Source organism: Wolffia australiana, chromosome 10, assembly GCF_029677425.1.
Source record: "Wolffia australiana isolate 7733 chromosome 10, ASM2967742v1".
Classification (NCBI taxonomy): domain Eukaryota; kingdom Viridiplantae; phylum Streptophyta; class Magnoliopsida; order Alismatales; family Araceae; genus Wolffia; species Wolffia australiana.
Window position 1 is genome coordinate 13180001 of NC_135844.1, and position 110000 is coordinate 13290000.

The following is a 110000-nucleotide window of genomic DNA, read 5'->3' on the forward strand; positions in this document are numbered from 1 at the left end:
ATCTTTCTCCCTCTCTCTCTATCACCCCCCTTACGTCTACCTATCTCTTTCTCTCTCTGTGTCCCTCCCTATTTTTTATATCTCTCTCTCTGTCCATTTATCTATCTATCTATCTCGACAACTGATGTGTAAGACAACAGGATTCATCGAGTCAAGGAGAGGGTGCTGTGGAACTGGGACAATTGAGGCGGCCTCACTTTGCAACCCGCTTACCCCAATCACCTGCCTGGACGATGCCAAATACCTCTTCTGGGACAGCTACCACCTCACCCAACGTGCCTACCAGCTCCTTAACGACATCCTCGGACGTCGCTACAATAATCAGTTCTAAGTAATCTCCATCATGTTCTTCTTGATTGATTATGTTAGTTCACCACACCCACTTGCAGTCAGAGAAGGTCGTGGAGTTAGAGACGGAGGGGAGAGAGAGAGGAGTCAGCGCGAGAGAGAAAAACGATAAAGAAAGAGAGGAGAGAGGACCCAGCAACATATTTGAGAGGGAGGGAAGAGATAACGGGAGATAGAGAGAGAGGGAAGAGTGAGAGAAAGAGGGAGAGAGAGGATCGAGCAAGACTGAAAGAAGAGCGCAATTGGGAAAGAGAAGAGCGATAGAGAGAGAGGGAAAAGAGAGAGAGAAAGAGGGAGAGGAGCGAGAAGGGTGAAAGAAGAGGGCAAAAGGGAGAGAGGAGCGATATAAAGGGAGAGAAAGGAGAGAGAGAGGAGCGTGCGAGAGTGAGAGAGGAGGCAAGAGAGAAGAGCGATAGAGAGAGAGAGAGAAAGAGGGAGAGAGGAATGAGAGAGAGCGAAGAGTGCAAGAGAGAAAGAGAAGAGCGATAGAGATAGAGAAAGAGAGAGAGAGAGGAACATGAGAGAAAGAGAAGAGCGATAGAGATAGAGATCGAGGGAGAGAGAGGAACAAGAGAGAAAGAGAAGAGCGATAGAGATAGAGAAAGAGGGAGAGAGAGGAACAAGAGAAAGAGAAGGGCGTTAGAGAGAGAGAGAAAGAGGGAGAGAGGAACAAGAGAGAAAGAGAAGAGCGGTAGAGAGAGAGGAAGAGGGAGAGAGAGGAACAAGAGAGAAAGAGAGAAGGAGAGAAAGGAGGGGGGGGAGCGATAGAGAGAGAGAGAGAAGAGCGATAGAAGTGACAGGGAGAGAGAGGAGCGATAGAGAGAGAAAGAGGGACAGAGGAAAGCTTAGTAGAATGTGAGAGGGAGAGAAGAGGGACATTCATATCGCAACTTGCTTACTAAAGTTTAAAATGCTTCGCACACATTCACACATTTGCACTGCACAAGTAGCTGTGTAGTTTCCAGGGATGGTGTGCGATGTGCGGTCCGAAGTTCAGACCGGACAGCATAATCACACCAAAATCAATTTGGTCGCACGAAAAGGACTTCTCTTCTTGGAGTTGGATTGGTTTTTGATAGATGGGATGGATCAAGGGGAACGAAAACAATAGGCGAAAACAATAGACGAAAGCACTTCTCGTCCCCCATCCCCTTTTATTCTGTTTGTCTTTGGGGAAAGAAAACAATAGGCGTTATGAATCATAGAAGTTCTAAAATTTTAAGAAAAAATCATAAAATGTAATTTTAGTACACTCGCCCTCCCTGCCGTCCAAGACCAGCAGATGGGACTAGGGAATGGCAGCTGTCATCCGTCACGTCACACGTCACGGTGACGGCAACGTGACGGATGACGTGACGGTGACAGTGACGAAATTAGGGGCCGTGACAGTGACAGTGACGGATGAAGAACTGGGCGTGACGGTGATGCGAAGGTGACGGAGGGCCACGGACGAGCGACGTGACGAGATGGCCGTCACGGATGAGTCCCTGCATTAATTCGCGCGTTCAAACAGACGCCGTCCAAAGATAACTGGAGATATGCCCCTCCAATTCTCTCTCCGCTGCATGGTTGATTTTTCCGTCACACGTGATGGTGACGCCGTCCGGTGACGGGGACCTGACGGGGACGCCGCAAACCATGACGGTGACACGAACTTGACAGATTTTTCCAAAATCCTAGGACGTGTGACGCCGTCACGGATCGTCATCCGTCGCGTCACGTTCAGGGCGTCACGTCCCGGACGTGCCGTTTCCTAGATGGGACGGTTTTTCATACCAGGACTTGAAAACCATCCTGCGTTGAACATCCAAGGCCCTGGACCGGATGGGTTTTTCCTTCCCGTATGAAAACATCATGTCCACGTTTGTGCACCTTAGAGATCAATCAAGATAGCAAGCCTGGACTGACCGGTTTAAACAATCATTTTGACTGATAATGATCCCAAATGATAAAAAAACATGTTAGGGACATAAATGCTTCCTCTCTCTCCAGGCCCATTATGGGAGGGACGTAACATAACTCACTAGCCCTCCAGGAGATAGAGATAGACGAGGATAAACCACTAATCCAAGACAAAGACAATACAAGAGGATTTTCCTATCTAGTAATTATAGGCGTGAATACACCCCAGATGATTTATTTTGCTTCTGATGCAGATTCTAAAATTTTTAAACCCGTAGAAGAGATCGATTGACACATAAATAGAGGTGTTTTTAGTATGGAAAGTACCTGAGGAGAGGTAATTACAGGAACTTCGTTACTGTTTATCTTTGAGAGGATTAGAGGATTGTCTCATGAATTGGAAACCCATGATGTCTCTATACTCTCCCGTGCCAAGGCAGCGGTTGCAGTATCCAAGGCCACTTCCACCACACATTTTGCACCTGGAAATGATCAAGAAAAACGATAGTTAAAATGAAATTTTGATACGATGATTATAGTTCTTATCAGAGTGGAGGAAGGGACATAAACAATTCAAAGTCAGGTAAGAGATTGTTCCAGAGTAAGCCTGGTGGAGTTCCGGTGATAAGAATATGATCAACCTGCTAATGATGTTTTAATAGCTAACCTACCCTGAAGGCAAAAGAGAAAAATACACACGCAAGCGTGAAATGATGGAAATACCGCCCAGGGAGGTCTGGAATCTTACCTAATTCTCTATTTGGGAAGTATGGCTCCATTTGCATTGGTTTTTGAGGGTTTGAAATCATATGTACCATATTGAATTCAATGCTTAAGCGTGGATGATAGTGGATTGATATAACTATTTTTCTGAAAGATGATGATATAACTACTCATGTTTTTATAAAGTGCAGCGTGTATAGAGATAAAGGTAGACATTACTACAGCAATGAACGCCGGCATGAAGGTTTTGGGGGCAGAAAAAGAACATAAAAAGAATAGCGGATTAAGAGAAGATAGAATAAAGAAAGAGGAAGAGATAAAAGCTAGTATGAAAGAGCAGAATTTCAAAGAAAAGATAAATTGTTGAAGTACCATTTTGGCCATTCCCCCTTCGGAAGCATTGTTAGATGGACGGAATTCGTCCTACCTAGATGAAAAAATTTCAAGGTAGCCATCAAAAAGGACTCTTGAGGAACATATAAAAGCTGCACCAGATAGAGAGGAGGAAGTGAATTTAGAGAGGAGGGAGACAGAGAGATGAGAAAGGGAGAGAAAGGACAGAGAGAAAGAGCAGGGAAATAGAGAGAAGAGAGAAAAGATAGAAGAGAGAGAGAGAGAAGAAAGGAGGAGAGAGGAGAGAGACAGAGAGAAAGGAAAAGAGGAGAGAGACAGAGAGAGAGAAAGAGGAGAGAGGAGAGAGACAGAAATAGAGGAAAAGAGGAGAGAGACAGAGAGAGAAAAAGAGGAGAGAGATAGAGAGAAAGAAAGAAGATAGAGGAGAGAGACTGAGAGAGGGAAAGAGGAAAGAGGAGAGAGACAGAGAGAAAGAAATAGAGGAGAGAGACTGAGAGAGGGAAAGAGGAAAGAGGAGAGAGACAGAGAGAAAGAAAGAAGATAGAGGAGAGAGACTGAGAGAGGAAAGAGGAGAGAGGAGAGAGGAGAGACTCTGAGAGAGGGAAAGAGGAGAGAGGAGAGAAACAGACAAAGGCAGAGAAGAAGAAAGAAAGAGAACACAGAGAGAGAGAGAAAGACCTTTTCCATGACATTCGTGGCAATCGACTCTTCCAGATCCATTACAGATAACACAAGACGGGATGGGCCTTCTCTTCTCCTCTTTGAACACATTAGACTGCATTGAAGGTGGAATTGTTACATCTTCGCTGAATAGGCCTGGTGGAAAAAGCAAATATAACCTTAAAGTAGACGCCCAATGGGGTAAATTAATTGTGAGACAAATATCTTTGAACATCGGTCTAATCAGGTCGATAGGCAATCAGTGAAATCCACAGAACCCTGACAATTCATCGGTCCCCTGCATTTTATGGTTGTTTCCTTTATCCATTTGAAATGATTCTGTGAAATCGAGTGGATGGTTTCATTATTGACATTGGATAAAATGAAAAATGATGGAGTAAAACCATGGAAATTACGAGGCATTAAGCAGAGAAGTTTTTGAAATTCGAGTCGATGGAGGATCGTAATATGTTTTTGCTTGCAGGAGAAATCGGTGGGAGACAAAATCTTGAAGAATGAATGATTTAACAGGCCTTAATCCTCATTAAACGTATGAATCTGCATGAACGGTGGAGGAAACACGAATATTGACGCAGTAAAAAATGAGTTAACCCATAAATTTACATTAGAATTAGAACAACGAACTAGAGAAAAACCCCCAAAACATAGTCTCATTAGAGATTCTGCGACGGCCGTGCTCCACTGCTAATGCATTAAATTAATGCCCTTACGCTACTACCCATCAACCATCGGTACAAAGAAAACCAGGAATTCAATTATCATCGAAAAACAAAGAAGCAGGAGACACAAATATCACCGGAAAACATCAAAAATCGCAGACGACTGGCTGAAAATCAATGAGTCCCGGTATTTCCACATCTTCGAAAATTAAACGAGGATTGAATCACATACTTCTGTCCGGACGATCAGCGAGGGCTTGGGGACGCCGAGACGGCCCTCGGACGAACCGAAATCGTGCCTCCGGGGAAGAAAATTGCCTCCATCCGTACCAATTTCAGCTCTCGGAACAAATTTCGGAATTCCCAAAGATACCGTCGACATCATCTACACCCACTGCCGACGGATCAACCCGCCACTTCAGATGAACTCTGCTCAAATCGATTGAAAACGATTTTTTTTTCTCCTTTATCTTGTTCTATTTAATACTTCTCCCATGCTCTTACTATTTACACAATGAATAATAAATAATACATTTGTAATTGAGTCTTTCTTTAACGGATAGATTTTCAATAGACAAAATATTATACTTTCTACTTGTGTATAAATGATATAACATAGAAATGTACTTATATCAAATAATTTTCTTTGATGTTACTTAGTACTTGAGCCTTGGTCCAAGCTCAATATTCTCCTACAGAGCATTGATTCGAACGAAATTGCATTCATAAGAAAGATACAGATGTCAGCTTTCTCATGAGTATAAGAACAGTCTTTGCTGTGGCACAGATTTTTACCTCAGAAAATTACTGTATTTTTGTACTCAGTAGAGAACACATATTTAAGTCCCTTTTCATGATGGACAAATACATAAAGTGTAATTTAAATTGCTCATATGAACTCAATGAAACTACATGGTTTAATTGTATCGATAATGTGTCAAGATCCATCAGAATGATGTGGATGAACTTGACAAGTTTGTCATCCTGCAAGACACTTCATGTATTTCCTACACTTTTATATGGTGTTTTATAAAATCTTGTATTTTCACACTCAAGTTAGATGATTTAATATAAAGAAGGCAAATTTAAATCCCTCATAATGACAATCAAAATACAGGTAATATAACTTAAATTTTTCATATGAAGTCACTGCAGGTGCATGATTTACCTGCATCGACAGCATGCCAAAATCCATCAGAATACTGTCAACAACCACACTGTTTTCTAAACTAATCATTTAAAATTTGAATACATAAATCAACACCTTGAGGTCTGAAGTGTGTTTGTAATATACCTGAAATCAAAATACAGATCCCATTTTTAGACCTAATTCTTAAACTTCTATAGGAAAAAAATAAAAATCCCAATTGTCTGATATTATTTTTATATTCCTAAATCTGAACTTTGAAGTTATTTCATCTGGTAAACAGTCTGAATTGTTATTCGAACCAGTAAAATATTATCTCACAACTTGAAGCGGTAAATTAAGCCTGCTCAGTCTTGCTGGTCTGAAATAAGAATTTATAATTGCCATATTATATCAGTAACCTGAGAACTTAATCATGGAAATGAAACCTACATCAACTGAAATTAGTCTGCTCTGATTCTTCCATAGAAGTTCACCTATCTGCCAAATTTTAACGATTCTGAAAATTGAGTAAATTATCTGGTAACAAAGATACATTTCAAGATGTTTTAATATTTATCACTTCCGCATTTTAATTTTTTATTTAATAGCAGATATCAGACCACAGAGTTTCAGTACCTAATTAAGCGGTATGCTCAAATACTTATTTGTTGAGAACTAATATGGAAAGGTGAAGAGAAAGAAGCACCTTCTTTTAATCTTACCCGGAAGAGATTCTTTCATGGTTACAGTAAGAAATAGACTCCTTTTTTAAATCGACCCACGGAAAGGTTCTTGAGATTGTAATGTTTCTATTTTACACTCATGAGATACTTATTTAAGCTGCTTGTTTATCTTGTAGTATTTTTTTTAAGCTGTCTTTTCACAGAGATTAATCTGAAGAGACTTGCTAGCTTGGAGGATTTGACCAGAGAAAGACAACATCAACTTCCATTGTGGAGACCTAAGTGAAGAAGATGGAGTGGAAGTTTTTCAGGGTGAAACAAGAATTGTTACTGGAATATGTGATTTTCCTCCTAACTGTGGAAAATATTGGCATTGAGGAACTGTGTAACGCCCTCAACATGTGTCAAAATGACTACCTCACTTCTGTCTCTTCTAGTGTTAAGCCCCTAACTAGACGGCATTCCCTGCCCAGAGGCCTGCGTGCTTATTGGGAGGGCGTGTCCATTGTATTCGGCTCACGACATTTTTAAGGACTGGGTCATAATGGGTAGCGATGCCCAATACCTGATCCTTCAGACCATTGCCACTGTCGATGGTGATTCACGGCAGATTGTGCACGTGCTCGTGCGCGCCCAAGGCAGGACGGATTAGGTACAGTCCACGCGTGCTGGGCGCGCGGGCTGAACGGTGTGTATGCACGCGCGCCAAGCACCGCACGCCAATGCCAAGCTCCACGGGCGGGCGCCAATGCTACCCGCCAGCGTCGAGCGCTGCGCGCGGGAGCAGGAAGTGCTGCGCGCGGGGGCGGGACGCGCAGGCTGGGCGGCGTGCCCCGATTGTAGTGCGCGGAGTTGTGCGAGGTGCCGCGCAGCGGCCGCGCGGGCAGCGCGCGCATTGCGTGTGCGAGGCGCGGGTCTGGGAGACATCCCGCCAGGAGACTAAGGCATGTGGCGCACTGAGAGCGCCGAGATGGCACAGCGAGCACGTAGCGCTCTTGCGGGTAGTGCTGGGCGCGCAGCGCCCAGCTCGGGGGCGTCGAATGCGGCGATGTCGCGCAGACTGTGCGCTAGAGTGCCGACACGAGTGCTGGTGGCGTGTGTGATCGTCAAGGCAGGGGTGGCATGTGTGATTGCCAGGCCCGCGGGCACGCGGTGCCCGGCCCGGCGCACTTGTGTAGTGGCAGAGCGGGCGCGCGCGCGCAGAGCGGCGGCCCTGAGGCGGCGTGGCGACATTACCTCGGTACAAAGCGCCTCGTCTCGTTCCTTGTACAACCCCTCGTCCGCGCCAGGTGGCGGCCAGCGCGGGCCACGCCATAAATGGATCGGGTCAAACCTGATCCAAATAATGCGAGCCTTTGTTGGGTCGCTGGACCGCCGCCGCTGGGCCGCCGGACCGCCGCAAGCGCTGAACGGGTCCCGTTCGGATTGAACGGGACCCGTGCTCCGCCAGCGGTGGCCCCGTTCTGCCGAACGGGGCCCCCCCTGTTCCTCCTGCGGTGGCCCCGTTCAAACAGAATGAGGCCCCGTTCCTCCATGGAGAGGCAACGAGTCCCGCTTACGCTGAACGGGGACCCGTTCCGCCCTGGATAGGCCCCGTTCAGCCGCTGAACAGGGTCCGGTCAAGCTCTAGAGAGCCCAGAACGGAACGGGAGGGACATCCGAACGGGATTTAACCAAAACAATGCAAAAACAACTTTTTGCACTCCGTTTTGGACGATTTTGATGTCGTTCTTCATCCAAATCAAGGCAGAACCTGACTTTGATACCACTGTTGGGTTCTACAGGCCTTGACTTGGATGAACAGAACAAAAACAATGCGCAGCGGAAGACTTTTGTGAATCGAATAGCATCGACAAAAACATTAAAACGAAGTACCTTTGCACGAATCCCATTCGTGATTTCTTCGATCCCGGAGCAAGACAAGTCAAGCTGCTCAAGTGTGCAGCCTCTAGACATATCCACGCGGTCCTCGGCACGTCGGATCTCCTCCTTCTCGTTGACGATCCCCGTTGTTTCTATGTCGGTGTCGTTACGTCGTCCCGATCACATCAGGGATGGAGAGGGGGTGTGGGGACAGTGGAGAAGAAGGGGAAAGGCCCCCGAACAATTCTGGCCTCGGGTGAATTTCAGTCATGCCCTTCCCCTATTTATACTAAGTGGGTATTTTTCACAAAAACCCCCAAAACTTAAGTATATCTTCCAACGTCCAAAAGACCATTTGTGTGTGACCCTCTAGGCCCATGTATCAGTCTATTTAACGACTCCATCGGCCCAATAACCTTTATTTGCCTTCCAAATTAATTAACTATATCATCATATAGATTAATTAACGTCAGATCGATTTAACCCAATCGATAGGTCGAGACTCCAAGCACGTGGGGTGCCAAGCTACACCTCGTGTCCTAGAAGATACAAAGGAGTGTGTATCGACTCACTCATGGAACATGTTTGTCATCAGTAACCATGTATGTATAATCCCTCATCCACTTGACGCTCCTTGGACGACTTAGGGTATGGTCAAGTGTCAAACCCTAATCGGTCATCCGAGTTAGTACTGATGCATTCGAAAATCATCAGAGAACTCTTCTCCGATATAAGTGTCAAACCCGAACTAAGACCGTTTAGAATCCCATAACTAGAGACTCCTTGGCCATAGCCAAAGTACAACCGTTCGTCCACAAGATGTCTTTGGTGTCTCAGGTCTAAGGACCACTTACACAACTGTGACATGAATCAACCTGATTGACAGTTTGGTATAATACCATTCAGGGATTCGTACGAATCAATTCAGTGAACTCTTTTCACTAAAGAGCACCCACTATCTATCCTTAGTGTCGTCACACTAATGGCTACGGGACCGGCCATACTCATCATATGAGTGAGGCTAGATAGCGCTATTCTATCCGGATACTTCGATGTCCTTCTCGCATATCCTTTGAATATGAATGTTTAGAACACATGCTTAAATACTAGTGATCTCCGCATTACGATCTCATCATAATTCACTAAGTCCGATCATGTATTCATGGACTTCACTATACGCATCACACGTGCACTATAATAAATATGTTCTATTAATGAATATGGAACGAGATGTGGAATGTGTGATTGGCTTGCCGGCCACATATATTTCCATCAATTATCCCCAATGATGATGTACTCTTTATGATATAAATGCAATGACCCTATTCACTGACGGTGCCTAGCACCCCCATCTCCTCTAACCCCTTTTATGCGATCTTAAGCAATTGCAAAAACTTCCGTTGGAAGAGATCAAGGCTGCCCAGTGTTCTGCTCCAAGCACTAAGGCCAGCACACGCCAATTCTGAGCAAGAAACCTAGCTCGAGATTTGACCGTGTGATATCTAGAGATACAAATTTAGAGATAAATAATTCATCTTCCAACTTAAAAAAAGCAAAATATTTTTAATTTAATTATTAACCTAATACAGAAATTGTTGAAAATGGTTGTAACTTACAATTTTATTTTATTTACAAATATGTTGTAGCCAAATTACTCTAAAACACCAAAAATCTATAAATCAGAACAACACAATAAAAAAAAATTTGATTATTTTAAGTCTGGTAGCACACATATATATGATCATTTTGATGTAAATTAATAAATTAAATTCATGTTATTAATGTGATAATAATCATGGCATGAGATATATAAATCGAATTATACTCCTGGCACTTTTTCTGGATTTCATTTTTTAAAAAAATCAGTGGAGAGTCTTTTACGCATTCCTTTTAGATCCATTTATTTAACTGATGTTACCTATTTTGTGAATTTATTTTTTTTCCACTATTTTTGTGCATTTGGTTATGGAACATATTATGGTGAGCCATACTTAAGTGATGTCTTTGCTAATTTGACTCTGCATTCTTTTAATTTAAATAAGGGGATGGAGAGCCTTTTATGAATTTATTTTACAGATTTATTTTTTAAAAAAATGATGGCCAGTCTTTAATGCTTTTCTTTTATATTCATTATTTTACACATTTAGAAATATGATTTGGTTTATGTTAATGAAATTCTTGTGATCTTTTTTCCCTATGTTTGAATTGTTTTGAGAAAAGTAATAGTGAGTCCCATATGAATTTGTTTTGCTGGGATTATGCACGCGTTTTTTGAAAAATCAATGGTGTTTATTTTAACAAATTTTCATTTATGATTCTGTGCATTTATTTATATTAAATCAAGTGATGGTGACTTTTTTGCATTTTTTAGTACAAAATTGAACAGCCTTTATCAAAATGAGTGGTGGGGATTTCACAGGAAAATCATTTATTAAGATTATTTGATTCATTTATAAACAAAGCATGAGAGATAGTCCCTTTTTCTTTTACTTTGTATCGGGTCCATTTGATCTATACTAAAAAAATTTTATCACTTTTCTTAATATGTTTCAGGTTAAATTTTGTTTTTTTACTTTATTTGTTTTTTTTTCAAAATGTTGATGGTGACTTTCTACTAGATTTCATCTATGAAAATGTTTGAAATTTTATGCGATGCTTTTTTATTTATGAGGTGTGAGGATTAAAATTTTATGTGATGGAGCAAGGTGATTCTGCCCACAGATGTGTCTCAGAATTTTTGTGATGATTCTTATCAGTAAAGACCACAAAAAGAAAAATGTGGTGAATTCTGTCGACAGTGTTGAAGTAGTTCTTATCTGCTGGACAAAAAAATATGACATACAATATACCCCAATGGACCATCGATGAGAAAAAATACGTAAGCAATGTTATATTATGAGGGCCTATTGAAGATTTCCACCATAAGTTGCATGAAGTATTCAAGAGGCAAGGGAGTCCGCCAATAAGCCAATGATCAGCTGTAGACAATTTTGACAGGTTGAAGTGTATGAAGCACTATTATTCTCCGCACCCCATAGCAGACTAAATAAGAACTTGAGCCACCCATTGATCTCCCTAGAACATTGTTACTAGCATATACTTCCGAATGATGCATTATATTTTTCATGAGGAGATTTCTATCTCCTCAATTGATATAAAATCTTAACATTGTGCACAATGGAAAACATACATCGTAAACCCAATGATTGGATCACCTTAGCGTGAATCAGATTTGCAATGATCTGTGACTCTTCGTACCTTAAATAATATCTGTCCTGGCCCTAGTCATATCCACGTGATTCTCGTCAGGTCCAATACCGCTCTTCATCATGATGAACCCCACTATTGATCCACTATGGTTGTTTTAGCCTTCTGATCTCACTCGAGGAAGGGGAGCCAAGGAGAGAAATGGAAAAGGATGGGCACCTTAAGAGGTCTATCATGGGTGAGTTTCATTCAGGGCATTCTCCTATTAATAAAACCCTTAAATTTTAAGAATTACTTCTGAGGTCCAAAAGAAAATTTATGTGCGACCCTCTAGCCCTATGTATCATTCTAGTTAATGACTCCAATGGATGAATAGCCTTTATTGGCCAACCTAATTAATTATCTATATCACCATATAGATTAACTAATCACAGATCATTTCAACCCAATATATAGGTTGATTTTTCAGCCCATTGGTTGCAAAGCAACACCTCATACTCTAGATATCAAGGACTATATAAACTCTCTCATGGAACCTTACTGTCATTGACTTCTGTGCACGTATATTCCCTCATATGTTTGATGCTCCTAGGATGCCCACGTGTATGGTCAACTATCCAACCCTATTAGGTGTATATTTTGTAGCAATCATTGATAAAGCCAAATTAGTTGTATATTTTTTGACGTTGTACTTTTAGTTTTCTTCCTCAAATAGATTTTATATGTTTTCAGACTCAATCAACTACGTCGTGTGGTGAGTGAGAATCATCTCCACAAGGACTGATACTGAATTAGTTATATAATTATTTCTTGAGTTAGGAATAGCATGGATAGTGAGATAAATTAGTTATATAATAAAATAAGATACAAATATATAAATAACAAATGTGATAATGAAAAGTGTAAAGATATTATTTTTATCATTTTATGGTAAGTGGGAAAAGTTAGGATTAAGATGATGTAATGATGAAGGATAATAATTAAGGTAAATAATAAATACAGAATAATATGTATGTGAGAGGAGATATTTTTATGGTATCATTTTTATTATGTTTATTATTTTATACACATTATACATAGTGAATATGCATGACAATAATATATATATAGTTGGTATTATAATAAACAAAGAGATTAAGTTAGATGGTAGAAAATATATTGTTAGATTTCATTAAGATATTGATAACATGCAAATAGGAGCTAAATAAGTGCTGATTTCATCATATTTTTTGGGCTTTTAACGCTTAAAAATATTAATTTGTAATGCATGTTATCATGATTTTAGTTTAAAAGAAGAATTTCTTTAAATTTCAAGTTCAATAATATGTTTGATAAATAATTAGGTCAATACATAGATTTTAAACGTTTCTTCAAATGCATTTTAAAAGAAATTAAATGTTTAATTGACCTATTTCTATAAATAAAAATAAATTAAACAATAAAACTTATTTTAGAAATTAATAAAGCATTTCTACGTATTAATAAAGGGCTTTTACGTTTTATTTCAATTTAATTTTAAATAAAATTCATTTTTTTATAAAACTGGACCTTATTGGGCCAGTTTAATCGCTAACAACGTTGGTGAGTGGTGCAGAGCACAAGAGATTGGCGCTAGCCAATCATAAGACCCTACCATGGCTTCGGTGCGTGATACACACGTACGCAATTCCGTGCGTGTCGCGCACTACACCAACCCATGCAAGACACCGAATGGGCCTATCGCGACACTCCGTATTGCCTGCGTACAAAGCAATAAGGAGAGGAGTTAGTAACAGAATCGGAAGAAGCTGTTCTTCCGATTCCGTGGAGATAAAAGGGGAAAAATGAACATTCAGTAGTTTTTCATGATCTAAAAAGCAAGAGGACAAGTCCCAAGCTCCCTATCTGACTCAAGAGCAGCCTGGAGTGCTTTTGGAGCTGAAATTGGACAGGAAATTCGACGATCCGGCGCCACATTCTGCCCAAAATCAAGCACAAATTCAGCCCAATTCGGTTAGTACGTTGCACAAAATTCATTCCTATCAACCTGAAATCACTTCTGGTACTTCTCGGATCTATTCGAATTAATTCTGCCATTAATTACATGTTCAGTTTCAAAATTCATAGTTCATACCCGTTCACCGTTCTTCCTTAAATTCTCAAATTTAGCTTTCTTAATTCTGAAATTAAGCTCATTATAGAATAGTATAATTTTCAATTGAGTAGTTAAATAGATCTGAAGTTAATTCAAATTAAAATTTTACTAAATCTGATTCCAATCACTTTAATTTTGCAAATTATGTTCACGAATTGCTCATCACGGTATCGGTGAATTTTGAACAAAAAAGGGGCAAAATTATAGGCTTGTTCTATTGAAATTAGTGACTACGTAGTTGGGTAATTCTTCCATTAACAATCTCTAAAGAAATCAATGTCAGAGCTTGCCTAATTCAGGCTGAAATCATGCAAGTCAACGACTCACAAACCTGACTAGTTAGAAAGGATATTCTGACAAATATTAGAAGAATTGAGATAAGATTGTAATAAGACTAAAAATGCACGTAAATAATGTCGTTGATTTGGCGTTATACTTATACAAATTAGAATTTTTATCCGATCTCAATGAATTAATTCAAAGATGAATTAATTTTGCAATTAATAAATCTTAATTATGCTTGCTTATGTTTTTAATTAATCAAAATTAAGTAAGACTTAAAATTGATTTTAAATATTTCGGTCAGAAACCCCAAGATAGAAATATTTCATTTTTAAGATCAGATTAATTTGGATTATTACTTTCCCAATTATTATAAAATTTTAAGACAATTTTTATGAATTAAAAATTGGGAATTAAATAATCAAGAAAGTGATTTTTAAATTGGACTTCAAGATGGATGAATTTTTGAATCAAATTTTATTTTTAGGTTTTTTATATATTAAATTAAATTCCTACAATAAAAATCGAAATCTAGAGAGAGAAACTAGACAAATTAACCTAGAGAGAGAAAGTGAAGAATTTGGGGAAAAGATTAAATCCGACCCTAAATTAAAAATCTAATGAAGCAGAAATGTTCTAAATCGATGTAAAATTAAGGATAAAAAATCATATTTTGAATCAGAATCAAAATGCAGTGCTAATTTTATTCAAAACCAACTTCTGGGGCATGTACATTTCGCCCATGCCTTGGCGTTTTAGAATCGTTCAAGAAGAAGATTGAAATACAAATCAGAGACTTACAACTTTGAGTGCAGAATCAAGAACTGTCGACTTCCAAAGCATCCCCTGTGTCCTTCCTGGCCAAATCCTTGGAGAGAGCTTCAAAAAGTGATTTTTACCCATTTCCAGACCTCCATTTAAAGATCCAACCATCTGGATTGTAAATGGAGAAAAGACAAACATGCCCTCAAAATTTCAGCTAGATCGGACGGTTACATCTCAAGATATCATCATTTTAATAGCGCTTAATCTCAACTGTTGGATGAATTTATCTCTCCTCCAAGAAGCTTGGAAATGGCGCTTTCTGATTGGTTGTCGCATTATTTTCTCGTTTTCCACCTTCTCAGATCACATTTTGACACGTGATTGTCCGCGTCATCTGTGTGCAATCATTGTTAAATAATTCTCCCTTTTGAGTGGTTGAGAGGACACCACGTCACCCTGTCTAAAAAAACAAAGATTTATATTTATTTATTTTTTTCATCGAGCCGCAATGTTTGGCCGCGTCATTCTTTTAAAAATAATAAAAAATGGACGTAAGCTTACCGTCGTTTAAAATTTTGAAAAAAATGCGATGTTGATTTCCGCAGGCATTTAATTCACGCGACGAATCAACGCCGCATAAATGAATAATAAAAAAAAATTTGCAGGTGCATGTCTGTTGCCGCGTGCATTAAATGCACGCAACTAACCAACCCACGTACAAAAGTTTATGCACGTCAGTTGCCGCGTGCATTTAATGCACGCGGCTAACCGACTTTTATTATTATTATTAATATTCCTTCCGCCGACTTTCTGTTTTATTTATTCCTATTATTATTTTTTCCTATATATATATAAAAACACATCCACGTATTTGCCCAAATTTCGGGCAAATGATGTGGATGCCCTTTAGTATATATATAAATACATTCTAAAATGCCAAATAAATTAAATATGTATTATTTAAATATATAAAAACCATTTCTTGGCTATATAATGGTCAAAAATTATATAAAAATATGGAAAAATTCCATAAAAATTAGAAAAACCCTTACCAATCTTTAGCCAAGTATTTAAAGCCCTGCAAAAAAAATTTCTTCCCTGAAATGAGGTTAAATTCCATGTAAAAATTTGATAAAAAAATTAGAAATAATAAAATCAAAGTATAAGTCATTTATCTTTATTCCTATATGATAACATGCAAATATAGTCATTAAAACACATAAATATAATGTCAAATTCATCAAGTAATAAAAACTAAAAAAATAAAAAATAAATTCATAAATAAATACAAACTAATAAAATCCCCTCACCTTAATCCCCTGATTTCACAATGTCAAGGGAAATGGGTGTTAATCATCACCCCCTACATTTTTGTGCTTTTTGAAGTCGTGTCCTCTACTCTGGCACAAATCCTGGCATTTTGAAGCTTTTGTAGCACCAACCTGAGCTTCTCAAAAGGTTGGATAGCTCACAACTGTCCTCCAGTTTTCCAAACTGAAGGAGGGATCTACTGTTGGGCAAGTAAATTTTTGTCAAAAACAATTGTAGTAGGGTGAGAAAGACTATTTTAAGGGTAGAGGAGAGAACCATTTAGGTTTTTGATGGAATGGACAGCCTAAGAGTGATCTGAGGAAAAAAATTGTATATTCATGTAGGTTTTGCATTTTCAAAATACATCATTCAGCGACGTGAGAGATAACTTGCAAATTAACATGACTAATTAATGAATTTTACATTATATTTATGTGTTTTAATGACTATATTTGCATGTTATCATATTAAAATAAAGGTAAATCACCTACACTTTCATTTTACTATTATTTCTGATTTTTTATCATTTTTTACATGGAATTTAACCTCATTTCAGTGAAGAAATATTTTTTACAGGGTTTTAAATACTTGGTTAAAGGTTGGTAAGTGTTTTCATGATTTTTATGGAATTTTTCCATATTTTTATATAATTTTTTTACCATTATATATTTAAATAATACATATTTAATTTATTTGGCATTTTATAATGTTTTTATATATATTAAAGGACATCCGCGTCATTCGCCCAAAATTCGGGCGAATGAGTGGATAATTATTAATAAATAATAAGAGAGAGAGAGAGAGAGAGATTGTTATTTTTTATACGCCACCAACATGCACGTGCGCAGCGTGCATGCGGCGTCGCATTGCCGCGTGCATTTAACGCACGCGGCAACCAACATTTTTGGAATCAATGCTTTACGGCGTTGATTTTCCGTGTACACGCGGAAATCGACACTGTAAACAATAAAAAAAAATTAAACGGTAAGCTCACCGCCCTTTTTTTTATTGAAAGACAAGTCAAAAATTGCGGCTATCAATGCTGCATTTTTTTAAAAAGAAACGGCGCCGGTAAGCTTACCTCCATATTTTTTATCATTATTTATAGAGAGACGCGGTCAAACATTGCGGCTGATGAAAAAGAAAATATGAATATAAATCTTTTGTTTTTTAGACAGGGTGACGTGGCGTCCTTTCATCCACTCAAAAGAGACTCAAATGCCCAATTATTGCGCGCCGACGATGAGGACAATCACGTGTCAGAACGTGATCTGAGAATGCAGAAAACGAGAAATACCGATGCCGACCAATAGAAAAATAGCATTTCCAAATTTCTTGGAGGAGAGATAAATAATCTAACGGCTAGGATTAATCATCAGTAAAACTGTGATATCTTGAGATCTAGCCGTCCGATTTAGCTCAAATTTTGAGTGTATGATTGTCTTGTCCCCCTCTACGATCTAGACAGTTTTATCTTTAAATAGAGGTGTGAAAGAAGGCGAAAATTACTTTTGGAGGCTCTCCCCAAGTATTTGGCCAGGGAGGACACAGGAGGGGCTCTTGAAGTCGACAGATCTTGCTTCGAACTCAAATTTTTAAGTCTCTGATTTGTATTCCAATCATCTTCTTGAACGATTCCAAAACGCCAAGGCATGGGCGAAATGTACATGCCCTAAAAGTTTGTTTTGAAGGAAATTAGCACTTCATTTTGATTATGATTCAAGATCTGATTTTTATCCTTAATTCTACATCAATTTAAAACATTTCTGCTTCATTAGATTTTTTATTTAGGGTCGGATTTCATCTTTTCCCTAAATTCCTCACTTTCTCTCTCTAGATCAATTTGTCTAGTTTCTCTCTCTAAATTTCGATTTTTATTTTTTAGGAATTTAATTCAATATATAAAAATCCTAAAAATAATATTTGAATCGAAAATTCATCCATCTTGAATTCCAATTTAAAATTCCCTTTCTTGATTATTTAATTCCCAATTTTAATTCATAAAAATTGTTTTAAAATTTTATAATAATTGGGAAATTAATAATCTCAATTAATCTGATCTTAAAATTAAAATATTCCTATCTTGAATTTTCTGACCGAAATATTTAAAATCAAAATTAAGTCTTACTTAATTTTGATTAATTAAAGAATATTATTAAGCATAATTAAGACTATTAATTGCAAAATTAATTCATCTTTGAATTAATTCATTGAAATTGGATAGAAATTCTTATTTGTTGCATCCCTGTGGTTCGACTCCTTGCTTGCTCTATGTTCTCTATATTTAGTGATTAAGGGAAATTATAAATTTTATTGTTTAAGACGAAACGTCAAATCAACGAGAAAATTACATGCATTTTTAGGCTTATCAGTGAGCAACAGCTGGGTAGAAAATGATGTATTTACACTATTATCAACTTCGTTCTCATTATTGTCTTCTAGCCAATACAATGCCACTCCTCTGTGTTCTTGTTATTGGGCGTCTAATAGACCCGAAATGTGGCATCTAATCATACACATTTTTAAGTCATTTTGGGATCATTTCATGTGTATTATCTTCAACTTTATAAGAAGTTGCATCTCATGCACTAAATAGAACAATTTATAAAATCAAGAATTTCTAATAGAATTTTTACATAATTTCCAAGTCCAAGAATTTCTTACTAAAAATATACTTAAGACATTGTTAAGTTTTAACGCTTTATATCCAATCTCAGTTTATATTTTTTCATGGAAGAAGTCAAAGTTGAAGGAAGAAGAAATACAAAAGAATTATTGAACAAAAAAAATAAAGACGAATCAAAAAAGGAATAGAATTTTTGGGTTTTGTTGGGCCAGCAAGGGGGCCTGACCAGATGCAATAGTGCTCAAGCCAGTCGCAGGCAAGCGAACACAGGCACTCAAGCCTGTTTGCAGCTAGCAAGGGGCGGCGCCCGCCACCAATCCCAGTCGGCCACTGATAATCTCAATTTTAGAGGTTTTAAATTTGTCGTTGGTAATTGATATTAGTCAATAAACATTATATTTAACTGTACTTAAGAATATTTAGTTAGTGATGAGTACGGATCGCCTCCACATGGAATAATGATTAAGGATTTAATTTTCTCACTATAGTAATTATTAGTATGATACAAATACGAGAATAGAATAGGCGAGATAGTGATATCGAGGAAAGAAAAGTAGAATTACACGAAGTTTTACGAGAATAAGGCGGGTGGTGAGACGGATACTATAGTGATCGAATGCACGAGTGGTATGATGATAAAGATAGAGACGAGATAATGGGGACATAAGTAAAATGATAAATGAAAAGTTGATAAAAAAAACCATAATTATAATAGCAATGATGTCGGGAGAGAAATAACGTACTTTCAATCAGCCCACACAAGTAGGAAGCAAGTTCAAGATAAATTTCACAATGCCAAGTCTCTACATATATATCATAGGGTATGGATGGAAAGAGGAGGGGAAGATGAAGAAATGCTGAAAATTTCAACTCAATCAGAGATGTAGATCAAAAGTTATGGCCATTTGAAGTTTAGCCAATCCTAGCCCTTGATTTCCTTCTCTCTCCTGATCAGCATCACCATTTTCTGTGCTCGTTGAGAAGTCAAAGCGCTCTGTATTTCGCGCCACATGTACCTAGAAAAAAGAAAACGACAACAAAGAGAAAAATAAAAAAAACAAAGAAAGATCATTAAAAAAACATTTTCTCAAGGCTAACGTGGCAGCGCGTCAACGCGCGCCACGTCACCCTCTTCCTTCTTCTCTTTTCATTTTTCTGTTTTCTCTTTTTAAATGCTTGGATGTGGTCGTGCCATGCCTTCCTGCGCAAATAACACGTGAGTAATTACAGCAATCATCGCTTCGTGAATTGCAAAGCAATGATTGCATAGTTAATGATTGGCTGACGCCAATCACTAACTAAACTAATGACTGGCTGGTGCTAATCATCATATAATGCTCTGATTTGTTGTCGTTCAATGAATCTAAGGGCGACACGTGGCGGCGTGAAATAAAAAACTAAAATGCTTTAAAAATTCATATTTAATAAAATAAAAGCCAAAAAAATAAATATAGATATATATTTCGACTCAGAAAAAACATAGCTTCCCAAATTTAATCTCAAAAAATTCCAAAAAAAATCACATTCTGTCTCAAAAAGTATATTTTTAGAATCTATTATCAAAAAACTCCAAAAAAATATGCAGAAAATGTAGAAAAATCAAAAACTCATTCTAAAAATAGATTTAATCATTTTGCTTGATAACATGCAAATATGAGTAATTTAATGTGGATAAACATGTAAATATAATCATATAATGTACTAAAAATGCATATTATCAGCGACTTAAAGGGGCCAATAGGGAGACCCACTCAGGCCCACATACAAACGATGCTACGCACCCAAGAGGGTTTCCTATTGGCTGCCAAGGGTGACAAGGATCGTGGGACCCCACGACAGGAGTATTAGAAGAACATGTTGCTGATGGAGCACTAACACGGTAGCTGACAGAGCAGCTGACAGCCCACGACTGTGATTTAATCACAGCCGTCAGACCCAGATGACGGTGATCGAATTGCCAAGGGCAGTTTGTTCCAACCCTGCCGTTGGCCGTCGACAACGCCGGTCGGACAGTGGTTGTTGGCCAGCAAGGGGGACCGCCACGCCATCCAACGGCCTAGGAGGACCTCGAGGGCCATCCCCCTCCATCGGACGGCCTAGGAGATCTTCCCAAGTTGTTAAAAGGGTCTCAAAGGCCCCCAATTCACCAATCTTTCAACCATAAGACTTACCGGCAGTGGAGATCCCTCTCAGACTCTAAGGCAGACTGCAGCATCGTGACAGTGCAGGCGGCTGTGGAATAACTCATGGAGGCTTCAAGAGGGGCTTGGAAGCTTGGATCTGCGGCTGAACTGAGGAGAAGAACGAGGAAAACCATAAACCGAAGCAAGGTGGCGGCGACCTGCGTCGCCACTCTTGTCTCCAAATCAGGGCAGATCAGTGAGTTACTCCAGTCACTTTTGTTGAAATTTAGTAGAATTTGATCATACATTCATCTCAAGTTGGTTGAATCCTCCTTAATTTACTCTATTTTGATCAAAATTTGTCACACGATTTCATTTGATCATTTCATCGAACACCTCATGTGTTCGATGAATATTTTTGAATTCTATAAGTTACCTATTATTGACTTTATACAAATCTTAAAAAATAAAAAAATACATATGTTAAATAGTAAACCTATATAAGGAGTATCCTATAACTATATACTATTTTATATTTCTATAAATACATCTTAATTACCATTACTACCCCTTTATTTCCTCTAAATCTCTATATATATATCTAGCTACTTAGTCATATTATAGTTAGCTAATTACTCATTATTTCCCTATTTATCTAACTTCTACTTCATTCTTCTTCTTCTCCCTAATCTTATTTAAAAAATTACTATTAATAAGTAACTCTTTACTCCTCACACCTCATTAACTTAGTTCCTTAGTCTTCACTAAATACGTGTATCTTACTAATCATTATTATTACCCCTCTATACTATCTAGTTCTCTTATTAACCTAATATTCTCTCTACGTAGTAGCTACTCCTTTCTTCTTATACTCATTATGGTTAGTGTTATTATAGCAATTAGTAGCTCATTATGGAATACATCTCTAAAGGCCAGTCTCTGTGGAGACAGCCTTACTCTAACTATACAGTTGAGTGAGTTAATAGATTATCAAATTTATTTGATTGTAGGGAAATTAAATTTACAATGACATTTAAAAATTACTGTTCAATTTGCCTTCATTAGTGTCTCCCAATTTCACACCTTCAAAAAGCAAGGTAAAATCCCAAAATTTTGGAACTCTTAATCTCCTCATCCGATCTTCTTTAAGAAGATTAGATGATCGAGAGTATGTGATTTAATGATCGGCCCCTTGTGATGTGGGCTTCAGGCTGGGTGGAGTTGAAGTCTGGTCATTTTTCTATCATATTTCATTCAGGTCACAGCTTGATGGGCTGTGATTCATCTATAAATCTTCGCCAGCCCTGCCATTTTTAAAATTAAAAGAAAACCCCTTAAACCCATATCAAAACATTCATAAGTAATGGCTGCTATGTAAATTAAAAACTATGACTATTTACAGTTATATCAAAATCTCATCCCACCCATGGGGGCTTTGCACATGCTGATTGTTGGGCCCAATATGGGCCCTTAATGTGACACCTTGGCTAACTACACCTGCCCCATTTTTAGTCTCTACTTGTGATGTTGCCTAAATGTTGTCTCGCTTGAGAGGTTTGGCATTAGCTGGCTTGAGCATTGCTGTGCTAGCTTGGCCTAGCCACTCGCTCATGCTACATATCCCACTTTTTGATTGTGCTATCTCTTTTTTTATCATTTCAGTTCACTCAAAAAATATAGAACAATGAAATCAAAATATGTTCCACCTTACAAAGTCACAATTTTAAAATACATGATTCCATGATATCAAATTTGGGCATGTAAACCATGTGTAATTCATAAATCAGGTATATAAATTTAACACAATGGACTGATCAATGCATCAAATAAAATTTTCTTTAAATAAGTAATGATGCCAAAAGAGCCATAAAATATTTATGATTTCATGAGTCATATTGGATTGGTCAATAATGTTGAATATCCGATAGTCTACTACCTTGGCCAATGCTTTTTATTGCATTGTCTTGCTTGATCTGTATTCTACTATACCAAGGGCAAAAAATCCCATTCTTTACCACCAATCATCTTCATAAAACTTTTGCTACATTTGAACAAAGAAGATTTGGAATTCCATCATCAAGAACTTGTAGGTCATTCTCAAAGCATAAATGTCCATCCATAGCATGTTTTTGGTGTCTAGGTCTGACGTCCATCAACATAACCACGCCATGAATCAACCTTATCAATATTTTTTGATATAATAACATTCAGGGGTTCATATGGATCAATTCACTTAAGTTTTTTCCTAAAGAACACCCACTATATGTCCTTAGTGTCTCCATATTAGTGACTATAGAGTCATCCTTATTGATCACTTGAGTGAGAATAGATAATGGTGTTCGATTCAAGTATTTTGATCTCCTTCGTAAGTACTGTTTGAGTAGAAATATTTAGAACATATGGTTAAAGTCTGTTGCTCTTCATATTATGATCTCATAAAAAATTAACTAAGTTGGATCATGTAATCATGACTTCATAATAAGCATTACTTTTGATTACAATGTATATATTTTATTAATGAAAATTTAATGAGATATATAATTTATAATTGGCTTTCTAGCCACATAAGTTTACATCACAAAGTATATGTCAGATGGATAAAATGATCTAATGTAAATCAGAAAAGATGTGTTTGAAGGCCACAACATGTTTGCTCTCATGGTAGCATAGATCACGTTAAAAGGTAAGAGAGTGCTAACATGGTGTTACTTTGTATTGCCATGTTGCATATAAAAGATTGAGATAAAATTAATATGAAAGGAGTAGGATACATGATTATTAAAAAAATGATCATATTTGTATTTCATCTACCTTGTTGTCAACTTCTCAACACCCGTTTAGTTTATGCCTCGCCACTCTATTCATCAAAAGCATCTTTAATATCATCATCCATGCTTGATACATCTAATAACATCATCATGCATCCATCCACCATCTCAAATACCTAACCCTTTATATAAATATAAGTTAACACACTCACACATCTACTTAGTACCTTCTTATCCCTTTATCATTCCAATACTCTATCCATCACCTAGATGTATTATAATATCCCTTTATTCATGATCCTCCCTCCTTCACCATTTCATGTATTTATAATATATTATTTATCTACATCTCATCTCACCATTTTCCAATTATCTATATCCCTACCCTTATAAAATATGCATTCTCATTTCCTAATCACCATAAAAGGAGATATTAGTTTCCTAATGTATGTTCATGTAGGGATTCCTGGACTTTATTGCGAATCCAAATTTTATTGTCACAGATTTTAAACTAAAAGCGTAAATGATCATATGACCTGGTGCAGAACAACTTTAACAAGCACTTGGTAATTTTGATGAGTTTCCTCAAGATTTTCAATCTGATCTAGATCTCCTCTTGAATCCACATGATCTTCAGAGTATTGGACCTGCTCTTCAATCTGTCTAACTGAGCTGTCAGAACTCCAAGAGGACTTTCTCACCACCTAATATTGTCGGAAGCAACACTCAAGAAGGAGAAAAGGGGGCACGTAAAAATGACTTGGATGAGTATTAAATGAGGGTGCTCACTTTATTAATAAAATTCTCAAACTTAAAAAAATATTGTGCATGTGACCCTCTAGTCCCAAGTATCCATCGAGTTAATAACTTCAATGGCCTAAGAATCTTTATTGGGATGACCTGATTAGTTTACTATATTTCTGGTTAATAAACTATATCACAAAGATTAATTAATGAAGAATCAATTTAACCCAATCGAATGAAAACTTTTCGGTCCATGGGGGCCCAAGCCACACCTCGTGTCCCGGAAAATACTAAGGATCATGATAACTAAAGATTAAGCTTTAAGGGCATTTTAGTAAAATGCTTTCTTGCGTGTTTTGATGAATGTTGAAAGTAATGCATGCCTCAATAAGTGTTGTTGTCAAAGCACAATAGGTCCTCAATCAAATAGTTGCCTGATTGTAAGTGAAGATACAATGGCAGCCTTAGTTATATTAAAAGGCTTGTTAGTTTGACAATATGGTGAACAAGACAAATCATGTATTTAGGACTTATATTTTCTATGAAATAAAGATAAACATATTTTTTAACATTATTCAAATACTTTTATGAATCTGAATCTAAATTTATTTGATTTATTTACTAATTTATTTAAATTCCTAATTACTACCTTTGACTATTTAAGGCTGAATTTACTGATGAATCTAAATCTGAAATTTCACTAAATCTGACTCTAAATTTAGTGAAACTTAATTACATGCTGAAATTACTGTCCAATGTTTATATCATGATTAAACGGATGTGGTAAACATACCTAAAAGTGTTAGATTATTTTAAAGCTGAAATCCTTGGCTTAATGGCTAGATTTCGCTCTTAACACTTGAAAGGTATTTTGAACTTATTGAAAAACATAAAATATAAAATTAAAAATTAAAATGATTAATTTTTATATTTTATAATCATAATAAATATATATGGATGTTGGAGCCCTAATTTCAAACTTCCTTCTTCTTGCCATTTAAAAATTGTAGTCCAAAAAATTAGAGAGATCCTTCAATCCTTATAGCAATTTTCAAGCCGTGTTTGAGCAAACTTTGAACAGAAAATTTTTTCTAACATCAAGACAAGTCTATATAACTTAGAATTGTGGTTTTTGGTGCAGGGCATTCCAATATTTAAAGGAAAGAAAGCTGGCCGCCAAAATTTGCACATCCTCAATCTTGTGATAAATTTGACGTCTTTAGCATAATTTTTATTGATTTAGAGATTTAGTTCAAATTATGAATATTTTTTAACATCCATGCAAATCCAAATAACTTAGAATCACATATTTTGGTTGAGCTTTGAAAGAGAGCACAGGGGTTTGAAGTTGGACACGGAAGAATCAGGTGGTAAATTAAGAATGAAGAAATATTGATCCCTGGAGATTTACCTGATTCAATTTTGAAGATTTTTGTGACCTAAAAGTTGTGTGAAGATGTGTTACAAAATGTTTCCAGGTGGAATCCTCTCATTTGGTGTAGAAATGAAAAGATATTTGAGTTTTATGCACCAAAGGTAAAACACGAGTCAAGTAATCTCATCAAAAGGACTTGAAGAAAGAACTACCACAAATAGGGGGTATTACTGCATGGAAGTCCTATTATACTTATGAATTTTTATCTCTGAGTTCATAAACCTCTGATGTAAAAATATTCATGTTGGAATACATGAAATTAGGCCTTATCTTCAATACTAAAGGAGTTTTCATACTAAGTGTTGTTAAAGAGAAGATATTATTCAGAAATATATTGTTCTTGATATATCTTTTTGTTCAGTCAGATTAATGCTTCGGGGGCCATAAGAAGAAGGCTTTGGGGGCCAAGTTGAAGTAGGTCAAGCGACACTATTTTATACAAGACTTTGGGGATTGAGGACGGCAAAGCTTCATCGCATTTTTTCTTTTTTGGTCTCATTGTTCGGCTCTATTTCCAAGAGATTTTCTTGGGGGCATTAATACAAACATGGTTAGGGCACATCATCCCCTCAGGATGGATGCCCCTGAACAACATTAAGGATTCCCCTGAGCTGTCTAAAAAACCAATTGTGTCAATCAGTTCCTCAACCTCATTTCTTATGTAGAAAAATCCTATGTTAACTAAATAAAAAAAACAACATACATAGGCTATTACTTAGCTACTTAAATGAAAATTTACTCTCTCATGGCACCTTACCGTCATCAATTTCATGTATAAATCCTCGTCTACTTGAAAATCCTAAGATGACTTAGGGTATGGCCAACTATAAAACCTCAATCAATCATCGTAGTACTAATACAATTGGTAAATCATCAGATAACTAATTCTTTAATATTTCACTACCTTGACCAAGTATGTCATTGCATCATCTTCCATAAGCTCTCTTCTCTTATAGTAAGGGCAGACGATTATGTCTTGACCACTCAATTATCTTCATAAAATTCTTATTGAATCCGAGCTACAACAATTAGGGATTCTATGAATACGAACGACAAAAGTCTTTTTCAAATAACAATTATCCATCCAGAAGATGTCCTTGATGTCTTAGGTCTACGGACCACTTACACTACCATGGCATGAATAACCTAAATGACAGTTAGGTATAATACCATTTAGAGATTCATACAGATCAATTTCATGAACCATTTCCGTAAAGAGCAGCCACTATTTGTCCCTTGCCTCTCCACATTGATGGCTATAGGATCAGCCATACCCATCATATGAGTGTAATTAAACAATTATGTGATATATGTATATTTTGATGTCCATCTAGAGTATCCTTTGACTAGGAATATTATGAATAGGTTTGATAGCAGTGATATTTGGATTATTATATCATCATAATCATTAAGTCATTGCATATTTGAACTTCATCATAAACATCACATGAGTATATACTAATGAGCAAATACTAATTTAGTGAACATAAATGAGATATTGTAGTATGACTGGTTCTCAGGTCACATAATATTCATCAGCTCTTTTTGAATACTACAGTTTATAATATCCATTTATTCATACTTGTAGATTGAATCTCAATTAAATATTTTTTTGTAATAAATTATGATTATTGATAAAAAATTGCCCTTTATATTTGTTGTTATCAATAAAAAGGTGGAGTGATTTGAAGTAATCGGTCACATGGTGGTGGTGATGATGAAGAAAGTAACAGTCAACATCTGATATCCTCAAAGATCGGGGAGGAGATAATTGAGAAAATCGGGATATGAAATTAATATCGTATTGAAAAATATGCTAGAATAATGTGTATGTATAGGGTGGGCTACAATAATATGTACATTATGATTTATTTGGGAATATTTGAATACCTCTTATATTTTTATATGGATACATTGTGTGTCTTGATTGTTATATTACTATTAATCTTTATTATTTTCAAGGTACATGGGTTGTATTCTTGTTTGTCCTTTAGTTAAGCTTATTTTGATTTAATTGTGAACTGATTTTCTTTATTTAGTTGTGTGGCCTGGTCGGCAGCCCATGCCAAGCCAGGATACTATCGTGGGCATGTGCTCTGTACCTCTCTATGACGCAATCATTAGCCTAGGAAAATATATGATGGAGATGGAATGGGAGTGATCTTAGACCCAAGTAAGCTGGGTATATACACCTACATATATAATTTACCTAAGAGGAATAATATGCATAACTGTTCCCAAAATGAAAAGGAATTAAATCAGATGGCTTGGTAAAGGGGTCATGAATAATGTAGGGGTAGAATGCACAATGGCATTGGCTTAGAAGATAAAACTCATACTCAAATTCAGAAAGATTAACCCGTGGTAAACCTCGACACAGTTTGAGAGACAAGTATGGCAATGTAATTTGTCTTGTTTGTGTAAAGGGCTTCAAGGGTCATCCATACTTGTAAGAAGGATTGATTTGAGCATGCACATCAGCTATCGCAGGACGGAGGTTATGAAGTAGACAAGTTTGGATGGTTGAGCCCAGCCCGGCTGAATCATAATACTCTTGTGAGTTGGGAGATAGTGGTAACATCATTGGATGAGGCAAATGAATAGGATAATTTAGTAAAATATCAAAGCTACATGCCTAAGTACCATATTATAGACAAATAAATGTGCAAGCTGGTCAGATCAAGTGAGTGTTCAAGGTACTTGAAAAAGGTGGTCTGGAGGTAAGATGTTGGCCAGATATCTCCAATGAAAAGATTACCCTTGTGGGTCATGTCTAGTGATGGAAAAATGATACAGAGCATCCTGTGTGAAATGGTAGGTGATATGGAGAGTAACTGCCTTGATCAACGACAAGAGATAGAGTTGGCCAATTGAACGAGATGGTGGCAACAGAGCACACCATACTGAAGCTGAATCGAATAGAATAGAAAATGATGTTACTGAACACAGAAATTGAAAAAGAGAGGACCTGAATGAAATAAAATAAAGCAAATAGGCAGGATTGAGGTGGGTTGCAAAATGAGATGAAGGTAATAGAGAGGAAATGTTAGAGCTGCAAGATTGGTTCCTCCTCCGATACCATAAGAAGATGGAAAAATATTTGTCATGGTATAATCAAGATTAGCACTTGTCCTCACATAGTGGAAAAAAATAAGATGAATAGTCTACCTAGAAGATTTTTCTTTACCCCACATCTATTGTAATAGAGGTAGCAAAAAACAGATTTACCAAAAGGTAGGAACATTAGTCATAAGATCACGTGAATGTTTGTATGCGGTACTTTGATAGGAAGTTAATTATGTTAATATCACTTTATGTACCTCTTTAGTCCCAAAAAAGTGATTACATGTGTGTTATCATTCCTAAAATAATAAATTCTACTTTGGAATTATCTTTTAACTTTTCAGTAATTTCAAAAAAAATTTGAAATCAAATCATCAAAGAAATTAATATTCTAGGTAAGAAATTATTTTATAATTTTGACTTCTAACCATGACAATATTAATTTTCTAAGGGGGAGTATATTTTTTATATTTTTCTTAATTTTTTTATAGGAACTAATTAATCATTTAGGGTACTTTTTGTAAGTGGTCATGTATCTCCATTTTATTTGATTGAATGGTCACCAGTCATCACTTTTAGAAAGTTTTAATATACCTAATCATTGAAAGGCATGACGTTATGGCATTGCAAATAATGACATCAGACGGACCAAACATTAACTGACACTGTTTTTTTTCATTTGGTGTAGTGATATTTTCCAATAAAAAATACCTAATTTAAATAATAATAATAAATATGATTGCAAAGACCATGAAAGAATTATTCATAATATTCCTAATCAAATTAGTATTAAACATCTTGAAAATTCAAATATTGCGGCACCAACCATGTGGCATACAAAGAATTTTCCCACACATTTATGTGCTGCATATACAACTATGTGTAAATTGCAGAAAAGACAAATGTGTGGATGTGGCATTTAGGATGATGAATCATCATGTCACATGTAAAGTTTTTATTTTATTATTTTATTTTTAATATTATTTGATGCAGTGATACATTCTCATATTGGAATCGTAGATCAAGGCCAAGCAAGAGATCTATGCCAATCATTGTCTTAAAATGTCATAAGAGTTTGGGGAATGAAACCATAGATGCGACGCAACGGTGGTGATGATGATGATAGAGAAAATTTTGATTAAACTGATATACAAGATTAATCAAAATTCAAGGCTTTAAATTTGAGGGAGGCTTCATCTTTCTCACCTATTTCCATTCATGTCATTGGATTTATACATTGAGGTGCTAATCACCTTTAAAAAACATCTTTATTATAGGTTTATTGGAGATATCTTCCTACATTAGGCATTCGTAATGGGATTTATTAGCATCGTAGCTGATTGAGGAGAGGCAATAGAGAAGTGGAAAGGATTGCATGCATCATTGATGTGATGTAGTCCTAATGGAATGTAAAATAGGAGGCCAACATTATCTGATATATGAAGTGTAGAGGTAGCCCAACATTTATATTGTAAAATTTGAGGTTTAAAACTCCATGCCTAGGTGGATTTTTAGCTACATATATTATCTTACAAGATTACAATATGGAGTCGGTCACCTGGAGGACGCATGTATAAAGTTTATTCCTAATCAAAAATCCTATTTTCCCTTCTACTTTCTGATTTTTGAGGAGTGCGAATTTTATAAAATGTGAATCGTATGAGATATTAGGAATTTATTATGGTCATCATCCATGTCTTTGACTCGATCCTAGGGTAAGTAAAGAAGATGAATAAGCAAAACCAAGTGTAACACTCAAAAATAATAAAGATTGAATCAGAAACAACCAATGAATTATGAGTTCTTGTCATTGTTAAAGTAAAATGAAATAGGTGATAACTCGCAAATTATTAAGTTATTTCTGTAAAAAACTACATTTTACTTTAATAGACTTAAATTTATTTTTAGAGTGATGTAATGATTTTGTGAATGTAATAGTATTTTAAATAATTTTATGACCTCATATTCTTTAAAAAATTACTTTTCCAACTCAGAATATATTTTTATGATTTTTTGTGTATACCACCGCAACTAGTCAAAAAGTACAATGATGCAGACTTGGCGCACAAAAATGCGTTGGGAGGTCACACAATCATAATACAATTATTTTTTCTGGTGTAAAAGTCACCTGTCTGGATGGCATTGAATAAAAATTGAATTGAAAGTTTAGAAAGGAGAGAGATGGTGATGTGGCGCGCAGTGGTGTGTCACCACGTCATTATGATTAAATAAATATCATATTTTTTGTTTTCTTGTTTTGTAGTACACATGGCACTGTCGGAGTTATCATTCATGGAAGACAAGGAGATTCTGCCAATAGATAATGAGGAATAGCTTGGGAATTTCAAATCGTTGACAGAATCTGAGGGAGCGTCAATGCTGATGAGGAAGTGTCAATCCGCATTTTTTCAACTTCAAATTTTCATATCAAACAATCCAGAAGGCCGTTGGGCTGATATTTTTAAGGATGTTTTGTCTTTACCTCCTCTTTCCATCCTTGGCCTCCGATCCATATTAGAGGCATGGATTCTCGTGAAATCCATCCTTAAACTTGTTTCATGCTCTTGTGGCTGATTGAAGGCTAGGGGTAAAATTATGTTGTCATGATATTGAGTTTAATCAATAATATTTATATATTCTTACTCGTTAAATAATTTTAATATTTAGTGATGAGGAAGGGTCGTCTCCACAAGGAATGAATCTTAGGGAAATTGCTCTTTCCACAGGGTGAATTTGGGATGACAAGAAGGGATACGTATAGCATAAGAGGTAGCACTATGATGGAGGTAGTGATCAGAGAAAATGAAAATTAGAGAGAAGGATGAAGAGAGCCGTGACAAAGAGACAATTAGACAAAGTCAGAAAAAAATGGTATGGAGGATCCGATTTAGGGTTTATAGTTTACATTTTAATAAAATAGAAGAGGGTGTGAAGGTGAGATGGGATGAAGATATTGGTGTGGGACGTGGTGATGAAGGTAGCAAAATAAGAGTAGAGTGAGATGTGACATAGGGAAGACAGTGATTTAGGGTTTCTTAGAAAAAACTAGAGGAAACATGAGAGTTGATCATGACGGTTAACATATGTGAGATGGATGGTAGATGATGATAGATAGGGATGATGATGGATGTTGATGATCAGCAAGATTGATAGATGATCTACCAACATGAGTTCAAGAATGACCAATGTAAGGCAAGATTCTAACCTTAGACCCCTATATTTTGCTGGGATCAAGGTTACTTCCTAATGCAGATCAGCCTTCTCTATCGATCCTTTCCGAGCACTCAGAACATCAAAAACACCTTAATGTACCTTCAAAACCCTTGCTCTATAAGAGGAATTTATTTTGAAGATGTGTTTTACAAAGCTCGTGAGCTCCATTTATAGATACAACAATGTGGATGAATAAAGGACATAAAGATTAAGCTACCCTTAAAATTTGAGCTCAATTGGAGTTCTAGACCATCAGATATTAAGCCTGGAAGTTGGATGTTTCCTAGCTATTGATTTAATCAAACTATTTTCTCTCCTCATCCTCATCAGTGCCATCATTTTGTCTTATCGTCACATTAAATGTAATCATTGGTTTGGATTGCCCCATGTTATCCTCGATTGATGGCTCTCGTCATGCTATGTGATAATTGTTTTGGAAAAGAAAATACAATATTAGTGTTTAGTATTAAAATATAGTCATTAATAAGCATGCCGCACCTCAGGTGGTGATGCATCAGCATACTGGCTTTAAAGACCAATTCTCACATGGGACGCCACCATCATATTTTACTAGTCAAAAGGGAGAAAAATCATTATTTTAAGTCTTTGATTGGGCCATGTCACATGTATTTCAAGAACAAGAGCTCCTTTTTTTATTAGGCCATGTCACCCCTGCACTTTAAAAGTTAATAAAGAATAATTTTAACAATAAATGACATTATGGCATCGGTAATCGTGATACCATAACGGTATGCAATTAATGATTGGTTGACACCAAGCATTACTGAAGTTTAATGATTGGCTTTTGCTAATCACTAATCCTAATCATTAGTTGGTTAATGGTCAACGGATTGAACAGTGGCACGTAGCATGATGGAAATAAAAGGGTTAATACAATTTCAGAATTCATATTAAATTAAATATAAGCCCAATACACGTATAGACTTAGCATAATCGTATCTTTATGGATATAATGTCAAAAAATTCAGGAAAAATCAGTGTTTGACGCAAAAAAAATATTTTATTTCAGAATATGTTGTCAGAAAAAATCCCAAAAAGTATTTAAAAATTCTTTAAATTCAAAATATCATTCTATAAATAGATTTAATAATTTTAAGGTTCATAACACATATTTATAATCTATTTAATGCAAATAAACATGTAAATATGGTCAGCTTAACTACTAAAAATATGTGTTACCAAGTGTTTAAGATCCTTCAGGCATGTTATTTATGTCCTAGGTGCGTGAGAAGATGCAATACAGAAGAGGGGGAGATTACTTGCACTTGTAAATAACTTTGGTCCTGGTGAGAATGTAAGGATCCATGGTAAGTATCCATGCCTTATATCGGTTATTCTTGTCATCATCATAAGCTTAGATTGATTTAACCCGTCCCACCATTTCATTGCATCTGTATACTCTCTAATCACATCCTACCATTTTCAAGTCATTGTCTTGTCGTTATCATACTTGACATCCACCTTATATGACTTGCTCTTTACATCAATCTCATGCATTACTTTCACTACCTTCACTTCATCTGTGCTCTCGTTCGATCTTCTAATGTCCCAATTATCAATATTTATTAGCAACTACAATCATCTTAATTATAGTTCTAATTATCACTGCATCAGTATTTTAAATGTATCTCATCTCATCACATTAATCACCATTCAAAGAATCTATCATTCCTTGTGGAGAGGATCTGTACTTCTCACTAGATAGGTTTACTTTAGTGAGTACATTTTTATATTTTTATTGATTAAAATTAGAAACGCCAACAACATATTGAACCCTAATTGTTGAGGTTATCAATAGGCACCTGGTCTTTTCTGCCATCGTACCTTATGAGTCATTACGGTTCATAGTTCATTATGATTGCATTAATATATATATATATATATAATATTGATTTAAATTAATGGTGTCCGAGTTAAAGGAATTACATTGTCTTACACTTTACTATTGACTTAAAAGGAGTCAAATATTACACTCGTGATATATATTGGAGTTGACATTTAAAAATCATGGTTTTGACCCATGGGGAGTATGTAAGTGACTCCTTGTGAGTGGAGGAGCATCTAGTAAAGAGTTAGCAGCTGACACTAGCTGGATAAAGAATTTGACCATTATGAAGCCAACTAAATAGGATTTTATTTTAATTAATGATATATGTCTACTAGTAATTTACATGATTATCATTTTTAATTTATTAATTATTAAAACACTGTATGAAATTTTTGAAAATGTTAGAATTAGATAGATTACATTCTCTGACATCATATTTTTGACGTAGACAGAGCTTGTGAGTTGATGCGGTAAAATTCTTTAAGTTGACCTAAAAGGGAAGATTATGACTCCATTAGAATCAGGAAGCATCTGATTTTGAGTTTCTAAGTTACTTATGAATAGTTCTATGTTGACTATGACAGGGAGTTACTGACTTGGCTTAGTGGAAGTCAAAGATTTCGGTATGGGGTGCTTGTTGTAGGGAAAAGTGAATTATGGTATAGAAGACATACTCAGGAGATGTGCAGTGGTGTTATGAACAAAGAGATACAAGATTAATGAATAACTGAAGGGAGTAGGGAGGAATGAGGGGATGCCATGAATTCTATCTAAATGAGTTGGGATGATGTGAACACCTAAAAGACATTTAAATAGACCCTGTGAGAGGAGCATGTATGTGTGCTTTCTTTGTCAATGATATCTAAACCATATAAACAGTAAGCATGTTCGAAATAATTATAAGGATATGATAAGGCTCCTAAGTGTTTGTGTAATTGATGTCAGGATCCCTGAATCAGGGTAAAAGTATTTGACCAAAAGAAAGATAAGAATTGAATTTATTCAATGAATTTAAATAATACAAGTTATGAAGTGCATAAACACCAATCTATAAGGTCGTAGAGTATGCCCCCACAACATTATTTTAACAAGTGGTATCAGATAAATGGGAAACATTTCTATTCTGTAGATATCTAAGTTATTGTGAATAAAATAAACATTAAAATTAGCTTACTCTAAAATAACTCCTTTATTTAAAATTATTAATAGTACAATACCAAAAATCATGTGAAAAGCTATCAGAGTTGAAGCAAAAAAATAATTTTAAATATCATTTTAAATCATAAAATGTACATGTTCTGATGATCCATATTACATGAACAAACTAATATTCTAAAATTTTAATTTTTAAATTCTCATGCTCCACTCGTTCCGCTATAAAACTAGAAATTCTAAATTCTAAAGGAAGAAGACTTCCGAAATTATGAAATAGGAGAATCTGTTCCTTGAGAGAAGAAGGAAATTAATTTATCATATTGGAATAATAGGGTTATAAATACATGCCCTACTTGAAAGACAGTTAATTTGAATTTTTTACTTGAAATTCATGAAGAAATTAATTTATCATATGGAATTTAATGGTTAACACAATTTTGGTTCAGAATATATCATCAATTGTTATGACTCTCCAAAATATAATACCGTTTGGCTCAAAACATATTATCAGTTTATTATTTACGAACTAGAATAATATATTATTGACAAAAAAATTGGAATATAATATAGATGAGAATCAAAATAATTGAAAGAAATAACATGAGTTCAACTGTATAGGGTCAGTAAAAAAGATACAAGTTACCATTGAAATTGTTTAAAATAGGCTAATTTTTTAATAACAAAATTGAAATATATAATTTATAAGCCCACAAGTCACAAAGAAAAAGTAATAGCGGGGAAATATATAGTTGTGCAGACTGAAACTTTTTGCCAGACAGACCAGAAAGCCCACATAAGAAATGGACTTCTTCAGGAGGTCATGAATATGCCATTTTTCCCATTAATTTGCCAATATGGCGGGAAAATAACTGATTTTGAATTCACATGCCAGATCCAAAAGATTGAAAGACGCAAAAAAAATGGAGTCTGATGCACGAACTAAGACAAATTCATCAAAAAAAGGAACAAAAATCCTCGAAAATATTCACATGTCAGATGTTTTCTAAAACACTATTCCATTCAAGTATTACGAAATAAGTTATTTCTTAACAAGAATCAAACATAAAACACTAATTAATTGACAACAGCAACTTGAGGCAATATTCCATTGTCAACTCAGGACTTACTGTTCGAACTTACAGATTTTGAAGTATGTTTCGTAATCTTTTAGTCCTTGTAGATTAAGGTTGGGTACACTGGCTTCCACATATTGTTCTCCACATAAGCCACAATCTCCTCCTGAAAATCAAAGGAATAACTTTTACTGCTAAAGACTACCCAAGAACATGCAGTAAAAAGTGCAGAACTCGTATATTTTCCTATATTAATACGGTTTTTTATGACATACTTTGCTTAATCTCTTGAGTTCACGGGCATCCATTGTTCTGTATCCCTCGGCCAAGTCTTCTTCAATGGCTTCCTTCAATACAGCTGCAGCTACCTCTTTGGTGATGTCGCGAATGCTGCCGGCATGCCGCATTGTTTTTGAAGTATTGATAGAGAGAGACATAAGTATAGGATAAAATCGGAACCACAATTTTTGGAAGTAGAGATAAGAGAGACAAAGGGTATAAAATATCAAACTTGAATAAAGTTAGAAATGGTAAAAATTCATTTGCCTTTACGCTGAAAGGTATAGAGAGAGATTGAGGTAGATGATATACTGAGAACCACACTAGGCTGAGATAAAGATAGAGAAATAAAGGGAAGGAATATTTGAACTCTGAAAAATGTATGAAGTAATGATCATAGCACGGAGTAGAGAGCAAGAGAGATAAATGAAGATGACTGAAGATCTGAACTTTGCAAAATATAGAAAAGCTATTGTAATGAGCCTAGACACTGAAGGGTTGAGAGAGAGAGTTTTAAGAGTTTCGAGGATAAAAGGAGAACCACAACACTTGGAAGTAGATATTGTTAAAGAAACTAGCCGTTGGGAGTTTCGTATTGGGCCACTTGTGTTTTGGCCCATTAGTCTGTATATATATGTTATGTGCCCTAAACGGATGAAGATAGGCGTCTATTATTTGTTCTCGATTTCTATCTTCTTGTCTCATCTTCTCCACCATCTGGTTCTCGACCTAGAGTTCTCTATACTTGTCAGATATGTATATAGAGCGAGAGAGGATGGAAGATCTGAAGCCGACAGAAAGAGTAAAATATATGGAGCCCAGAGACACAAGCGTAGAGAGGGAGAGTGAGAAAAGGGTAGAGAGGGAGAGTGAGAAAAGGGTAGAGAGGGAGAGTGTAAAATATTTAAACAATGAAAAAAAATCTACACAAAAAAAAATAAAAACCGAATCACAAAACTCAACGGTTTAGATATTGTGTTAGAAAAAAGACAAAGTACTGAAGGATATAGATAGTAAAATAGAAACATAATTAGTATCGGCAACTGAAGAATAGGTAAGAGACAGGGGAGCATAAATTAGAAAATATGCAACTGAAATTGTGAAATAAATGGTAGATATAGAGAGAGAGATTAATGCAGGGAAGCACAAGTCTCATCTCGTAGGAAAGAAAAAACAAACAGATAGAAAGAGACGGTGGGTGGAGAGAATATAAACCTGGATATGGAAGGGTAAATGACTCCGTGGAGAACCTCCTCTTCAGTCATGTAAGCTGCAAGGCTAAAATCCATTTTTGAAAACGATGTTAAATGCATGCAACAGTTCTTTAGGAAATTTTATTTAGATCCGGAATACCATTCAGCTGCAGCCTGTAACATGCCGTCTGATATTATTCTAGCCCCTGACAGAAGAGTGCCGAGCCCAATTCTAAAAAAAACGGGGGAAATTAATAAAAGTTAAGAAATCCAAAAAGGAGGCATCGGAGCTGGATGAGAGACACAGAACTCACCCAGGGAAAAGGTACATGTTGTTTCCTTGGTTGCAGTGGCCGATTTTCCCATTTCCTGCATTCACAACTCATTAAATAATGCATTGATTTATAAAAAAAAGCACAAACTTAGCACAAGTCGGAAGCAAAATATTATTTTGATTAAGTCAATGATTTGGGGTTTATATTATCCGCCCAGGCACATCCATCCATGATTTTTCACTATACACTGCCTAAGCTCAAAAGTGAGATACAAAGAAAAAGGAGGATATTCTTTCACAAACTGGAAACTTTTAGTACCATTTGAAAAAAAATGTAGAAAATTATTGGTTAGGAGGCTTTCACAGACCAAGATCAACATTTTGAAATGGGCTCCCGCTAGCAAATATGATGTGATCACCCAACGTCGTAAAGGCCTGCTCTGGGGTGCATTCAGCTGAAAATAATGGAGGCTTCAGAAATTAAGAATAATATTTGAAGAAATAAATAAAATTAATAAATGCAGTGTGCGATTCCCACTATTGTGGTTGACCATTCTTAGTTGGGTTCGACATTGCGAAGATTGCTGGGCGCGTAGACGTTGAGTCTTTTAGGGCTTCCAAAACCTATAATAGAGGAACAGTAAGATACACTTGAGAAAAAGTCTAAACGATCAAGTTTAAGAATATATCTTATGGAGAACTATGGCAATTAGATTGATTCATAAGGAAAAAGAAATAATTAACTTGATATTGAGTGAAAAACATTAACATGTTGTCAAATTTAAATGAGAGGAAATTCAGTACCATGATAAAGAGTGAAAAGGAAAAAAAAGATCAGTCAGCCAGTTCAACTGTTCACATATTACCTCCTTTGAGAAGAGGCCACCAACCGCAGATAACCCAAGGAGAACATCAGGTTTTACTTTTTTTACCTGATGAAAAAAACACAATAAGCTCAAATGAGAAAATAAGTTCGAAGGAGAAATGCAACAAGGTGGAACAATGAAAGAGAAGATGCAGAAGATTTTAGTTATAAAGAAAGAGAGAAAAAAATTATTTGCATTAGTTTCCATGTTATTTGATTTCTGTCTTTTCCAAGAATAGTGAAATCGAAGTGCCAGGACATACAAAAGGTAAATGTGGCATTTTAATGATACAAGTACTTCTAAATTTCATTCCTTTATTTACGAGTATATGATTCATTTCAAAAAAATTAATAGATGATGTGCCAAGTCATTTGATACATTTTCTCTATCTTATATAGTCCATTATAACGGTAAGATTGAGGTATTTAGAAATCTTTCTTAGAATATATATCCAAAATAACATAATTACATTATTTAAGTTCAGGTGCATAAAAGTAACTTAGATGGAAGGAAGCCACTGATAATATTTGACAGCTTAGAAGAAACATGATATTCACATAAACAATAATGCATTTCCTTCTGGGAATCATATGAATTCAAATGGGATATACCACTTCCACCAGGCTTGCCCCTTCTCTTAAACCTTGACGATCTGCTTCTCTGAGATTTCTTGCAAAGGGTAGTGCATCTGGATCAATATCTGAGCGTTCTTCTGTTATCAAACCCTGAAAAAGTTTTCATTGTCTCAATTAAGTAAATATTTCTGATTAAACGCCGGAAAACCACACATTTCTTTAGAAAGATTTCACCATTCTGTAAAATTTAGTAAATTTTCAGAAATTAATGTCATGGGTATATGCAAGAAAAACTAATAATTGCAGAACTTTCGAAATAGTATGAGGCATTTTAAACATTTCATCAAGAAGGAAACAGCTAAAAAGATAATTTGATTACCTGAGCATCAACAACCCAGAATTGACTGGTTGCGCTCTTAAAAGCGATTTCACTGTTCCCCAGGAGTCTTGCCATTGTTTTCCTTGCTGCATTGAGTACACCGATTCCAGCACTGCAATGTCAAGACCTAACTCAATTATCGATGATGACACAATAATCGATGATGGTTGGATTCATCAGAAACAGGAGTCAATATTTGAGTAAGAAAAAACAATTACAGAATAAATACAGATAGAAAACAGGTCAACAGCAGTTAGAGATGTGCGTTGATGCAAGAGGAAGAGACCCTTTTAAACAACATAAGGGGAGTTTGGGGAGGAACATTTTTGGAAATTCTTCAAGATATGGCGATTACTATGCGTCAGGGCCTGGAGCAACAGCAGCAGGCTTGCTGAACCAGAGGGGGGTTGTGCTGTTGAGAAGGGGAGAGCCTCTACATCTTCCTTAATTTTTTCTATTTGATATAGCCCTCTGGTCTTGGGCATTCATCACGGATTGGATCTTGGAACTAACTACATTGCGACATATTTGGATTTTTGCAAGAATCCGGTTTTCCATTTTATCTTGATATGATTAAGGCGTATCATCAACCGTCACCCATGTCGAGATTGAGTTGATTCTACAGTGATCCTTTTTTTTTCTAGGGTATTCCTATATCTAAAAGGATTTTCTTTGTTATCATCCCTCTACCCGTTGTTTCTATGTAATTAAAGATGTTACATTCCATGAAACAGTACCCATTTACCTTCCACCACTTCCTGCCTCTCCCATCCCTGAGGACTCTTCTTCAGATTCCCGTGACTTTCTTCTTCCTAATCCTCCTTGAAACCCACTTCTTTTGGCTCTTCACCTCTTCTTCCCCCTTACGTTTTTTTTTCCTTCTCCAGCCTCCCTAAATCCTTTGGGCCCCCCACAGGGACCGTCTCTCTCTTTGGCATCCCATCCTCCTTTGTTCACCATTCCTCATCCTCCACCTCATGGTCATTTTGGTGGTCCACCTATATTTGGTATTCACATACTTCCTCTCTTGCTTCGGCTCTTCTTGTTGACCAAAATCCTGACCCTTGCCCACTGATCATTGACCACCCTGCTACTCAATATTCCAGGTCTTCCCATTCTTCCTCTCTTGATATCCTTGTTGCTCTTGGAAACACTCCTCGTTCTTATATCTCCACACCTTTGTATCCCCTGGCCAACTGATATGAATCCAAGAAATCTTCAAACAGAATAAGATCCAGATTCATTCCAGACGATGTTAACCATAAATGCTGATAGGTGTCAGACGCAGGATCCGCAGTTCGTATCAAGAACAAGTAGGATAAATGGGGAGAAGAGCGGAACGAGAGTGGAGGGAAAAGTGGAACGATAACCGGAGATCTCGCTGGAGCTCTCCTCTCTGGAACCGCAGACCCAATCCTGCTTCCAGCCTCCCAGCTGCGGCTGCAACTGAATCTTGAGCAAAAGCCAAAAGTGTATTCTCCCTCCCGCTTCCTGTTATTTATACTCTCTTCACACGTGCGATATAGTAGTCCGCACATGGACTCCTTAATGATGGCTTTTCCTCTTCTTCTGTTGGTATTTCTTGGAGAAGAAACGCCGTGTATCACCAACTTAACATCCCCTCATTGTCTTTCTTCAACCTATCAGGCTTTCCTTACTCGTCTTGATTCTATTTCCCTCCCTAAATTGGTGGATGATCCCTTGGCCGCTTCTAACAAGTCCATTGCCTTGGAGGAGGAACTTGCAGACTATTGCAGAAAATTGCACTTGGGATTCTGATCCCCTGTTTTGTACATTCATTTATGACAATGCTACATCAGATTTATACTAGTAGCATTGATCACAGCCACTTCTGACCACACCATGACGTTATTGAGGTATTTCTGTGACCAAATTTCTGGTCAAGGTCAATAAGGCAAATACCAAAAGTAGGCAATAAAAATACTGGATAAGAAGATATGATAAAGTAATTGATGGAGAATCTTACTTAACACGAAAATATTCAACAATATATGCTCCAGAAGGTATGACTCAAACAACAGTGCATAATTTTCTAACAGAGATGGAAGAAAACCAGGTATTGCCACACCTTCCCAAGACAGAATACTGATTCAAATGACATTTTATCAGAGGCTGTCTTTACATGAGAAGCTGGTTCAAAGTAAAACTATTATGAAAGTTGTCAGGGTCGCTTCAGAGAAGAAAAATCCTGAAATCAAACTTAGGGTACCTAGGGAGCTAATGGAAATCCCAGAAGAAATGACACCAACCCAAGACCTAATTCAAAAGTAAGATTATACGCAACCTTTTAAATAGGTCGTTCTTCATCATATTTGTAATAAATTGAAGGAAAAGATGAGATAGTGGACTGCAGAGAGAATTTCTGAGAATGTGAAGAGACAGAAAAATTGGGGCAAAAATGAACTGATCTTTATTACTGAACAGATGCCCCTTTTATACAAATTTTCACAGAGAGAGAGAGAGAGAGGTTAATGCTTTTGTCCAACGGTCAAAAACTGACCGTTGGAAAAAGCTGCAGAAGAGATTCCTTTTTCAAAAAGGACTTCCAACAGCTATATTTATAGCTGTTGGAGGCTGGGCCTGATATAAATCAGGCCCAGCATATATTAGGTCCTTAATGGACCTAATGTATTCCCTAAATGGGCCCCTCACTATTGGGCCCTTAATGGGTCCTTAGTGGGCCGTTAATGGGCCCTTATTGGGCCTTTATTTAAATCCATTTTAGGTTAGTTTTTCCATTAGATCCCTAGGATTAGTCTATTACACGTACATGGCCTCAGGCCCATAAGTTAGTAAAATTAGCCCTAACTGGGCCGTGATGATCTAACAATATTATTATGATCATTCTTCATCATTTACAAACACTCTGGTTCTTTCTCTAACTACCATTACATAAGAGGCCATCACCGGCTAAATGATCATAATAATATGTCACACATTTTCTTTGACCAGAAGACAAGCATAAATTTGATCTGGATTTCCTTCGGTCCACAACTAAATTATAGGTTGTGAATTGGATTTAGCATTCTAAATAACATGAGGTCAATACATTCAGCATTCTTAACCAGAACATCATAGACCATCAAACATCAATCAAAATGATCAAATGTTTTGAGAATATTTTAAACTGAATGGTTCTATGTTGAAATTTTCCTTTTTTCTTTCACTTAAATATGTTCTAACCATGGTTGCCATAAAAAATGTGAAGTTCCAATAGGTGAAATAGAGTGTGATTCTCTACCTGTAAAATGTCAGTAAAGAGAACTTGGTGGAGATAATGGCGTGATCAAGTTTAATGGACTGTGGGAACTGAAAACATAAGACGAATCATCACCTTCCAGCACCTGCAACCACAATTTTCTGCTTTGGGAAGTCTATCATTGGTCTACCCTGTGCTCTCACAGCTCCTAACAGACCAGCTATGGCAACGCCTGCAGTTCCCTGTCAAGAAATATTTGAATGAATCAAATGACGCGACATTGGTTCTCTAGAATTATTGTAAAGATACCAAGGCATTCCGACAAGAACTCTTTACTGCTAACCTATAAATGACCAGAAGACTAATATGATACGATGATTATACATAGAAAACATCAACATAAGATAAAGCACATTGCTCTGAAAATCCGATGAAGTTATGATCATAAATATTACACTCTATGTGGAGCTGCAGGCTCTTCATGGTCCACCTATCGAAACCCTATTTCCCAGAGAGAGAGAGAGAGAGCAGAAAAGAAACTTTCATATATTTATTCTTCAGAGGGCCCCGATAAATATTGGGTTACAATCGGACTGGGCCAAAAGCAACCAACGTGATGGATTATATTAGAATTGAATCACATAATAGTATAAGTACAATATAGGAAGTTACATGGACGTATGGGGAAAACGAAAACAATTACACAGAAATAAAGAAATATAACAAGTGTCTTTTGACAACCCCCCTCAAGCTGGGAGGTAGATATTCTACAATCCCGGCTCGGCAACTAGCTGGTGAAACAAGCTCCCACGTAGTTCCTTAGTAAGGATGTTGGCCACCAGATTGGATGACTAAACAAAACGTATCTTCAAAATACCAGAATCAATCTTTTCCCAGATAAAATGCTTGTCTATTTAAACTTGTTTGGTATGATCATGTTGCACAGAATTATGTGCAATGTCAGTGGCTGACTTGCAGTGGCAAATTTGTATCACAAGTTTGTCATGGCGCAAAAGTCCTCAAAAACTCCATCTACAGAGATTCACAGTTTTATTTGAGAACTGCCCAGAACTCAGCCTCAGCACTTGATCTAGATAACACCTCTTGCTTCTTTCTTCTCCAGTTAACCAAAATTTCATCAATGAATGAACAATATCCTGAGGTCAACCTGATACAATATTTCCTAGAAAATGTATCAATCAAGGAAACAGAATGCACTTCTACTGGCTTGGCGGTGATTCAACACCGAGCTGGATCAACTGTATAGCGATCCTGACAAATCCACCTCCAATGAAGCTCAAGATTTGGAGCTCTGTCGCTCCTCTCTTAGCCTGGTCGAATGCAACCTGGAGCCTAGAGGGAGAGACTTCCAACCGATTCTTGATCCTCCTTGCAGATCCCCTCCCAAAGGCCCCCTCCTTCTCCTTCTATCTTCTTTTTCCCGCCCTTATTATCTTGTGGGCTATATTTTTTTTTTATTAAAAGTATTATATCCTCCTTTCCTTAATGGGTCTGATTTAGCACTTTTATTACTAGGTCGTCATGTGATACGACCCCTACGTATCTAGGCCTCTTTCACCATTTAGCCTAATAGGGACATTTAGGTCATTTGGACCTTTTGTAATCCCTTTAAATAGAACAGCCCTCCCTTGAGGAGGGCAGCCAAGAAGAATCACAAGAATGCGTTTGGCTCTCTCTGGCGACGTCCATTCCACCAGACCCCTCTCGTAGGCGACGTCCATTCCGCCTGCCCTCATCCTGCCGTAGTCCATCCCGGCACCCCGACGACCATCCCGGAGACTTCTCCCTTCCTTCTTGCCTTCTCCCCAATACGAATCAGCAGGTTCATATCATCATGTGTCAATCCATGTGACACCCTTCTATCTTTTTTAAGAAGTTGACTTTGGGTCAGCCCTTGGTTGACCCCCACTGTGACCCCTGTTCACCCTTGTCTCCTTAGTTAGGATCTCATCTAACTGTTCCTTCCTTGGCGTTCTCTTGTATGGGATGTATAGTACCTTATCACAACCTTTTTTCTACAACAAACCCTCCATGGTTGGCACCAGTATAAACTTCCAGAGATATTTCATCTTCCTTTTCTAGCAATATACCATGTTCCATCATGTCTTTCTAGTGGGATAACACTCTATGTTCCACATTTAAATCCACTTCCTTCAGGTTGTGCAAAAATTGTCTCAGGGTCCCGATTGCAAATGCAATATCTGGTCTCATTCGGGTCAATTATATGAGCTTGCCATTAAATATTGATACTGAGATCTGTTAACGGGGCTGTCATCTTCATAATTCCCAATTTGGATGTTAGGATCAATTGGAATAACAAATGGTTTACACACCATATTTGTTTCTTTCAGCAGCTCAAGTATATGCTTTCTCAGAGAGATAAACATCCATTCTTCACAATAACCAATTTCAATCTCTGGAAAATATCTCAGAAGGACCAGGAATTTAATGCAGAACAACTTCAACAGTTTTGGACCTTTGCTATGAACCTACCCCAAGAATACCAAAGGAGGATGCATGCCAGACATACACATGCTGATTCAAACAGCATGTGAAAGATGGGGTGATTGGCCAGAACATCTGTCTTTAAGTAATGGGGAAATGAACCATGAGAGGATGGAACTTTTGTTGGAGTTTATTCCTGCAGTGACCAGGGGCTGGAGCTTGGGAGATCCTCCCAGTCCAGAGGGAGCCTAGGCCAAACCGCCTAGTCTTTGCTTGCTCTTCTATCAGTCTTTTGTTAATCTTCTTCTCTCACTATTTTATCCTTGTTTTCAATTCTTCTATTCGCAGAGATTACTATTTCTGGAAATTCTTGGAATTCTTGGCCCAAATCTGCTCTATCTGACTTCATTCTCCAAAGGAGAATCAATCTCCTCCTCATCATTATCGTCAACATATAGCAATAGGGCTACCTCCCCCTATGAAGTAGAGTCTCTGATGAAGAGAGTATGATCCCAATTGCTGCGCCTGTATCCAGGTCTTTTATAGCGAGAGAGAATTTACCAAATCATTCAGGTAGAGATTGCTTCATGTCATATCATGCCTTCTTCAAGAGATATACCCTCCTTTCTCCTGATTGAGTAGAATATCCATGGAGATCTTTCTTCCAAGTTACCATGAAGATGTGCAACTTCACATCAAACTGTTATAATTGTCATCCCAACTCCGCTGCCACAGCTATCAATACACAGATTGTATTCAATTTTGCTACAGGAGAAAATGTCTCTAGGTACTCAATCCTACACCATTGGATATAACCTTTGGCCACTAAGGTTTTCAACCCTTCCAATGACCCATCTGAATTAGACTTTATGGTTTATACCCATTTACACCCAACAATCTTCTGATCCTGTGAAACTTTCAAATCATTTTCTCCTTTTCCATGCTTCCATGTCAAGGTCCATCGCTTCCTTCCATTTCAAACCTTTCATTTCCTCTTCAACTGAATTTGATATCACACCTTCTCTATCATGGAGATGAAAGTCTGATATGCTGGAGTAATCTTCTCAAAATTTGCAATATATGAGAAGGGATACTTGCTCTCCTCCCGGGGGGGCCCTTTACCCTTTCTCAAGGCCATTGGCCAGCTCAGACTATCATCTTGCACTTTTTTTCTATATTGTTCTACTCCCCTTCATTTCTCTTGTTGTTTCTACTCCCCTTCATTTCTCTCTCTCTCTCTCTCTCTCTCTCTCTCTCTCTCTCTCTCTCTCTCTCTCTCTCTCTCTCTCTCTCTCTCTCTCTCTCTCTCTCTCTCTCTCTCTCTCTCTCTCTCTCTCTCTCTCTCTCTCTCTCTCATCTGGTATCCAATTTTTTAAGCAAAGGAACCATTTTCAAGATGTAGATAACAGCTTAACTAACATCAGATGCAGATAACGGTAGCAGCTGACTTCATTCAAAACAAGAAGAATAGAAATATTAAATAAGTTGTAATAACAAACTAAGGTTTCTCGATGTAAGGAAAATTTTCTCGATTTAGTTCCTGACCTGAACATCATCATTGAACATCCGATAAGTGTTCCTATAACGCTGCAATAGCTTGAAAGCCCACTTGCTTTGAAAGTCTTCAAACTGTAGGTAGCCTTAGTCAGAATGTTGATGAGGACAGAGAAATGATTGAAAATTAGAACACAAAAACTTCATTCACCTGTACAATGACATTTGGCCATCGTGTAAAAACGGCCTCCATAAATTCATCAACAACAGAAAGATACTCTTCACCATCAAGTCGCGGTTGTTGCAACCCAAGATCTGATTCCCAATTAAAGAATTGGCAAGTCAGCTTCAATATCAGGCAACTTATTCTCTTCTCCCAAGAAAAACAGGAAATAAGATTATTTTTTCACAGTTAAAAAGATACAGTAAACTTGAAATTAAAACCTTACATGACCTGACTTAGGACAGATTCCCCTCTTTCATCAACCCATCTGTGTATTTAGAGAGCTTCTTACATGTTCTCCCTCGTACCCCTAACATTTTTACGAACGGCCTTCTCCATCCCCAGGTTCCTCATAAATTTTCTTTATTTTAATGACATCTACCTTTCTCTTCTAGTCCACTCCAAATTTATTCCTCTTCCCTAGGCAGTTTCCCTTCTGATAGAGCAGTTTCACCACTCCAAGGACACGTGATTCACCAATGAAAAAGGCCCGGCTGACCCTTCTTATCCTCTGATTTGAAATTCTCATCAAGTTATAGTGCTCATCAGAAACCTTACTGGATTCCCGACAAGAAATAAGTCCCATGTAATTGAAAAAAAGAAGTTTTGGGCTATCTGTAATAAGGATATTTATTTCAGATTTTCATTTATTTGAATAGATGTTTTATATGAAATATAACATAATTCTATCACTTTTGTTAAAATTAAAATCCAATTTTTCAAGTGAAAAAAAATGTAAAGTAAATATATTATACTAGTAAGGATTGTTTCCATATCAAACAGGATGGAAAAGGAGTGAGTCCTACACAGTGGATCCTTCAGGAGATTCTCATTGTTGGTCCCCACATCAATCATCACAGGAAGCACCTGAAAATAAAAAATTCATCAATCTATAATGCAAAATAAAGGAATATTGCAAAGACAATATGCCCTTACAGGTCAATCAAATGCCATAAGATTTCTCCATATTTATATAAACATGAATCACTGAAGACAAGACTATGGAACCATTGTGTTACACTCTCTTGTAACAATGGCAAAATATGATTGAATTGTAGATCAAGAATATCCAAAACTAGTAATGTGATTCGAATATCGTAGAATATTGCTCAGATCGGACGGCTCCTCCCTCCTGGCAGAAGCTCCTTCTCGATCATCAGGGCGGTCTCCCCTCCAGGTTGGACTCCTCCCTCCCGCGGCAGGTGAGCTCCCTCCGCAGCTCTCAGCACCCGGGCGTAACTGCCAAGAATCTTGTAAAAAAAAGGATCCCGTCCTGGATTTATAGGGTCCCTGGAGACGCCCTCTCCCCTTTCTTTAGTCAGTCGGTTTGGTCAACAGCCTGTTGACCAGATCTGGGCCCTTTTCTCTGGTACTTCTTATGATAGCGTCTATCACATTGCCAAGATTCCAAGAGGATGCCAACTTTTGGGCCTCCTGGGACAACCCATTCACAAAAAACCTTCACAAAATGCAAACTTGGGAAATCAAGAGTTCTGAAGAATAGAGACCATAGGATATTATTGAAATTTCTCCTTTGAATTCAATTAAAATTATCCATTTCTTTTCCTTGTGTCTGGTTTTTGGGTTTCATATTGAACCAATCACCATTCAATGGTTTCCTTTCGGCTGAGCGTATCAGACTTATGATATCATGGGATGATTTTCTTCAAAAAAAATATGAAGGGATAAAAATATATTTATTGTTCCCACAAGTACTTTCAACCGCATGATCCAAGTTCTCAAAACCATGTATCTTGAAATTTGTAAGCACTATTTTTTTTTGCTGCTCTTAGTGAGATTTTGAATCATGCAGTCATAATATTGGAATCATACGAATGCTGCAACACTAAGTTTGTACAATATGCTTTACTCCAATTTAGGTGAAACATCTAATGGCGTTTTGCAACTGTAATAATGATTGGCAGAGATGAGTTAATGTGTTTCCCTTGTGCTTCCAGTATGACTCAAAATATGGTGGAGTTCACGTATCATTTTCCTTGCATTTAATACCCAGTGAGAATTGGTTGTAGAATTTGACTGAGACTTGGTAGTGTCCCAAAAAAGCAAGACAAACTATATCAAAATTAGGTCTATAAATGATAAACCCTAAGACTGGGGTTTCAGAAATGACCTTTAACCTGAAACAGCAAATAAAAAAGAAAGATAAAACCTAGTCAAGGAGCCACTGCATAAACCTGCCAGAGGACGATGTTGTTTTATGTCTCTAGAGAAGATGTGACTCGAAATCACGGTTATGTGAAAATGCGCTAACAGCTAGGATTTCCAGCCCTCACCTTCACTGAATTGTGTTGTTTCCAATAAATAGAACTTTGGAAAACTATGATGCTCTGAGAAATTGACCAGGTTGCATTCTACAATGAGTCGTTGCATCTTCCCACCCTTGCCACAATTCGGGAGGTGAGTGAGAGCATTTTTGCGAAGTTAAGTCTGATCTTATCTGTTTAGCCTGTCATACTTCAAGTTGGTATCAACTGATCTGAGGAGGTAATCCAATACATATTATTATTAGACAGACTGAGCCGATATATTTCTGGTAATACTTCCTGTCACGCTGAGGTGACTCAGTGTGACCCTCCCTTTGCATCAATATAAATGGGGAGGTGGTCCAAAATGCAAGTCTAAGAATTTTCCGACTCCTCCTAGGCTCACACATTGAAGTTACTCAATGATGAAGAATAAGATTTGCAAAAGATTAAGAGAGAATATCAGGGCAGCAGAGGAGGATCTTTGTCCCCTTGAAACATATTAAAGGACCTAATATATTAAAAGACGATGAAAATAACAAGAAACCTCCCTCGTTCCTATCAGAGTAAGTGTGCAAAGAAGCTGTCTCCCCCTGTAACGTGCAAGGACATGTGCCAAGTCAAGCATCCTCTACCAATGAGCTTTAGACCCTATATAAAGGAGGGAGTACGTGTCAAGAAGACAGCAGAAGTTATTACTACAGATGCAAGCTGGAGTGGGGGATCGTGGTGCCGATCCTGAGGAGAGGAAGACTGATACGGCATCCTCTTCGATCTATTGATTATTTTCTTTTCTCTATCATTTCTCTGATATTTGTGGCACAGACATTTCTCGGATCTGTGTCCAATGGCATATTGATACTCTCGTGATATCAATTGTAGAAACTGAATTTGAAATCCAATTGAAAAACAAATCCACCAATTGTACTTATAGAAAATTATAGAAATCAAGAAGATTAGACGGGATTGGATGGCCCTCCTAACAACCGATGAGCTCCTTCCGTAGATCAGGTCGAGACGGCTCCTCTGGATGAAGAGCTCCTACCGTAGATCTGATCCTCCCTCTACCTCCTGAGTTGAGTGATCTTCCGTAGACAGCGGCGCTCTCCCACTACGACGGATCCCAGAGGAATGCGAGTCTTCGCTCCCCCCTTCTCAAGAAAATGCCAAAAGTGGTAAGTAAGTGTCCAGGACAGGACACTTTATTTACAGTGCTCTCCCATCATGGAGTCTTGACTTAGTCAGCGCTCGGGTAGTTATTCCTGCGACTCTGTTTATACTTGTGCCTCTGACTGTACTTCTTAGAATAGAACTTATCACATATTTACATATTTTCCTTGTCAAATTGATCGATGGATAGGAGGTCAAGGGATTTCTATTACAGAGGCATTATAAGATCTTGCAGGATCTTATAAAATTGTACTTCTGACGTACATCCTAATAAACAAAACATGGTAAAAAATGACGAAGACATGTCATCTAAACAAAAAAATTATAATAATTGATAAATGAAGAAGAAGAAAAAGGAAATTGAAAATGTTTCCAGGAAGATAACGAAAACATGCTATTACCCTGTGGGGATGTATCCCTGCAGCAGCCACATACAAATCAAGTTTACCGATTGCAATTCCAATGCCCTGGATACCAAGGTCTCCCAGGCCCAAAATTCTACTTCCATCAGTAACCACTATCATGTCAACCTATGAAAAAAATGAGGGTAGAAAAAATATTTAAAAACAAAGTGATTTTCTCTGTTATCACGACATTATAACAGAAATCATTTTCTAATCAGGATGTGATGCCAAGGATAGCAAGGACACCAGACAAAATTTTGGCAGATTTCATTCAAATGATAATGGTGTCAGACGAAACAAGAAAGAATAGCCCAGTAAACAGGGAATTTTCCTCTTCCATAGAAAAAATACAATCCAAGTCTTAGCTACCTAGAAAATGGCTGAAGAGAATTGTATGGTTCAAGACTTTCATGATTTAACACATCTATAATGGCTTCCTCATTATTCCAGCATGATATTGATGGATAATAAAGAACAACCAAACGATTTGAAGTTTATTTTTTAAAAAACTGGATTCTAATTTGATGTTGAATCTCCCCAGTGCTGTGAAAATAAATTGGTAAGCAATGGTTCTTGTAGGCTAAGATGTCTTTTGTGATAAGTAGGTAAACCCAATCTGAAACATGACTGGCCTTTGTCATTGAAGATTAAACACAAACCTGATCAGATGGCCAGTTATAAACCATGGACATCATTTCCCCACGATCCTCTGCACTGAAATACATTCCTCTAGGCCTCCTGAATAGTCCACTGTAATTCTGGCAGACCAGGCCAACAGTTGGTGTATAAACTATCGGTGCATACTCCTTGATGTTTTCAATCAAAACCTACCAAAAGTAAGGGAAACTTCATTATGAAAGATGATATCGCATAGTTTGAAGGAATATACAGCTTCCAGCTCCACGCCTCACATAAACTACTGGCATTCATCATTGCTCAAGCCAAAGTACTGTAATCCGGTAAAACAAGGAGTAAAAATAGAACGGAATAGCCGCATGAACATACTTTGTAGTACATTGTCTCATTACGATCATGCAATCTGTTGAGGATTCGCCACTTAGCTAGAGAGTTTGTATCTCTTGCCCCATCCCTTGCATTTACTTCCAGCCTTTTCAAATCAGTCACTGTTTAATAGAAAATTGTGGATTTGAGAACCCATTCACAGAGGGTCAGGAAGAGATATAATTATGGAAACGAAAATTTACTAAATCAAAGCTTCAATATTTTCAAAAAAATAAAGTTTCAAAGAAGAGAAGCTAAAAGTTATGCTCTTACGACTAACCTGAGGTCTGAGTCAGGGGGAAATTGATTTTATCTCTCAGATATTGATTTTATTTTCTAGAGCATTTCTATGAGTTATTCCTTGTTTTTATTCTTCCTAAAACAAGATATATACCTGGTCACACGACTTACACACAAACAACTCATCATATTAACCATACAATTGTTTGTTGATGTCTCTAATGATTTATGAGTATGCAAATCCATGAAGAGATCTAGCAATTAAAATATAGACCAAAAGACTCCTGATCATGATGCGATACTGATGTCAAAGATAAGAAGACAGAATCAGCAACCTCCTGTTACCAACATTTCTGCCCAAACATCAGGTTTGTAGCGCTCCCCTTCAGAAGTAATGCAAAAATGTATTTCAATGAAGGCACACAAAGTTTTCAAAATACCTGCCAGGCAAGGAGTTTTCGTACAATAGAAACCTATGATGGATTATAGCGATGTATCAATATATGGGGATAGAGTGACAGAGATAGGAGTAGGCCAGGGGGAGGAACTCTGCTGCTCTTGGAGTCGGACAAAAGATGAATAAAACTCAAAGTTGACTAAACGAGGGGCTCCCTATCCTTATATAGTAGTAATCCTGAAAAATTCCAATAATACCCCTACTTATAATTAATACCACCACTAAAGAAGGTCTGCTGATTGAAAAACACTGGATGGCCATGTTCTTAAAGAAGTGTCCTCCTTTGACAATTACATCATACACTGTAGCCTTATGAGAACTTGGTCATTAGACTATTACATATACGTCCAATGAATCTCCATTATGACGAAGATACTTATCCTTGAGTCAGACAGAGAGATTCCAACATTAAAACACTTAGATGAGTATCTCTTCGTGTGGACATTATAGCTCCTACCATTATCAGTATTATATTCCCTAATTAGCCCATTAAGGGCATTTTCCTTCATTAGCCCATTAGGGCTCCTATATCAACAATTGTAATCTGTCTTTTTGGGTTAATCAAGTTTTTCCTTCTTGTTCTCATGGTATCAGAGCCGAAATCCTATCCCTAACCCTAGAATTTTTCGGCCTTGGTCGTGCGCTTGGCGGTTTCCGACAGTCATCCAACGCTCCGGCCGTCCTCCTCCGTCGCGCGGCTTTTCCCCGCGTGCGGATTCTTCCCCTCGCGCGGTCTCCTACCGCGCGCGGATTCTTTCCCTCGCGCAGTATTCTCCACGCGCAGAGCCCCTCCGTCGCGCGGTCTCCTCGGCGCACAGGCCTTCCCTCCGCGTGGCTTCTTCCTGCGTGCGGAGCCACTCCTGTGCACAGTCCTCTCTGTGCGCAGGCCTTCTGTTGTGCAGCGGTCTCCTTCGCGCGCGCCCGGATCTCTTCTTCGCACGGTCTTCTCTTTGTCTGCACTACAGACGTCTATGGAAAATCCTGAGACTGCCGACCTTCCAGAGGCTCAGACTTCTAATGTTACACCGGCATCCACTCCATCTAGTATGGGTCGGACGCCTCCTGCACAGGTGTCGTCTCTTGATCCAGGGAATTGGTCTACTTCACCTGGACCTTCCTCTCTCCCAAGATGCCTCCGGATGGGATGTTTTCTGGCTTCAACCTGCTTCAATGGCGCCAGTATGTTCAGATCACTCTTAAAGGTCGTCTAATGCGCCATTTGCTTGAAGATGGGCCACCCAGGATGGATCCCAAATATTACGACTGGCTGGATGTTGAAGGGGTAGTCCACCGATGGCTATTAGACAGTATTTCACCTAGCATCAAGGGTGAATTCTTATCTCTTGAGTCGGCCCGAGCAGTGTGGGAAGCTGCTCTTGAAAGTCACTCCAAGAAGCATAACATCGCTACGTTGTATGAGCTAGTACATCGGGCCGCCAACCTGCGTCAAGGAGACATATCTGTTATGGAGTATAGCACGGAGCTTATTTCCCTTTGGAATGAGATTGATCATTACATGCCACCAGATCCTCATTCCGTGGACCGAAAGTACACTCTCCAGCTTTGGGTTTTCCCGTTCCTTATGGGACTTAACCCGGAGTATGAATCTCTACGGGCTCAGCTTATTCACCTTGAGAAAGAGCTTACTTTCAAGGACGCACTTCGTAGTGACCGGATTGAAGAATCCCATTTCCAGCAGACTCAGATTCCGGCTTCGGCGCTTGTCGTACAGTCATCTGCCTCCACTCGTCTTTCGACGACGACTACACCGACTGGAGCTTCGCCTCGTGGTGCCTCTACTCGGACTGAGGAATCTCCTAAAGGGGACCCTTCGCTCTTCTGCAATTATTGCAAGAAGCGAGGTCATTCGAAAGAGACCTGCTTTAAGCTTCAACGGAAACGAGCACAACAGAGAAATCTTGCTACTGTTGCACCTTCTGTCAGCCAAGTGCCTCTGTCGTATGGTCTTCTTCCAACCAATGCCTCACCTACCAGCTTTACTCCCGAGGAAATGGAACGTCTTCGGCGTTTGCTTGACCCTCCAGTCGTGGGCTCGTGCTCCTTAGCCCACGCAGGTATGTCCACCAGTCTTCCTACACTTTCTTCAAATTATGGGAATTCCACTCCATCCTCCACTTGGCTTCTTGATTCGGGTGCCACTGCTCACATGACACCTAATCCGCGAGCTTTTGTGACTTATGAACCTGTTTCCGGCTCTTCCAAAGTAAAAAACGGCATCTGGCGATCTCCTCACTGTCGCTGGAATCGGTGTTGCCCTTTCCTCTTCTATGCACCTTCCTAAAGTTCTTCACATGCCTCGTCTTACTCGTCATCTTCTCTCTTTATCCCGTCTTGTTCGCGATCTAAACCAGGACCTTACTTTCACTCCTAATACCTGTTTTTATAGTGATAAGGTGTCGGGGATGACGATTTCCATTGCTGAGGAGCATGAGGGCCTCTATCTTGTTCGACCTCCTTCGTCCTCTCTCGCTGTTGCTGCTGCTGCTGTTTCCCTTTCGGTGTCTCATGAGCGTTTGTGGCTTCTCCATCGACGTCTCGGCCATCCATCTTTCGATACTCTCTATCGTTTATTTCCAAAACTCTTTCAAGGTCATTCTGTTGACCGCTTTGTTTGTGACGCTTGTCGAATTTCCAAACATCATCGTACGACGTATCCTATTTCTTCTTCTCATTCAACGACCCCCTTTTCTCTCATTCACACCGACGTGTGGGGACCAGCTCCTGTTCACAGCACTTCTGGCGCTCGATGGTTATGCATTTTCATTGATGACGTTACTCGCTTCACGTGGGCTTACCTATTGAAACATAAATCAGATATCTCCCTTGTCATTCCCCAATTTTATTCTCTCATTCAAACCCAATTCTCCACCTCCATTCGTCGCTTCCGCTCCGACAATGCCCGAGACTATGTCAACTCCACGTTAACCACTTTCTTCCACCAAAAAGGCATTATCCATGAAACCACTTGTCCATACACACCCCAGCAGAATGGTGTTGCAGAACGAAAATTCCGTCACATCTTTGATACAACTCGGAGTCTTTTATTTCACATGCATGTGCCCAAGTATTTTTGGGGTGAAGTCATTCTTACTGCTATTCATCTCCTCAACCGCCTTCTGTCTCGGGTGCTTGATTATTCTACTCCCATTGACTGTCTCCAGCATTCTTTTCCAAACATTTCTCTCCGAACCAATCTTCACCCTCATGTTTTTGGGTGTGTTTGCTTTGTTCTTAACCATCTTGGTCGTGACAAGCTTGACCCTCGTGCTCTCCAATGTGTATTCGTCGGTTATTCTCCCACCCAACAGGGTTATCGGTGTTACCATCCGCCATCTCGTCGATTTATCGTCACAAAGGATGCCACATTTGACAAATTCACTCCTTATTATCCTTCTTCTTCTCCAGTCTCGTCCTCTTTCCCTCTTCAGTCGGATCCTCTTGAATTCCTTATTCTCCCTCCGTCACCCACATCTCCACCAGCATCTATTCCTTCCCCGCCCGTTCCTTCTGAAGAGTCTCCACCAGCCCTTCCCGTGGATAACTCATCCTCCATTCTTCAGCCAACACCGGTCTCCGATCCTTATGTCTCTTCCCCAGATTCCCCACCTGCCCTTACCAAGGCTCCATCTTCCGCTCCATTGACTCATTCCGAGAATACTCCATCCGATTCATCTATTCCTCCCTCTGGTGCTCCCTTACCTATACGTCGTTGCCCCCCAGAAAAACGTTATGGACTCACCCTCGCTCGTCGAAAACCTCGTGTTCCTCCCACTCCTGCAGCCCCCTCATCCTCCTCAACCAATCCTCCAGAAAATTCTTCCGTAGCCCTGGTGTCTTGTCCTCGCCCATCACCATTATATCCATTAACAGCTTCTATCTCATCTCATCGCCTCTCCCCATCATTCCATGCTCTTCTCACCTCCCTTGACTCCATCTCTCTTCCCAAGACGGTGGACGTTGCCTTATCGCTTCCTCATTGGCGTCGGGCTATGGAGGAGGAGCTTCACGCACTTGATCTGAATGATACATGGGATCTGGTTTCCCTCCCACCGGGCAAGCACTTGGTTGGCAGTCGTTGGGTTTATGCTGTAAAGCAGAATTCTGATGGCTCTATTGAACGGCACAAGGCACGTGTTGTGGCACAGGGTTTTACCCAGCAGTATGGCATTGATTATCAGGAAACGTTTGCTCCTGTGACAAAGATGAACACCGTCAGGATCCTCTTGGCCTTGGCTGCAGACCGTGGCTGGACATTGCAGCAGTATGATGTCAAGAATGCCTTTCTTCATGGTGATTTGACTGAGGAGATCTATATGGCTCTACCTCTTGGGTATCTCTCCTTAGTTCCATCTACTCCGAGCTCGGTTGTGTGTCGCTTGAAGAAAGCATTGTATGGTCTGAAGCAATCTCCCCGTGCTTGGTTTGGCCGTTTTACGATGGCCATGAAGCACCGTGGCTATCGCCAGTGTAATGGAGATCACACCCTCTTCTACCGTCATTCCACGTCAGGGAGAGTTGCTATCCTTCTCGTCTACGTGGATGACATTATTATCACGGGTGATGATACAGAAACTATCGCCCAGCTGGCTGCTTATCTGTCTTCGGAGTTTGCTATTCGTCATCTTGGTCCGTTACGGTATTTCCTTGGTATTGAAGTGGCTTGCTCGTCCAGTGGGATTTTTATCTGTCAGCATAAGTATACGATGGATCTTCTTTCTGAGCTTGGCAAGGAGGACTCCAAGCCCATTTCGACTCCAATTGATGCAAATCATCGACTTGGCGCTGATGAGAATGAAGATCTTGCTGAGCCCAAAAAGTATCGAAGACTTGTGGGTAAACTGATTTATCTCACCCACACTCGTCCTGACATCACATATTCGGTGGGTGTTCTTAGTTAGTTTATGCAAAATCCTCGAATGAGCCATCTTCATGCGGCCCACCGGCTTCTTCGGTTTCTGAAGGGCACAATTGGCCGTGGGCTTCTGTTTCGTCGTCAAAGTGGCCTTCGACTCGAGGTATATACTGATGCGGATTTTGCAGGGTCCGTGGCTGATCGCCGGTCTACCTCTGGGCACTGCACCTTCTTGGGAGGTAATCTTATCACTTGGAGGAGTAAGAAGCAAAAGGTGGTATCCCGATCAAGTGCTGAAGCGGAGTTTCGTGCACTTGCACATGGTCTTTGTGAAGCACTTTGGATCACCAAGATTCTTAGTGAGCTATGGTGTCCGGTTCCTTCTCCTGTTCAACTGTTCTGTGACAACAAATCGGCTATTAGCATTGCTCATGATCCCGTCCAGCATGATCGCACGAAGCACATCGAGATCAACCGACATTTTATTAAAGAGAAGCTGGAATCGGGAAAATTCTGCTTGCCATATGTACCGTCAGCAGATCAGATTGCCGACATCTTCACCAAAGGGCTTCATGCCCCTAGGTTTGAGGAGCTCTATGTCAAGCTGGGTGTGGAAAACATCCACGCTCCAGCTTGAGGGGGAGTGTGGACATTATAGCTCCTACCATTATCAGTATTATATTCCCTAATTAGCCCATTAAGGGCATTTCCTTCATTAGCCCATTAGGGCTCCTATATCAACAATTGTAATCTGTCTTTTTGGGTTAATCAAGTTTTTCCTTCTTGTTCTCACTTTGAAAGGGAAAATGAAACAAGAACAGACACTTTATACTTCCATTTTCCAGTATTTGAAAGTCATGAAAACCAACAAGTTGTTATACTGGATAGCTTGTTCAACTTGACAAGTCTATGGAAATGGCTCCTCATTTAATGGAAATATATCTCTTCTAAAGTCCGAAAAAAATATGGATTGATATTTATCGCCATATGTCTGGAAGGCTTTTGCACCGAATCCTGTTCTGAAGGAAATGTCCGACATCTTAATGTCAGGAACTGTTGTGTACGTGTCAGAATGACATCTCCAGGAAATGTTAATCAATTTTGGAGTTTATTTCCATCCGAAGAGAAGAAAAAGTTACTAACTTGATTTCATAAAAACCTGGATTTTTTAACATTCATGTTTTCCACAGTTTGATTGAAAATATGATTCACTTATGGTTCATATCCTGAGAGGACGGGAAAAGTAGGGGTTTCAACTGCGATAATCCTCAATCCCATAGAAATTCCCAAGCTCAGGGGTATCTCCGACTGTATCCGAAGCTCACAACTGCATCTCCTCAATCTCACAAATCGTCTTAATTTTAAATTGATTATCCTTTTTTATTCATATCGAACATGGTTGAGCTGTTCGTTACAAACTATATAGTCAGATATCATTGTAGGCGGTGTTTCACGAAGACCTTTGAGAATTCCTTTTGATATGCCCCAAAAATATTGCAATCGTATTCCCAACTAATTATCACTCAGTACCTGCTTCTCCGTCAAAGTCTTGACCCCATCCATCACTCTTATCTACCATAATTCGCCATCATTTTTCAACACCAATGTACCTTCTTATTTTTCACATCAATACCATACACGGCTACTAAAACCCATATCCGCAGTTATAGATGACGCTTCTGTAGCGCTCCGCCCCAAATACTCGAAGAAGAGTTTTAGTCAAATGAATAAATGTAAATATAGTAATGGAATACTTCTCAGATCGGTCAATAGTTGGCAACGATACAGTTTCCGCGTTACTGATTATCTTTCTAAACAAGAACTCCATGGTGAAGGAATAAGACAAAACTTACTGAACCGTTTAATTTGCTGCTCTGAATTCATCACATTCGGAGGAAGAAGGCCTCGAAGATCCAGACGATCTCGCTCCGTCATTGTGAAAGCGGTGCCCTGTATTTGTTAAAAGAGGTAGAACTATTAGACTTCAAATCAAGGATCAACTGAAAACAACAGTAAAAGCGAGCGCGTTAATCCTCGATTTTTCTACTCCCGAAGAATCGACCAAAGATTCAAGAAGATAAACAAAACGAACCGACACCATATTTCCCCCGGGATCTCGCAATGCGCAAGCCATTCGACCAAGGCACGACGCATTCGAGCGAAAAAACACAACAACCAAACAAATAACGCGGCAAATCATCAGGAAATTCAACCGGCGGATGCGACATCCACAACAAGCGAGAATCGCAACAGCTCACCTTGTTGAACCACGGATCGTGTAGAATGTCGACACTGCGCTTGTGGACGATCGACGGCCGAGACTCCTCATTTGTGGGGAACGATCTCTCCGCCGCGGACAGCCTCAACCTTCTAGCCAAAGATCTAGACAAAGAGTTCCTCACCCACTGCGACGCCAAGAACTTCATCTCCGCCTCTTAGATCAAGATCAGATCACCAGCGACGGCAAGCAATCTCCCGAAGACACGATCCGAGCTCTTCAGATCGGCCTTTGACTGTTTCTCCAGTTCGAACTGTTCAGCGGATTGCGGATTATGCGACGAAGCGACCAGCACCTTTCGTGGCCTCTGATCTCCTATTTATACGTCGGCTGCGATTGTTGAAAGTTTGTTACCTCGGTCAACACCGCCAGCTGCATATTAAAATCAATTAAATTAAATATTACCGCCGCGAAATTCAAGCTGCAATAATGTACCCAAAAAAAAATTTAAAAGAAAAGACCGTCTCCAACCCGTCATCCATCGTCCGACCGGGCTCGATACCCCTTCCGCGAAACAGCATTAATCATGTAACGAGTAAGAAACTGCGGGGCCCGCAGAAAACCGAGAAATCGTGACCGTTGAATGCGCATCCGACGGATACAAACGCACAAAGTGGGCCCGCAATGGAGGGAATGTTCACGTCAGCGACGTCAGGTGGGCCCTACCAGTGGGACCCACCAGCAAATTTTCGCGGCTTTAAATACACGCCCCGCTGACAATCCGCTGAAGCTTCTTCTTCTTTCTTCTTCTTCTTCGTCTTCTTCTGGTTCAGCCCGGCAATGGCGGAGAGACTTCTGCGAGGAGGAAATCGGCGAGCGTAGAGAGGGAGAAGAGGAATAGAAGAACAGTTAGGGTTTTGGCGAGCGGCTATGGCGGAGGAGATCAGCTGAGGAGATGGCGGGAAAGTGCAAGGCGCATCCGCTAGAGCAATGGCCCGGAGTCTGCGCGTCGTGCCTGCGGGAGCGCTTATTCGATGTACTGGCGGAGCAATCAAGGGGGAGGATCGGCGGAGGGGTTAATCGGACGGACCAGAGCCCGTCTCCGGCTCCCGTCGTCTTCCCGCGGTCCGTCTCCCCCTACGTGGCGGCCCGGCGGTCCGTCGATTTCGATCCGAGATCGAGGGGCAATCTCCGGTTCTTCAGCACCCCGCAGGCCGGGCCAGGGCTAGCCCGGGCGACGGCCTCCCCCGCGGGGGGGCTTTTTTCCTCGATCTTCGGCCGATCCCAGCCGTCGGATCAGGATCGGGGGTCGGGGAAGGCGCCACGGAGGTCGATGTCGTGGCTTTCGGCCCTGATTCCGGGGAAGAAGAAGAAGAAGAAGGCGCAGCCGGCGGCGAGCCATCCCCCGGCCCGGTCCGCGGAGGAGCTCTGGCAGAGGAACATGGCGGGGTTCTGCCTGAGCCCGCTGGTCCAGCCCGGCCCGCGCCGTAGCTACAAGGCCGAGCCCAGCGGGCTCGCCGGCGGTCCGAGCGACCTTACCGGCGGTCCCTTCCCCGGCCCGCTCCGGCGCCGCGGCAGCATCGGCCCCGACCCGACCCCCCTCCCCCTCTGCCGCTCCTGGAAGATCGCCGACACGCGCCGGTTCCGTTGAGACACTCCATTTTCCTTTTTTTTTTATAAAGAAAAATTATAACGGAGAATTATTTAGCCATATTTTCCCCATTAAAAAGAAACTTATATCTGTAACATGGTGTATTTTTCTGGGTCGCACGCGGCTCGAGGCACGTGACAGCGCCGTGCCAACCATGGCGCTTTCACTGCTCTCGTACAGGGCCGGGTAAACGTCATCCGCGGCCCCTTCGTCAACGTCGTCCCACGTCCCCTAAAGTCAAAAGATAATGTCATGCTGATACTACATAGTAATATCAGAAATTATGAGATAGGTAGAGGGAGAGAGAGATGCTGGGATTATCTTAAAAATGAATTATCCTATACCGGAGGGATCTTTGACATTGGCTCTAGGGTGTCGTCCAGGGACCACGCCCTTTAAATAGCCCCCCCCTCGGGTCTAGGATTTGTCAAATTACAAAACTACCCATCTTAGTGTTTGTGGCTAACCCGGTTTCCTTGACCCTGAACTTTATAAAATCACTTTAATCGAGTTTTTTAACCTTCTAATTGTCCGTCGTAGTGTTTGTAACTGACCCCAATTTCTACTTGTAGTTATGAATGATGCCTTGTTCCTGAACTTTATAGAATCGATTTAATTGAGTTTTTTAACCTTCTAATTGTCCGTCGTAGTGTTTGTAACTGACCCCAATTTCTACTTGTAGTTATGAATGATGCCTTGTTCCTGAACTTTATAGAATCGATTTAATTGAGTTTTTTAACCTTCTAATTGCCCGTCATAGTGTTTGTAACTGACCCCAATTTCTACTTGTATTCATGAATGATGCCTTGTCCCTGAACTTTATAGAATCGATTTAATTGAGTTTTTTAGCCTTCTAATTGCCCGTCATAGTGTTTGTAACTGACCCCAATTTCTACTTGTATTTGTACTCGTGCCTTTATGAATGCTGCCTTGGCCTTGAACTCTGTAGAATCACTTTACAGTAGCCCATCATAGTTTTTGTAACTGACCCGGTTTCTACATGTATTTACACTCGTGCTTTTATGAATGTTTCCTTGACCCTGAACTTTATAAAATCATTTTCATTGAGTTTTTTAACCTTCTAATTGCCCGGCATAGTGTTTGTAACTGACCCCAGTTTCTACTTGTATTTGTGCTCGTGCCTTTATGAATGATGCCTTGACCTTGAACTCTATAGAATCACGTTAACGTGGATGTTTGACCTTCTAATAGCCCACCATAGTTTTTGTAACTGACCCGGTTTCTACATGTATTTACAATCGTGCTTTTATGAATATTGCCTTGTCCCTGAACTTTATAAAATCACTTTAATTGGGTTTTTGACCTTCTAATAACATATCATAGTGTTTGTAACTGACCCAGATTTTACATGTTTTTGTACTGGTGCCTTTATCAATGTTGCCTTTTTCCCGAACTTTATGGAATCACTTTAATTGGGTTGATAAACCTTCTAATAGCCCATCATAGTTTTTGTAACTGACCCAGTTTCTAAGTGTATTTGCACTTGTGTCTTTATGAATGTTGCATTGTCCCTGAACTTTATAGAATCACTTTAATTGGGTTGTTTGACCTTCCAACAGCCGATCATAGTGTTGGTCACTGGCCCGGCTTCTATATATATTTACACTTGGGCCTTTATGAATGTTGCCTTTTTCCTGAACTTTATAGAATCACTTTAATTGGGATTTTTAACCGAGTAATAACCGTTTATAAAGCGATCAAGATGACGTTGACGACGACGACCGTTGACGATAACGTTGAGAAAATCGTCATCTGGTTGAGCTGATTTAATAAACTGATTATTGAAGAACTCGCAGTCGAAGAAGGTTTTTGAGATTCTTTGAATCGTCGATCTGCTGCGAGATTAGTTCGATTTGGCGGGGGAAATGGAGCGATCTGACGGTTTGGATGGGAATTTCTGCTCAATTTACGTTTTGATTGCAGCGGCGTGCTGTTTACTGGCATTTTTCGTTCGATTTTTATACGTTTTGTACCACACCGGACGGCCGCTCCGCAGGAGAAGAGATTTGCAGCCGTTGAGAACTCTCGTTGTTCTTGGATCCGGTGAGTTGATAAGTCTGTGGTTGTGTTGCGGATCTTTCTGTGTTGTGATTGATCGGAGTTAATTTTTGGCGGAGGCAGGCGGTCACACGGCCGAGATGCTCAATCTTTTGGCAGTTCTCGACACTGAGAAATTCAAGCCGAGATTCTATGTTTCTGCCAAGACGGATAGCCTGAGCCTTCAGAAAGCCGAAGCTTACGAGAAATCGCTCGTGCCGCACGACGTAAGCGATTTTCCTCAGCTTTCAAAAGATTGTTTCCTCTCAAATTGAAATTGCTGCAAACCTTTTTTATCATTTTCACTTGGGAAAAACGATTAGGACGACATGAATTAAACTTACAATTATTAGGACAGGAAATCAAGAGGATTCTTCAAAACCCGTGCGTTCTCTCTGAAAGTTATTAATTGAGTGGTTCTTTGACAAGAGAGAATCAAACAATTGGCATCTTATTCGGAATAGCCCCCGAATACACCAAATTCATGACCACTCAATGCTTATAAGCGATCCAATAATGAGAGGCTCGAATTTACAACTAAATCTGTGATTGCCCTAAAGTTATTTTTCACAGAAATCATTACCCATTCACTTCTCTGCTGATTGAATTCAAATGGAAACTGAATCGTAGTTTTTAAACTTAATTAAATGAAGTTTCGATTTCAGGTGAAGGTTGCTCATTTCATGAAGATATATCGTAGCCGGGAAGTGGGCCAATCTTACATAACATCAGTGGCTACCACCTTAGTGGCCATCGCTCATGCATTATGGTTAACATTTAAGATCAGGCCTCAAGTGGTATTAATCCAAGTTATCCGAGACCGCCGGTGGTTTTCCACAAGTTCTTGTGAATTAAAACTCCTCTAATTTGATCTCTATGATTTAATCTCAGGTGATATGCAACGGTCCTGGGACTTGTATTCCACTCTGTGCCTGTTCCTTCCTTTTCAAGGTATGTTCATCTTGCCATAACTAGGTATAAGTAGACACAGTTTATGTGGTGATATCTTTTATTTGCCTCTAAAGAATCTTAATCTTGAAAAAAAAAAAAAATTTCTAAGCAAAAATATGAGAAAATTGACTGCAAAATTGAGTATCGTCAGCTTCACTTCCATACTTTTTCGCAGATGTTTGGTCTGGGATGGTCATCAATCTTCTACGTGGAAAGCATTGCTCGAGTGAAGAGACTGTCGTTGACCGGTCTCCTCCTCTATCACTTGCGCATGGCTGACCAGCTGTTCGTCCAGTGGCCCTACTTGAAAGCCACGTACCCCAGAGCCCATTACGTGGGCCCTCTCATGTAGTCAACCTGAGACCGTTGACCTTACACTCTCCACTGAAGAGGTTACAATTGCAGTTCAAATCTCTTATTGTACGTGAATCTTTTACAAATCTTTAACATTGACTTGCATCCTGATCATTCCCATGATTGAAAAAATAGAGAATTATGTTTTCTCACGAGGAAGGAGGCGGCGGCGCCTCTTGGTCGGCGGCGCCGGGCGGCGGCTTGAGGCTGGCATCATCAAGGTAGTGCTGGTAAACGTAGGAGACGGAGGCCCAGACGGCGAGCAGCAATGCAAGGATCTTCTCTCCATCCATGGCGTCGCCGAAGAAGGCGGCGGCGAAGACGGGGACGAGCGGCAGCGCCGCCACGCTGACAACATTGGAGAACAAGGAGGAGACGAGAAAGACGAGCCCCACGACGCCAACCGACGCCATCTGCCACGCCGCTGCCGTCCCCGCCAGCGTCGCCACGTACCCGGCCCCGCCGCCGCGGTACGCCGCCGCCTCCCCGGCAATTGACCGCCACTCCCCGGCGGCGAACAGGCCGGCAGCGGACGCCGCCGCGGCGACAGCGGCAGTGGAGACCTGCATGTCGACGACGGCGCCAAAGCTCTCCTGCCTGACCAGCCTGAGGAAGGCGAGCTGCATGAGGCAGAGGACGAGGGCGTAGGCGGCGGAGGCGGCGAGGGTGAGGGAGAAGCCGGCGGCGAAGCGGGGGGAGGGGGAGGCGGGGGAGCGGCGGAGGCCGAGGAGGGCGGCGGCGGCGGAGAGGACGAAGACGGTGTTGAGGATGAGGATGGTGAAGCGCTGGGAATTGAGGAGGCGGGAGAGGACGGCGTTGAAGGCGAGCTGGGTGGCGCAGAGGAGGGAGAAGGTGGAGACGGGGAGGAAAAGGAGGCCGTAGGAGTACATGAGATTGTCTGCAGCGATCAGGAGGCCTATCAAGAGGTAGACTGCAGCCAGTCTGGTCAGCGGAGGAGGAGGAGGAGAAGAAGAAGAAGAGTGGGTGGATGAAGGGATGAAGAAACGGGCGAGGAGGAGGAGAGGGAAGCCGGCTGTTTGGACCAGGGTGGCCATCCAGATGCTGTTGCCGCCGTTGTCGTAGTAGGCTCGCCCCAGAAGAGTCGCTGCGGTCTGCCCTGCGAGGAGGAAGAAGGCGTTCAGCGCCACCATCGCCCACCAGGTACGCCCCCTTCCCATCATTCTCTCGATCTAGATCTACAATGATGATGATGATGATGATGATGATGATGATGATGATGGAGGAATGAATGGGGTTCGGGTCTCTGGGGATTTGCGCGATCGCAGATTCCAAGAGTACTGATTGGGTTGTGATGGTGATGAATAAGGCCGTTGCGGGATGGATGGGGATCAGGAGAATGGGTCTTTATGTTTGTGGTAGATCTGATCGTGATACGATGAGAAATCGTTCTTCGGAACATTGTGAAAGGCTGTGGAGATATAGTTGAGGAATATAAGGGGCAGGTTTTATTGTATTTTGATTTGGGGTACGAGCGCGGGGATTGAAGTTTGTTTATTTCGTTTGGCTCGCTGAAAAGGATGATTTAGGATGTGGCTCGGGCTTGGTTTATCAGTCAGAGTCTGGAATTGGATAGCGGAGTGTCTTTTTGTTGAAGAATTGGGAGGCTCGCAATCGGATGTAACCCAGTCAAAAGTGTACGAGGACCCACTCGTGAGATAATGTCTTTGCCGAAAAAGAAAATTACAATAATTGCCTAGAGAGAGAGAGGTATAGAGAACAAATAGAGGACAGAAAGAAGTGTGAGAGAGGTATAGAGAAGAAGAACAGAGGAGAGAAAGAAGGGAGAAAGAGAGGTATAGAGAAGAAGAAAGAAGTGAGAAAAGTGTGAGAGAGGTATAGAGAAGAGGAAGACAGGTGTAGAGAAAAAAGAGAGGGAGATTGAGGAGAGAGAGAGTGAGCGAGGTGGAGAGAGGAGAGAGAGAGAGAAGTAGAGAAAAGAGAGAATGGGAGAAGAGAGTGAGAAAGAAGTGGAGAGAAGAGGGAAAAGAGAGGTGGTGAGGAGAGGGAGAGAAAAGTGGAGAGAAGGGAGAAAAGAGAGGCGGAGAGAAGTGGAGAGAAAAGAGAGAGAGAGAAGTGAAGAGAAGAGAGAAACGAGAGGTGGAGAGGAGAGAGAGAGAAGTGAAGAGAAGAGAGAAAAAAGAGGTGGAGAGAAGAGAGAGAGAGGTGGAGAGAGATAGAGAGTGTGAGGTGGAGAGAGATAGAGAGTGTGAGGTAGAGAGAGAGAGAGAAGGGTCTGCTTAGCAACTGCAACCCCCAGACTGAGGCTGGGAGAGAGAAGAGCCGGCATTGGTGGTCTTCAGGTTCACGTCCACCATGTCCTCCTGCTTCGCCGCCGACAGCATCTCCATCCCTGGCAGCGCCGCCGCGATCTTCCTGAACAGCGCCTTCATTCCAACAACTCGTTCAAACTCATGCTTCCAATTTCAATTTCAATTTCAATTTCAAATCAACACCACCAATTCTCCCACAATAAACCTAAGCCATTAGCATATCTACTCCAATTATAGTGCAGGGACACGGACGGGACGATTTTTTCGTCCCGGGACAAAAAAATCGTCCTGTCCAATGGTATGGACAAAATTCGGGACGAAAATTCGTCCCGGAGACCACAGGACAGAACGGTTTTCGTCCCGTGGGACAAAAAACCCGTCCATCCGGAGGTCTAGGACAATGGACGGACGAATCTGGACGAAAAACCGCCGGATTCACATCCGATTGTTGAGATGTAACCACGTGGCCTCGCTGTGATAATTTGCATCAAAGTCCCTATATTTCTACGCGCGTGCAAACTGACGCCGCTCAGAAATAATTGTACATGTGTCCCTTTGCACTCTCTCTCCTCTGTACTTCCCTAAAAAACTTAAAAAATCTATATTAATTTTTTTTAAAATATAAAATGGGTTTTATTTGTCCGAAACGAGGGACGCGACAATTTTTCTCCAATCGGGATGAAAATTCGTCCCGGGAGGACTGGATGGGACGGTTTTCGTGCCGTCGGACGAAAATTCATCCCGTCCTTCGTCCCTGCACTGAATCCAGACGTCAGACGGCACGAAATTCGTCCCATCCCGTCCATCGTCCATGTCCAGGACGATCCGGAACTATAACTCCAATTATTCCTTTTTCATTCAAATTTAACAGCAAGAAACTAAGAATACTTGCAGTATTTTTCCCTGAGGTTTGTTTGTTCCGTGAATTGATGTTGAACCCACGTTCAGTTTCAAAAGTAAATAAGAAATCCAAATTCTACAGTCTCCGAAACAAAAACAAATCTGAACCATTGGCGTCCGTCCTTCAAATTTTCCTTTTTTTTTCTTTTCTTTCCAATTCAACAGCAAAAAAGTAAGAATACCCGCAATGATTTATTTCAAAAAACAAGAATACCCTCAATTTTTGTTCCCCTGGGATTATTTTATTTCTTACCTTCGTGTTGATCCGGCTTTCAATCTCATTAGTATGAATAAGCAATCCAAATTCTCTAGCCTCCGAAGTAAAACTAAACTATTGGCATCTGTCTTTCAACTTCTCCTTTCTCTTTTTTAAAATTAACACCATGAAAGTAAAGAACAACCACAATGATGTTGTCCCTTGGGTTTCCCATATTTCCTATCTTGATGTTGAACCGGATTTCAATTTCAAAACTAAATAAGCTATCCAGATTCTACCGTCTCAGAGATGAAACTAAACGTTCAACATCTGTCGTTCATTTTCTTTATAGAAAATAAGAATTACCCATTATATTTTTTTCCCTATGATGTAATTTATTTCTTACCTTGATGTTGAACCCAGCTTTTGCACTTGTCTCAATGAACATCACCCCGAGATCCTTGGCCTTACCCTCCCCTTCTTCTATGGACACCTGCCTGCACACAATACCAACACACCCATCGCCATTACTCACTCTCTCTCTAACCCGAATGATCTTCCTCAATCTCTCTCTCTCTCTAGACTGAACACTCAGAAGAGAGAATGAAAGGTTAAACCATCTCCTCACACTGTCTTTCTCTTTCTCTCCCCAGACTGAACGGGCAGATGAGAATAAAAGTTTGTCAGCTTCTACTAGTATCTCTCTCTCTCTCTAGAATGAACAGGTAGAAAAGAGAATTAATGAATTAATCATTTCGCGCTATCTCTGACTATATATTTATTTCCTACACAGAGCTGGCAGAATTAATGAATTAGTGTTTCTATTTATGTCCCTAAACTGAACTAGGAAATGATAAAATATTTATCAGTTCCTAGTTCTCTCTCTCTCTCAGTATCATTCTATTTCTCTCTTTAGACAGGATGGGAAAGGGCATAAGAATAGAGTGATAGACCAACCTCTTGTCGACAAGGTCAGTCTTGTTCCCGACGAGGACGATGATGACGTCGCTGCCTCTCTCTGTTCTAACCTCCTCAATCCACTTCAATGTGTTCAGGAATGATTGCCGACCTTACAGACATTACGGATATGAGTTGAAAGATTATTGATGGAGATAAACAGTTTTTTTTAAAAGAGAAAAACAGCCATTTTTTAAACAGTGGGCAAATCAATGAAAAATTAATTGAACATGCCGATGAAAGAAAAAAATAGTTGTCTTACTGGCAACATCGTAGACGATGACGGCGACGGAGGAGTCACGTATGTAGCTGGGAATGAGACTTCTAAACCGCTCCTGCCCTGCAGTATCCCTAAATTCAGAGAAAAACTAATCAGAATTTGATACATTGATAAATAATTTTGGGAAGATGAGACCAGTGGGAGGGATTCTGTAATGTAATTTTAAGACGAATATATATATATATATATATATATATATTTCTAGGTAGGATGCTGTACCAAAGTTGTAATCTGACGGTTCTATCCTCGAGGTACATTGTCTTTGATAGAAAGTCTATGCCAATTGTGGCCTGCATGCAGATAGAGGAATCTAGAAAATGAGAAATCAATGATCGAAAGGACCGCATTTGCCATGGAAATCCTTGAAATTTGTTTCAATATAAAAAATTACAAAAATGTTTTAGTGGTTTTTGAGGGGAGTATTGAGATTGTACCACCCATTATTAAATTCAGATCCTAAAAAGTAACCGACATGGTGTGCATGTATAAAAATATGGAACAAATGAAGAAATTAATGACATCTAAATGGAATAGAATAAATGAAGTTTTTTCAAAAGCACCTTTTCTAATGAAAATTCGAGAAATTCAAAGAACGCAATTTATCCTTCAGTGTCTACATCTCGTTATAAATTCAAAGAACATCCAACCCTGTCTATTTCATAGGATGCATGCAAACAAATATTCCCGAATAGGGAGATCGATTAACTTGAAAAATCGACGAATTCCCCATAATTTGAACATCTGAGAGGAATTATTGCACAAATATTGGATCAAACACAAGGCTCAAGGTTCTCCAGAAGGAAATGGTGCGGGCCAACTTCAGTTTAATATTCTATTCTTCACAAGATTAAATGCGGCTTTAATGCGGAAGAAAATACCCTTTCTTCTAAATCGGAATTCGGAAAGTCGTCCGGAAACCTACGACAGCTACGGCTGTGGGATATGTATATGGGATGCAAGCAAGGTAACGTAAAGATCACGTAAGCTGTAAATCTGAGCATTGGCATTATATTAAAGAGCCGACGAGAATCGATGGCCAGACGATCTGGAAGAACGCAATAACGCTACAATAAGAAATGGATCAGAAATATTCTGATTCCTCCTACAATACGGAACCATAATTATAGAAAAAACTTGTATCAAACATCATTGACCGCGAAAAGTACCGGATAAACATTCGATTCACGAACCGAACACATAGATAAACAACCGAAAGAGGAACTCAGATCTCGATCCGCCAAAGAGAAAACAACATCAAACTGTCATCACCACCCACAAACACACAAGTAACGACTCGCGGATCAACAGATCGATCACCTGATACGTGTTATCAAACTTGTCGTACATGAAGCGCGTGATGATGCTGGTCTTTCCAACGGACTGATCGCCGAGGAAAACCAGCTTGTACTTGGCAAGAGCGGAGACAGGAGCCATTTCTGATCGATCGATCGGCAACAATTCCGCTTCGATCCAATCTTTTCAAGCAAATCGCCTCGAGCGTGATCTCCACAAACACGAACGAGAGGAGATCCGCGTAGACGACGATCACCACGCGGAAATGGCAGAGAGAATCGCCCTCTCTCCTGCTTTTCTTCCAACCAGGAAAGCTCTGAGATCTTGCTCGTCTGCTGCTATTTATATTTTCCGTTCTGCCTTTGACGAGGGGTGATTCCGTCAATTCCATTTGTTCCCCATGAATTAGGAAGCGTTGACCAGGGTGGGCCAGGTTTTGTTCGTCTTCTCCTTTGACGAGTCTTCATCGTCATCGTCATCGCCATCTTGCAGGGGACAAGTGTGTTGTCGTTCTTTCGGGATCGGCACGTCCGGACGACGATGACGCGTGACGAGGAAGTTGACGTCATCTGATGGTCAACAAAATTATGACAATGACATCGTCATCAATAGGCGTCGACGCCAACATCATCCATCTGCAGAGGCCCTAAAAATTGTATCATCAATCATCCTTGTCTGGCTCAGGACAAAGATCATTCCGTCATCATTCTTTCGTCTTCGTACATGGAGATGACAAACACTGCCTACTTGTTAGGGATTGGCACGTCCGGATGACGAGGACACGTGACGAGGAAGTTGACATCACCTGATGGTCTTGGAAATTAAAATGACGGCATCATCGTCAATAGGTGTCAGCATTAACGTCGTCCATCTGCAGAGTCCCTCAATTCAGTCTAATCTGGCTGAAAACAAAAAACTATATCATCTCTTTCATCCCCGGTTTGTGCAGACGATAAACATTGCATTCTTGTTAGGGATTGTCACGTCTGGACAGAACAGAAAGTGACAATAAAGTTGACGTTGACGGACGGACGACGAAATCATAGGCATTGGCATCGTCCATCTGTGGACGATTAACGAGTATCATCAACGATTAAGGTGAAATACATCAAAGACCATTGTCATGAAGCCTAGCTGGAAAAAATCAATGCACCAATCGCAGTCCTGCCTGGTGTCTCTCTACACCCATCCTGTCCAAAGAACGTTTGAACTCGCCACTCACCGGTGTGGCAATCGCCGCTTCATTTTATTCTAAATTTCCATTATCTTGTGAATAAAAATATTGTCATTTTGAGCCAAAATAAACCAATAATAAACCTCGTTAGTATCCCACTGTCCGTCATGGCCAACATCTCTATGTACCAACGACTAGGGTTTGACGGTCCTGGTCCAGTCCGTACTTTTAGCAAGGACCTAAACCTTATGTAAGGATCGATCCGGTTCCGTCTCGGTCTCGTTCGGTCCTGGTCCGGCCCTGATCCATCATGTTTACCTGTCAAATAACAAAAAGTGAATATAAAAAATGTCATGGTCTTCTCATTGAAGGGAAAAATTATGGCAAGGTCACATATAAAGCCCATATTGAAAAATCAAAATAAGAATAAAGTAAAAAGAGAAAATAAAAGATGATTGAAAGAAGACTAATTAAACAATAAAATAAGAAGAATGGAGGATGAAAAGGAAGAAGGTAAAGAAACACAATGAGACATAAGAAAATTAGGAGAAAGAAGAAGGAAAATAGTAGGAAAAAAGGCAACGAAGAATAAAAAGTAAAAGAAGATTAGAAATGAGAAGAAGAAGGAGAAAAAAATAAGAACAAAAGAGGATGGAAAGAAGAAGAAAGAATAATAAAATAAGAAGATAAAAGAAGAATAAAGAATAATAAAATAAGAAGAGAATAATAATAAAAAAGAGGAGAAAAGGGGGGAAAAAAGAAGAGCGGATGATGAAAAGAATAATAAAATAAAAAGCGAAGAAGACTAAAAGAAATGGAGAAAACTTGCGGAGTAGAGTGTAGAGTGGAGAAACCCAACATAGCTTGAAATAAAATGAAACAAACTTGACAGAGTTTGAGGAGAGAAAGAAACGAGGATAAACTAAACATTCCCAAAATTGAGAGCAAGAAAGAGGGACTCAAAGAGTGGGAGAGAAAGAGAGAACTTGAGAGGGAGAGTGAGCAGGCACGAGAGAGAGAGAGAACGAGAGAGAGAGTGAGACAGCGTGAGAGAGAGAGATAACGGGTGAATAGACATGGTTATTCTGTTATGTTCTTTTGAAACGAGCAGAAAAATTGCACAAACGAACCGCACATGGTCTTGTTCTTTGGTCTGTTCTTTTTTTTGCATGAAAATTAGGACAACTTTTCGCACAATTGGAACAATTCAAACAAAATTCGCACAATTCGAACAAAATTTGCACAATTTGTAAAATTTGCACAAATTGCCACAAATTCGCACAGAACTTGCACAGTTTACACAATTTCTCAGAAATTAGGAGAAAAAAAAGTTTAGAGTATTTTTTTCTTACTAAGTGTGGATGTATCATTAAAGAAATAGTCTTAGTTATTCAAGTGATCCTAGTTATAAGATTAAGCTGAGGCGATTAAATAATTTTTTAAGAGAGGAAATTGCCGAGCCGCAGAGGGAGAGAGGAAATCACCGAGCCGCCGAGAGAGAGAGGAAATCGCTGAGGAACTGAGGGACAGAGTAAATTCCTGAGCCGCAGAGGGAGAGAGGAAATCGCCAAGGAACTGGGGAAGAGAGGAAATCATCGAGGACGAAGGAACTGAGGAAGAGAAGAAACTCCCGAGCCGCTGAGGGAGAGAGCAAATCGCCGTGCCGCCAAGGGAGAGGGGAAATCGCGGAGGCCGTTGAGTAAACATATTTTATAATAAGTTATTAAAGAATAAACACATGTATAATTATAAACATATGTTTATTCTTTAAAACGGGTAAAAAAGATTTCACACCGAACAAACAATTCAAACCTCATGTTGGTGTGTGTGATAATCTGTGCGAATTTGTTACTGTTCTGTTCCGAAAACCGAACATAGCCAACAAATCGCGCAGATTCGCACAAAGTGAACCAAACAACTAGACATGGTTGTCCGGTTCCTTTTGTTTAAATCTGTGCGATTTGTTCGTTCTGTTTGGTTTTTCGAACAGAACAATAACAAATTCGCACAGATCATCATCCCCTCATGTGAGATCGCTTCTCGGGCAGTGCTACATCTCCAACCAGTATTTATTGTGAGCAGATGTTCCTTGCCTTCAGGGGAATTTATTGTTTTCTGATGATTCTCTTGGGTTTTTTTCTCTAATGGGTCGGAATCAAAGAATATCAGTAGTGGTGTCTCGATTGATCGGTGGGTTCTGCTGATCCGGTGATGGATGACCGGGAAGAAATTGATTGGATTCTAGGAAGAAAAAAGAGAGATCTGTGTTTGTTATTTATCATATTGCATTCTTTTTTTGTATTGTTCATCTGTGTATCTTTCTTCGATTCGGTGAAGGGAAAAAAGAAGAAATCGATTGGAATTTGTTCGAAAAAAATGTATTGTTGTTATCATGACGCATTATCTGTACGCATCATCTTGTTGTTTTTCGGTCGTCTGAAAGAGAAAACAATAAATGGATTGGATTATAGAAAGGAACAAGAGGGATCTTGTTCAGTTATACAACATTATGCGTTGGTTCTATGCATTTTACATCTAGCTGTCTATCCTACATCTAGAGTAGTCCATTATAAATTCTATTAAGTATTTCTTTTGTTTTACTGTTGTGAATATTGGATGACATGAGACTCTTCTCATTTTTACGAGTAGAAGAGTTTCTTCGAATTACGTATGTAAGGGAAAAATAAACAAAAATGTTTTATTATTTAATTAAAAATCTAAAATCATGTCAAAATGGAAAGATTGAGTAGCAATGTTATGGAAATGTTTGGAAATATTTCCAAATTTATGGTTCTATCGTGTTAGGAAAATTTTTATCAAGGCATTAGTAGATAACTTTGATAATACATGTGATTTTAAGGTGAACATGGTGTCCAATTGTCGGATTCTCTTTCTAGATGGAATCACTATAAGTCATTAATTGGGACATTTATTCTCTATATCAGTTGCTACTTTAGTACATATAGGATAAAGTTATTATATGTCATTGCAAGACAACATTATTCCACTAGCCTTTAACCAAAGTACAATGACCAAGGCTCTGATTTTATGCTTCCTCAACGAGTCAATTTAAAATTTTAAGTCAATCTCACCAGGATACCCAACAATTGATAGCAGGGATTCATAAACATGAACATATGCCAGCCATAACATTACCACATAGACGATACATACCCATTAAAATATTGTTATTAGTACCATTTGAATAACTAAGACTATTTCTTTAATAATACATCCATACTTAGTAAGAAAAAATACTCTAAACACTTTTTTTCAAGTGAACTCGTGTGAGTTGTGCAAATTATGTGCGAATTTGTGGCAATCTGTGTAAATTTTGCAAATTTTGTTCGAATTGTGTGAATTGTAGCAATTTGTGCAAATTTTGTTCAAATTGTACGCATTTTGTTCAAACTGTTTTAATTGTGCGAAAAGCTGTTCTAATTTTCGCACAAAGAGGGAACAGAACAAAGAACAAGGCCCTCTGCGGTTTTTTGTGCAATTTTTTTTGTCGTCCCAAACGAACATAACAGAACAACCAGAGAGAGAGAGAGAAAGAGAGAGAGGGGAGAGAGAGAACAGGAGAGTGAGAGAGAAAGAACCGGAGAGAGAGAGAGAGGACGTGCGAGTAGGGAACGGCACGTCCGGGACGTGATGCCGCGGACGTGACGGGACGGATGACGAGTCGTGACGGACGGTGACGTGACGGCACGTCCCTCTTTGTGCGAAAATTAGAACAGCTTTTCGCACACTTAAAACAGTTTGAACAAAATGCTTTGTTCATTTTTCATTTTTATAGGTTATGTATTTTTATTCTCATGGACCATTTGTTATTGTCATGTGACATAACGGGAGAGAGAGTGCGAGGGAGAGAGAGAGATCGGGAGAGAGAGTGAGAGAGAGAGAGATCGCGAGAGAGAGCGAGAGAGAGAGAAATCGAGAGAGAGAGAGATCGGGAGAGAGAGTGCGAGAGAGAGAGAGATCTCGAGAGAGAGAGTGCTAGAGAGAGAGATCGGGAGAGAGAGTGAGAGAGAGAGAGATCGGGAGAGAGAGTGCGAGAGAGAGAGAGAGATCGCGAGAGAGAGAGAGTAAGATAGAGAACGAAAGAGAGAGCGAGAGAGAAAGAGAGAGCGAGAGAGGGAGAGAACGAAAGAGAGAGAGCGAGAGAGAAAGAGAGAGGGAGAGGACGAGAGCGAGAGAGAGAGACATTAAAATATCATCACGGACGTCATCCGTGACGGACGTCACTCGTCCGGACCACCCCGTCACCGTCACGTCACCGTCACGGGCGATCCGTCACTGTCACCGTCACCGTCACGGGCCCTCTGATTCGTCATCGTCACCGTCACGTCATCCGTAGCGTGACCGTCACGGTGACGCGTGACGTGACGATTGAGAGAGAGAGAGAGAGAGAGAGAGAGAGAGAGAGAACTGGAGAGAGCGTGCTAGAAAGAGCGCGAGAGAGAAAGCGAGAGACGGAGGGAGAGAGAAAGTGCGAGATAAATAAAAAAATATTTTTTTAGTATTTTTTTAATCCGGTCTCGGTCCAGTTTGACCATCGGACCCAATCCGGCCCCGACCAACCGGTCCACCCTAAAATGGTGGACCGGCAGTCCCGGTTCGGTCCGGTCCGACCGGTCCCCGGTCCAAAATGTGAAAGCCTACCCAAGATATTAACGGATGACGGATGATCCCCACTTCCGGAGCTGATGACGGTACCGAAGAAGAGAGAGAAAGAGTTAGCGTACCAAGTCAGTGCAGCGCGATGTGTACCATGCTATTCATACCTGTGCTTGAAGCAGAAGAAAGCCTCTCTTAAACGCTCTTCTTCCTTTCGAGGTTTCCTCCGTCTCTCTCTCAAACACACTCTTTCTCTCTCTTATTCGGGGTGTGCTCTGAACCTAGTTTTGCTGTTCGATCTTTCCCTCTTCTAGAATCGCCATGGCTGTTGGCCCCAATCCGAGCCCCGCCGATCAAGCGGCACCGGCGAAGCCTTCTGCCAAGGACCTCAAGAAGAAGAAGGACGAGAAGAAGGACGAGGATCTGGTAAGGAACAGTGTTTTTTCTGCGATTTTCGCTGATTTTTTTGGAATTTTGATGGTTTTTTTGATTCGCCGTGAAGTCGGAAGAGGATTTGGCCCTGAAGCAGCAGCTTGAACTCTACGTGGAGAGAGTTCAGGACTCGGATCCTGGTGTGCAGAAGCTTGCATTGGAGAGCATGAGGTCAGTGTTTTCGGCTTTGATTTTAGTTTTCTGTAGAATTTGAGGATGTTAGGGTTTTACGGTTCTTTGAAAATTTTCAGATTGGTGGGTGATGGATTCTGGGAAATTTTTGTTCGTATGATTTCGGAAGAATCGTGCCCCTGTTTTTATTTTTATCGAATAATGGTTTGTTAAATTTTCATCACATTTTCGGGATCAAACTTTTTGTTGGCCATTCACATCATTCTCTCCAATTATTCGTCAGGATTAATTTATTTATGTGGCGGTTAAGAATTTTTGGGCCGAACTATAGGTTTACCATGTCAGCTGCTGTCCAGTAAGGAGGAAGCATTCGTTACTGGTCATATTGTCATGAATAGCTGATTGAAACTAGGAAAACATGGTCACTCATATTGGAAAATCAAGGCATGGAAGTTGCTGCCACTCATATTGGATTTCTCTTTATGAGCAGTTTAGTGATTTAAATCCATTGCCAAAAACAAAACCTGAGATTTATCAATCGGTAAACTTTGACTTGTTTTACTATTCTCTTGTTAGAAGAGTTTGATGTTTGATGATTATGAAATTTGTTTTTTGCGTAGAGAATACATGATGGTTTTTTTACAAATAATAGAAAATATATATTTATTTTTGAAATAAATAATATAAAATATTATTCATTAATTCGGCTTAGTTGCTCCAGAAAATTGATCCATTGTATTGCTTCGCGATCTGTAAAAAGCCAATCTTGAATTAGAGTAATATTCCTATTGTTTACTTGAATTTGACAATGCTTACATTTTTCATTGATATGATAGATAAAATATCCTATTGTTTTGTTCTGCTTTCTTTAAGCTTAGTTTGCCGTTACCGGAAGGTATTCTGTTTAAACCATCATAATAACGTTGTCGAACACGTTTATTTCTCAAATAAGGGTTCTGATGTTTCATTCCTTGCCTTTTTATGTGGATGGTGATCTTTTTACCTTCCGTGAACACCGTATAATCATCGTATTTCATTGAATGCAGAGACTTGTTTTGTATCAGAACACAAGAATTTTCCGACTTTTGGTCACTGTTTAATGTGTAATTATTCTATTTCAAGGCAGGAGATTCGTACAGCAACTAGCTCAATGACTTCTGTTCCCAAGCCTTTGAAGTTTCTACGATCGCATTATGGCACATTAAAGGCATTCTTTGAGACAATTTCTGACTCTGACATAAAGGTAGCTTATTGATTCAATTTGGCCGGAATTTTCTTCTTTATCCCTGCGTCACCTGACCATCCGGCAGAAAACACTCATTCATAAAGCTCTGTTTATTCTTTCACATTTTTGGGATGGCTAATTTTTTTACTTTTGAATCTTTGTAGAAAGACTTAGCAGATATACTGTCTGTTCTTGCAATGACAATGTCGGCTGAAGGAGAAAGGGTAGGGGAAATTTTTTGTTGATTTATTTTGCTTATTTCCTCCGATGTTAGAAAGCCATGGACTCGTATTCTTCCCTAATCTTCACTTTTAAAATTTAGATGGGAGTGAAATTTTATGAATTAATAGTATATCCAATAGCTTTTTCCAGAAGATATGATGACATCCGTGGTAGCTTTCAATAGCTTTTTTTCTGTTGGCGCCTTTAAGTTATTTACAGAAAATTCTTTCAATAAAAATATTATTTTGAGAAGTCAAATTCTCATACTCTATATACGAGCTTTAATTAATATTATTCTATTTATAAATTCCAATATAATCTTAGTTCGGTGTCGTCTTTGGCTCGATGCTGGTATGTCCTCCCTAGCCCTCTACCATGACTGGAGATTCATTGAAAGAACAATATCACCCTTAAATTAATCCTAATGTTGGTTTATGTATGGGAGGTTTCATGCAAGGAACTCGTAATGTGTCAGTTCAAGATGGTTTGGCCCTGTTAGTATAGCCCCATTAGTAGAGCGAGAGAAAAATAAAGTGTACAAGAGATAGCGTTCATCAAATAAGAAAGACAAAATAGTTTGTAGCTGACATTTTGCTCTGATTGTCATGCTATGCTTCTGATTCATGTTATCTTTTGGCCGAGTGTGCACCTTCAAGTGCAATGTGAAAAGGTTTTGTGATTCCCTATAACATATTGCCCTTTAGTGCAATATGTTCTCTCCTCTGTATGCTCAGTGTCTGAATCTTCTTTCCTTATAACTGAATCGTTTAGCTTTTCCTGTCACTAGCTTGCGTTTAAATGCATACAAACACGCCCTCTTTTTTGCAGGAGAGCTTGAAGTACAGAGTGTTAAGTCCAGAAGCTGATATTGGCTCTTGGGGTCACGAATATGTGAGGTGAGGATTTAAGGTCATATTGTGGTCCGTGATGGCTGTTTGCCGTCTAAAAATGGCTGACGTATTGGTCACTTGTATACCATCAAACTGTGTTATTATCCTGAGTCGTAGGGTCATTCATTATTATACTTCTATGACAATAACTCAACATTTCGTGGCGTTTCTTTTTTGTAAGAGGTGCCTATGATTCCTATTATTCTATATTTTATTCTGATTTTCTTAATCTTTAATAATGTGATTGGCATTATGTTATTTTAAAAAATGAAACCACAACAAAACCTTTTTGTGACGCTTTTAAGTTCTTTTCAGAGTTGTGTGTGCTGTTACACGTCTAGTGCTGAGGTGGTTATCATACTGGGTTCACCTTTGTATCATAGGCCTCAGTTTATTGTGCATTGGTGAACCTAAACCAACCTTTAACCTTTTAATTTTTCGTTGAATAGAACTGGGGTAGGAGTGCCAATGTTAAGTTGATTTTCTATTGGGTTGTCGATGCTCCATAACTCTAAATGAAATTCCTTTTCAGGCATCTTGCAGGAGAAATATCTGAGGAGTACGCTAAGAGACAGGTTTACTTTAATCCTTATATTTAGTGAAGTTTTTTTTTATCTCCTTTCTAATGCTTGAGAAATATTTAATATTATCTCAATTGGAAACATCGTTCTTAAGTCGGGATGCACTGTCCACATTATTTTTTCTTTCTGCGGTTTGAGGAATAAGTAAAAAGAATAAGATCGAGAGATAACCAGCAGTAACCGATTGGGTTGATGCCCAAACACATCATAGCAACGCCCACTCCCTCATTTGATGGATCAGATCCGATACAAATCCTATAAAGAGCTTTTAGGAACATATCTGTAAGTTGATCCTTGGAGTAGACTTTTGTTGGTGACATTTTCTCGAAAAGCTTTTGTGCGTGACACGAGCTGGTCTTGAACCTATGTAACAAATGACGTGACAATTACTTGTAAACAAGAAACTAATTCTTGATAATGAAACAAAGAGATTACAAGGGGTTTTATAGGGAGCCCTAATGGGCGAATTAGAGATAGAGCCCTTAATGGGCTAATAAGAGAAAGAATACAAGAAAGGAAAGGAGACAATAATGTCAACACTCCCCCTCAAGCTGGAGCGTGGATGTTTTCCACACCCAGCTTGGAACAGAGCTCCTCAAACCTAGGGGCATGAAGCCCTTTGGTGAAGATGTCTGCAAGCTGTTCAGCTGACGGAACATATGGCGTGCAGAAATTTCCCGACTCAAGCTTCTCTTTAATGAAATGTCGATCGATCTCAATGTGTTTTGTACGATCATGCTGGACGGGATCATGAGCAATGCTGATAGCCGATTTGTTGTCACAGAACAGCTGAACAGGAGAAGAAACCGGACACCGTAGCTCACGAAGAAGCTTGGTAATCCAAAGTGCTTCACAAAGACCATGCGCAAGGGCACGGAACTCCGCTTCAGCACTTGATCGGGAGACCACCTTCTGTTTCTTACTCCTCCATGTAATAAGATTGCCTCCTAAGAAGGTGCAGTACCCAGAGGTAGACCGACGATCAACCACAGATCCTGCATAATCGGCATCGGTGTAGACTTCTAGGCGCCGGCCACTGTGACGACGAAACAACAGTCCACGGCCAATGGTGCCCTTCAGAAAACGAAGGAGGCGATGGGCAGCATGAAGATGGTTCATTCGAGGGTTCTGCATAAACTGACTAAGAACACCCACTGAATAGGCAATGTCGGGACGGGTGTGGGTGAGATAAATCAGTTTGCCCACAAGTCTTCGATACTGTCCGGGCTCAGCAAGATCTTCATTCGCATCAGCACCAAGACGATGATTCGCATCAATCGGCGTCGAAATAGGCTTGGAGTCCTCCTTTCCAAGCTCACAAAGAAGGTCCACCGTATATTTCCGCTGACAGATGAAAATCCCACTCGAAGAATAAGCCACCTCGATACCAAGAAAATACCGTAACGGACCAAGATGACGAATAGCGAACTCCGAAGACAGATACATAGCCAGCTGAGTAATTGTCTCCGTATCATCACCCGTGATGATAATGTCATCCACGTACACAAGAAGAATAGCAACTCCCCCTGACGTGGAATGCCGATAGAAGAGGGTGTGATCTCCATTACACTGGCGGTATCCCAGGTGCTTCATGGCCATGGTGAAACGGCCAAACCAAGCACGAGGACAACGCTTTCTTCAGGCGACACACAACCGAACTCGGAGTAGACGGCACTAAGGAGGCATATCCAGGAGGTAAGGCCATATAGATCTCCTCAGTCAAGTCACCATGAAGAAAAGCGTTCTTGACATCGTACTGCTGCGATATCCAGCCACGATCTGCAGCAAGGGCCAAGAGGATCTGGACAGTATTCATCTTGGCTACAGGGGCAAACGTTTCCTGATAATCAATGCCATACTGTTGGGTGAACCCTTGCGCCACAACACGTGCCTTGTGCCTTTCAATAGAGACGTCGGAATTGTGCTTTACAGCATAAACCCAACGACTGCCAACCAAGTGCTTGCCCGGCGGCAGAGGAACCAGATCCCACGTATCATTTAGAGCGAGTGCGTGGAGCTCCTCCTCCATAGCCCGACGCCAATGCGAGAGCGATAGGGCAACGTCCACCGTCTTCGGAAGGGAGGTAGCGTCAAGGGAGGTGAGAAGGGCATGGTAGGATGGGGAGAGGCGATGAGATGAGATAGATGCTTTGTGATTAATGCAAAGAGAAAAAAGAAGAGAGAAGAATTTGGGGCAAGAAGGAATAATTTTTATTGCTGAACTGGGCCCCCTTTTATAGAAGAAAAACTTCACTTGTTAGAAAGGGAATATTCCTAAAGAATATTCCCTGTTTCCAACGGTCATATATTTTGAATATATGACTGTTTGAAACAGGGAGGTCCAGCTGCTTTTAAAGCAGCTGGACTCTCCAACGGCTGGGTTTCAGCCGTTGGAGAGTTGGGCCTGACTGTGGTCAGGCCCAACATATATTAGGCCCTACTGGGCCTAATATATGGGCCCTACTGGGCCTACACTAATGGGCCCTTAATGGGCCCTTAGTGGGAAGTTAGGCGGCCCATGTTGGGCCTGAAGTAGTTATTTTTATTAATATCTCCTAGGGTTAGGCTATTACAGAGTACAAGGCCTCGGGCCCATTAGTTAGCTTAAACCCTACTAAGTATCCTCCATGACCTAACATGCTTCTAATGGATATAATGGGGAAGGATGAGGGCAAGACACCAGGGCTAAGGAGGGATTTTCTGGAGGATTGGATGAAGAGGATGAGGGGGCTTCGGGAGTAGGAGGAACACGAGGCTTGCGACGAGCGAGAGTGAGACCATAACGTTTCTTTGGCGGGCAACGGCGGATAGGTAAAGGAGCATAGGAGAGAGGAATAGATGAATCCGATGGGGAAGCTGCAGGAGGATTCGATGGAGCAGAGAATGAATCTTCGGTAAGGACAGGAGGAGCTGAGACTGGTGCGGGCAGAGGACCGGAAGACGAGGTGTTCATGGGGATAGCAAGTGGAGGCTCGTTGGGAGGAACAGACGGGGAAGGACTGGAGACTGGTGAAGACGTAGATGTCTGAGGGAGAATAAGAAATTCAAGAGGATCTGACGGAGGTGGTAAAGAAGGTGAAACTGGATAAGAAGAGGGGTAATACGGAGTGAATTCGTCAAAGGTAGCATCCTTGGTGATGATAAATCGATGAGAGGGTGGATGATAACATCGATAACCCTTTTGGGTGGAAGAATAGCCGACGAATACACATTGGATGGCACGAGGATCAAGCTTGTCACGACCAAGATGGTGGTTAGGCGCAAAGCAAACGCACCCAAAGACACGAGGGGTAAGATTGGTTCGAAGAGAAATGTTTGGGAAGGAATGCTGGAGACAGTCAATGGGAGTAGAATAATCAAGCACGCGAGACGGAAGACGGTTGAGAAGATGAATGGCGGTTAAGACAGCTTCACCCCAAAAATACTTTGGCACATGCATGTGGAATAAAAGGCTCCGAGTCATCTCAAAGATGTGACGGAATTTCCGTTCTGCAACACCATTTTGCTGGGGTGTGTATGGACACGTGGTTTCATGGATAATGCCTTTTTCTTGGAAGAAAGTGCTTAACGTGGAGTTGACATAGTCTCTGGCATTGTCGGCGCGGAAGCGACGAATGGAGGTAGAGAATTGGGTCTGAATGAGAGAAGAGAATTGGGGAATAACATGAGATATCTCCGATTTATTCTTCAATAGATAGGCTCACGTGAAACGAGTAGCGTCATCAATGAAAATGCATAACCACCGAGCACCGGAAGTGCTATGAACAGGGGATGGTCCCCACACGTCGGTGTGAATGAGAGAGAAAGGAGTCGTCAAATGGGAAGAAGAAATAGGATCGTGAATGCGATGATGTTTAACAATTCGACAAGCGTCACAAACAAAGCGGTCCACAGAATGGCCTTGAAAGAGTTTTGGAAATAGACGATAAAGAGTAGCAAAAGACGGATGGCCGAGACGTCGATGGAGAAGCCACAAACGCTCATGAGATGCCGAAAGGGAAACAGCAGCGGCAGCAACAGCAAGGGGGAGCGAAGGAGATCGAACAAGATAGAGGCCCTCATGCTCCTCAGCAATGGAAATCGTCCTCCCCAACACCTTATCACGATAAAAACAGGTATTAGGAGTGAATGTAAGATCTTGGTTTAGATCGCAAACAAGGCGAGATAAAGAGAGAAGATGATGAGTAAGACGGGGAACATGAAGGACTTTAGTGAGGTTCATCGAAGAAGAGAGAGACACACGACCAATCCCAGCCACAGTGAGAAGATCTCCGGAAGCCGTTTTAACTTTGGAGGAGCCGGAAACAGGTTCATAAGTCACAATAGCTCGAGGATTGGGTGTCATGTGAGCCGTGGCACCGGAATCAAGAAGCCAAGTGGATGATGATGGAGAGTTTCCAGAAGTTGACGGAGGTGTAGAAGGAATGGTGGACGTACCTCCATGGGCTAGAGAGCAAGAACCCACGACTGGAGGATCAAGCAGTCGCCGAAGACGTTCCACTTCTTCTGGTGTAAAGCCGGGAGGAGAAGCATTGGTCGGAAGAAGACCACAAGGCATAGGCACTTGACCAGGCGCTGGCACTTGGCTGACAGAAGGGGCGACAGTAGCGAGATTGCTCTGTTGCATTCGCTTCCGTTGAAGCTTAAAGCACGTCTCCTTCGAGTGACCCCTCTTTTTGCAGTAATTGCAGAAAAGAGAAGGATCACCTTTGGAGGATTCCTCAGTCGGAGTAGACGGACCACGAGGCAAAGCTCCTGCTCCAGTCGATGTGGTCGTCATCGAGGGACGCGTGGAGGAAGACAAATGTGCTACAAGTGCTGAAGCCGGGGTCTGGGTCTGTTGAAAGCGTGATTCTTCAATTCTCACACTGCGGAGCGCATCCTTGAAGGAAAGCTCTTTCTCCCGGTGTATGAGCTGAGCCTGTACCGATTCATATTCCGGGTTAAGTCCCATAAGGAACTGAAAAACCCGAAGTTGAAGAGTGTACTTGCGATCCACCGAGTGAGGGTCCGGAGGCATGTAGTGATCAATCTCATTCCAGAGAGAAATGAGTTCCGTGCTGTACTCCATGACCGTCCTGTCTCCTTGACGCAGATTGACGGCCCGATGTACTAACTCATACAGCGTGGCAATATTATGCTTCTTGGAGTGGCTGTCAAGGGCCGCTTCCCACACAGCCTGGGCAGACTCGAGAGACAGGAATTCACCCTTGATACTAGGTGAAATACTGTCCAGAAGCCATCGGTGGACCACCCCTTCAACATCCAGCCAGTCATAGTACTTGGAGTTTGTCTTGGGAGGCCCGTCTTCAAGTAAATGACGCATCAGTCACCCCTTGAGAGTAATCTGGACATATTGGCGCCATTGAAGAAGATTGAAGCCAGTGAACATCCCATCTGGAGGCATCCGAGGCAGAGAAAATGGTCCCGGTGAAGCCGACCAATTCCCCGACTCAAGAGGCGCCTCCGGAGCGTTTGGTGTTTGGCCCACGCTGGGTGGAGTCGATGCTGGTGTCACGTCGGAGGCCTGAGCTTCTGGAGAATCAACTACTGCAGGGTTCGTCATCTTGATCGCAGAAACAGATGACAGCCCCGGTCAGAAGACAGCTCGGTCACAAACTACTGCCGAAGGGCTGAAGGACTGAACAGCCGTCGGAAGAAGGCCGAGAGGCTGCGCGGCCGAGAGGCTGAGAGACTGCGCGGCCGAGTGGCTGTGCGCGGCCGAAGGCCTGCGCGCCGCCGGAAGCAGGCTGCGCCGCCGGAAGGATGCTGCGCCGCCGGAAGAAGGCTGCGCCGAAGAATCGCTCAGCTGAAGAGTGTGCGCCGCTGGAAGAGGGCAGCACGGCTGGAAGGAGGTTGCAACTGGAGGAGCGCTGAAGGCTGGATCTTGGCGGACGAAGGTGCAACCGGAGCGCGAGATCTTGGCGAACGGAGAAGCGCCAGAGATCGGAGCGCACGGTCGAGCCCAGGAACTCGGATTAGGATTAGGGTTAGGGCTCTGATACCATGTAAACAAGAAACTAATTCTTGATAATGAAACAAAGAGTGTTGAACCGAGGCTCTCTCTCTCTCTTTCTCTCTCTCTCTCTCTTTCTCTTTTTTCACTTTATTTCTTTCTCCATTGTGAGTGGGCCACGTTCTATAAGTGGCCCATGTGGGAGTTCTTCTTTTTCATTCGAATTTCACTTAAGTAAAATCCCACGTGTGAGCCTTTAAGTGACTCACACGTGGGACCTTGTAATGGGGCCTCTTAAAAGGCCCCAAGCCCTAGCCGTCAATAACACACTTCTTTGTTTTTTGTTCTTTTTGTCTACAAGACTTTGTCTCAGGCGCCGCCCTTGGCTGGAGCTCCTCCCCTCCTCAACATCTCTCTATTTCTCCCAAACTAACATGGTATCAGAGCATCTCTGATCCTCGAAGGGCTCATCAACTGGAGCAGATCAAGTCGTTGTTGGAGGTGTTCCCTGTTGCTGTTAGCTCGTCTCAGATTCCCTCAAGCTCTGTCTGCAATGGCAAACAATGGCGATGAAAGTTTGGCTACTGTTGATGAAGGACTGAGTGGAGTTAGACAAGGAGAGTCTGACTCGCCTCAAGTTCAAGATGCTGGTCGTCCTAACTTTATTTTTCCCCCACCAGAAGTCAAGTTTGATGGGGGAAATATGTTTGAGTGGTCCAAGATGGTCACTCTCACTCTGTATGGATGCCAGCTGGGAGACCACTTGACAGATGATCCAAGAGCTGCATCGGATCCAGAGTACAAAAAATGGAGGGCTGAGGAATCTCTGATCCTCAGCTGGATGCTCAGATCGATGACACCAGAGATGCGGCGAGATTTCCTCTACTGTGATACAGTAAAAGAAATGTGGGATGATATTCAGAAATACAGTGAAGAACAGAGTCATGACTGGAGGATTTACGAGTTAAATGTCCAGGCGACTCAAGCACGTCAAGGGACGGACAATGTACTTCAGTACTCCTCAAAACTGAAAACAGTCTGGAGAGAAATTGACTACTTGTGGCCCACTCACAACCCACAGTCAGTGGAGCGGCAGTATATTCTGAAGCAGAGATTATTTACTTTTCTGATGGGTCTCAATCCCACGTATGAATCTGTTAGGAGCCAGCTCCTGCACAGAGAAAAATTGCATAGTCTGGAAGAAGCTATTGGAGCAATCAGACAGGCAGAGAGTCGACTGCGTGTTGCCTCTGATCCTCAGACTCAAAATTCCGCTGCATTATTATCAAGGAAGCCAGAGGCTAAAGCGGCTCCAAATACGAGCTGGCCCACTCGTCCACCGCCACCTAACTCGACTGCTTCACAAGAAGGGGAAGACAGTCGTGATGCACTGTTCTGCGCCTACTGCAAAAGGTGTCGACATACTAAAGAGAATTGTTGGAAGCTAGCATGGAAGAATCAGAACGCAGGGAAGAAGGCTTATGTATCTACTTCCCAACCACAAAACTCTGGAGCAGCCGGGACGAGTCAAGCAGTTGAAGAAGTGCAAGAAAACTCAGCCCTACCTCATTGGTAAAGTCAGGTAATTCCTCTCCCCATGATTGGATTGCCGATACTGGGGCAACAGATCATATGTCCCCAGATGCGTCGCAATTCAGCGAGTATAGCCCTGCTGAAGTGACACATAGAGTCCAAACAGCTGGAGATGGTTATCTGTCAGTAAAGGGAGTTGGAAAGATTCGGGTTCCCCCCCTTGGGCTCCTTAAAGAAGTCTTACATGTAGAGGGCCTAAGGACAAACTTGATATCTATACAAAAAGCAGTTGATGATTTGGGTTGTCAATTATTCTGGACAGTGATGACTGTTTTTTGTATGACAAGGTCTCCGGGAGGAAGATTTCGTCCTTTAGGAGGGAAGGTGGCTTACTCATCCTTGATGGCTTGCCTCGACAGTGCATGGTGTCACAACATACGATCACCAAGGAGGAAAGGGCGATCCGTCTACATCAACGGATGGGACACCCTCCTTTTGACTTACTTAAGACTTGTTATCCCTCTATGTTTAATGGGATTTTAGCTGAAAAATTGTTTTGTGAGGCCTGTTGTATGGCCAAACTTCGAAGAACTACTTTTAAATTTATGGATGATCGCTGCTCTTCCCCGTTTGATTGTATACACAGTGATGTTTGGGGGCCCTGCCCAGTGGAAAGTTTAACGGGCAGCCGTTATTTCATTGTGTTTGTTGACGACTGCAGTCGGGCGATGTGGCTATACTTGCTGAAATCTAAAGCAGAAGTGCCAACAGTAATTATCGAATTCTGCAGTTTAATTCAGAATCAGTTTGGGAAGAAGATCAAACGTTTTCGATCTGATAATGGAATTGAGTTCCTCAATGCTGAAGTTAAGTCGTACTTTATGAGCCAGGGGATTATACATGAGACGTCATGTGTCAACACCCCTCAGCAAAATGGGCTAGCTGAGAGGCGTTTGGGTTACACATTGGCCACTGCCAGGTCACTATTATTTCAAGCAAAGTTGTCCAAGAAATACTGGGGAGAGGCGGTACAGACAGCAGCCTATCTGATAAACAGAATTCCTATGAAAGTCCCCTGGATCGACTACGAGAATTTTTTCCGAAAGTTCGTCTGTTCTCTGGACTTCGTGCTCGAGTATTCGGATGTGTGGTGTATGTGCATCAGAATTTAGGCAAACTTGACCCACGAGCAATCCGTTGCATATTTGTTGGATACTCTGGGACTCAAAAGGGATATAGGTGCTTTCACCCTCCTTCAAGAAGATTCTTTGTGTCGGCAGATGTGGTGTTTAACGAGACAGAACTGTACTCCACTGCTGAAAATGTGTCTGCGACAACCTAGACTGAACAAGGCTCACACGTATTTGAATTTCTACGTCATTTGACTCCTGATCAAACCCATTGTTCTACTGCCACTCCAGCTGGGGAGATCGAGGTCAACACAAGCGGGCAGATAGTTGATGATGCCGAAGATGAATTGATTCAGCCTTCGGATGAGCAGGGTGAACCAGCGGGAGCTATGGACAATCAAATTAATCCTGAGGAAGAATTGACCCAAGAAGTTCCGGAACACTCACTAGAAGATGCAGTTGCAGATACGAATGTAGAAGCACCGGATGATGACTCAGGTTGGCCTATAGCATTGAGGAAGGGAGTAAGGTCGTGCCGAGCTAAGGCGAAGTACCCGATCAGCCATTATGTGAAGTATGAAAGACTGAGCAGTCAGTATCGGAGTTTTCTCACTCTGCTGGGTGAAATTGTTGTTCCAGACAGAGTCAAGGATGCCCTCTGAGATCCGGGTTGGAAAGCAGCTATGGATGATGAAATGTATGCTCTCATGAAGAATGACACTTGGGAGATTACTTCCCTGCCCAAGGGAAAGAAGGCGGTGGGATGTCGATGGGTGTTCACACCCAAATTTCTGGCAGATAGAACGTTGGAAAGGCTCAAGGCCAGACTAGTGGCAAAGGGTTACGCACAAACAGAGGGAATTGATTATGGTGAGACATTCGCGCCAGTAGCAAAGTTTAACACCGTCCAAGTCTTGATTGCACTTGCAGCTAAGTGTGATTGGGAAATTTTTCAGTTTGATGTGAAGAATGCATTTCTCCATGGAGAGTTGGAAGAAGAAGTCTATATGCAGCTTCCCCCGGGATATCGATTGACAGAAAAACCAAATCAAGTATGTCGACTGAAGAAGGCTCTGTATGGGTTGAAACAATCACCGAGGGCATGGTTTGGACGCTTCACCAAGGCCATGGTAGAATTGAATTACTATCAAGCTAGAGGAGATCATGCTCTCTTTATCAAGAAGGGAGCAGGTGGAGCAGTTACTGTTCTACTAGTCTATGTGGACGATATACTTGTTACTGGTGGAGATATAGAAGAAATTGATCGGTTGACCAAGGCATTGTCCAAACAATTTGATATGAAGGAACTTGGACCATTGAAGTATTTTTTGGGTATTGAGGTCGCATACTCCAACGAAGGTATTTCTCTCAGCCAACATAAGTATACGTTGGATCTACTGCAGGAAACTGGGCAATTGGGGTGTAAGCCAGCGACAACCCCCCTTGATATTAATGTAAAGATTGGAAAAGGAGATGATGGAGCGGCGGTAGACAAACATCTTTATCAAAGGTTGATTGGGAAACTGATTTACCTCAACCATACAAGACCAGATATCTCGTATGCTGTCAGCCTATTGAGTCAGTTCATGAGTGAGCCATATGAAATTCATTTGCGAGCAGCTTACAGGATTCTGGCATATTTGAAATTCACTGTTGGACAAGGACTTCTATTCACTCATGAAGGAGGTCTGACGTTAGAAGCCCACACTGACTCTGATTGGGCCGGGTCGGTGATTGATCGTCGCTCTACATCCGGTTACTGTACACTCTTGGGTGGTAGTTTGGTCACTTGGAGGAGTAAGAAGCAGAAGGAAGTCTCTCTGTCTAGTGCGGAAGCTGAACTTCGAGCACTTAAGCGGGGTGTCTCAGAATGTCGCTGGTTGAAGCATTTGTTGGAGGATATTGGATTATATGATGGTGAAGAAATCAAACTCTACTCTGACAATCAGTCTGCCCTTGCAATTGCCAGAAATCCTGTTCAACATGACAGGACCAAGCATATGGCCATTAATCGGCATTATCTTTCGGAGAACATTGATCGGGGAATCATTCGACCAGAGTACATTCCATCCGTCGACCAATAAGCAGACATCTTCACCAAGCCTCTGCCTGGTCCGAGATTTCAACAGTTGGTGTCCAAGCTAGGCATGGTCAACATCCACACCTAGCTTGCGGGGGGGTGTTGAACCGAGGCTCTCTCTCTCTCTCTCTCTCTTTCTCTCTCTCTCTCTCTTTCTCTTTTTTCACTTTATTTCTTTCTCCATTGTGAGTGGGCCACGTTCTATAAGTGGCCCACGTGGGAGTTCTTTTTTATTCGAATTTCACTTAAGTAAAATCCCACGTGTGAGCCTTTAAGTGACTCACACGTGGGACCTTGTAATGGGGCCTCTTAAAAGGCCCCAAGCCCTAGCCGTCAATAACACACTTCTTTGTTTTTTGTTCTTTTTGTCTACAAGACTTTGTCTCAGGCGCCGCCCTTGGCTGGAGCTTCTCCCCTCCTCAACATCTCTCTATTTCTCCCAAACTAACAAAGAGATTAAAAGGGGTTTTATAGGGAGCCCTAATGGGCGAATTAGAGATAGAGCCCTTAATGGGCTAATAAGAGGAAGAATACAAGAAAGGAAAGGAGACAATAATGTCAACATTACTCAATCAGTTCCGCAAATCCAGTACTATCTAAGCTTACAAAAGTTTTGAACCTATCTAAGCGCTCTTTAGGCCATTACATTGTGGACATCTTCATTTTCTCATTCAACTAAGTTATTCCCGCTGAGACTGCAAATGGGCACTTTATACATTCATATTCTTGGAATCTTTGGCCAGTTTGGAATAACTTTGACTAACTGTGCCTTGTGACTCTCAAGGTCTTGGCTACCTGAACAAATTTGGCTTAGAAAAAAGTTGAAAAACCTGATTCATCATCAATTAGAAGTTGCAGGGGTGTTTGAGAACTTCATTGGGTATTAATGTTAACGTATAATGCTCTTCATGGTTCTTTGATGACAAACACTCTCTATGCGCTCCTGTACTGATATGATCATTTAGCTCTTCAGATATTTGATAGGACGTAATTATAAACAGATCTGGGATTTCTTCTGTTCTTTGGTGCCAGCCTTAAGACTTGCAGAGGCTTGGTTCTTCTTTTCATGTACGCACTCTGTCATTGATGGAGCATTTCATCATTTTATCATGGTTCAGTTATGCATTACCCAGAGTCTTGAACCGCTTCATATCCAAATAAGAACAGTACTGCTCAACTCTAATGGTTAAAAGACCTGTATAATTAGTAATTTTTTTCGAAAGAAACATCCACAATCAGTAATATTTGGATAAATACGGGGATCTCTCAGTATCCCCCGCAATCCCAGTGGTGTTGTCCCTCGCAATCCCAATGGCTTATACGTTGGTCGTCCAGTTTAGCTTTTGGGGTTTCAAACCTTTATCTTACAAGTTTTCCATTTCTTCCCAATGGATAAATATAGGTAGCTCAAAGTGTGTATGTGCTCGCAATCCCTATGACCTATACATTGGTAGTTCAGATTAGGGACGTGCCTATTAAATTTGCATGTGCTCCTTACTGAGCATGTGTGACCTTCCTTCGTCCGTTAAGTTGACTTCTTGGGGGTCTTATCAGAAGACTAACCTTGTTTTACTTTGTGAAGACTCTGCAGAATGGAAAATTTTTGTTGTTTCTTTATCTTCAGTGAGAGTTTCGTATTATGTGCAAACGTTTGAGAGCTCATTTCGTATCTTACTTTCATTTGCTTCTCTGCAGTTAGAGGATTATGACCAGGATATGGATGATATAATGATTTTTGTCGAGCAAATAGTCGCTTTCCATATGAAGGTGAACGTCTTCAAAGCTCATTTTGGTTTTTTCACTTACACCATTTTTTTGGAAAATAGTTATTGTCACTTTAATGAATTTACCAAAAAAATAATCTAACGCTTAAAATTTTTTATCATAACTTGGGAAAAATGATCGTACTTTGGCCTTAGTCTATATCTTAAAGAAATATGCTATGTTTCTAACATGCGTCATTGAAACCCTTGCAGCACAATGCGGAGCCCGAAGCTGTGGATCTTCTTATGGAGGTAAATTTTAAATTCCTGTCTTCTGACTGCTCATTTATACTAAATGCTTTAATCTCTCTAGGTGGAAGACCTTGATCTACTTCAGGACAATGTTGACGCTACAAATTACAGAAGAGCGTGCCTCTATCTCACTAGTGCTTCAAGGTTCTTCTTACACTCTTATTGACTTACTCTCTTCATTTTAATTTTCTGAAATGAGCTAGACTGATATTTTCTATCTGATCCATAACTTTGGTTGTCTTGTATTGAGTTTTGTTTAATTCTCTGTTCTTTGACGACTTCTAGTTACCTCCCTACTCCTGAAGATATTGTGGCCATAGACATTGCGTACACAATATACGTCAAATTTGGGGATTGGGCGAATGCCCTCCGGGCCGCCCTTGCTCTCGATAACATAAAGGTTTCCACTTGAAACCACTTGCAACTACCCCTAACGCACACTCTTCTTTTATTCAACTTATTATTTCTGCCTTTGGTGGTGCAGTATGTGAGGCGAGTGTACAATTTATGTGACAACCTGCTGATGAAAAAACAATTCTCCTTCATCTTGGCCCAACATGTAAGACCTCTGCAGATAAACCATCTGCTTATTAGAATTTCTGACGAATTTCTTTCTGCTTTCTGGGGCGCCAAATGCAGGGTTTAGTGTATGAACTTTTGGAGGTGGAAGATGAAGACGAGAGAGAGATTGTGCAGGATATAATAAACAATGTAAAATTAAGTGAAGGATATCTTACTCTTGCTCGAGACGTTGAAGTTATGGATCCAAAAACGCCGGAGGACATCTATAAGGTAAAGTCAAAATTTCTACGCGCAGTCAAAGTTGTTTTTTACTTCATTTCCTGTCTTCACATTTTTAATTTCGTAGGCACACTTGATTGATGGCCGTGCCGGTGCAAGTGCCTCGCTAGACTCAGCTCGGCAGAATTTGGCTGCAACTTTTGTCAATGCGTTCGTGAATGCTGGTTTCTGTCAGGTTAATTACTTTCTCCGGTCAGTGTTTCTTATTCTAGCAGAGTCTAATACGTCTGATCATTGTTTCTTATAGGATAAGTTAATGACTGTCACGTCAGAATCATCAAGTGGAAGTTCCGTGGGAAATTGGCTATTCAAGAACAAGGAGCATGGGAAGACCAGTGCTGCAGCTAGTCTGGTCTTACGCTGTTCCCTCTGATACTCCACCGAAGATTTGATTTCTTGATTAAATTTGTTTCTGACTATTTTGTCTTTTTTTTAAGGGAATGATTATGCTATGGGACGTTGACTCTGGTCTGGCACAAATAGACAAGTATCTACATATCGCCGACAATCATGTTGTCGCAGGCGCCCTACTGGGTGTTGGAATTGTCAACTGTGGCATCAAGAATGATTGTGATCCGGTCTGTGACCCTTCTGTTTATATATTTTGAATTGTCCTAGTTATTTTACTTGATTGTCTGAAAATCTTGATCCAAAATTTAATTATTTAAAAATGAACTGTGATCCTTTATTTAGGCCCTTGCCATTCTAAATGACTTCCTGACAAAAGACGATCCGACAACGCGAATCGGTGCCATCATGGGGCTTGGTATCGCATATGCAGGTTCTCGGAAAGAGGAGGTGAGAAATGCTCGTGCATTTTTTTGTTTTTTCCCTCATTATTGTGTATGACTTTTTCTGGATTTTTTATTCAAGTTGAAATCGACGCTCTGCGCTGTAATCAACGACACAAGCACGCCGTTAGATGTGCTTGTGTTCAGTGCGCTCACTCTGGGGCTAGTCTATGTTGGTTCTTGCTGTGAAGAAGTGGCTCAGTTCATCATCTTTGCAATAATGGAGCGAAGTGAGACTGATTTGAACGATCCCCTCATCCGCTTCCTTCATCTTGCCCTTGGGTTACTCTACCTCGGAAAACAGGTTAAATGCCCTAAAATCTCTTATTATTTTTCAATCTTTTAATCTATATCTTTTATTATTTGTCGTATTTACATTCTAGGAAAGTGTCGAGCCGACCGCAGAAGTTGCAAAGACGTTCAATGCAAAGATTGAAACATACTGTGACATCACGCTCACGTCCTTGGCCTATGCTGGGACAGGGAACGTCCTGAAGGTTCATTCCCCTCCCTTTCTATGGATATATATTTCCATACTATAACTGACTCTATTTATTTATATATTAGTTTTTGTATGTAATGTAATATATAAGGTTTATTCCCCCCTTATTTATTTATGTACATCTAAATATATTCGTATATACATGACTGATTTGTTGTTGGGTCGTGCAGGTTCAAAAGCTTCTGGGTCACTGCGCGCAGCATCTAGACAAGGGGGAGAATCATCAGGGGCCAGCTGTGCTGGGAATAGCGCTGATTGCCATGGCGGAAGAACTTGGCGCAGATATGGCCATCCGATCTCTCGAACATCTCTTGCAGTACGGTGATCAAAACATTCGCCGGGCTGTCCCTCTCGCTCTCGGCCTTTTATGCATCTCCAATCCCAAGGTAAGTCTCTTCCCAATTTTTCTTCAAAAAACAAATTCTCCACCCAATTTAACTTAGTTTCTTTCCATCAAGAAAGGAAAACATGGTTTACTGTATCTTTATCGAGTTACAGTAATTAATTCAGAAAACAAAACTCTAAATACTCGGGTCCTAAATCTCAAACCGTAAACCCTGACCCTTATACCATGAACCGAGAACCTTGGTCACCAACCTTCTTTTTCTCTACTCCCATTCTAATTCGGCTTTCTTCAATAATTAATTCCTTTGTAGCAATTTATTCCATTAAGTTTACCCTTTTAACTCAAATATATTCATGTGTTAAACTCACAAAGCAGAGACTTCCCTGGATGACTGCTGTGCAGATTAGGGTTGAGAGAATGGAAAATCACACCTATTAGCAGGAGTGAGTCTGATATAAATAAATGTAATAACAGGTTCGTACAGATTCATAGGTTTGCCAACTATAAGATAGATGGAAGAAATAAACGATATTGGGGCCAGTCAATAATACTAAACTAAGTATATTATTGTGTTATATTTTTAAAAATATCAATACATTTATATCAATTGACTTCATCTGGTCTCAATTTTGTTCTCTTGTATGAATCCAGGTCAATGTTATGGACACCCTGAGCCGGTTGAGTCATGATTCGGATAGCGAGGTGGCAATGGTATGCGTTTCAGCTTGGATTCTTTGAGAAGAGCTCATCCCTCGGTGAATTTTAATCGATAGATCCTGCATTTCAGTCGGCCATCCTCTCACTCGGCTTGATTGGTGCTGGCACGAACAATGCCCGGATTGCAGGAATGCTCCGAAATCTCTCCAGCTACTTCTACAAGGAAGCCGGCCACTTGTTTTGCGTACGCTCCTAATCTCTCAATTGCTTCTGAGTGGAAAAAGTCAACCCTCCCTGGATTCTTAGGAGAAGGAAATTGCTCTCCAGCTTCTGAGTAGAGTAGACCAAAATCCAATCTCCCTTGCTTTTGATTTGGAGAGAGAGCCAAATCCTTTCAGCTTTTAAGTAGGAAAGAGAAACTCAAACCCGTTTAGCTGCTGATTGGGAGAAAACCTCAAACCCTTTTAGCGTCTGAGTGTTAGGACAGAGAAAGCAGAATCCTTCTAGCTTCGGGGTCAGAGAGAGAAAGTCAAACCCTTTTGACTTCTGAGCAGTAGGAAAGAGAAAGCCAAACTCTTTTCAACATCTGAGTAGAAGAGAGAAAGTCAAACCCAAGAAACAAGGAGAAAAATCTGAACTACCAAAATCAAAAAATCGAGTGGAAAAAAGGATCAACCCTTTTAGCCTATGAGTAGGAGAGAGAAAGTCAAACTCTTGAGTAGAAGTGAAAGAAAAAAAAAAAATGATTCATGTTAAATTTCTTTTTCTCTACAGGTAAGGATTGCGCAAGGTCTAGTACACCTGGGGAAGGGACTGCTATCTTTGTCACCCTACCACTCCGATCGCTTCCTCCTTTCTCCGTAAGCCCCCGAAATTTAATCATATTTACTTTATTTTGTCATATGACCTATGGTTCTGTGGGAACGTAAATGCATCATCAGAACAAGGCTGGCGGGGCTGGTGACAGTTCTCCACGCTTGCCTGGACCTAAAGTCAACCGTCCTCGCTAAGCACCACTACATGCTCTATTTCCTCGTGTTGGCCATGCATGTCGGTGCCTTCTCTTGCGTTGACTTTTCTCTCCCTTCATCTTTCTCTCTTGTTTTCTAAGGGGGGGCCTAAAAAATGATTTTACTTATTTTAAAATTTTCAGCCAAGGATGCTGATAACAGTGGATGAGGATCTGAAGCCACTGCCCGTGCCGGTTCGGGTCGGGCAGGCAGTCGATGTTGTCGGGCAGGCCGGGCGGCCGAAGACAATCACGGGCTTCCAGACCCACTCGACCCCGGTTCTCCTGGCGGCTGGCGAAAGAGCAGAACTGGCCACAGAAAAGTAAGTCAATGCTCCCTCAATAGTCTATCTCTTATGACTTTGACTTTGACTTTGACTCATGAGAAATTGGCTGCAGGTATATCCCCCTTTCGCCTGTTCTTGAGGGCTTTGTCATCTTGAAAGAGAACCCTGATTACAGAGAAGATGCCTAGGCGGTGACCAAATGAAGAGGAACGTTAACTTTCGTTAATCTATCTCTCTAGACTGCCATTTCTGGTTGCGGGGCGGGCTCAAGCGTCTCGATTCTGGCAAAGGTCATCTCTATTTCTCTCAGTCATTTTGTTCCTTTGTATTTTACGGTAACTGGGGGAATTAGTGGGTCAGCAATTGAACTGACAACCTTGAGAGAGAGAGAGAGAGGTAGAAGGAGAGATCTTGGTAGATTGTTGTACTTGGTTATCTTTCTACTGGTTTTATATTTTTTATGTGGGCCTATCTATCAATGTCCATCTCAGAGGCCAACATATTAAACCTGATGGCAGAGATGCAGGTCAGAGAGATGGATTACAATCATACAATCTTAGTTGGATGGGATAGAGATGGAAAACTTAGACAGGGGCATGTATTAGAGAGTTGCATTCCATGGCACTGTGAGATTTTATCTATCAGAGACAAAGATAATGCAAAGAATATGGTAGTACAAGGGCAGGTTGGGTAAGCTTTTAACTAACCCAACCCTTCCAAGGGTGTGGGTCATGTTGAATTATGGATTGCAAATTTATAACTCTAGAATAACATTTTACTCCATTTCATGATTAGTAATTTCTTTCAAAAAAAATAATTAATTTCATTGAAGTAACATAAATGTAAAAGTAGATGCAAATAAAATATGAATAAATAAAAATAGGTATATGAGAAATCAGTGGGGAGGAGATAAAGAGAGAAAGAAGAGAGAGAAAGTAGAGAGGGAGTGAGAGAGTGGAGAGAGGGAGGAAAAAACTACACCCAAATTAGGGGCCAAAAAAGATCTTACTTAGATCAGAAAAAGACCCCTTATTTATAGCTTTACAATGAAGAATCAAAGGGAGGGAGGTGACCATACTAGGGAGGTGACCAGACCCCTTCTAACGGCCATATTTTTTTTTAAAAATATGGCTGTTAGAAGGGCCTGTCCAACGGCTATAAATTTATAGCCGTTGGACAGGATGGATTTATTGGGTCATTTAATGACCCAATATCCACCTTTAGTGGGTTTAATATTGGGCCCATAGGGACCCAATATTAAACCCTAATCGGGCCCACTATTGGGCCCTTAGTGGGCCTTACGTGGACCCTTAATGGGATTTGGGCCTGCCCTTTTCCTGCATTTATCTTGGTCTTTTTTATATGATTACAATGGCCTTAGGCCCACTTAGTTAGTTGTTTCATCTTGCTTCTTGGGCTCATGATCTAACACCCCCCCTCAAGTTGGGTATAGATGTTAATCATGCCCAACTTGGACACTAAAGCTTGAAATTGGGGCCCCGCAATGCCCTTGGTCAGCAAGTCGGCCGTCTGCTCCAGAGTAGAGATGTACTGGGGAATGATGAAGCCTTAACGATGCTTTGTTTGATGTAGTGCCTGGCCACCCGTGCATGCTTGGTGCGCTCGTGCTGGACTGGGTTCTTGGCCAGTGCAATGGCTGACTTGCTATCTGAAAACAGAACCATACCCTTGTCTTGGTATAGTCGTAGGTCTTGTAGAATGCCTTTTAGCCACATTCCCTCGCAAACTCCCTTCTTCAGTGCTCAAGCTCAGCTTCGCATCGACAGGAGACCTCCTTCGCTTCTTCGCGCCATGTCACCAAGTTCCCCCCAATGAAACTGCAGTAACCTGAGGTTGACCGGCTGTCCTCGAAAGAACCTGCATAGTCCGAGTCAGTAAACAAAACGACAGTAGGCTCACCTCCAGATCTGAACAATAGGCCTTGTCCAATGGTCCCCTTTAGGTAGGCCAGAATGCGGTTTGCGGCCCCTTGGTGTGACTCCCGCGGATCATTCATAAACTGGCTCAGGGAGTTCACTGCAAATGCTATATCTGGCCTGGTGTGGTTCAGATATAACAGCTTACCAATGAGCCTTTGGAAGGATGTCTTGTCGATAGGTGCATCCTTGTCATGTTGTTCCACCTTTAGCTTCACGCTTACATCGACCGGAGTGGCTGCTGGGCGGCAGTCCAAGTTCCCTGTCTCCTTTAGTAAATCAAAGGTATACTTATGTTGGGTTAGTACAATTCCTAATTTCGAATATACCACTTCAATTCCTAGGAAGTATGTCATCAATCCCAATGATTTAATATCAAAAGAGGACGACAAGTGTTTTTCAAGATTCTGAATTTCTGCACTGTCATTTCCCGTGATGATAATATCATCTACATAGACTATCAGAATAGCTATCTTACCATTATCACAGTGCTTAATAAAAAGAGTATGATCACCCTCACTTTGCAAGTATCCTGCTGCTATCATTACCTTTGAGAATTTTCCAAACCAAGCCCTGGGGGACTGTTTCAGTCCATAGAGTGACTTCTTAAGGTGACATACATCTCCTAAATTTTTACTTAGACAATAACCTGGTGGGGGTGCCATATATACCTCTTCCTCTAAATCTCCATGCAAAAAGGCATTTTTTACATCATATTGATAAAGTTTCCATCCATAAATAGCAGCAAGTGCGATTAAGATTCTTACCGTGTTCAACTTGGCAACTGGGGCAAATGTCTCATTATAATCTATGCCATATGACTGTGTATACCCTTGGGCCACCAGCCTGGCCTTGTATCTGGCAATGGATCCATCTGAGTGGTGTTTGTGGTGAAGACCCATCTACTACCCACTACCTTCTTTCCTGTGGAAGTGGACCCATCTCCCAAGTCTTGTTCCTTACTAGTGCCTCCATTTCTTCATTCATGGCTTGCTGCCATTCCGGTAAGGACATAGCTTCTCGGAAATTCTTAGGGACTGATACCGTCATTAGTGCATGAACTATATCTTTATATTCAGGTGAAAAACGGGTATACGACAAATAGTTGCTTACCGGATACCGCTTGGTCTTGGTGCATTGCCGTGTCCCTTTCCGGACGGCAATGGACCACCCACTGTCGCTCGGATGAGTCTCAAGAGCCTGGACTTCGTCCTCACATGGGCTGTCCTCTGGTGCTTGAGATCCTTCCCCTGCTGAAGTTGGAATATCAATCTCAGCAGAGGTAAATTCACCTTGGTTTGATGATGGGATCATTCTGAACTCGTCATCTTCAGTCCTTTCCTCAGATTTGTCCATGTAGGCCTCAGCACGCTCCCTTTCGTCATGGTACATGTGCAATTCATCAAACTGTGCGTCTGCCGAGACGAAAAATCTTCTCGTTGGTGGATGATAGCATTTGTAGCCTTTCTGGGTGTTAGAGTATCCCAGGAAGATGCATTTCAGGGCTTGATGATCCAATTTTCCTGCATAGTGATCGTGGATATATACTGTACAGCCAAATATCCTGGCTGGTAAGTTAGTCTTCAAGCTTACTTTTGAAAAATCAGAAGATAAAAGGTCAATTGGGGCACTAAAATTCAAAGTTTTAGATGCTGTTCTGTTTATTAAATGTGTAGCCGTTGCTACTGTTTCTGTCCAATACCTTTTTGGACAATTTCCTTGGAACAATAGGGCTCTTGCAGTGGACATAATATGTCCAATTTTCCTCTCAGCAAGCCCATTTTGCTGAGGGGTGTTTACACATGAAGACTGATGAACTATCCCATTTCTTCCGAAGTATTGATTGACTTCCTGGCAAAAGAATTCTCTAGCGTTATCCGATCTAAATCGCTGGATTTTTTTACCAAACTGATTGTGAATCATTTCACAAAATAGTTGGATGACTGCTGGGACTTCATTTTTGGATTTCAATAGATATACCCATGTATATCTAGAGAAATCATCCACAAAAAGGATGAACCATCTGTGTTGCGTCAATCCGGGTATGGAGCATGGTCCCCATACATCACTGTGAACGCATTCGAAGGCTGATAACGCCCTATGATTTGTATTAGGGTACGATGACCTTTTGTGTTTAGCATATTGACAACTTTCACACATAAGTTGATCAAAAATAACCCCTTTAAATAAATCCGGATACGAATGTTTTAAAATATGAAATGAGGGATGTCCTAGACGCCTATGGAGAAGGGTGATGCGTTCTGCACTCTGGGCAGCATAGGTCACCCTCTGCTCCCCACCTTCCCCTAGTCCATCCAACATGAGAAGTCCCCCTCTCCTGCTAACTGAGGAAATCTTCTGCCCGGTGCCCTTTAGACAGAGAAAACACTCATCAGAGTCTAGACTAAATTGCCACCCAGTATCATCTACCAACTGAGTTAAAGACAATAAGTTTGCCTTTAAATCGGGTACATGTAACACCCCTTCAAGATTTTCCCTTAACCTTAATAGATCCTTTTCCATCTACCCTTAATATCCCACCATTAGCAGTAAATACCTTTAAATTACTAGTTTCGGTTTCATAAGAGAAAATAAGTTTTTGTGGGGTGACATATGATCTGCCGCCCTGAATCCAAAATCCAATTTTCAGAAATAGCTGCATTATTATTAAAGGTAGTTAGTGCGAAGATTTTACCTGTCTGCGGTGAGGTGGAGCTGAATTTCTGCAGCAGTTTGTTTACCTCAGACTGCATTTGCAGAATTTTCTGAAGGTCGGCATCTTCTTCCTTCTTCCCGGAGGGTTATGCTTTCCTCCCCTTCACTAGCCAGGTAGGCTTTTTTGTGCTGTCCAGGGTTCCATGTGCCTTTCCGGACCTGCTCCTCTTTCCATGCCAGTTTGCGGCACTCCTTTTTGATGTGCCCTGGCTTCCTGCAATATCCACAGATGAGATCCGAGGTGTTACCTTCTTTTGGTGACGCCTTGGGCTGCTGTGGAGCAGTGGTCTGTGCTGCTGAAGAATTCGAATTGCTTTGTCCCTCCTTCTTTGCCAAGTGGACTACCGTGGTTGATGTGGTGGTTCCACTTCCCTTGGTGCAGATTGTCTTGCGACTTTCAGCACCTTGCAACTCCGAAATTGCTTCCTCCAAAGTGGGAAATCGTTCCCTATGGAGAAGCTGACTCCTGAGCACTTCATACTCCGGGTTGAGACCCATCAGGAACTGAATTGTTCTGTAGGTCACCTCCCGGATGTAGGAAGGGTGGTCCCTATCCCCGGCAGGGAATAGAAGGTCCAATTCCCTCCAAATTGCTTTGAGCTTTGCTAAGTAGGAGGAGATACTCATGCTGCCTTGCTTCGATTTCCGCTCTTGTTCTCGGAGATCATAGACTCGGAAGTACTTGTGCACTTCTGCACACGACTTGTTGATTTCCTTCCACAAATCTCGAACAATGTTGACCAGGAGGTAATCATCCTTCTGCTCTTCCTCCATTTTCTTTATCATCCAATTCATGATGAGGGCCTCTTGAGTCCCAAATATCCATTGCGTATCGTCTTCCATTGGTGGTGCTTGATCAGATGTTTCCCAAGGTAAGCTGCCTTGAGAGTTCTTTGGGCCAGCTTTACCCACTTCTGGCCGTTGCGGCCATTATACTTCATGTCGAGGTCGGTAGAGTGATTCTGACCGGGGCAGGTGCAGGCGAGGCGATGGCTGCTGCACTTGCTGGAGCCATCGGGCAGCCATGGCAGACAATACTTCAGACTCCCTTTCAGCTCTGGCACTCATCCTGGTTCTGGTCTTCCCATCAACTTCAAGCTTTGATCCTCTCTGAGGTGGAGCTTCAAAAAGAACTGCAACTGGAGCCTTCAAGTCCCTCAAACAGGGCTTCAATCTTGCTGCAAAAAGGGCTGCTTTTAGGGCTGAAGGACTTCAGAAAGGAGCTGCAACTAGGGCCTCCAAATCCTTCAATAGCACTTCAATCTCCTGCAATCAGGGCTGCATTCAGGGCTGCAAACAGGCTCAGATCGAGCTCTGCTCTGATACCATGAGAAATCAGTGGGGAGGAGATAAAGAGAGAAAGAAGAGAGAGAAAGTAGAGAGGGAGTGAGAGAGTGGAGAGAGGGAGGAAAAAACTACACCCAAATTAGGGGCCAAAAAAGATCTTACTTAGATCAGAAAAAGACCCCTTATTTATAGCTTTACAATGAAGAATCAAAGGGAGGGAGGTGACCATACTAGGGAGGTGACCAGACCCCTTCTAACGGCCATATTTTTTTTAAAAAATATGGCTGTTAGAAGGGCCTGTCCAACGGCTATAAATTTATAGCCGTTGGACAGGATGGATTTATTGGGTCATTTAATGACCCAATATCCACCTTTAGTGGGTTTAATATTGGGCCCATAGGGACCCAATATTAAACCCTAATCGGGCCCACTATTGGGCCCTTAGTGGGCCTTACGTGGACCCTTAATGGGATTTGGGCCTGCCCTTTTCCTGCATTTATCTTGGTCTTTTTTATATGATTACAATGGCCTTAGGCCCACTTAGTTAGTTGTTTCATCTTGCTTCTTGGGCTCATGATCTAACAGTATACACATTTTTGACACAAAATGATGGTAAATCTTATTCAAGCTCACAATGAAGGTTCATGTTATCAAGCTAGCGTTGCTTGCAATGTAATGCAAGATAGTTGTTGTTGGGTTCTAGTAAACTGAATTGACGATGAATGTTGATGATTTGATCAGCATAAGATGAAAAATAGGATATGTGCCAAGGTGACATAATCACCTTTGTACAGATCGGATTTAGTGTCTCCACGATAATGAGTACAATATCGGTCTTAATCACCATATTATTGAGAAAAGATTGTACTAGTATACCCAAATATTCTAATACCCTTCTCAATTATCCTTTCAATAAGAATATTTATAATGTACTTTTAAATACCAGTGATCTACATATTATGATCTCAACATAATTCAATTCATTATTCTTGTATTCATGGACTTCATTAGAATGATTAAATAATGTATTAATGAACATTGAACATGATGTGTTGTTTTCCAAACTATAGTGTACTTTTCATGTTTCCACAAAACCCATGCCTGAGTTATGGCTGGGAAGAGGGGGGGATCTCCACTTGAATTCAAAATCTGTCAATCACAAAGAGAAATTCATCGTATTCAACATCCCAACAATGTGTGCATGCAAGCAAGGAATCTTGGATGTCTGTAAAATAAGGCCAACTAAAAAGAGCTGTGGTGATGGGGCAGTGGTTGGAAAGAGATGCAACAACTTTACTATCTTTACCATTGTGGGTAATTAAAGTTTTCCTACTTGGTTCCATTAGAATCAGGTCGATTTTTGGTTACACTAGAAAGCATCTAAATTAGGTAAGATAGAACCACTCAAGTTTTCATCCCGTTCATTTTTAATAAAAGTTGAGATAAGATCCATTCCATAAGGTATTGATACCTTTAAACATGTAAAAAATACCCATATAGTTCTTTTTTTCAGTGTCATTCTCTAGTTTTAATGGCTTCAATCATTTATCCAACCTCTTATTCATATAATATCTATAAGAGATTATACACATATGTTAAGAACCCTATGCCTATGTGGGTTGACAGAAGCCAACTTCAACTTCAGCATTCAAGTCATAGTGTTTAATGATATATCATTCATCAGAAATACCATGTATTAGGAAACCTTTTCCCTCTTTTAAACTTATATATTCAATAATTCCGCACACTGTTTTCCTGTGAAGCTTGAGCTGTCCACAATAGCACTCTAGCTCTCAAACAGTGTTTGCAAAGGAATTCAAAAAATCACAATGGTAAAAGCTTTGCTTTGATCAATAACTAATCCAGGCACTTGGAGTTACCAAGGTGTACTTAACATACACACTTTTTTCAGACTTATGTTTTTTGGAAGCTATCTGTCAATCGGTGCATTGGTAATTCATAAAAATATATCAAAATGGCTAGAATATTATATACCAAAATAAAAAAATTAAGAGAATATTGACCAGTTACTTGAATGATACATTAATTAGTACCATGTTATTCAAACACTTGACGTGTGAGTTTTTTTTAAAAAATAATATTTATAAAAAGGTTATTGACTAATTTTGAGGAATTCCAATAAATAAAAAACTAAAATCATTTATTATTTTTTGTTTCTTCACCAATTGTACATGTTTCTTAGCGGCAAAGTTGGTAGCACTCTGAAAATTAACTTAATTAAATTGTCTCACTTTGCTATGATGACGATGATATTCTTTTTTGGTTATTTAGGGTAAAATCCATGTTGAAAAGAATTCTATTGGGTTCAACTACAATATAGTCAGACATGGCATTCACATAATGGAAGAAATACTAATAAAATCATATCTTTCAATACAAAAATATAACAAATGGTGATTGTATCACAGTGAGTGATGTATGAGAGGGTGCCTAGTTAAAAACTCCGTGGGAGTATCTCCCTTAGGATTTTGGGTCAGTTTCTGTGTGATGGACCTTTTTTATAAAAGTCCCTACACTTTATGTTTACCTCTTACTTCCTTATTTCCCTTGAATGTTTTATGTTTGATATTGTAAGATCGTGTACTAATCAAGGTAATGAACCCATTGGCCTAAGAAATATTCATTATCACGACCAATGAATTGATTCATATATGATATATAAACTAATTATTCATGGATCAAGTTAGCCCATTCGGTAGCTTAAGTCGCAAACACATGAAGTGCCAAGATTAATCACACATTCTATAAGGCAGTCAGGGGTTTAACCCTTTCATAGAACTTGTGTGTCATTGCTTATCACATAGGTATAATTAGTCATTCACATGACACTCTTAGAATGACTTAGGATGTTTTCAACTATCAAATCTTAATTCTCATTTTGCAATGCTTCCTTTTACTTGGATATGGATTAGTTTTCACCTTACTATGCGTCCTCGGCCAAAGATTACGTCTGCCAAAATGAAGCTTTCTTTTACACATGAACTGGTCAAAATATTGAAAGTGTCTTGCAAAAAATCGACCAGTGTAAAGGGAATTGTGATATTAAAAACTTTTCTATAACTCTCCATTGATTGACTTAAAGTGGCTTTGAACAACAAGGTTCTAACCGCTTGAAAACTTGGTAATGGGCACACATGGGACACAACATAATCTCGTATATAATATCTGATGTTGCCAAGCTATCAAATATCTAGAACCTTGTGGAGCAAATTTCTCTTGGAGTCAATCCTATTGAGAGCCATACAGAAGAGTTTGATATCACAATTCCCTTTCCCAGCATCTATTGTGCATGAACCGTGTTCAATATTGACCTGTTGTTGTGCAAAAAAATCTTCATGTCAGCATATGTAATGTTCATAGTCCATGTCAGATCCTCAAGAGTATAATATCGAGGGTAGTTGTTAAATAGTTTTACCAATAAGATTCATTTTAATGAATTTGTATAGTAAGTGTTGTTCAGTGTGAACAAGGCATCACATAACCTGTCAACTACGAATTTCTTATCATCCAAAATACTTCAGCTCATTATATCTTGTACAGTAGGGGACTTCCCCAAGATACTTCAAAAATTAGATCATACTGCTCTTTTTATTCCTAAAAAGTATGATCTTAGAGTTTAGATTCCCATTATGACACAACTCACATGCATGTTCATGAGGTCCAGTTTCGGAGAAATACTTCACATACAACCTCGGTGCATAATTCTCAATTGTAGAAGTTGAGTCATCGGTGGTAAATAAGACATCAACATTAATTATCTTCTGCAATGTTAGAGTGAGAATGAGAGAGAAGGAGAGGGAGAGGGATAGATAGAGAATGGGAGGAGAGCGAGAGGGATAGAGAGAGACAGGGGAAGAGAGGGAGAGGGTTAGAGAGAGAGAAAGGGATGAGAGGGAGAGTGATATAGAGAGAGAAAGAGAAAGGTAAAGAGAGGGAGAGAGATAGAGAGAGAGGAAGAGAGAGAGAAAAGGGAGGAGAGGGATAGAGATAGAGAGAGAAAGGGGATGGGGAAAGGGATATAGAGAAAGGGGAAGAAGGAATATATATATATATAGAGAGAAAGAAATAGATATGAAGAGAGAGAGAATGGGATATACAGAGAGAGAAAGGGGATGGGAGGGAGAGGGATAGAGAGGAGAGGGGCATATATGTATAAATATAAACAGAGAGAGGGATATATAGAGAGAGAAAGGGTATGGGAGGGAGAGGGATATATAGAGAGAGATGGGATGACTGGGAGAGGGGTAGAGAGGGGGAGAGGGATATATATAGACAGAGAAAGGGGAGGAGAGGGATAGAGCTAGAGAGAGAGAGAGAGATTGGAGGGTAGGTAGCGAGAGAAAGAGATGGGGAGAGGGGAGAGGGAGATAGAAAGGGGGAGAAGGAGAGAGAAGGGAGGAGAGGGAGAGAAGGGGGGGAGAGAGGGGGGAGAGGAGGGGGAGAGGGAGGGGGAGAGGGAGAGAGAGAGAGGTAGAGAGGGAGAGTGATGGTGACCATCTAGCACCAAAGACCGGGTCTCAACGAGTGCGAGGAGCCAACGTGAAGGTGAAAGACCTGGCCTTCAAGTATTCAGCCCAGTCAATGGGCCCCGGAGGTTGACGTTATCCTTGTTCATATTTTGAGCATGTTTTCTCATATTGGCCTACGTGTTTGAGTCCAAGCCTTGTGTCTAGACTTGGGAAGGTGGATCCCAATTATGGGCCTTATAGAGGCCCATTAACACCTCAATGTAAGGGGTACCCCCTCATTTGTTAGAGAAGAAAAGAAGGAAAAATTTGTTTTTATTTTATTTTTAGTGTTTTATCTTTCCACTAGTTTAAAAAAATGCTGCCATGATTTTGAAAAAAATCTTGGAAACCCTAACCCTTCCGCCTCAACTGCCGTAACCGCTGCCACCACCACCGCTGCCTCCACCTTCTGTTGTCCACACAGCCAAGCCCTGCCACTGGCGCCATCGCTCACACTGCTGCCACTCACGGCTCATCATCACCCTTCGTGCACCTGAGCTGCCTACAACGCTGCTCGCCACGCAGCCCACCACAGGCCACCTGTGCCGCCTACGACTTCCCTACACCGCGTCATCGTGCCGCTTCCGCTCGCCTCCATGTCACAACACCGTCCTTGTGCCATCGCACCACGCCCGTGCTGTCATTGAGCGCGTAGTTGCCGCATCACCTATCATTTGTGCCATGTCGCCACCACCGCACTATGCCACACCACCATTGCAGCATGCCACCACTGCACTTTGCCGCAACTTACACTTCACCAACACAACAGCTCTCCAGGGCCATTGTCATGTCCCCACTAACACCACTTGCGCCCATCTATGTTACAGCCCATGTTCTGGCCTTGGCAATTTGAGTACCCCCTATTGCCGACACGCTGGTGGTCACCCGCGTCACCAACAAATCACACATATTTTCTGTCGTCACCTTCACGGGTGCTGGTTCACACCTATCCTGGTACGCTCGCGTCTCTCCCCATTTACGCGTTCGTTACTTCCTTTAGTGCCTCCCCAACTCGCCTCCACCCCTAGGGTTAGGATAGGGAGAGAAAGGAGTATTTATTTGAGGGTTAGTATTTTTACAGGTACGTCATTAGTTGGACCCGTTGAGGGTGTGCGTACTAGCGGCACTAGTCATGCTCACGCCGTTAGTCTTCAACTCAACATTCAGGTCATTGGGAGCTTAGTGGCATACCTAGGACCCCTCTTACTGTGATTTATTGGCCACATATGTCTTTCGACACCAAGTCTATGTTGGGTTCTAGAGGCCTTGACATGGATGAAGAAATCAAAATATTCTGCAGCAAAAGACTTGAACGGAATCGAACGACATTGATAAAACCATGGAACAAAGTACCTTTACACAGATTGCATCCGTGATTTCTTGGATCCTAGAGCAAGCCGAGTCGAGCTACTCAAATGTATAGCCTCTAGATGTATCCATGCGATCCTCGACATGTCATATCTCCTCCTTCTCGTTGACGAGCCCCGTTCTACCTCCATCGTCGTCATTATGCCGTCTCGATTGCATCGTGAGTGGAGAGGGTTTGTGGGGAGAAGGGAGAAGAATGGGAAGACCCCTGAACAATTCTTTCTTCGGTTAATTTCATTCAGGGCCTTCCCCTGTTTATATTAAGTGGATTTTTTTCATAAAAACCCCCAAAACTTAAGTTTATCTTTTAATGTCCGAAAAACCATTCGTGTGCGACACTCTAGGTCCATGTATTAGTCTAGTTAATGACTCCAACGGCCAAATAACCTTTATTGGTCTTCTAAATTAATTAACTATATCAACATATAGATTAATTAATGTCATATCAATTTAACCAATCGATAGGTCGAATATCTAACACGTTGGGTGCCAAGCTACACCTTGTGTTTTAGAAGATACAAATGAGTGTTTATCGACTCACTCATGGAACATTTTTTCATCGGTTATCGTGTATGTATAATACCTCATCCACTTGACGCTCCTTGGGTGACTTAGGGTATGGTCAACTGCCAAACCCTAATCAGTCATCCGAGTTAGTACTGATGCATTTTGAAATCATCGGAGAACACTTCTCCGATATTTCACTGCTTTGGCCGAGGACTTCATCGCATCATTTTCCTTGAGCTGTCACCTCTTATACTGAAGGTAGAAGATCACATCTTGACCACTCCATCATCTTCGTGAACTTCTTGATGTACCCGAACTAAGACCGTTTAGAATCCCATGATTAGAAACTCGTAGGTCATAGTCAAAGTACAACCGTCCGTCCATAAGACATCTTTGGTGTCTCAGGTCGAAGGACCACTCACACAATTGTGTCGTGAATCGACCTGACTAACTGCTCAGAAAAATACTATCCAAGGATTCGTACAAATCAATTTAGTGAACTATTTCCACTAAAGAACACCCACTATCTATCCTTAGTGTCTCCACACTAATGGCTACGGGACCGGCCATACTCATCATATGAGTGAGGCTAGATAGTGTTATTGTATCTGGATACTTCGATGTCCATCTCGCGTATCCTTCGAATAGGGATGTTTAGA

The 110000-nt window shown here is 40.6% G+C and overlaps 8 protein-coding genes across 11 annotated transcripts in view; 4 read left to right on the forward strand and 4 right to left on the reverse strand.

Annotated features, from left to right (window-relative positions):
• The window catches only part of LOC144708294 (GDSL esterase/lipase At3g14820-like), a 4016-nt gene extending 3547 nt beyond the window's left edge, over window positions 1-469 (forward strand). Inside the window, exon 5 of the mRNA XM_078581541.1 lies at window positions 141-469. Within this exon, the coding sequence (XP_078437667.1) occupies window positions 141-331 (191 nt within the window). The 3' untranslated portion in view covers window positions 332-469. The remainder of the gene's footprint in view (window positions 1-140) is intronic.
• A 1002-nt stretch (window positions 470-1471) lies between these two features.
• On the reverse strand, window positions 1472-5126 carry ENA (DnaJ/Hsp40 cysteine-rich domain superfamily protein). The gene is made up of 5 exons (XM_078582327.1): window positions 4900-5126; window positions 4006-4102; window positions 3346-3400; window positions 2578-2732; window positions 1472-1835 (listed from the first exon to the last, which is right to left on the reverse strand). The coding sequence occupies exons 1-4, from the start codon at window positions 5050-5052 to the stop codon at window positions 2606-2608; spliced, it is 432 nt and encodes a 143-aa protein (XP_078438453.1). The 5' UTR covers window positions 5053-5126; the 3' UTR covers window positions 1472-1835; window positions 2578-2605.
• A 30890-nt stretch (window positions 5127-36016) lies between these two features.
• On the reverse strand, window positions 36017-60091 carry NAD-ME1 (NAD-dependent malic enzyme 1). Its single transcript, XM_078582292.1, has 19 exons — window positions 59728-60091; window positions 59323-59419; window positions 51903-52021; window positions 51557-51724; window positions 50895-51023; window positions 47866-47926; window positions 47048-47151; window positions 46888-46971; window positions 43012-43118; window positions 39657-39768; window positions 39314-39427; window positions 38703-38768; window positions 38388-38460; window positions 38205-38291; window positions 37877-37931; window positions 37723-37794; window positions 37585-37647; window positions 36366-36480; window positions 36017-36256 (listed from the first exon to the last, which is right to left on the reverse strand). The coding sequence occupies exons 1-19, from the start codon at window positions 59893-59895 to the stop codon at window positions 36185-36187; spliced, it is 1866 nt and encodes a 621-aa protein (XP_078438418.1). The 5' UTR covers window positions 59896-60091; the 3' UTR covers window positions 36017-36184.
• Window positions 60092-60488: 397 nt separating this feature from the next.
• On the forward strand, window positions 60489-61433 carry LOC144708851 (uncharacterized). The gene has a single exon (XM_078582296.1). The coding sequence runs from the start codon at window positions 60643-60645 to the stop codon at window positions 61336-61338; it is 696 nt and encodes a 231-aa protein (XP_078438422.1). The 5' UTR covers window positions 60489-60642; the 3' UTR covers window positions 61339-61433.
• Window positions 61434-63166: 1733 nt separating this feature from the next.
• On the forward strand, window positions 63167-66175 carry LOC144708849 (UDP-N-acetylglucosamine transferase subunit ALG14-like protein). Of its 4 annotated transcripts, none has more exons than XR_013582866.1 (6): window positions 63167-63402; window positions 63481-63623; window positions 64050-64193; window positions 64288-64347; window positions 64523-64767; window positions 64837-66175. XR_013582866.1 is itself a non-coding variant. In XM_078582294.1 (6 exons), the coding sequence occupies exons 1-5, from the start codon at window positions 63225-63227 to the stop codon at window positions 64697-64699; spliced, it is 702 nt and encodes a 233-aa protein (XP_078438420.1). In that variant the 5' UTR covers window positions 63167-63224; the 3' UTR covers window positions 64700-64739; window positions 64837-66175. The 4 variants fall into 4 exon arrangements, 2 of the variants coding, with proteins under 2 accessions (XP_078438420.1, XP_078438421.1); XR_013582867.1 differs by having other exon boundaries at window positions 64862-66175; XM_078582294.1 differs by having other exon boundaries at window positions 64523-64739.
• Window positions 64851-65882, reverse strand: LOC144708848 (putative purine permease 11). The gene has a single exon (XM_078582293.1). The coding sequence runs from the start codon at window positions 65880-65882 to the stop codon at window positions 64851-64853; it is 1032 nt and encodes a 343-aa protein (XP_078438419.1).
• A 165-nt stretch (window positions 66176-66340) lies between the features above and the next one.
• LOC144708852 (ras-related protein RABH1b) lies at window positions 66341-70929 on the reverse strand. Its single transcript, XM_078582297.1, has 6 exons — window positions 70643-70929; window positions 69545-69615; window positions 69308-69396; window positions 69046-69157; window positions 68495-68585; window positions 66341-67106 (listed from the first exon to the last, which is right to left on the reverse strand). The coding sequence occupies exons 1-6, from the start codon at window positions 70757-70759 to the stop codon at window positions 66960-66962; spliced, it is 627 nt and encodes a 208-aa protein (XP_078438423.1). The 5' UTR covers window positions 70760-70929; the 3' UTR covers window positions 66341-66959.
• Window positions 70930-76617: 5688 nt separating this feature from the next.
• LOC144708750 (26S proteasome non-ATPase regulatory subunit 2 homolog A-like) lies at window positions 76618-97471 on the forward strand. The gene is made up of 25 exons (XM_078582190.1): window positions 76618-76835; window positions 76912-77012; window positions 78096-78216; window positions 78363-78422; window positions 79249-79316; window positions 79843-79885; window positions 92286-92357; window positions 92567-92605; window positions 92667-92749; window positions 92891-93005; window positions 93090-93164; window positions 93245-93397; window positions 93474-93581; window positions 93654-93758; window positions 93844-93984; window positions 94100-94204; window positions 94280-94501; window positions 94581-94694; window positions 94870-95085; window positions 95697-95756; window positions 95833-95946; window positions 96477-96562; window positions 96644-96752; window positions 96856-97034; window positions 97111-97471. The coding sequence occupies exons 1-25, from the start codon at window positions 76731-76733 to the stop codon at window positions 97184-97186; spliced, it is 2670 nt and encodes an 889-aa protein (XP_078438316.1). The 5' UTR covers window positions 76618-76730; the 3' UTR covers window positions 97187-97471.
• The last annotated feature ends 12529 nt before the right edge of the window (window positions 97472-110000 follow it).

Coding starts and splice junctions, on each gene's coding strand:
- LOC144708849 (XM_078582294.1), top strand. CDS start 63,225: ATGGAGCGATCTGACGGTTTGGATGGGAATTTCTGCTCAATTTACGTT. Junction 63,624..64,049: donor AATCGCTCGTGCCGCACGAC/GTAAGCGATTTT, acceptor AATTAAATGAAG/TTTCGATTTCAGGTGAAGGT. Junction 64,348..64,522: donor CCTGTTCCTTCCTTTTCAAG/GTATGTTCATCT, acceptor ACTTTTTCGCAG/ATGTTTGGTCTGGGATGGTC.
- LOC144708848 (XM_078582293.1), bottom strand. CDS start 65,882: ATGATGGGAAGGGGGCGTACCTGGTGGGCGATGGTGGCGCTGAACGCC.
- ENA (XM_078582327.1), bottom strand. CDS start 5,052: ATGATGTCGACGGTATCTTTGGGAATTCCGAAATTTGTTCCGAGAGCT. Junction 4,103..4,899: donor CGCTGATCGTCCGGACAGAA/GTATGTGATTCA, acceptor CCTTCAATGCAG/TCTAATGTGTTCAAAGAGGA. Junction 2,733..3,345: donor AAGGGGGAATGGCCAAAATG/GTACTTCAACAA, acceptor GATCATTTCCAG/GTGCAAAATGTGTGGTGGAA.
- LOC144708852 (XM_078582297.1), bottom strand. CDS start 70,759: ATGGCTCCTGTCTCCGCTCTTGCCAAGTACAAGCTGGTTTTCCTCGGC. Junction 69,158..69,307: donor CATCGTCTACGATGTTGCCA/GTAAGACAACTA, acceptor AATGTCTGTAAG/GTCGGCAATCATTCCTGAAC. Junction 68,586..69,045: donor ACTGACCTTGTCGACAAGAG/GTTGGTCTATCA, acceptor TATTGTGTGCAG/GCAGGTGTCCATAGAAGAAG.
- LOC144708851 (XM_078582296.1), top strand. CDS start 60,643: ATGGCGGGAAAGTGCAAGGCGCATCCGCTAGAGCAATGGCCCGGAGTC.
- LOC144708750 (XM_078582190.1), top strand. CDS start 76,731: ATGGCTGTTGGCCCCAATCCGAGCCCCGCCGATCAAGCGGCACCGGCG. Junction 93,985..94,099: donor TCAAGAATGATTGTGATCCG/GTCTGTGACCCT, acceptor TCCTTTATTTAG/GCCCTTGCCATTCTAAATGA. Junction 96,563..96,643: donor GATCGCTTCCTCCTTTCTCC/GTAAGCCCCCGA, acceptor ATGCATCATCAG/AACAAGGCTGGCGGGGCTGG.
- NAD-ME1 (XM_078582292.1), bottom strand. CDS start 59,895: ATGAAGTTCTTGGCGTCGCAGTGGGTGAGGAACTCTTTGTCTAGATCT. Junction 37,932..38,204: donor ATTTCAAAATGTTGATCTTG/GTCTGTGAAAGC, acceptor TTGTGAATGCAG/GAAATGGGAAAATCGGCCAC. Junction 36,257..36,365: donor AACTCAAGAGATTAAGCAAA/GTATGTCATAAA, acceptor TTTGATTTTCAG/GAGGAGATTGTGGCTTATGT.